This window comes from Eulemur rufifrons, chromosome 2 (genome assembly GCF_041146395.1).
Source record: "Eulemur rufifrons isolate Redbay chromosome 2, OSU_ERuf_1, whole genome shotgun sequence".
Classification (NCBI taxonomy): Eukaryota; Metazoa; Chordata; class Mammalia; order Primates; family Lemuridae; genus Eulemur; species Eulemur rufifrons.
Genome location: NC_090984.1, coordinates 41,575,627 through 41,719,805, shown reverse-complemented (window position 1 = coordinate 41,719,805; position 144,179 = coordinate 41,575,627). Strand labels below are relative to the sequence as shown.

The window sequence follows — 144,179 nt, the reverse complement described above, 5'->3', positions numbered from 1 at the left end:
TTGATAGTCCAAATCTCTAACATTTCACTTTGACACTTATTTTTTGTGAAGATACATCCTCAGTCTTTCAAACACACGTTTTGGCTTGTGATTATCTTTCGAAAATTTTTTTTAGAGCAAATTTTGTGAAACCATGGATGAGTCAAAAATTCATGTTATTTTCGAATACAAGTTCCATCATGGAACCAATGCAGCGCAGACAGCTGGAAATAATCAACCAAGTATTTGGGAAGGATGTGGCTAATGAATGCGCAGATGGTTTGAGAAGTTCCGTTCTGGTGATTTTAATCTTGAAAATGAGCCACACGGGCAACCTGAGACAAAGGTGGATATGAGCTGAAAGCTGTAGCCGAAGCGAATCCATCTCAACCTACATGTGAATTAGCAAGGTTTGACGTTACTATTCCAACAATATTGGACCATTTGAAACAAATCAGCAAGGTAAAGAAACTGGATAGATGGGTTCCAAGTGAATTAAACGAGCATCAGAAGAGAAATCATCTTTGTTTCTTTCTTTTTTTTTTTTTTTTTGAGACAAGAGTCTCACTCTGTTCCCTGGGCTAGCGTGCATGGTGTCAGCCTAGCTCACAGCAACCTCAAGCTCCTGGGCTCAAGCAATCCTTCTGCCTCAGCCTCTTGAGTAGCTGGGACTACAGGCATGCACCACCATGCCTGGCTAATTTTTTCTATATATATTTTTAGATGTCCAGCTAATTTCTTTCTTTCTTTCTTTTTTTTTTTTTTTTAGTAGAGACGGGGGTCTCGCTCTTGCTCAGGCTGGTCTCTAACTCCTGAGCTCAAATGATCCTCCCGCCTCAGCCTCCCAGAGTGCTAGGATTACAGGCGGGAGCCACCGTGCCCAGGCGAGAAATCATCTTGAAGCTTGCCTTTCTTTGCTGTCGGAACACAAAGAAAAACCATTTTGGCACTGTATTGTTACATGCGATGAAAAATGGATTCTTTTTGACAATCACAAGTGTTCAGCATAATGGTTGAATAAAGATGAAGTGCCGAAATACAGTCCAAAACCAAATATTCATCAAAAAAATCTAATGGTGTGTGTTTAGTGGTCCAGTGCTGTTACAGACCAATATTTCTTACAATGTAGACACAAAAATTCTTGACAAAAATATAATACTAGCAAACCAAATCTAGCAATAGGCAAAAGGGAGTATACACTATGACCAAATGGGATTTATCCCAGGAATGAATGGTAAATTTAACATTTGAAAATCAATGTAATACACCATATTAATGGAATAAAGGGGAAAAAACTCCACATGAATGTCTCAATAGACACAGAAAAAGTCTTTGATGAAATCCAGACCCTTTTGTGATAAAAACATTCAACAATATAGGAATAAACAGGAACTTCCTCAAATTGATAAAAGGTGTTCACCAAAAAACACAATCAAGAAAGCTAAGAAAAAAAATCACTGAATGGGAGAAAATACTTGCAAATTATATATCTGACAAGGGATTTGTATCCAGAACATATAAAGAACTTTCATAAATCAGTAACAACTCAATTAAAAAATAGGCAAAGGATTTGAATAGACATTTCTCCAAAGAAGATATACAATGGCCAATAAGCATATGAAAAAATGTTCGACATCATTAGTCATTAGGGCAGTGCATATCAAAATCCCACTAGGATGGCTATAATTTAAAAACGACATAAACAAGTATTGGTAAGGATGTGGAGTAACTAGAACTGTTCATCCACTGCTGGTCAGAATGTAAAATGCCACAGCTACTTTGGAAAACAGTTTGGTAGTTCCTCAAAATGCTATATAAAGTTATCATATGACAGTAATTCCACTCCTAGATATATACCTAAGAGAAATGAAAACATATGTCTGTACAAAAATTTGTATACAAATGTGCATAGCAACATTATTCATAACAGCCAAAAATATAGAAGCAATCTAAATGCCCATCAACTGATGAACAGGTAAACAAAATGTGTTATATCCATACGGTGAATCCTATTTTTCCATAAAAAAGAATAAAGTACTAATACATGCTACTACAAAGATGAATCCTGAAACCATTATAAGTGAAAAAAGCCAGTCACAAAAAACCACATGCGATATGACTCTATTTACATGAAATGTCCAGAATAAGCAAGTCTAGAGAAGACAGAAAATAGACTCATAGTTGCCAGGGTCTAGGTGTGTGGAGGAAATGGGGAATGACTGCTAACAGGTATGAGGTTTCTCGTTGCTGTTTCAAAAACATTCCATGGTTAGATTGTGATACTAACACAACTCTGTGAATATAGTAAAAACCATTGAACTGTATACTTTAAAAAGGGTGAATTTGTGGTATGTGAAATACATCTTAACAAAACTGTATTTTAAGAAAGACAAAATATAGAGAGAATGATTTAATAAAGTCTCATTACTCAGCTTCAACCATTATCAACTCATGGCCAATCTTGTTTCATCTATACCCCTACCCTGCCATTCTACCCCAGTTCCTACACTGGATAATTTCAAAAGCAAATCCCAGATATTATTTCTTTTGTAAATATTCAGTTTATTGCTCCAAAAGATAAAGTTTTTTTTAAAAAAAATCATGATACTGTTATCACATCAGAAAAATTTTAAATAATACCTTAATATAATCAAATATCCTATGTTCACATTTCTCCCAAATGTCTCATTAATGTGATTTCTTTAATAGCTGCTTTGTTCAAATCAAGCAATGTACTTTACATTTGGTTATTTGTCTCTTGTATCTGTATATATCTATGCGCTTGCCCACCCTCTTTTACTTTTCTTGCAATTTACTTATTGAAGAAACTGGGTTGTCATGTAGTTTCCCACATTTTGGATTTTGCTGATTGCATAACTGCGGTGTCATTTAACATGACCACTTTTACATAGTGATTCACTTATAGATGCTTGCTGTCTATTAAATTATAAATACAATTAAACTCATAATTCATCAACATAGTCTGCTGCTTCTGTAGTCCTTATTAACCGCCATATCCTCTGCAGCATACTTGACACAAATTATCTCATTTAATCTTCATAACAACCCAATGTGGTATTCGTATCCTCAGTTTAGAAATGAAGAAAATGAAGCTTAGAGAGGTTAAAGGAACTTGGCCACAGTTAAGCCATCAGTAAATATCTGGGTTCAGACTCAGGTCTGTATGATATTAAAACCCATGATATTATCTATTGCGTGATAATATCCCTTCACATTTCCTTTGCTTGTGGTTTATAGTGGTTTGTTTTTTATCAGGTATAGGAAGTAGTCTCTTACTCCATACAAACAACACACATTCACATTTCATCTGTAACACTTAGGATGTCTTTAGCTCCAAGTAATAGAAAACTGCATCTCAAATTGACTGAAAATAAGGATATTTATTATCTCACATAACAAGAAATCCAGAAGTAGGGCAGTACCAAGGACTGATTAATTTATTGACTCAACAACAATGTCACAGACCCTGGTTCGTTCTACCTCTTTACTCTGCCATCATCAGTGTGTGGGCTTTGTCCTAAGGCTCGATTCCCTGATGGTTATAAGATGGCCATTCCAGTTTCAGGTAACACAGCCAGATGCAACAACATCCAGTGAAGACAGTGGCATGTTTCCCAGTAGGTCTCTGTTTAAGAGCAAGAAAACCTTTCACAGAAGTTCTTTCAGCAGATCTCTCCTCAGGTCTCACTGGCCCTCAGGTCACATGCTGACAATCCTCAGGTCACGTGCCCACTCTCAGTCTCTGTCAGGCTAGGTAAGAGGACCCTATTCCCCTGGCCCATGATAGGTTTAGGAATGTACCCCTGAGACGGTAACAGGGTCACCTTTTCTGATGGATGAACACCCATGCAAGCTTCTGTAAAGGAGAAGGAGAGGCTGGAATGCATGTTAAGTAGGCAACCAAAGGTATCTACTGCCTGTTCCTAATGAGGTATGTATGCTACATATTCTATAGTAATTAAAATATTTCATTATAACTGACATTTATAATTTTTTTTTACTTTCTGTCATGACATTTACTACCAATGTGTCAGCTTCCTCATTTGCAGGAAGAAATGGCTATACAAGATGATCTGTAAGGTCCCTTCCAGCTACAAGAGTTCTGTTTCAATTTTACATTTTCATTTTCGAAAAAGTAAGTTGAAAAGTTAAACCTATAAGATATGGTCCAGAAATGATGATGGGTTTCAACTGATTAGTCATAGGTATGGCTGACATCCTTTCTCCCTTGAAATAAGACATAGACATTAGATTTAAAAAACTAAACAAACCGGAACTGGTAATATCTTTCCATTAAGTTTTAACCTTAGGTTAAGTCTTCTACCTTCCTCCCTCATCCATTAACACCTACTAGCTTCCAGTCCTCATCATACAGATAGAGAATGGTCCTAAGTTCCTTTTCACAACTCTCTTTCTTTAGTTTGGTGTCAGCATCCTCCTGGATGTATCTCTGCTTTGGCTGCCAACTATGACTTTAACTTAAATCATTTCTCTGATTGCTTCTGTAGCCTGTTTCTGAACTAATGTTCTATTTATTTTATCACATACAGCCATTTTCCTTGTGGGGAATCATAGGACACCAAAGAGAAAGTACACTACGGGGTACCTTTGCTACTCTTTCTTCCAATATGAATGGAATTACCTTATTATTTTTAGCATATGCCTACTATCAGCTTTCTCTGGGGAAACTGCTGGCTTGGTCTGTAAACAGCTCCATTCTTATTGAACAGAGGGATATAAGTGTAACAAATGAAAAACATAAAAAAGTCAAAGACATCCTGTCTGTCACACAGGACATTTGGAATAATAAATGTACAGGAAAACCTGGGAACGTGATTTAAATTGGTTTGACCACACTGCCATTTCATTTAACTCCTTGCAATTCAGATCTGTCGTTCCGAGGAGGCCCAGGGTACAATCCATTACCACAATTGACAGCGGAAACAACACTGCTCAGTCAGCAGCTACTATGTGCCAGTGTCCATCACACTAGTCCCAAGAGTTTTTGAGAATTAACTTTATTTTCTGGTTCAGCCCATCTGCTGTGGAAGGTATGGTGCTGTTTTGAAATACGCGAAGCAAAGACGGTGTTGAGCGTGCCCACAGTGGAAGGAGCTTAGTGGCCAGCCGGATGACCTTGAATAAGTCATATTACCTCTCTGTGCCTCTTATAACTTTCACTGGAAAAAAGTCCTCACTCTGCACATCTCACAGGGTTTTTGCAAAAACCTAATGAGAACATGAATAGGAGAGTATTTTCATAAATGCAAAGTGGTGATGTTATTTTCAAATATGGAATTTCCTCTGCGGCATTTTTTTTCTGGCCACATGATGACTGCACATCTCATCCCAGACGATAAAGCTGTTTCACCTCCATTCATCCTTTGCCTGTTTCAGACAGAGATCACACTAGCCGTGCTGCATCCATCCCTTTAGTTCATTTTCCTCCACCACATCTCTCAATGCATATCCCACCATAATGTGAAATACTGCACAGTGGCAACTTGCAAAACTCAGCATCCCTTAAACTGTCAAGATAAGTGCCCTAAGCAAAGGTTATGTATGCTTAAAGGATGCAGCAAGGGTTCAAGAAGGAGATTGAGAGACCACATCTAATTAGAAAAGGCTTCTGGAAGGTAACCCTATGATGCCATATGTTTTCATAATTTTGGTCTCTATCCTAGTCACCGCACCCCACTTTCATGCTTCATAAACAAGATAGTATTTTTCTATCTTTGTATCTCCCAAGAACCCAGCAGAGAGGACATTTCAGTACATATTCAGGGATGAAGCAAACCCAGTGGGTTTTAACATTTACCTTGCTTAATGAGGACTATACCACTATGTTGTAGGGCTTTCCCGGCAAAAAGTGTGCCCAGGAACTCCCTCTTAACTCCGAAGGAAGGAACCTTTACTGAGCGCCAACACAGGCATATTCTGTGGGTCTTAATCCTCACAACATGTCTTCAAGCTTTTAAGCCTTTTATACAGATGAGGACACTAAAGCTCACTGAGGCTAAGTTGTCCTGTGTCACATCTAGTGAACCCACCACATGTGCGCGGGCTTCTCCAACACTCTTGCGCCAAGACTTTAGATCAGCCTCGCTCAATCCCACCTTGCTTACCTCCTTCCCCCAGGCAACTAAGCCAGATACTTCTTCCCGTAAACCCTAGGGCAGGCCTGGTCTGTCCCTGAGCCTGGCCTCAGCAAGGCTTCCACGCCAAGATGTTCACTCACCCAAATGCGCCTCACAAGCGTGGAAAGCCTTTGCCTCCCCACCCTCTCCGTAGCCCTGGGCGTCTCAAAAGAGCCTGCACAGATTTTCCCCTGCAGACCGTTACGGGGTCCGGACCCAGATTCTAGGAGAGGACCCCTGCGGGCCAAGTGCGGGGGACGGGGAACCCCAGCGCGGCGGCCAGGCGGGCTGGGGTCCCGCCTCCGCGCTGTCGCCGCGCGCCGCCGGGAACTACGCTTCCCAGCCTGCTCCGCTGCAGCCGCGCGCTCCGGCGCCGCGCCCGGCCGGGAGCCGCCTGTTGATCGCCGCGCTCGCCCCGGCCGCGGCGCCGCCCCAGCTCGCCCGGCCCCGCTAGCTCGGGGCTGACGGACTGACCGCCCGCACCGCCGGCTCCGGGATGGGCGCACGGACCGGTGAGCGCGCCGGGGAGGGAGGGGGCCTGCCCGGGCCAGCCGCTGTCTGCAGCCCCCGGGCCCGGAACGCGGTGCCGCCGCGCCCTCCTTGCCCGCTGGAGGATGCTCCGCGGCTTCGGCGCTCGGCCAGGCGGGCGCGCAGAGCCGGGGCGCCTTTTGCCTCCCGGCCCGGCGGGCTGCACGGGGCGACCGGGCGCCGCGCGCGAGCAGCACGGACGCGAGGCGCCCGCCGGGGTGTGAGTCCCACGCCCTGCACTGCGGTGCCGCAGCCTCTGCAGCCCGCTGGGCCGCAGCAGTGAGGGCGCGGTCTCCTGTCCTCCCGGGCTGCGGGGCTGGGTTTTTCCACGCTGGGCTTTGTTTCCCCCTTTCTCCTCTCTTGTGAATGTTTGATAAGCTCCTCGAGTCGTATGCATCTCGCTGCCTCGTTAAAGCAGGCGACAAGGAAGGGTGGACTCCAGCCGGCATCTTTTTCTGAGATCCCTAGAGCTGTCACTCGCAGGGCGTTTCAGCCTCCCTGAAAGCAGCCTGATGCAGGTCCTTGAGACGCTTTTTTTTTTTTTTTTTCTGATTAAAGTTAATGATAGTATATGTTCCCTGAGGCTTCCTAAATTTTTCCCTGTTGACCTGCTTAAATGAAGGTTGATTTTTAAAATAATGATAATGAAAGGCTCCTAACGGAATTTTTTACTTAAAGTATTCGAAGGTGGGAAAGTGATGCGGTCAAAATGCAAATTAGCAATGAAGGAGGCCGTGAATCTATGGTTTCGCCTGTGCGCATTAAACATCTGAATCACGAGGCACTTGGGAAGGGAATGAAAAGAATATTGGAGAAGGTATTTTAAAAACCAGCTTCCCGTCCTAGCTCCACTATAAGGAGCTGAGGGACCTTGGGCAAGGCCCTCCACCTCTGAGCCTCTTTTTGCACGTAAAATGGGGCATTTGGGCAAAATGATTTCTAAACCTCTATTCTTCCAAGATTCTGCTATCAGGGAACTGAAGAGATGAGGGTGCTTCTGTTTAACACCATTACAAAAAGCCCGATTGTGACTGAACAACCAGCTCTGCCCTAGTGAGGAGGAAAGATTTTTCAGGGCTTAGGCAATCTGATATTTTTACAAAATAAAACTGGCTTATTCTATCTACTCTTTTCAGTCTAACCCAATAAATATGCATTACAACCATTTTAATTTTTGTAAATAAATTATTGTAAATTGGTAGATATAAACGTGGTGGGTTTTTTGTTTTTAATTTGCTGAAGGTGAAGTGATGGGATCAGCAGATAAAGGGTTAATGGCTCCCTAGGGCTGGGCCTGAACAGTCAAGTGTGGTCAGCAAGGAGGGGGGGAGGCAGCCCCAGCGAGAAGTAACCAGAGCACATATACACTGAGAAAAGAGAGGATGGTACTGATGGGCCATTGTTTGAAAAGGAAATACACAATGGAAGGAATGAGAGAACCAGAAACTTAGCACTGTGCAAACCCTAACATAACTGATGATTCAGGCAAGGACTCAGTAAACTGATACAAAACCTTGGAGTGAAAGATGGTTGGGGAATAGGATTTTACATTATTTCAAAGTGTCGCACCATAAATTACTTCAGGAAAAGATGAATTTACAATGGAGAGATTAGGAGGTCACCACCTTAACCAAATGATCGAGTTCAGCAGCACCTATTACGAATCTTCTGTTGTGGTGCAATAAGAAGGCTGTAACTTCACCTATGTAGTGTTCTTGCCAAAAAGACTGGGGATCGGGGAGCACAACTACTGTATCTTAAAATAGTCAAGTGGTGTAACAATGAATTGGGTCATGTGAACTTTGAATCCTGAAAGAGAAAAAAAAAATAGCTATAAAAGTCAATTTGGAGACAGTACGGGTATTTGAATATGGACTGCATGTTAGATGATATTATGGAGTTACTGTTAATTTTTTTAGGTGCAATAATGGTTCTGTGGCTACGTACGAGACCAAACTATCCTCATTCTTTGGAGAGGTGGTATTAGAAGTGAAGTGTCATGACATCGCCAACTTTCGGCTGGTTCAGAAAAACAAGTATAGGATGACAGAGCAAGTTCAGGAATGTGGCAAATGTGGCAGAATGGTGACAGTTGGTAAAATCAAGAAGAAAGATATATAGGTGTTTATTTTACTATTATTTTAACTTTTCTGTAGACTTGAACTTTTTAACTAAAAAATGGGGGAAATCAATAAAATAAGTAAATTAAGAGAAAGTATTGCAGAGGACTGTGTGAGTAGTGACAGACAGCTGCAGTGAATATATGGGAACTCCGTGGTTTCAAGTTCCCAAGGTTTAAATCCTATTGGCAGTATGAGTGGGGTCAGGAGGAGCTCCCTTTTTTCGTTCATCTTGGCTGCTATCAATCATTTATGCTTAAGATACCCCATCCCTTCGCTCCAACCTCAGAGCATTAGTAATTCCCCAAACCTTAGAAACTCTAGCCCTATACATGAGCCATCCCTTCCCTCTTTGTGTCTGAGATCTATGTCAGTGTGTAAGGAAGTTGATAACATAGGTGGTGGTTCATTTTATTTTGGGTCAGGGAAGTGTTGGGGGAAAAAAAACCACTCCAGCTTTGTGACAATAGAAGTTGAGGGGTTTCCTCTCATTCCCTTTGTGTGTAAATCACACACAACCAAATGATTTCCTTATCGACTATAAGTAGTTCAGAGGGTTCACAGAAGACATGTGCAGAAGAGACTTCTTGTAACCAAACCAAGAAAAGAGAATCAGCTCTTTTTTTTTTTTTTTTTTTTTTGAGACAGAGTCTCACTTTGTTGCCCGGGCTAGAGTGAGTGCCATGGCGTCAGCCTAGCTCACAGCAACCTCAAACTCCTGGGCTCAAGTGATCCTACTGCCTCAGCCTCCCGAGTAGCTAGGACTACAGGCATGCACCACCATGCCCGGCTAATTTTTTCTATATATATTTTAGTTGTCCATATAATTTCTTTCTATTTTTAGTAGAGACGGGGTCTCGCTCTTGCTCAGGCTGGTCTCGAACTCCTGACCTTGAGCGATCCACCCGCCTCGGCCTCCCAGAGTGCTAGGATTACAGGCGTGAGCCACCACGCCCGGCCGAGAATCAGCTCTTAAGATACAATATTTAATCTCTTATACAGAATCCTTTGCTACAAGGATATTTTTGCTATTCCTGGATGTTGTGTGTGTATATATATGAAAATGTTAATTTGGGGTGTACACATTTACTTGCATTAATGTCTGAGATAGCTTATGTATATGTATCTGTGAATCTCTCAATCAGCATTCCCCAAAATATATACAATGTTAATAGGTTACAAGAAAAAGTACCTAGTAACCTTTGAGAAATACTAGGGTAAACAAAGCTGAAAAGTTTTCTCAGAGTCTTTCGTGGATTAATGACCATTGTTCATAGGTATGGAGGTGGGGAGGGAGTGTCCGTAGGATAAGATATAGCATGGAATGATTCCCAAACTGTGCAAAAAATTTTAAAGATCTTGAGAGACTAGCATTGCATGGAACCAACTTTGAGAAACACTGCCTTTAATGCATTTTTAGGTGGAAGGTCAGGACATCTGGATAAATATGTAGGTTGTGAGTATTTGTCATTTGTGCTTCCCATTACCTACAGATTAGAATTCAAATTTCAGTTTCTGGTTTTAATGGATCATAACTGACTCCAGTCTACTTTTCCAACCTTAATTTTCCATACTTCTTCCTATGAACTCTCTTGCTTAGTAATCTGTTGTATACTATGAACCATTTTTATTTTTGGTATACCAAGAAGTCAATTACATGTAATTTTGAAGGCTTTCTGGTTGTGTAAAACAATATGCACTGTTCTGCTTTGGCTCTTCCATGAAGCTGGGATAGCCCCCTTTCCTCCCAAAGCCATTTTGAGTTCCTTGTCCTTGGTCCTGTGTTTCAGTATAACCTTTCTCAAAGCTGTGATTTCATGTTATTTTTGATTTTATGTTTTACCCTCCTGTTTTGGTATCAAGGCTTTCCCATTAATTATCTTTCATGTGTGTCACCAGTATTTCTGGATTTCCCTCGTGACCGCTGGGTAGGGTAGGAATGAGAGGGTCAATTCTAGGACTGTGGGTGACAGGAGCTGTGAAACAGGGTGCAAGGCCAGCCAGGCCAAGCCTGGACATGAGGAGAAGGGAGCAAAGCTGGGACACAAGCCCTCAGAAATAACCAGGAGGCCCCTCATCAGAGTGGTTGGAAAGGTGTGGAGTCTAGTGAGCTGGGCTGCTTGGTGTTCAGCCAGTGGGTTGGGGGACAGCCATCCCCATTGTTTGTAAACAACCATTATGATTGAGCAGCGCCAATTCCATACCATTTGCTAAATATTTTGCATTTCATCTTGGTAAGCAGTCACACGTCAAGGTGTACCCCACACCCATAGGTCATAACAAAGCACAGATCAAAACCTAGCTGGCATATACATGCCAAAGAAAGAGACGAGATAGATGAGTCAAAGACCACATAAGCAGGCAGAAGCCAGGAGGGCACATGAATCAAAGGACAAAGAGCAAGGAACCCATGGTGCCAATCAGAAGTTAGAAGGCCATAAATTCCCAAAGGCAAGATGAGGGGACATGGTTAGAACCGACAGATAGTTAAAAACAAGAAAGGCACAGATATCCAACTGGAAAGCAAGAAGGTAGACAGAGGTCAAGAAGTGGGAACTCCTCCAAAAATAGAAAATAGACCCACACAGAAGGACAAGGTGGCAGCAGGAAATAGGACCCACCAAGAGAATTAGAAACCAGGAGGCAGTCTGGGCAGACGGAGAGACTTCCATGGGAAAGAGCTTCTGCCCCAGCCAGGGAGCTTTCTGGCTGCTTCCTGCCCAAGTGGAAACCTGTCTCCTAGTCTGGCCAGCCTATACCACGGCAGCTTGCTAACCTGGCAACGCTGACCCACAGCTCTTGCAGGATGCTGCCTTTCCGTGTTCGTCAGATCCTGATGAGGAAAACAGAGGGCAAGAATACCTGCAAGAGATTATTCCCAAACCAAGGACGAAAGACAAAGCTTTGAGTGAGGGCTTGCATGTGCTAGACAGTGTGCCTGGTATGTACATTATCACCTCAAGTGTCACCTCTACCTTTTGAAAGAAGTACTGTTTGCCTGTTTCACAGAGGAAGGAACAGAAGCTTGGAGAGGTGGTCATTGCACACGACCTTGGGCTGGCTGACTCTAAGGCCCATGCATTTGGTGTTCTGTGCTCTTCTGAACCTGAAGCAGTCACTAGTGGGCCTGTAGTTATAGAGGGGACTGTTTTCAACCACAATTTAAGCTCTGGCAATTTTTATGTTGTAAAGTTGGGAAATTAAGAACAAATAGTCTCAGATATAAGCTCTTCATTCTGGTAAGATCTGTTCCTCATTCCTCTTTTCTTGCTTTACTGTATATTCTGCTAGAAATTTCTCCTTAGCCCACCTCATTCTCTGTCCTTCATCCTCTGCAAGTATCTCCTAGACTGTGGCAGGAGCCATTTAGTTGTTTAAAAAAGAAACAGATTTAACTGGCCCATCTTCAAATAGTTAGATTCAAAAACATAGGCTATGGCTGTTACATCTTCATATTTGCCCAGCAGTTAGAAATGGATTCAATATGGGATCAGTTCATGTTTTGTTGGAGGGGACATTGATATCTTGATTTTTGTTCTAATTTACTAGTTTCAGAAAACATAGATTTGGCTTTTGTGAAACTTGATTCACTAATTGTTTAAAAAATTATTATGAAATGTTGAAGATACATTAGAAAGAATAAAGAATAATAACCTCCCATTTACTGACCCCTCCACTTAGGAATCAATCATCACCGGCACAGTTGAAGCCCCAAGTCCCCCTTCTCCAGTTAAATTCTCCTCCCCTTCCAATGTGGTGTTTGTTCTTTCTCTGAGCAGTCCTCTGTAGCTTTCCTAGATAGGTATGTATTCTGAGGCAATTTATGGAACTGTTTTGTGCATTTAAAAAACTGCTCATTAGGTTTGTTTTTTGTTTTTTGAGACAGATTCTGGCTGTGTCACCCAGGCTAGAGTGCAATGGCGTCATCATAGTTCACAGCAACCTCAAACTCCTGGGCTCAAGCGATCCTCTTGCCTTAGCCTCCCAAGTAGCTGGGACTACAGATGTGTGCCACATACCTGGCTAATTTTTCTGTTTTTAGTAGACACAGGGTCTTGCTCTTGCTCAAGCTGGTCCCCTCCCAGCTTGGCCTCCCAGAGTGCTAGGATTACAGGTGTGAGCCACACCTGGCCTTCACTAGGTTTTTAAGAGTATTTTTTGTTTACTCTTTTATAAAAATTAGTCTTTTGCTTGGCTTGTGTTTAATGAATAAGCTGCTTGTTTTGGCTTTGTTTCTGTCTTTGTGTGTAGGCAGGGCCAAGGCTGGGCACTTCACATTGTATCTGATTTTCCTCTTTCATACCACAGCCATACAAATAAGGTAGTGGAAGGAGATGCAAAGAAAGCCACACTCCTTATTTTCCTCCCCAGGGCTTGTATCTTTGGGTAATAGGAAGAGTTATTTAAGGGCTCAAGTCATCCTTCCATCAGCTCAAGTCCTTACTCCTGTTTTCCATTTTCCTGACCATCTTCTGTACTTGCCCACCTGGACTCTTACAAACTTCGCTTGGCATTTGCTTCATTCCACTGTGTACATTAGTATCTTGTTGTATGTTGAATGCTGGCCATGGCACAGACACACTGCCAGAGGCGAGGCTGCAATAGTGCTTTGCAAACTTCTCACTGCGGCATCTCTAGTTGGAGGAGAAGACAAACGTGAACCCTTGTGGGGCCTTGGTGTGGCTAAAGCAGACTAGCCATGAGCTGGAAAATCTATGATTTGGCTTTAAAAACTATGAGAACACTGCATTCTTCTCCACTGTGTATCTATATTTGTTTTTAAGGGATAATAACTAGCTTTTCCCCCAATCTTCAAGTCAAAGTTGTGCTCCAGGAGGGTACAAAGTTTTTTTCTTCTCTGCCTTTGAGACCCTCTCCCCCCAGTACATTGACACAACATATACAATTTGTTTTAACAGCTACTATTCCATAATATTAACATGTTATTGCAATTGATTAATTAATATGTCTTTCCCTACTCATCTATAAGCTCAGGATATCATCTGTTTTGTTCACTGCTATTGTCCCAGTAATGTCTGGAAAACGTAGACTTTCTGCAGATATTTTTTGAATGAATACACAAACTTGTGCTTGAGAAGGCCAGGAATGTAAAGAATTGTGACACGATCCCCATCTTTTGGTAGTTTGTAGTGTAGCTGGAGAGAGAACCACATATGTGATATACATGAAAAGATAAGAAGACAACAAGTGATGAACATCAATTGGTAACACAGGTAATGCAAATTTAGGGAGGGGGCAACTTCTGTGAGCTTGGGTGGTCTCAGAAAGTTCCATCACAGGGAGAGGAAGCAGTGGATACAGTGGAATGAGCTCTGGACCTGTGGCTCGCTTCGGCTCTTTGAGCTCATTTCCTTCCTTTGACATTTGTTGCAGAATATTTATTAGATGCCTGCCTATTCTGTGTCAAGACTTATGCTGGGAGTCAGGATTTTATCCATCAATAAAACTGATATAATCCCCACCCTCACAGTGATTAGCAAGAATGACAGATAAAACAAGTAATTGTAATAAAGCCAAGAACAGATGTGATCAAGGGGATCTCTTGGGGGTGGGGAGTGACCCAGACATTGTCTCAGGTCCAAACAAGCCCTCCTGAGGAAGTGCAGCTTACATGAGACTGGGGGATGAGCCAGATAGCAGTCAGCCAGAGGAGGAGGGTGGTGAGAGTGTTCTGAGCAGAGGAAACAGCATAAGGCATGATCCAGGAATTGGAAGTGGTCCAGGAGGCTGGAGCCAGGAGGAGACAAGAGTGCAGTGCAGCATGAGGCTGTTGAGGATGGCAGAGGCCAGAAGAATTTGAACCTTATCCTCAAGACAGCAGAAGGCCACTGGAGGATTCTAAGTAACCAGAGCACAGTTGTTTAAAAAGATTTTTTTGGTCATTTGTGTGGAGAATGGATCAGGAGGGGCTAGGGCTGAATGTGAGCAGTGTGGATGAGTGAAATAGGTGGATTCTCAGCACATTTAGATAAGGACAGGATTTGATGATTGATGGGAGGGAAAAGATGTCAAGGATGGCTCCCCCGTTTTTTTGGACAACTTCCTGAAATTGGAAATACTAGAGGAGGAAAGATGATGAAATGATAAAAGCACTTCTGACATATTTGAGGTGTCTGAGGCAGCTAAGGAGAGATGTTGGTTAGGCAGTTGAAAATATACATGTCTAGCCCTCAGGAACAAAGTCTGGGATGAACATATGGATTTTGGAGTCATATATATATATGAAATAATTAAAATTTTGGAGGCAGATGAGTTATCTAAAGAGAATGTGTAGTATAAAAATAGAATTTCTAAGACAAGACTTTGAAGAATGCCAGTATTTAAGGTGAAGGAGGAGAAACTGAGACCAAAAAGGAGTGGTCAGAGAAATAAGAGAAAAACCATCTATATTGCTGGATTACATGATCTTTAAGGCCTCTCCCAACTCTGACATTCTGTGGTCCTGCAGAGCTGGGATCTGAGCCAGGTCCCAAAAGCAGAGCACATAGTCGGACGTGGTGGCACACGCCTGTTGTTCCAGCTACTTGGGAGACAGAGGTGGGAGGATCACTGGGGCCCAGGAGTTTGAACCAGCCTGAGCAACATAGTGAGACCTCATCTCTAAAAAAAAGAAAAACAAACAAAAAAAACCCATAAAACAAAACCCAGAAAAATCAGCCGGGCATGGTGGTACACACCTGTAGTCCCAGCTACTCGGGAGGCTGAGGCAGGAGGATCGCTTGAGCCCAGGAGTTTGAAGTTGCTGTGAGCTAGGCTGATGCCACGGCACTCTAGCCTGGGCAACAGAGTGAGATCCTGTCTCAGAAAACAAAAAGAAAGCAGAACATATAGATAGGCTGTGAGAGTAGAGAAGAGCATTCCAAGTAATATTACTGTACCAGCCAACTTCCCAACAAGAAACAGGGTATACTCAAACTGAGTAACTCGAGAAATTTTAATAAAGAGGCTATTTACAAAAATGTGAGGAGGACTTAGGGAATCCAGCAAAGCAAAACTCTGGCACTAGCCACCACAGGGCCCCTTCACCACCCCAAGGTCTGAGGTCTGCAAGGGAAGGGCTTTGGAGAGAGGGCTGCCTGTTGAGAGATGTGGCCTTCTGGACCCGACCTCCCTCTCCCCCTGCCCTCCACTTTCCTGCCAGTGCCTCCTGTTGACCAAATAGAAGCCAGAAAGGAAGAGAACCCATTGATGCAGTCTGAATAGCTCATCTTCCTGCAGCACAGAGCAGGGTGGGGAGTGGGTGTGGAGGGCTAACAGAAGATAGCCAGAATAGTTATCTTGGAAAATGGAAGTGTTTGGGTAAGAGAGTGTATTAGTTTTCTATTGCTGCAGTAACAAATTAGCACAAATTTAGTGGATTAAAACAACGCAAATTTATTGTCTATTTTGGAAGTTAGAAGTTTTAAACATCTCACTGGGCTGAAATGAAGGTGTCAGCAGGACTGTATTCCTTTCTGAAGTCTCTGGGGAAGGATCCATGCCCTGTCTTTCTCAGCTTCTGAGGCTGCCCACACTCCTTGGCTCACAGCCCCTTCCTGCAGCTTCAAAGCCAAAAATCACGTAACTCTGACTCTCTGCTTGTGTCATCACATCTCTTTCCCTGACTCTTCTGCCTTCCTCTTCCATCTTCTAAGGGCCCTTTGGATTAGATTGGGCCCGCCCAGATATTCCAGGGTAATGTCTCTATTTTAAGATCCTTAATTTAATCTCACCTGGTCCCTTTTGCCATGTAAAGTGACAAACTCACAGGTCTGGGGATTAGAAGGTGAACATCTTTAGGGGGCCATGATTCTGCCTACCACTGAGAATAATGGATAAACCGTTTTAACTGAAGTGGAGGGCTCCCCAGAAAAGTAAAGAGGGAGAAAATAGGAAGTGCAGATTAAGGTCAAATGATGGGAGCTTTGTATGCTAAACTGTCAGAATTTCCTTCTGTAGACAAGAGGGAACCATTGTGCATTCTTAACCGGAGAAGTGGCTTGTTAGCAGTGTTGAGAAAGATGATCCGTAGTGCTCTGGGTGGCTCACAGGGAAGAACAGAAACCTTTCAAGGGGAAATTAGAGTAGTCTAGGCATGAAGGAACAAAGGTCCAAAGCAAGAGTGAGAAAGGATGGTGTGAAAAGCGCTGTGCAATAAGTAGCTGCAGGAGGTGCTGACAGACTGGACGCGGAAAGAAGGGGGAGAATCTAAGGTTGGTGTGAGTGTTGCGCGTGGCTGACTGGTAGATTAATCTAGAGAGCAAATCTATTTCAGAAGAGGATAAAGAGTTGGGGTTTAGTATAGAATCCTGGAATAGAACTTCAAATAGAATCTTATGAACTCTAAGATACCATCAATTGTAAAACACTCCAGTATTTTATGTATCATCAAGAAAAATTCTGCCAATCAAAATATGACAATTACTTCCTTTAAAATACAATTTTTACTTTATTGAAAGAGCTGTTTTAGAATTCCATGTAGATTTTTAAAAATCTTTTTTATTGAGCTATAATTGACACACAGTAAAGTGCACGTATTTCAAGTGTACAGTTTGATAAGCTTCGACATAGACATGCACTGTGAAACCATCACCACAATCAAGGTAGTGAACCTGTGCATCACCCCCAAAGTGTCCTCATGCTCCATTGTCATCCCTTCTTTCAGCCCCTCCCATCTCTCTCTCACGCCTAAGCAACTCTGACTTGCTTTGTCGTATAGATTAGTTTACATTTTCTAGAATTTTAGACAAATGGAATCATACAGTATATATTCTTTTTGTCTTCTTTCACTCATTATAATTATTTTGAATGTATCAATATTGCATTCCTTTTTGTTGCCAAGAAGTATTCCATTATGTGGATATGCCACAATTTATTTATTCACCTATTATCATTCAGATTATTTACAGTTTTTGGCAGCTACACTTAAACCTGCTATGAATATGCATAGATTTTTAAAATCATACATCTCTCCTGTGCATACATAGAAAGGGAAAATGTAAATGAAATGAATTGGTTGATATTCTTAAAACTTCATCATGGGACGGGCGCTGTGGCTCACTCCTATAATCCTAGCACTCTGTGAGGCCGAGGCGGGAGGATTGATTGAGCTTAGGAATTCGAGACCAGCCTGAGCAAGAGCGACACCCCCATCTCTACTATAAATAGAAAGAAATTAGCCAGACAACGAAAAATAGAAAAAATTAGCCAGGCGTGGTGCGCATGCCTGTAGTCCCAGCTACTCGGCAGGCTGAGGCAGGAGGATCGCTTGAGCCCAGGAGTTTGAGGTTGCTGTGAGCTAGGCTGATGCCATGGCACTCTAGACCAGGCAAGAGAGTGAGACTCTATCTCAAAAAAAAAAAAAAAAAAAATCCATGAAAAAATTAAAAGACATTGATCTGGGCACTTAAGCTTACTCTGTAATTATGTGGAACTCTCCTACTCTGGATCTCTCTGTGGGAGTGCTCCTAAACACACCTGCATCACCACTTCCCCGTGATGGTTTGATTCCTTGGTGTTTTTTTGTTTTTTATGTGTGTTTTGTTTTTATGAAGACAGGGTTTCTTTGTTGACTGAGATAGAGTGCAGTGGCGTCACCGTAGCTCACTGCAACCTCACACTCCTGAGCTCAAGTGATCCTCCTGCCTCAGCCTCCTAAGTGACTGGGACTACATGTGCCTGCTACTACACCCAGGTAATTTTTCTACTTTTTGTAAAGATGGGGTCTTGCTCTTGGTCAGGCTGGTCTCAAACTCCTGACCTCAAGCTATCCTCCTGCCTTGGCTTCCCAAAGTGCTAGGATTACAGGTGTGAGCCATTGCACCCAGCCATGCTTCCCAGGTTTTAAAAGAGTATTGTTCTACAGTTGTCCCTGGGATTTCCTTCTGAATCCCTGACGTCCATTGCACTAGTTTTGAAGCTGGTATTTTGGATGTTTATGCATATATAAGCAATGTACAAGTACATCTTGACTGCTCTGAGCAACATTAACTGTCGGACACCATCAATTGTAAGACACATCTCAATTTCAGAAAGTTTAATGTGGTAAATTGTGCATCTTGGAATCCATTAAGTAGAATAGTTCAGCCAATTAATTTGCTGGATAAGGGCCTGGCAGATGAGATCCTTGTCCAGTGTCACACAAGAAATTAGTGGTAGCCGGAACCAGAACAAAGTGTGTAGGATCCAATTGATTTTTCTGACTTTAGTAAGATTTTTGTTTGTTTACTGGAATATAATGATTGAAACTTAAAAGAAGGAGGATTAATGGATGGGAAAGAGAGTTGCATTGCATGTGGAAAGGGTACCTAAATAGAAACCACAAATCTGAACATTGTGAGCAGTTGAATTAATGAGGGGAGGGGACCAGCATTCCAATAGCCCCTAAGTTGCCCACCTGCAACCAATCGCTTTCCATGCCAACCCATTCTTCCTTCTTACCATTTGAACTGCTATAAAAAACAGGTGTGCCCAGATCACTCCCCTACTTTAAAAAGTTGTGGTGGCTTCCCACTCCCAACAGAATAAAGTCCAGGTCCCATAGCAAGGCACATAAGGAAGGCCCTTCACAGATGTCCTGTCCTTGTCTTTCATTCTTCCCTCTCCCTCCCTGAGGATCCTCCTCTCTAGCCGTGCCACTGATCCTAACAACATATCTGTACTCTCTTATCCTGTGCTTCTGTTTATGCTCTTCTCTTCTAGAATGGCCCTTGCCCACCCATGTCCACCTTACAACCTCTTCCTTCAAGGCTCAAATGCAACCTCTTGTTCACAGTCTCCTTTCAAAGTTGCGCCCCTTTGTCAGTGATTATTTACTCAGGTGTTTTTTTTTTTGTTTTGTTTTTGTTTGGAGACAGAGTCTCGCTCTGTCACCCTGGGTAGAGTGCAATGGCATGATCATAGCTCACTGCAACCTCAAACTCCTGGGTTCAAGCAATCCTTCTGCCTCAGCCTCCCAAGTAGCTGGGGCTGCAGGCATGCACCACCACAACTGGCTAATTTTTTCTATTTTTGGTAGAGACAGAGTCTCACTCTTCTTTAGGCTAGTCTCAAACTCTTGAGCTAAAGCAATCCTCCTGCCTCGACCTCCCAGAGTGCTAGGATTACAGGTGTGAGCCACCAAGGCTGGCCTCCTCATGTGTTTTTAAACCTATTTTACACATTACTTTAAGACTTATTATATGAAATTATTGCCATTTGTATGTCTGCCTCACTAAACCATGATCTCCTTGGGGGAAAGGGTCATATCTTGTTTATCTTTTTATTCCTGTTTTCTAGAACTGTGCCTGGCAAATAGCAGATATACAGCAAATATTAATTGCCTTGAAAAATCTGATTGATGCTAATGTTTCCTAAGGAGAAACACAATTAAGTACATTACTATTTCCTGAATGAGTGTTATCTGCAAGAGAAAAGAAATTTAGTAAAAATTTCATTTTGAGTGAAAGTTTAGAAGTGAGGTGGTATGAAAAGGGGGGAGGTTAAAAGGAGAATGGTCTAGGGATATAAAGAAAGAAGAATTAGGGAGGGTGGCTAAAGAAACAAGAAAACAAATGGAAATAGAAATAGAAGGGAAGATAAAGGAGAAAAAAAGAGAACAGTAGGGAAAGTGATTATGTGTCCAGGATTTGAGAATCTTAGCTTAATTGCAGAGGAGTTACTAGACAATGCTTTCTCACATAGGCGTTGCAAACTCTCTCCTGAATGAATCCCATTTTGTATTCTTCACATCACTCTCTCCCTGAAAAGAAGCAAGTATGCTTCTTACAACTGCCTCACAATTAGTGCATTGTTCTTCACTGCTTTTCTATGGAAAGCTGGGGAAGGCAGAGTAGTATTGTGGAAAAGCACTCGCTACACTGGGAATCAGAAGGCCAGGCTCACACATCCCAGCTCCGAGACCTCGAGCAAGGCACTTGGCCACCTTCACCTCAGAATCATCATCTGTAAGTGGGAATGATAATATCCATGCAGGCTTCTTCACAGGGTTGCTGTAAAGATCAAAATAGGTAAAATCATATATATGAAAACACTTTGTAAGCTGTTAAGTTGTTCTGCAAATGAAGGTGATAATGACCTTTTAGTTGAATTACTTGTTCAATATAGTAGACTCCATTGACAGCATAGCTTTGTCTTCTGTTAATTAAGTCCTGTTTGCAGAAAGATCACAATGTTTCTTTTTTATTAGTAGTACTCTGAAGTCTCAGGACGTTGGCCCATTTAAATGTGCATGGCCCATGAGAAAGGTCTATAAGAAGCCATGGCACTCCCCTTTCAAAAAGAGCTGGAGAAATACAAGAACATTGATGAAGATGAGCTGCTTGGAAAACTCTCAGAAGAGGAACTGAAGCAGTTGGAAAATGTTCTGGATGACCTAGATCCTGAGGTTAGTGACATGGAACTGAAGCAGAGCGGGTTAATGATAGTGCGGGATAAATGGCATGGTCTGGTCCTTAAATAATAGTACAAATCCCTTAGCTCCAAATGCAAATTTTCTGTTTTTCCCCTGATTGGCTCTGAGTCACTTACTTTTACAAATTTGTGAAGAATCTCATATCCATTGCAGTGTGATAGGGCAAATGTATTTCTCAAAAACCAGTTTAATGTAAATAGGGAAAAATATTTTCCATTGGTTGAAGAAAGACTAGTCCTGCTTAGGAAAAAAGAAGGAAAGAGGGAAGGAAAACAAATCTTGCTGAGTTTTTTCTGTTTGGCATACACTTTGCTGGGCACAGAAGCTACTGAGGTAAATAGCATTATCACTGTTCATAAATGAGGAGACAGACTTGAAGAGGTAATTTACGTAAGATTTCACATTATTAAATGTCAGAGACCTGGTGTTTGAACCAGGTCTTTAACCCCAAATGCAGCTTTTAAAAATACCTCATTTCTTTGAAATGCATAAATAACTTGAAATCTTTGATAATCCTATAACAATGAATAGGTTAGAATGACTATAATCATAATATCAAGTACATTTTAATGGAGTTTCTAATATTTTTATGAGTTCTTCAAAAGCTAAGTTGTTATATTATTTGTTTAGCAAGCACTTTTTGTAGCCTGATGGTTTTATCTTAAACTTATAATTGGAGGCATCCAAAATAGTGACTTTACTATAAATTAAAAACATGACCAAAACAAAATTATGTAGATGGTAATCTGATATGTCAGAACTTTGAATATTGTATTTACTTTCAAAAATACAAGTATCCTGCTTTTTTTTAACTTAAGGAAGGAATCTCAAAGCTTTAGCAAGTATTAACATCTACCATAATATTCACTTACCTGCTTGGATGATTCTACAGGGGAGGCGTTAGCCACCTTGGCTCCTTGTTAAAGTCTCCATATTCCTGCCTGGGAACACCTTGGGTGCAGACCTGGCCAATCCTAAGTGTGATCTATAAGGAAAGAGGTCTTTTGCCACCACGTTCTAGAAGGCTGCTGCAGAAGACTCAGAGCCTGCTCCAGCCATCTGTGCTTGCTTGGGCTCGCTGGGAGCCCTCCTCTAAGCACAGGATGTTAGAACAACCAGGGAGGGCCTCAGAGATGGCCCAGAGACCCCAACCCTCAGCTCACACCCACATTTCTGCATAGGCATCCTTCTCTCTGCTTCCCCTACATACAGTGAGTAGGGCTTAGGGGCAGGAAGTAACAAAGTATCAATCTGGCAAACATCCTTCTTGCTGTTCCCACCTCTGTCCTGTCAGAGTGCGATGCTGCCGGCTGGATTCCGACAGAAAGACCAGACACAGAAAGCAGCCACCGGCCCGTTTGACCGCGAGCACCTCCTCATGTACCTGGAGAAGGAGGCTTTGGAACAGAAAGACAGGGAGGACTTTGTGCCCTTCACTGGAGAGAAAAAAGGTAAAGATGACAAGCAGCGTGTCTCGGGACAAAGATACTCACCATGTATTGCCATGGAGGGTTAAGCAAGGGAACTGCCCTGGGAATGGGAAATAAGGCCGTGAACCGGCCTCAGCATTGAAAAGAATCACTGCTGGTAAATACAAGCCAGTCTGCATTTGCCCAAACCCACAGAATGTGCAACACCAAAAGTGAGCCCTGTTGTGAACTATGGACTTGGGGTGATGAGGATGTGTCAGTGGTAGTTCATCAGTTGTAACAAATGTCCTACTGTGGTGTGGATGTCATTACTTGGGGAGTCTGGGAGAAGAGGGTACTGGGATTATATAGGAACTCTGTGCACTTTCTGCTTAATTTTGCTGTGAACCTAAAACTACTTTAAAAAGTAAAGTTTATTTTAAAAGAAAATGAAACATGGCAGAATATGTAGGCTAATTAACTGAATACTTAGGGTGTCATGGTCCTCAAATTAGTCCAGTGAAAAAAATCTCAAACCCCAAAGAAAGTTTTCAAAATGTGAAGTAGCATCATGCCTGCAAGAGAATTCCATGGCACTGGTGTGTTTTTCTTGGCCAGTGCTTTACCAACTGCAGAAGTCCCTCGGGGCCTTTCTACTCCCTGTCTAGGATGGCTCTAGCACCACACCCCAACCTGAGAGGCTACCGTTAAAGGCCAGTGTAGTCACTCATTCAACCAGCATTTACTGAGCACCTCCTCTGTGCAGAGCCGTGTGCCAGGCGCTGGGACCACAGGTGAATAAGACCCTGCCCTCAAGGCGCTTGTGTTCTAGTGAGTGAAACATGATAATAGAGCCACGAAGGCTGTGAGGAACAAGGAGAAGTCTGTGCATTCCAGGACTGAGCTTCCAGCCAATTCAAGGAAACCCTCCTCCTTAACTCCCGGCCCTGAGCTCCCTTTGAGTGGAAGGGTGGGTGTCAATAGCTTATCCAGCTTCCTCGCTACAGACCGTGACTGGGGCCCACAGACACTAATGGCATCATTGCTAACCTCATGGCAACTACAGTTTTGGTAAAATACAAATCAGATCATGTCATTTCCTTGCTTAATGTCCAAATCATTACTGCGGTCTTCAAAGTGGATCTTGCCTCCACCTCCCCCTCTGATGGCATCTCTCCTTCCCTTACTAAGCCCCACCCCCACAGTCTTCATTCACTTCCCAAACCGGCCGAATTCTTTTCCCATCTCAGGCTGGTCTCCTCGTGGACTCTTCCTTCTGACCCACAGTCCCATTTTTCACATCTCAAGAGTCTTAGCCTAAACGTCAGAGCCTTGGGCTTTCCCTGACCTCTCTATCTGAAATAGCCCCTTCTTTCTGTCGTGACACCTGTTTATTGCTTTCACAGCACTGTGACAACCTGAGTTGTCACAACTGAGACCCAATCAGAGTGCTGCTGCCTTGTCTCACATCACATCTGGGCTCTCCTCCGTGTTGTGCACAGTCGATGGGTCACACGCCCCTGAGAATGTCATCAGGAAAGTAAAGTTAAACAGTGAACTGGGCAAATAACCAAGGATTACTGTGGAAATATGGAGCTGTTTCTATGGCAGCATAGTTGCTATTTCACTAATTTAATTGCAAAAAAGAATTATAATGTCAAATCTTCAGTAAAATCCCAATTAACATCAAGTAGTGACAGCATCATAAGGAGAAAGCTATTTTCTTTTGTTCTCAGAGTAGAGGTCTGAAGAGTGGCTATGGGAAATTATCTCTTGATCCAGATTAATCTCCAGATGGTTCGTGGGGGAGTCAGGAATCCAGGGCTGTCTGAGGAGTAAATAGGGATATAAAGGGGGATACAGTTGCACAATGTAGCTTAGGAGAAGGCCGAAAAGTAGCACGATTGAATAAAATGAGCAGGGAGCAAGTTTTCCAAACAGAGAGTGGAATCAGAGTTGAGGCGTATGCAGGGCCCCCAGAAAGACCAGCGAGACGACCCAGGAGCAACGTGAGACTATCGTGAGGTCCTCAGGAGAGAGGCCTCACAGCCTTGGTCCTGAGTGCCGTGTGCCGGGGCACCTCAGGTTCCTGGGCCAGATTTGACTCCCCAGTGCAGCTTATTTTTGCTTAGAACTTACTGTTTGGTTGGACTCCCAGGAATCGATCTGTTTCAACAGTTGTCCTGAATACTAATAGTTGTTGGGCCGCCTGTGTACCTCATGTTTAGGGTAATCCTAAACAGCATTGGGAAGGAGGAACTCAGAAATCCTATTTTGACTTTAGACCCAAGATTATCTCAGCCAGAAATAAAATGTTTTGGGCCACAGATAATGATGAAAATTAAGTCTGACATGAGCCCTAGTGTCTGAGAAGTTGTTGATTAGTTGATTTTTTTTTTTTATTTTCTATCTTCTGGCCATCCTCCTCCTTTGTTTCCCAGTGTATTTTCCTTCTTTCTGGGAAATGTGGCAGTTTATATGATGCCAAGGCAGGAATCAGGATGTTTGAGAGTGATAGGGAGCTTGTTGCCAGGGTGCCCCACACAAGCCATGTCTTTCTTTCCTCTCTTTGGAGTGCCCAGCTCTGACTGGCTCCTGCTTACTAACCCAACTGTTTGACAATATGGCAAACCATCAAGAAATACCCGGCCTTTGTAATCAGGGAAGTCTCCTTGAGAGTTTTCATGAGGAAGGGTTGGTTGACTTTGGGTTTGACTCTCTCCTTTCCTATAGGAGTGGGGTGGACCAGGCTAGCCAAGATGACCTGGAAAAAGCTTGGGTCCTAGTTCCTGGAGCTGGTGCCAGCTGTCTGCTCTATCCAGGGTGACAAAGAGGAGGTGACAATAGTGGGATGAGTCTTTAGGGAACTCCAAAAGTCAAAATAAAGGAGACTAATTTCAAAAATCGTGCCCAAGAAAGAAGAGCAGCTCCAAAAAAGAGAAAGCTGGGCATGGAGGTGCATGCCTGTATCCCAGCTACTTGGGAGGCTGAGGCAGGGGGATTGAGCCTGAGTTCTGGGCTATAGTGCACAATTCCCATTGAGTGTCCCCATTAAGTTTGACATCAATACAGTGACCTCCCAGGAGTGGGAGACCACCAGGTTGCCTAAGGAGAGGTGAACTGGCCCAGCTCAGAAGTGGAGCAGGTCAAAACTTTCTGCTTCTCCGCACTGGGACTGTGCTTGTGAATAGCCACTGCTCTCCAGCCTTGGCAACACAGCAAGACCCTGTCTCTTAAAAAAAAAAAGAGAGAAAGAGAAACCAAGAGTCAGAAGGTGTGACTCATTGGAAAATGAATGCGAGCTATCTGAGGTGTTACAATGGTGGCTCTAGAATGTCCTGGGTTTACCTGTGTCGGCCTCTGCACATGTGGGATGTGGCCGTGTTGGCCTGGCTGGAAGTTAGGAGCAGGTACTCTGCCATCCTCCCAGCAGTGTGATCCATCAGTCCAGAAGTTTGGGCTAGGAGGTAGGGTGTAGATATCAGCATTTTCAGAAGTGAGTAGGGGGCAAAATAAATGGAATCTGACAGGATAAAGTGGGAGATGGTGGCAGAGAATGCACCTGTGGGAGGCACAGAATGCCTTGCTGCTCACGGACACCCACAATGTCTAAGTATAGCAACCCTGATTTCTCCTTAAAATCAGGCCTGCTTTGGTGTGCTCCAGAGAGGCGGCTGTGTTCCCAGCACCACACTAGTCCAACTGACCCCAGATGTAGCATCCTAGTGATCTACACTCCCAATTGAGGGGGAAAACTCTGGGGTGTCACCAGTTTTTCCCTCAGGAATCCCTGGTGTTGTTTGGATGAACCTGTCCCCAGTATTTGGAGGACTAAGGCAAGGACACAAACAGAGGCCCACATGCCATTTATTCTAAATATTTAAAAGCTATCAAACTGTTAAAATATGTTATATCCTCCTACAAGTGTATGTAGAAGGCCAGTATTCTTGGGCTTCCAAGAGTTCCATGAAGGGATGTTTGTCCGTCCCACACTGCCAGGGCCTTAAGCACACGTGTTGGACCTCCTCCTCCCCTGCCTACATATCTGAGCTTCGTCCATGCTCCCCTGCAAGCAGCCTCCCCTTGGCCTGGGGCTGCACACCCCAGCAGCGTGCCCCACCTTCAGGAGGATGGACATGGGAAGGGCTCGTTCGGGCCCTGGGAGCAGGCTCAGGCTCTTTGGGCGGGGAACTCCAGGGTCGCAGGTGCCTGGAGTGTGATCTAGCAAATGGCCTGTGTGTTGGATGGGAATATCCCTTTGGCCTCTCCCTTTGGGAGAGATGCAGCCAGAGGAAGATTGGAGTGAGGCCCTCCAAATGCAGGGCCCAGGGCAGGGCCCCTCCTGCCCAGGCCTAGGGGCAGTGCTGCCAGTAATATAGCGGTAGAAGCCACCTATTCCCTCTGTGTTTAAGGACTGTACTGTCAGATCTCTGTGTGGCTGACTGCAGGATTCCTCTTGCAACGTTCCTTCCCTTTAATGGTGGATTATTGATGTTGGCACAGTCCCTGCAATTCAAGAATCAGTTGGATACAAAATGGCCTAATGTTAGGGGTCTTAATGGCCAGAACTGCATTCTCTGCTCAGTCCGCTTATCCTACCAATAAGGCAGTAGCACACCATTGTCTTTTTCTTCTGGTTTAAAGGGAGAGTCTTTATACCCAAAGAAAAGCCCGTAGAAACGCGTAAAGAAGAAAAGGTGACCCTTGACCCGGAACTGGAAGAAGCTTTGGCCAGCGCCTCTGACACTGAACTCTATGACCTTGCAGGTTAGTCCTCTGCTCTGGGAACTTTGCTGTCTGGCTCTGTAACCTCCAGGTGTGCACTGGGACCCACAGCAGCAGCCTTTGAGCTTCTCTACAGCTATTCATTGTTACTGTGATACCATGTTGACTCCGGCCATCACGTAGCTGTAAGATTTGATGCCGGTGACTTAACCTCTCTGAGCAAATATTAATATTTTTTGCTCTATCAATTTTGCTATAAAATGCTGAAATGATATCTATCCTACAAAACTCAAGAGTTACTGTGAGAAATCAAAGAGAACAAATATGAAGGGGTGTTGAGAACTTAAATAATGAAATAACAGCCCTTAATGCTTTCTAAGAAGTTTTCCCATTTGGTATTTTGTCATCACAAAATTTTCATGAGTTCTTGTCCTTCTCCACAGCTACTGTTCCATTTGATTCACACTTATAGGTCTGTTAGCTTTCTAGTTTTCTTAACAATAGTAACACGGTAATGATAATAATTATTTTAATTGATTTTTACATCTACATTTTTAAAAACTCAAAGAGTACAAAAGAATATGTAATGAAATATTGTCTCACCCTAATTACTAGGCCTTCTCCCATTTCTCGTATAGTCTTTGAGAAAAACTCCCTGCATATACCAGCATATTTGTACATTAAATCTTACCCCTCGCTTCCTATACACAGGTTATTAGTCACCATAGGGCAGAGGAGCCTTAAAAACCAGTCCATAGCTTTAGCGAGAATTCTCATTCTTATTCCATTGGAAGACATAGAATAATAATTTCCTTCCTCCCAGGAGAACCAGCTGTGCCTTATTCTAATACAGGCCAACCATCTCAGCTACCTGTGATGAGGTCAGTGGTTGATAATTAAGTTCACATTTTTGAACCTCTCTTGGAGGTCACTGCAAGAATCGAGGCATCTGCGTCCCCTGGTAAAGAAGGCCCTTTACAGTGACTGGTCATCTGAGCCCTCTGGTTACTGCGGAGCGATCCCGTTATGGTTACTGCGCCTCCCAAGGGTGGCCTCATGGTTTCTTGGGAGAATTGCCCCAAGGGAGAATGCAGGGCTGGGCTCGAATTCCCAGGAAATGCCTCAGAAAGGAGAAAGAGAAAAACACCAATCATTTGAAAGATACTAGATCCTGAAATTCATTCAATAAAACCAGAGAGATAACTCAAAAAGAAAACTGTCCTTGTTCATCCTTACTTAGCCTCCCTCCCTAGGAACTCAGGAGCAAGCCCGGCTGGGGTGGGTGACAGCATCTTCTCTAGGGTGCATATTTCTGGAAGACTGGGAGCAGCCCCGTGAGTGCATGGGCTGACAGCCATTGAGGTTTAGATGAGAGTGTCCATGTTGCCCATGTTATCGTGGCAGATAGAGAGCAGACAGACAGCTCATCAAAGCAAAGGCAGTTGATCTCCAAGACAGCACCACCCAGACTGTCCTTATCTCTGTGTGGTCACCATCCAGAGTCTAGTTCTCAGCCCTGCTGGTCTAGAGCTTTGATCTTGTCTGTATACATAGAAGTGATCAGATTGGAGTGGAGTGATAGGGACTGGTCCATGAGCCAGATTCACAGATAACAGATGAAACAAAAATCAAAACTTGGTAATGGGAGCCAAATTATAATGAGAGGTCGTTGGGTGAGCACAGGGCCAGAGCAAGCAGATAGGTTTGTTGTATGGTCTCGGTAGCCAGTGTTTATCAGATAGGACACCTTCTCCCTAAACAATGCCAGAGACACTGTGGCAAATTCTTATTATTTACCCAGAGTTTGTAAAGCACTTAGAACAGTGCCTGACACATAGGAAGTCATTTAATCTTTGTAGTAAGTAAAGCATAATTATTATCCCTATTTTACAGATGAGGAAACAGACTCAGAGACAGTTAGCAACTTCCCAAGCCACACAGGTAGCATGCAACAGCGTCAGGATTCAAACTCTGGCTGGCTGCTCCGGAGCCCTCTCTTATCCCACGTACTTGCTGGCTCTGACCATTGGGCCTTCCTCATGCTGTGCTGGCTGCCTGCCTCCTTCTGATCCATAGCTTACAGTAGAGACAATGATCTCAGAGGCACTCCTCTACCACCTGTCCCCAGGTGATCATCTCTTCTGGGATCCTTCTCCAGGTGGCCAGTCTCACCTGCAATTTCATTAGCAAAGGGAAATCTGTGTGGGCAGTTGCAGTTTCAGCTTGCCCAGCATTCGTTCTCCCCTCCCCACCGGCCACGCTGTTTCCTGCATACTGTGCTGCCTCCTGGTGCAAGCTCCATGTAATACAGGAAACTGAAAATCTCAGTGTGCTTGGCTGACCTTTTTTTGCCGATGTCTCTTTTATTTCCCACCCTGGGATGCTTTAGATGGGGAAAGGAAAACTCCTTTTAGTACTCTTAGAGGGGGAGGCTTACACTGAAAGAGCCCCACAATCTTCCTATATTTGCCTCTGGAAAAATATATGAAATAATCTATATAATGTTAGATCTTAAAAGTCCTTAGACTCAGTCCTACCTTCTCATTTAACAGATGGGAAAACTGAAGGGTTGAGTCTACTTAACTAGGAAGTCTCAGCAGTTTTTTTTAGTAATTTTGGACATAACTAGGCCATCGGTCCTCAGTTCCTAAATGATTCCACATGTCTAGATGTTGAAAGACACGTGAAGATTGCTGGTTGTCTTGGAAAGCAGCTTTTTAAAATAAGTTTATTTAATACTATACATGTATTATACACAATGCAAGAAAAGAGGAGTCAGAGATTTATCTTTGTGTTATAAAGAATTGTCCTTCAAAGGGCAAATTAACAACATAGACACCCTAACATGCTTCTGCAAACTTAATGCTCATTCATTGTCTTTGTTTTTAGCTGTCCTTGGAGTACACAATTTACTCAACAATCCAAAGTTTGATGAAGAAACAGCCAACAGTAAAGGTGGCAAAGGGCCTGTAAGAAGTAAGTTGACGTGGACTCTGGTTTTGTGAAGCTCTGGAGCCTGCAGGTGTTGCGGGTAGCACAGGGGCCTTGCAGGCCTTTCCCTTTGTCATTTCACTAGGGTCCTCGGGCTCTGAGCAATCAAACCAGAACAGAGTAGCTGATAACGGGAGCTCTGTCGGGCAGCGTAACTAGTGACAATCACTGTGTTTTGCCCACAACACACTTTCATGGTAGGTCTGTTCAGTCAGAAAATGAAATGACTAATAAAACGTTTGCATATTCAGCACAAAATGCAAGCAGTAGCATGTTCCAAAGGATGTTTTAATCAACTATGGTAGCTTGAATCAAGTTCCCTTCTTTATTCGAGTGTCTTTTTATCTCAATAACAGATGTTTGCCATTAGAATATGAATACCTACTTCCCCCAGAGAGCATGAAAGGCAGGCCGGCATGGGTTTACTGGCATAAGAAATTCCAGACCATCCTGTATGTCCACATTTCCTCTGAAGTGTACACAGTTAATTACACTCACTCATACATCAGTCACCTACTAAGTACCTACTATGTGTCAGGAATGTTCTTGGTTTAGGTGCGAAGATAAAAGATGGTCCCTGCCCAAAGGAACTTACCTGTGCAGGGTAGAGATGGACCAATAATTAGATAATTTCAGTACAATGTATTTTTGGTACTATGAAAACTCACAGAACATTACAGCTTTTCTCAGCTTAATTATATTTTATTCCCTTTGACAGAAACTTGTGAGATCTTTCTAGTTTCAGTAGCATATTTATGAAATGTCATTTATAATGGGTAATTTATCCAGTGAGCAATATTCCTTTTAATTTTTTTCTTTCTGGCTTATTATGCATACAGATGGAAAATGCCTATCCCTTTTAGCTTCAGTATCAAAGGGTAACATTCTGACAATGTGTTTGCTATTAACAATCTGGTGCATAACCTTCTGGGCTTTTATACGTACACATACACACAAATATCATTAACTTTTTTAAAATTATGGTGTGTTTTTAGTACCTATAGGTTCACCTCATTCTTTTAATGAACATATAACTTTTTTAATGAATAATGAATAGATTTTTATGTGACTCCGTGAATATATTAAAGAATAGATTCTTTTAATGAATAAATAACAAATAGATAATGATAGTTAATGAATTGCTATGTAATGATGCATAATCATTTATTTAATAAATTATAATTATTATAATTTATTTCACCATTTTCATATTGGTGGATATTTTGTTTATCATGTTTTGCTGTCACAAGTAGTACATCAGAGAACATCTCTAAATATATGTTTTTATATATTCATGCTATTTTTTCTGTAGGTTAGACTTATAGAATTGCTGGGTGATAGAATATGCAAATCTTAAATTTTGGTAAATAATGCCAAGTTACTCTACCAAAAAGTTTGTATCAGATTACATTCCCACCAAAAATATATGAAGATGCTTTTTTTTTTTTTTTTTTTTTTTTTTTGGAGACAGGGTCTTGCTCTGTCACCTAGGCTGGAGTGCAGTGGCATGATCACAGCTCACTGCAACCTTCAACTCCTAGATTCAAGCGATTCTCCTGGCTCAGCCTCCTGAGTAGCTAGGACTACAGGCATATGCCACTATGCCTGGCTACTTTTTTATTTTTTGTAGAGATGGGGTCTTGCTATGTTGTCCAGATTGGTCTCAAACTCCTTGGGCTCAAGGGATCCTCCTGTCTGGACTTCCCAAAGTGCTGGGATTATAGGCATCCCACTGCACCTGGCCTCTTTTTACTTTTTTTTTCCCCCTTTTTGGCTAATGAAATGATATCTCATTTTTTATTTCAGAGTTTAATTACTTTTTATATTTTTTGATTAAGTGACAGATTCTTCTGAGCATATTATTTGTTCATTTTTAATGGGGTTCTTTTATTGATTTGTAGGAGCTCTGCATATATTGGGATATTAACCCTTTGTATGTTAAATATATTCCAAATGTTTTCTGTTAACTGCTTTTGAGACATAGTCTGAAAGAGATCCATATAGATCAGCAGTAACTTCCCCTGGATATTTGGGGGGTTGAGGTTTGCTGTAGGGTTTCCTGTACTTTTAGCTCTATGCAGTGTCAGCCACTGAGACTTCTCATTGCAGTTGAGAAACATCAACCTTCTAAAGTGCAACTCAGAACTATACTATTCCCATGCTTGCTTAGTTGAGAATAAGCTTAATATCATTGATATTAGAATATTATTGGAATGAGAGCATGTGAAAGACATGTCATTTGGGGGAAAGTCATCTCTGATTTTGATAGGAAAGCCTTGAATTTTCTTTTTAAAATTAAAACTTGTGTCATAGATGTGGTCAAAGGTGAAAAGGTAAAGCCAATATTTGAGGAACCACCCAATCCCACAAACGTGGAAATAAGTCTGCAGCAGATGAAAGCCAATGATCCCAGCCTACAAGAAGTCAACCTCAACAACATTAAGGTATGTTATTATGATTGTGATGATCGTCAGTCACTTGATTTATCATGAGGTTGGAAAACCTACTGGAGATGACTGATTGCTTACTTTCATACCTGTTTGCAGTCCTTTGTAGTCACTGATTTTGAGTCAAGATATCCTTTTCAAAGGAAGAAGTGGGTTTAAAAAAAGAGTACTTTTTAGAATTCTTTGAAGAGAATCAGTGTGCTTGGGTTAAACATAGTACATTAGTTATACCTATTGCTGAGCAACAAATTACTCCAAAACTAAGAGGCTTCAGACAAAAATCATTTATCATTTCACACAGTTTTTGAGTCTCAGGCATCTAGGAGTAGCTTAGCTGAGCAGTTGTGGCTCAGGGTCTCAAGTGAGCCTGCAGTGAAGCTGTCGGCCAGGGCTGCAATGCCAGGCTTCACTGGGCAGGAGGACCCACTTCCAAGACAGCGCACTCATGGCTGTTAGCAGGAGACCTCAATTTCTCACCACGTGGAGACCACAGGGCTGCCTGAGTGTCCTCACATCATGACAGCTGGTTTCTCCCAGAGTGAGTGAGCCAAGAGGAAAAGAAAGAGCTAAGCCAGAAGCCATAATACCTTTAATGACCCGGCCTCTGAAGTGACACATCGTCACTTCTACTTTATTCTATTTGGCAATAAAGTCATGACACTCTCAAAGGGAGGGGACGAGTGTGTATGTGTGTGTGTGTAAACATTGCCTGTGGTCTGTTTTGTTCATTCTTATTTGGCCAATTCCTAGCATTTAGTAATGATAACTGACTTTTATTGAGTACTCACTATGTGCCATATCCTTTGCTAAATACTTGAAGTTTATTATCTCATTTAGTTCTTAGTAACACTTAAAGAGGTTAAGTTGCTAAGGTCACAGAGCTAGTCTGTCATGCAGCCAGGACTCTTGTCCACCTCTAGCTATACCCCATATGTCTTCTGTCCCCGGTGGTCAGTACTGTGCTAAGTGCTCTACAAGAGGGAGTACAAAGATGAGTAAAATTCATTCAGTCTTTTCTCTGAAAAGGTTGTGTTAGGAGAAAAACACTAAAGAAATAATTACAACATGATGTGGTAAGCCCCCAAATGTTATAGAATTGTAAGGAAGAAAAATTTTAATGCTGCCTAGGAGAACCAATAAACAAAGGAGGTGATATGTCAGCTGGGTCTTGAAAGATGAGTAGGAATTAATTGGAGAAAAGGACTAAAGGAATTTTCTGGCAAAGGGAAAAGCATATTTAAAGGCATGGAAAAGAGAAAGACCATAGTATGTATACATATATATATAGAGAGAGAGAGAGAGAGAGTCTCACTCTGTTGCCCAGGCTAGAGTGCCATGGTGTCAGCCTAGCTCACAGCAACCTCAAACTCCTGGGCTCAAATGATCCTCCTGCCTCAGCCTCCCAAGTAGTTGGGACTACAGGCATGCGCCACCATGCCTGGCTAATTTATATATATATATATATATATATATATATATATATGTTTTTTTTGTTTTTTTTTTTTTTAGTTGTCCGTGTAATTTCTTTCTATTTTTAGTAGAGACAGGGTCTTGCTCTTGCTCAGGCTGGTCTTGAACTCCTGAGCTCAAAGGATCCACCCGCCTTGGCCTCCCAGAGAGCTAGGATTATAGGCGTGAGCCACCGCGCCTGGCCGACCATGGTATATTAAAAGAATGGCAGGTGGGTCAGTCTGGCTAGAATATGGAGACTGGAAGAGAAAAAGAGGGAAGTTTAGTATGTGCATAATTTCTTGTTTAGGGAGAGCAGGTAATGTCAGAATGTACCATTGCCTTAGATGGTTTTGAACACTAAGTGGTGCTATTGACTCAGAATGGCGTGACTGCTGAAGGCCAGATAATGAACCTCTTAGAAGAGTTATCATGTAATTAGCCATCTAAACATTGATGATATTTAAAAGTTGTGGGTTCTTAACTTGGGGTGAATATGCTATAGAATGGACCACCAACTAGCCATGTTTTCTTTGTCTTAGAACATTCCAATTCCAACTCTGAAGGAATTTGCAAAGGCTCTAGAGACCAACACTCATGTAAAAAAGTTCAGCCTGGCTGCAACCCGCAGCAATGACCCTGTGGCCATTGTAAGTAAAATTTTAGAAATATAATATGACTTATTGAATTCACAATTCAGAACCCAACTGTCAGGCACTTTGAACTAGAATTTTGTCAGCGCTACATTTTTCAGAGAAAGAAACAAGATAAATTTGGCATTTAACTAAATAAATATTTTGGGTTTGTTCTGTGTTTAGTACAAATTTTCTAAGACTTTTACATCTATAGTAATATTCTGTTACAGTCATTGGATAGTAAGCCCTAAAATCCTACAGGAACTCGGTGCCTATAAAAAATGTAAAAGTGTAGTTTATTTTAAACTTTGAAATGGATTAATATGTGTCCAAAATATTTTAAACAACCTAATCTTGAAACAATTTTTTGTTTGACAGCTTGTTAACCAGAATATGAAAAAAGCCAACCAAAAGCTCTATTCCTTCTATGCATTTTAGATAATTCAGCCAAATAAGGAAGTCCCTTGATCCAAGTAAATACTTCTACCATCACTATCATCACTTTTATTCCTCCTATTAATAGCTAATTAGTTATTCTTCCTATTAAGTCCTCCTATTAAGAGCTAATTTCTTGAGGAATTAGTAAATGCCTGCACTGATCTTTGTGCTTTACACATACCATCTCACTTAATCATTATAAGGTATATACTATTATTAGTTTACACTTTAAGAAATGAGGAAACTGAGGCTCAGAGAGATTAAGTTGTTCGAGGTAGTACAACCAGTAAGTGGCAGAGCCAGGGTTCACCACCAGGTGTTTCTGGTTCGACAACCAGGACGCTTAACCATCAAGCTATGCTATATTTACACACAATGCCTCGCTGTCATACATTTGCTAAAATGTGTCTTTTATTAAGAGCTTGGGCATTACCCTGTGGTTCTATAGCATCTAATGCCCGGCCCTTGAATCAAGATAGAAGAACAAAAGTTGCCTTGACTTGATGCTTTGATTTAAAGTAATATGTCTTTTGGAAGATCTAAAATAGCATTTAAAACAGATGACATGAAAGTAATGATTACTTATTATGGTCCTGGCACAGAAGAGATGTTTGAAAAGTAGTTGTTAAATGAATGAATATAATCCTGACCTCCAGCCTCTCAGCAATAGAGAGTATTTCCGTGATGACAACAGCAAACTTGAGATAAACACTCATGTAAAAGAGGCACCAAGCTACAAAATCAGTGTTTGCACCAGTGGTTATTACATATCTAAATTTGTAGGTTGAAAGCAGTTTTGAATTTGAAACCTATCATTGAAATAGAAAAATCATAGAACTAGACCCCTGGTAAGGTGAAATGAGCAGTTTAAGGATTCTTATCTGTGTATGATTTTTTTACTGTCTCTGACCTTTAGTAGATTTGTTTTCAATAAAGCAAAAATATTCACAATATATAATATAATATTTTGTAAATGAATAAAAGGATGAACAAAGAAATGATTTGTCACTTCTATTTAATATATTATTTTCAGTAAAATTGCAGGGGTGGGAATAGTTTATAGTCCGTTGTCAACAGGACTACTGGTAAATAATCTAACTTCTAGGTCAAATAGATAACTTGCCAAGTTGACTAAATAAATTCCAAATATAGTATCTTTGATGCTGTTTTTAATGCAACAAGTATGTGTTGAATGCCTGCCATCTGACAAGCACTGTGTTAGGAGCTGGATTTTTTTGGTAACATTTTTCAGGCAAATTTAACATCTTTTGTAACTTGCTTTTTAAGAAATAATTTATTTGGTTAAAAACTGCTGGTGAGGATGTGGAGAAAGGAGAATGCTTGTACACTGTTGGTGGGAATGTAAAGTAGTACAGCCATTATAGAAAACAGTATGGAGTTTCCTCAAAGAACTAAAATAGAACTACCTTATGATCCAGCATTCCCACTTCTGGGTATACATCCAAAAGAAAGGAAATCAGTATATCAAAGAGATATTTACATGCATGTGTTTATGGCAGCAGTATTCAAAATAGCCAAGATATGGAAGCAACCTAAGTATCTATCAACAGATGAATGGATAAAGAAAATGTGGTGTATATACACAATGGAATATTATTCAGTCATAAAAAAAGAATGAAATCTTGTCATTTGCAGCAACATAGGTAGAATTGGAAGTCATTATGTTAAGTGAAACAAACTAGACACAGAAAGACAAATATTGTGTGTTCTCACTCATATGTGGGAGCTAAAAAAGTGGATCTCATGGAGGCAGAGAGTGGAATGGTGGTTACCAGAGGCTGGAAAGGGAAGGAGGAGGGAAGGATGAAGAGAAGTCAGTTAAGGGGTACAAAATACAGTTAGATTGAAGGAATAAATTCTAGTATTCAGTAGTACAGTAGGGAAATTATAGTTAACAGCAATTTATTGTATATTTCAAAATAGCTAGAGGAAAAGAACTGTAATATTCCCAACATAAAAGGTAAACATTTGGTTTGAGGTGATGGATATCCTAGTTACCCGATATGATCATGACATATTGTATACAGGTATCAAAATATCACATGAACCCTCAAAATACGAACAACTACTTTATGTCAATAAAAAATTTAAAAATATATTGGTTTAGTCACAATACAGTCTGTAAACAGAAGTTCTGCAGGAAATATATATATATTCATTTATTCTTTTATATGAATAGAGTTTTCAAAATATTATTTTATTTTATGTTATTTTAAATTATTTTATTTTATTATTTTTTTAGAGACTGGGTCTTGTTCTGTTGCCCAGGCTAGAGTACAGTGGTGTCATCATAGCTCACTGCAACCTCAAACTCCTGGGCTCAAGCAATCGTCTTGCCTCAGCCTCCTGAGCAGCTGGGACTACAGGCATGCGCCACCATGCCCGGCTAATTTTTCTATTTTTCATAAAGCCACGGTCTTGCTATTTTGTTCAGGCTGGTCTTGAACTCCTGACCTCAAACAGTCCTCCTGCCTCAGCCTCCCAAAGTACTAGGATTATAGGCATGAGTCATCATGCCTGACCTCAAAATATGATTTTGCTACTGATTTCTAAAGACTATTACCCCTATTGGAGATTTTCCACTTTTCCTTCATTCTAACTGATGTGTGTGTCACACCACCCTCCTCTCCTCCCGTCCTCACTCCTCCCACCCAAGGGTAAGCAGAGAAAGGAGAAGTGGAACCAAGGGGAAAAAATGAGGGTTTTAGGAAACCTCTTTTTTCTTAGTTGTCGCTGCACCTGAGTGACTGTTTCATTGGAAGCTCCCGTCATAAGGCTTCATTTTTAGCATTTAAACATGAGGTGAAAAGATGTTTCTAGTGGATGCCATTTGCGTATCTCAAACCTTATTTTGCTCTCATATTCTAGATTATTATTTTGATAGCATCAGTGAAGCCCTGTGTGATCGGCATTCATCTAGACATGTCCCCACTTAAGGCTGTCTTGCATTTAATAAGAAAACATTTTATTTTAGGGTTTGTGGTAACCATAAATAAATAAGCTCCACGATTGTATTTAAAAACACTCCAAGAATGTTGTGTATTTGAGACATTTCTTAGGCTTACAAAAGCACAGCAGTTCCACTTGTGAAGCAGTGTGGTGTACCAGGAAAAGCTTTAGACTTGATAGAGAAAGACCCAGGTCTGTGTCCTGGTTTTGCTGCTAACCTGTTATTTGATATCTGTAGTAACTTCTCTGGACCTTACTTTCCTCAGAGATCATTGAGATTTGCTGGTAGTATCAGGTAAATTCATATTCACCTAGAAGCAATTAACACTCTATACAGTTGGGAGGAATAATTGCTGTCCTAAGGGTATGAAGAGAAACATCTCTTTTAGCCTTATGCCTAGATGGCTTCATATGGTCCAGCCCACCTGACTACCCCCAGATGGTTCCCCTCCCAGCTATGCCCTTGTCAGGAAAGAATCTTCTTACAGGTTGAAAATTGGTTGATTACCCCACAGGCTCTAGAGGTCTGCAAACGGTGATTATGGCTGTTACTCACTGTTGCTTTAAAAATTATTGCTAAAGCAAAGAGCTTCAAGAGACTTAGAATCAAAAACAGATTCAATAAGGCACTTCTGGAATTGTTGTGAATGTAGACAAGCTACACGTATGGGAAGAGGACGACATCCCTGTCTTACGGATGAGGCAACTGAGACTCAGAGAAGTTGAATGTGTTGACTAAGATTACACAGCATGTGGCCAAGCCAGGATGCAGATGTAAGCCATCTGTAATCAATCAAGTTCAGTTTACCATGCCTCGAGCACTTCCATATAACCACATCTATTTGCCAATGAAGAGAATGGGCCCAAATATATAAAAAAAACACACTATTTTTTTCCTTTTCTCTTTTTCCTTATTTTTTTTTTTTGAGACGGAGTCTTGCTCTGTCGACCGACTGGGCTAGAGTACAGTGGCGTCATCGTAGCTCACTGCAACCTCAAACTCCTGGGCTCAAATGATCCTCCTGCCTCAGTCTCCCGAGTAGCTGGGACTACAGGTGCATGACACTGTGCCCAGCTAATTCTTTCTATTTTTGGTAGAGATGGGTTCTCATTCTTGCTCAGGCTGGTCTCAAACTCCTAAGCTCAAGCGATCCTCCTGCCCCCGTTTCCCAGAGTGCTATTAATAGGATTACAGGTGTGAGCCACCTCACCTGGCCAAAAAAACACTCTATTATTAACAATGATGCCACATAAAAATCAAAAGGTTAGAACAGCACTGTCCATTAGAAATAAAGTATGAGCCACAAATGTAAGCCACTTGTATAACTTTAAGTTTTCTAGTAGCCACATTAAAAAAAATTAAAAGTAGGTGAAATTAATTTTAGCAATATACATCTGTATATTCTTTGACTTACAGTGAGGTTATATCAGTTGAATATATTTATCCAGGTGTAGCCCCATCATAAGTTGAAGAGTGTACTGAATGTACATCTCTTTTGCATCATGGTAAATTTGAGAAATCAAGTAGGACCATGGTAAGTCCGGGCCTGTTTGTGTTTTATTTAAAACAATAATATCAAAAATATTTCAAAATGTAATGAGATACTTTACATTCTTTCTTTCACACTATGTCTTTGAAATCCTGTGTGTGTCTTACATTTACGGCATGTTTCAATTCAGAGTAGCCATTTTCCTGGGGCTCTATAGCCACGTATTTCTCGTGGCTACCATCTGGACAGCACAGAAAAATGCATTTCCATACAATCCTGTAAAGTACAGAAAGCAAACGTTTCTTTAAAAATATATTTCTACTCTGTTTATATAACATTTAAGGAATCTAGTCTTTGTTTTACTAATGTTATTCTCCCTAGCATATGTAATAGATGCTCAAATATTTGCTGAACTGAAGTGAACTTGGGCCAACAGCCCAGGGTTATGTTTGGCTGGGTCTCCCCTGTTTTGTTCAGTATGAGAAAAGTGTTTTCTTGAGTTTAAAAGAAACTGGCAAGATCCTGGCCACTTTCCAGGAGTTCCTGCAACTTTTTGTAAAGGCCTAATTGCTCTGACATTTTGTTATTCTAATAATGAAAGTAAATCCCAAAGCTTGGAGTGTCCATAAGGAAAGGCCTGATGCATATTCCTCTGGTGCTCTGATTAAAATGTGTACATTTAATTTTAATTAAAGACCTAGCACTGGATAAATGCACTGTGATTTACATACTGTGTCATAATGTCAGTCCAAATTCTTGAGCTTTCTTTGCAGTTCAAGCAACTGCCTGACCAATACACAGGATTATTCTTCTAGTCCAGTGGTTCTCAACCCAGGGCAATTTTGCCCTCCAGGGGACATTTGGCGGTGTTTGAAGATATTTTTGGTTGTCATAACTGGGAGGAGTGCTATTGGCAGCTAGTGGGTCTCGGAGGCCAGAGATACTGCTAAATATTCTACAATACACAAGATAACTTCCCACAACAAAGAATTCTCCCACCTCAAATGTCAGCCATGCTGAGGTTCTAGTCCCATGTTGCATTCCTTCTCCTCTTCCTTCTTCCTGTCTTTTCTACCATAAAAACAATTAAAATAGTTTAGAACTTCTTTGTGCTACTCCCCAGAAGCAATCCCTATTAGCAGTTTGTTTTTCATTCTTCTAGTTGTTGTCTCTATGACTTTAATTAAAGGGTTGTCGATCCTGACTGCACATTACTCACCTGGAGAACTTTTAAAAAATGCAGATGGTCATGCCACAGCCTCAGAGATTATGATTTAATTCATCTGGGGTGGGGCCTAAGCATTGGTATTTTCTTAAAGCTCCCAGGTCATTCTAATGTGCAGCCAAAGTAGAAAACCACTAATATAAAGAAATTTACATTTTTGATTTATCATCTTAGTTTTGATTCTCTATTGTAAAAGATGAGGACAATTCTATACTCACTGTTTTCCATTCCTCCTTTCTCTTCTCCTCTAAATTGTAGCTATTCCATTTTTTCACACATTTGAGCCTTATACAATTATATTTTATGTTTTGTATATAGATTGATTCCAAAAATTTAAAATCTCTTAGCAGCATTTACAATTATATGACTAAATATAAATCTCTGTTCTCATGGGCCTTACGATCTAGTGACTAATACTGGTCTGATTCTTGTTCCTTTGTAGGTAACTTATTTTTTCTTGCTAGGAAATTTTAGCGCTCACTCTCTTTTCCCTTGGAATTTTGAAATTTCACTTGTGTGTTCATTTATGAGTCTTTTTTATTCATTCTGAGAAGTGGTTTCTTGCAGACAAAGACTCATGACTTTCTTCAGCTCTGGGAAGTTTTTCCCTAGTAATTATTTGATAATTTCGTCCTTTCTGTTGTCTTTTTTTTTTTTTTTTTGTCCTTCTGGAACTCCTCTTAGAGGAATGTTGAATCTCTGCATCTTTCCTCCATGTCTCTTCAACATTTTTCTCATATTTTCTATCTGTTTGCCTTTTTATTCTACATCCTTGGAAATATCCTCACCATTATCTTCTAGGTCACCAACTTGTTCTTTAGCCATGCTCATTTTGGATGTCTATTATCTTTTTTTTTTTTTTTTTTTTTTGAGACAGAGTCTTACTCTGTCACCCAGGCTGGAGTGCAGGGCTTCAGCCTAGCTCACAGCAACCTCAAACTTCTGGACTCAAGCGATCCTACTGCTTCAGCCTCCTGAGTAGCTGGGACTACAGGCATGTACCACCATGCCTGGCTAATTTTTTCTGGTTTTGGTAGAGACAGGGTCTCGCTCTTGATCAGGCTGGTCTTGAACTCTCAGCCTCAAGTGGTTGGTCTCCAACTCCTGGCCTCAAGTAATCCTCCCGACTCAGCCTCTCAGAGTGCTAGGATTACAGGCATGAGCCACTGTGCCCTGCCCTATTACTTTTTTTTATTTCAATGTAGTTTTTAAAATTTTCAAAATGCTTTCTTATTCCTCTTTTTAAAAAAATAATAGCCAGTATTTATTTTATGGATGTAATATCTCTTTCTCTTTTTCTCTCTTTCTCTCTGCCCCCTCTGCCTGCCACCTTTTCTTTTTCTTAAGGGAGGTGTGGAGAATAATACATAATTAGAACTTTTACATTTATTTCTGTTCCTTCTATCATATGGTCCTGTTTGGTCAACCTGAATTTTCTCTTTCATAATGTTGATTTTCCTAATATGGCTGGCAGCTGTTGGTTGACCATTCATATTTTTGACTGGAGAATGAGCTTGGTTTGTATAAACTAGAATAATTTCTTCTGCAGTTGTTGTAGATCTGTTTCACCAATGGACCACTTCCTTTAAAAGGAGGCCCCTTTATTTTTCTCCACTTGTCATCATCTGATAAGCTGTATATTTTATTTATTAATTTTCTGACTCTGCCCTCCTGCTCAAATATTAAGCTCCCTGAGGACAGGGATTTTTGTTTTTTTCTACTGCTGGAGCACAGTAGAAGCCTGACAAATTGTCTTTTTTGAATGAATAAATGAGTGCTTTTTTCCGCAGGTAGGTGAATTGACCCATAGCCTCCTCTGTCGTGTGTGCAAGGAGCTGGCAGGCAGCCTGGAGTCCCCTGCAGTTGCCACAGTTAGGAAGGCTTTGCTCAGGGCAGGGTACATTTCAGTATGCAGTCGTCTTCCCTTATCCATGGGGGTTGTGTTCCAAGACCCCCAGAGGATGTCTGAAACTGTGGATAGTACCAAACCCTATGTATACTATGTTTATTCTTACACATACTTATGATAAAGTTTAATTTACAATTAGTCAACAGTAAGAGATTAACAATACCTAATAAGAAAATAGAACAATTATAACAATATACTATAATGAAAGTTATGTGAAGATGGCTTCTCTTTCTCTCAAAATATCTTATTGTACTGCACGCACCCATCTTGTGATGATGTGAGATGATAAAATGCCCACGTGATGCAATGTAGTGAGCTGAATGACGTGGTCATGGTGATGGGCTACTTTTGACTTTCTGACCGTACGGCAGGAGGGTCATCTGCTTCAGGTGATTCTGGATCATTGAGCCATGACGATGTTGATGGTTGGATGTCAGGAGCAGGCGATGCCGATGACTTAACAAGCAAGGATTGCGTGTGGCGTGGACACGCCGGACAAAGGGATGATTCACATCCCAGGTGGAGGGAGCAAGAGGGCGTAAGATTTCATCACGCTACTCAGAACGGAGTGCCATTTAAAGCTTACGAATTGCTTATTTTTGGAATGGAATTTTCCATTTCATATTTTCCAACTGCAGTGGACTGCAGGTAACTGAAACCTCGAATCTGGGGACTACTGTACTTCATTCCTGGCAGAACTGTCTTCCCCTCCTTCTCCCACACTGTACCTGGTGCAAGGTCTGGAGGTGTCTCAGCTTCTGCGCTGCTTCTCGCTCAGGGCACCCTCACTAGGCTCTCCCTAGGAGACTTTCCATAGATAGGCATGCCGGCAGCTTCTCTTTTTCCAGGAAGGTGCTGGAAGGGGTGGTGTGCCCTCCACCTACTCTAGCTGTTTCATCTCTTCCTAAGGCAGTTCTTCCATGAAATGCCCCAAACGGGACCTACCTCTGGCATCTCAGGCAACAACTTTCTTTGTGCTAATTTCTCCACCAATCTTTCTATTTTCTGTATTTCAGCAATTCCTCAAAATAATGGCATTTTGTTTTGTTTTCTTGCACCCTGAGAGTTCCAGTCTCTTAAAAAGTGTATACTTTCTTCATGGTGGTGGGAAGCTGTGGGAGAGAAGGGGAGCAGGCGGGTGGAACGTGTGCAGTCCACTGTCTCAAACTGGAGTCTCCAGTGGATTTGCCACTCTAAGTGGTGATTTTGTTACAGAAGTTATCTTTAAGGAATTCTGATTTATAGAGGCTCTGAAATAATATAACTGAATCAGTAGTGCCCAAGTGCTAGTCAGTGGTAGTTTTTTCTTTTTTCTATCCATTCGTATATGATAAAAGGGAAAAAAAATAAGGTAATTCTGACATTATGTCCTTTCTACTTTTTTCCTAATGTTAAAATGTCTTTTCCCAAAAAAATCAATAATAACAGATGGCAGTGAGTTTTTTTTTTTAAATGTTCTTAACAAAAAAACAGTTGGTAATCATATGTCAGTCTCTTTTTTAACAAAATCTTTTCCAAGTATGTGAAATTTGTAAGTGTGGACTACTGGACTAAACTACTTTTATTGCAGTTTTAAATTATCATCTTTGTCACTTAGAGGTGAAAGTATGATTTGACTAAGCTTTCCTTTAAGTGCTGTAAAAAAAATACCTGTATTTAATTTGGAGGTGAGGAGTTTAGTAAATTAATCTTTAGAAACCCTAACGGTTATTTCTTTTTGCATAATAAGGCTTTTGCAGATATGCTGAAAGTAAATAAGACCTTGAAAAGTCTAAACATAGAATCCAATTTTATCACTGGAACTGGGATCCTGGCGCTGGTAGAGGCACTGAAGGAAAATGACACCTTGACAGAGATCAAGATCGACAACCAGGTAAGGAAGGGCAGGCAGAGCTAGCTGACAGGGTACACAGTGAGGGGGCAATGCCACCAGGAGCGAGTTAAAAGACAAGAGTTCTGTGTGTGGCTTGATTTGGTGTTCTGGCTTTCCTGTAAGTTGTAACAGTTTCTGGCCCATGGGGAGTGTGCATATTACTAACTAACCAATGCACACTGGGCAGCCTGAGAAATAAAGAGCCAACATCCTCTCAGCCCTAGGCTAGGCAGGCATCAGAGGTGTTACAGCTGCTTTGTTCAGCCATCATCATTGCCTTTTAGCTTGACTCTCAGCCCAGTCCTGTCCTAGTCTTGGATTTGGCACTCACTGGGACAGTAGCTAGAAGGAGAACACAAGGTGGGCACAGCCAGAGACTCAGATTTCTTGTCCTTGGCTAGAGGCTTCCAGAGCCAAAAGAGCAGACCCAGGCTCCTGCAGTCCGGTGCTGGCCACAGAGCGCCTGTTTAAAGGAATCAGAGTTCTAGAAGATCGTCTGGGTCAGAGTAGCAGGCCACACCCACAGTGTGATCAAGATCTCATTTCTGCCATAGCATTTCTCAGGTTCCCACCTACAGCCAAAGGAGCTGCCTTTCCCTACAGCCACCACTTCCTGTACCCTGGAGACCTTTTTCCCAGCATCAGCCTGCAGTGCCTTTGGAGTTGTTCTGCTGGCTTCAGCTGGCTCCTGCCCATAACTCTCAGCTATCAGCCACGATGCTGTGGTGGGCTCCTTTGCCTACAGGGGAATATCTACATTGGGGTTCCAGTGAATCTGAGGGGTCAGGCACTATATCTTGAAAAGAAAGGGCTCTGGCATGGACCAGGAAGAGACAGCAGAGGTTTGTGGTGTGAACCTTCCCCTTGGAAGGTGGGAGGGACAGTGGGGGAAGGGGAATGGTGCTCAGAACACCCTTTAGATGTCTGGGGGCCAAGTCTGAGAAATTCCCTGCTCCAGAGGTTCCAAGGTCTGATAAAACCCCGGAGTGCCAACTCAGGACTATTGCCTAAGCCTAGAGACCCCCAGCAGTTTCATGGAAGCCCTACTCTCCATCTTTTTTTTTTTATTTCAGCATATTATGGGAGTACAAATGTTTAGGTTACGTATATTGCCCTTACCCCCTCCCCCCCAGTCAGAGCTTCAAGCATGTCCATCCCCCAGACGGTGCGCATCACCGCACTCATTATGTAGGTATATACCCATCCCCCACCCCCCCACCACCTGCCTGACACCCGATGAGTGTTGTTGCTATATGTGCACTTAAGTGTTGATCAGTTAAAACCACTTTGATGGTGCCTGCTCTCCATCTGCTAACCAGGACAAGCAGGCTGTTTCAGTGCAGGTGCTCTGGCCCTGACCTGAGACTTGCTGCCAGAGGAGCAGGGAAACCCCCCAAGGAGACAGCAGCTTCTTCATTCTCACCCTGCCAGAAGGGATGCACCACCAAAGCAGCTTTTCCAAGTGCAGAGGTGTGGCGGGCACACCCGGGATGTGCCACACGTGGCCCCACACACTCAGGGGAAGCTCGGTGCTGTGTGTCATGGTGTATGTCCAGCTGCTAGTAAATTAAGGACGTGGCATCAGGGAGTAGAGGGGTAGAGAAACAACCTAGAGAGAAATATGGAGTGAGTGAAAAGAAGTTAGCTCAGGTATATTTGTTGAATAGACTAGTATCAGGAAGAAGTTAAGAGGGCTCTTAGTAACTATTTCCGAGACAGAAGCAGATACCTTGTTCTAAAGTATATTTAACTTTTTATATTGGTTTAGGCGATTGTGAAATCCAATATCTGAAAAAATGTCACAGATACTGTGTTCCTAGTTCCTTGCAAGATACCACCTAGCTAAGATTGCTGCATAAAATACAGTTAAATTTGACTTTCAGATAAACAAAGTATAATTTTTAGTATGTTTCATGAAATATTTTGGAATCCTTATATTATAAAATTATTTCTATTTATCTGAAAGTCAAACTTAAGTGAGTGTTCTGTGTTTTTATTTCCTAAATCTAGCAACCCTACACCTAGTGAATGAGCCGGAATCCCAAAAAATTTAGAATAGAGCAGCTTTTTATAATGCATATGAAGAAGACCCTGAGATACAAAGAACTTGCTCTCTTAAATCCCCTCTAAATCAACCTTATCACACCCCTCCTCAGCCACCTGGGAATATAGATTTGTGTAATTTTCAACTTTAGTCCTCCATTATGCTTCCGAAATGGCTTCTCTTCACTTGTGTGTGACAAGAAGGAGGATCAAGATTTTCTAGAGGAACTGGAAAAAATTATTTGCTTTACTCGAAGAATGAAGAAATTCGGAGTCAAAACTTGTCTTACATCCAAATTTTGTTGATTGACTCATAGACTGTTAGAAGTAACCTCAGTTTTCTCATCTGTCTAGTCAAGGGTTTGGAATGAGATGATCTCTAAGACAGTTTCGTCAGGCAGGCCCGGGAGCTGAGACCAATTCAGCAGATTGCAGCAGGCAGGTGCACCAAAGTGAGGGCGGGGAGAATGCACACGGGGGCGGGCCTCTGTGGCCAGGCTCCAGGTCAATATGTAATGATTTAATCAGGTGCGCCCAGTGAGAAGAGCAACCAGTGATGCATATTAAAGAAACAGATGGGCAACTGCTAAATAAATTTGAGTCGATAAAAGAGGTCACTTAGAAAAAAACAGAAGGTGATTTGAAGACACAAAAGCTTAAATTTGAGTCGATAAAAGAGGTCACTTAGAAAAAAACAGAAGGTGATTTGAAGACACAAAAGCTTAAACGTTTGTGTATCCTTTTTTTGTATTTAGTGACTTAACATATAAAAAGAAGATATATGCAAATTATAAGAAATTTTGACGCTATTTGTTGTCCTGGATTTATGTAACACAAAAGACCTCAAATAAAAAAAAGAAAAGACCCAGTAAGTGGAAATATGAGAGATCATTTAAAAAAAAGCCCCAGGCTGAGAAAGAAACATGCCCTATGTTACAATCCTTCCTCCCCCCCAATATAATTGTCTTCAGCTTCTAAATCCTTTGTATAGCTATTAGCATACCCCTATTGCCCCCAAAGAAACAAAAGCTATTCTATTCGTATTTTCTATTTTTCTATACCAGATTATATGAATTATAATTATGCATATTAATTATGCAATTAATATTATAAAAGGGGAAGTAGTATTTCTGTTTTACTACTTTGCCAAAATGTCATCAAAGATTCAGTACAAAATGGAGAAAACCCCTAAAGAAATTACAGTTGACATCTATATAAACAGAACATCCAAATCAAAGAGGAATAGGTATGGATTTGCCTTTTGTTGCAAAACAAAGTAACTCTAAGGGTGCTGACAAAAATTTAAACTACTGAGAAAATAGCCAGCTACTTGGAGAGAAGGGACTCAGACACTTGGGAATATAGGTGTTGGGGTAACTTTTGACCATTGCATTAACATTCATTGCAGGTTACCCAAGTCCAGAACTCAAATGTACTACTTTGGCCCACTCTAGGGGCACGAGCCATAGCTGTGGCAGCCCCAACTCTAGCTCAGGTCTTCTTCCTTGATACAGTCCCACTGTTCTAAAGTGTGTGTCATTTGCCAAAGTTGCTCATGAAACTTTGAGGTCAGCACCTTTAACTTTTTTTTAGCTGCTACTCCCTCCCATAGACCCACATTGCTTAGAGCACTAATCTCCACAATGTGAATGCCTATAATTGTTATTGTCTAACTGGAAATATCACATTGTGTTAAGTTCTTGGGGAGAAACTTGTTTAACAGGTTGCTGGATGACAAGAAAGAGAGGGGCAAAGAGTTAAGCCTTAAAACTTACCTGGGACACAAAGGTTGCTGTATAAACTTTTCTCCTTCATCCATTCCATACTTAAGTTTTCCAAATTTAAAAGGTATATATTTTTAATATATTACACAGTAATCAAAATTGCATGGAACTGGCACAAATATAGACTGGCAGAACAAGAGTAGATTCCAGAACCAAACCTGAGTATACCCAAGAATTTTGCAATGTCATGTCAGTGTTTCAAATCAGGAAAGAATGAAATAAAAGATAGTAGGACAATTTGCTAGCATTTTGGAACAAAATTAAATTGGGTATCTGTCTTCATTCTGATGCAATAATTCATTGCAGATGAAATGAAGATTAAAATATTAAAATATATGAAATCATAACACAAATGGAAGAAATCAGGAGAGTAGAGGCTTCCTAAACATGACATACAATGTAGGAGATTAATAAATTTGACTACATGAAAATAGAAAAAAATCCTTACAGTAATCAAAAAGAAAGTCAAAAGACAAATTAAGCAAAGTATTTTCAGAACATTTGACAAAGGGCTAATTTCCTACTATATAAGAAACTTACAACTCAATAAAAAAAAAAACTCAGGAACTGTAAGCTAGTAGAAAAATGGGCAAATGGCATGGAATGGTAGTTTCAAAAAAAAAAAGAAATATATATACATAAGAAAATTAATTTTTCTTATTCATAATTTGAGAAATGTGAATTAAAGCAATTAAATAAATACAAGTGAATTATAAATTTTCACCAAAGGGATTGACAAACATTAAAAAGATTGACAATATTTCATTTGGCTAGGAGAAAGAAAACAGTAACACTCATACACAGTTAGCAGGTGTAAAAATTGTCATAACCTTTGAGGGTAAGTCTGTAACATATCAAAACTTGAAACATGCTTACCCTTTGACCCTGCTATAGTTTGCCCTACAGGCACACTTGCAGAAATGCCCCAAGATATACTGTGTGTGCAAGGGAAGTTCACTGCAGCATTGTTTGGAACAGGGGAAATGAAAAGCAATGTAACAGTAAGTCACTAGGGCCTGGCTAAATAAATTATGCTCCTTCACAGTGGAATGCCATGCAGCTCTTTGTAAGGATGGGGTAAACGTATATTTACCAATATGAAAAGATATCCTAATGTCAAATAAAAAATAAAAAGATGTTTCAAAACAATATACTAGTAAAATACATTTATATGAAAACATAGATGTACCCGTGATTGTGTAGATATATAAATGCATAGAAAATGCTTAGAAGACTACATACTACATACCAAACTGGCTTTCTGTATGAGGAATGGGAATGTTGGAAGAAGGTGACTTTTATATTTTACATACTTTTTTATTTGCTTTTTCTAAACAAGCCTATACTTTTTATTTTTTAAAAAAGTAATGACTATATTATAAAAAAATACTATGTTCCTTAAATTTAATTTTAAATTCCTATACTTACATGCCCCTGTTTAAAAAAAAACAAAAAAAAAACAAATTCCACTTTTTTTTTTTCATGATTCTATGTCTCAAACAACCAACACAAACAAGATGGGGATTTTCTGTAGCCCAGTAACCCCCTTCAGTGTCTGATAATTCATCTGACCCATGGGCATGGTTCAAACCACAAGAAAGCCTGTTTAGGGTCTCCTAATGAGATTTACTGCTGAGAGAATTGCCCATGGGTTGATGATCTTTAATTATTTTGGGATATGGATCCTAGAATTAATAATTTAGTAATTGGGTTAACTGCTATAAGACAGTTTTACTAAAAATACCTTTTGTTTTTAACCACAGATATGGGTGAATTGGAAATACTAAACATTTGTCTTGCTTTAATTTTACTTCCGGAATTATCCTTTCCTTCATAAATGACTTGCTTAGTTTCTTCAGCGTAGGACACCAGCAGATTCAGCTGACGGCTGGATTTTGCTTCTACACCGGGAGCAGGACTCAAATGACTGTATGGGAGAAAACATCTGAAGTGACGCTGACCCTTTTAATTTGAAACTTTTGCCTTTTGGCCTTTTTTTCCAACAAATAGCCATATATCTTTCCTGTGCAAGTAACTGTCCCTCTTCCTTTCTGATTGTCCTGTGTGTGTGTCTGCACTGGCAACCAGAGGCAGCAGTTGGGAACAGCTGTAGAGATGGAAATTGCCCAGATGCTGGAGGAGAATTCAAGGATCCTCAAGTTTGGATATCAGTTTACCAAGCAAGGGCCACGAACAAGGGTGGCAGCTGCCATCACAAAGAACAATGACCTGGGTAATGCAGCCATAATATTTGCTGTTAACAGTTAGAAGAGCATGATGAGCTTTCTCTTCTCCACTTGACATATAATATCTCACAGATAACATTCCATTGGCCTTTGGTGTCACTTAGTCCTTCATGAAAGGCACAGTATCCTATGCAGTACTCATGGTTCTCACAGTGTTTAAGTTTTATCGTAACATTTTCTCAAAAATAACTGTTTGTTCTTTTTTCTGCACGGCCGTTGATTTTTGCTTGATACCTTTTGTGTATTTGCTTTTGCTTTACTTACTTCTTACATGTAATCCCCTGTGTTATCTGCACCAGAAAATAGACACAGGGACATGGAAATTCCCAGTTTACTTAGGTTTGACTTCTGACTGCTTTGGTACTTAGATGTAAATACGGGTATATTTGATAGTTTGGTACTTTATGTGTGAAATAGACTAATGGAGCTACCTTATGAAGGATAAACTTACAAGTAGATTTTTCAGTCAGCCCTCTTTAATTTTTCCTGTTGCCACATTGTGCAGAGGATCCCTGGCATTTCTTCTGTTACGATGAGGTAGGGCATGTCCTGGTCAGTAATGGCACAGAAGGATGGAACAGATTGGGAAAGCTTGGTCTGGGGAAATCCCAGCCACCTGGAGCAGTGTGGCAAAAGGACATTTAGGAGCCGAAAGTCCATTTGGCAAGCAGTCAGTTAGGCAAAAGCAGGTTTCAGCTCTAGTTTGAGGTTCAGGGACAGAATGCCAGACCTTGGACAGGGGAACTGAGCAAGGTGTTCCACCAAGTACAGTGCTGGCCACAAGGAGGATTCAGATAGTGGGGAAGGTAGAAGCTAAGGGCTAGAACTAGAAGAGGCAAGGGAAGGTTAATGTCCAATTCCCTGCCCAGCATGCTTAGCCAAGACCCTGAGGCCCAGCCAAGGTGCAGTGTATGGCATCAAGGGGCTGCCTGGGCATATGCGTTACTTACCTGTGGGGTGCGGGGTGCACAGGGGGAGGCCAAGGGGCAGCCCAGCAAATAGGGCTTTGGGGCAGGGTGGAAGCAGTAGTCAGAAGGGCCTAGGAAAAGCACACTGGGTCCATGACTGAACAACATAGAGACCAAAGAAAAACAGGCCAAACAGGATGTTTGAAGGAAATGGAGAGGCGATCCTGAGCCCAAGAAGTGGCAACTGTGGCCGACAGCTTTTGTCTAATTTCCCACATCCTAGTCAGGAGCAGGTTGGGCTTTTTAAAGTGAAGAGTTAGGGCAAGACCACAGCCAGGGCACCTTTTTGCCAAGTCCAGGAAGGTTTAAGTGGCTCTCTTCCTAGCGACCAGAAGAGCCTGCGTTTGGGAGGTGAGAGGGGGAAGAAGAGGGTTGCAGAAACTGGGAAACGGGGATTTCTTTGATCCTAAGTACCAGTTTAAGGGAAACTTATCTCTGAATTTGCTTGCTAACTGAATCACACCTTCCTTGAAGGTTGATACTTAGGAGTTTTTCTTTAGAAGATGTTTAGAAACTTTGAACTTCTATTTGCAGCTCCTCCTGGTTTTCAACCCATAATCAGAATTCATAGGTTATGACTGCGTTAACCTGAGGAGTTAGTCAAAGCCAGTTGGGGGCCGGGCTTGGTGGCTCACGCCTGTAATTCTAGCACTCTGGGATGCTGAAGCGGGCGGATCGCTCGAGGTCAGGAGTTCGAGACCAGCCTGAGCAAGAGGGAGACCCCCCCCCCCATCCCCGCCATCTCTACTAAAAATAGAAAAAAATTATCTGGCCAACTAAAAATATATATAGAAAAAATTAGCCGGGCATAGGTGGTGCATGCCTGTAGTCCCAGCTACTCGGGAGGCTGAGGCAGAAGGATTGCTTAAGCCCAGGAGTTTGAGGTTGCTGTGAGCTAGGCTGACACCACGGCACTCTAGCCTGGGCAACAGAGCGAGACTCTGTCTCAAAAAAAAAAAAAAAGCCAGTTGGGGATTGAGTTGCACAGAAGCTGCGAAGATGATGTGCTGTGGTTAAATGACCATGAAAATATTTAGGAGTGCCCTGTTCCTTGGGTCTGCACTGGGCTTTCTACTCCATAGAAATGGGAAAGTTCTAACATGCGAGTACCTAACTATCAGACATACCTATATTGAATTGTAAACTCCACCAGACACTGGATTTTATCATTTCTGTTTATTGTCATGGTTGAGCATTGGAATTTAAGCTAACTGTATCCTCAAGTATGTGAGATTGCTATTTTGTGTGATTACTATCATTTATCTAGAATTTAAGGAATATTCCTTCAATTTATCTTTTTAAAGCTTTCCTTCTTTCTTACCTAGTTCGTAAGAAGAGAGTTGAAGGAGACCGAAGGTAAACTTCCGCAAGAAGAAACGAAGTTTCACCACATTGCGGCCGTTTAAAAACAAGCAAACAAAAACTCCTCTTCTTCCCCGTGGGGACCATATTATCAAAGGTCGTTCATTTCCGTTCACCACACAACTAATAATTTAATGGTTATTCTTTTTTAGCACTACTTATTTATCTTGGATTTTTTAATATATACAAGTGTTTTATTTGCTCGTGGGCACCTCTGGCAACTTGACATGTGGACTGATGCGGATCAAGAGAGTGACAACAGTCGAAAATGATTCTAACCACTTTCATATTGGGTTTTCTTGCTTTCTTACATAAACATGTTTTTTAATTACTGAAAGGAATTTAGTATATAATTTGTGTTTATAACTGTGATTAGGATAGAGGCCTATCTCTGTTTACATGCATAGCTTTGAGTTAGGCTAAATACATCAGAAGTGTTCTGCTGACCACATGAGAAGTCAATATTGCCAATCTTTCACTGGGTGAGAAAATGTGAACACCTTAGCACAAATTCTCCCTTAATTCCAGAAAAAAGTCACTAAATACACATGCTCCACTGATTGAAGATCAGTAATGTCATCTTCATAAAGCAAGACAGCATTTTGACACTAACGCAGCATTAGCAAATAAGTATAAAATACTTATAATATTGACCCACTAATATAGCTTCAATCCAGGCTCACAGATAGCAAAATAAATTAGCACACTGACGTTTACTGACTATTCAACATAGATTGAATCTTTAACATGATTCCAATGGATAAGTATTTACAAAGCAGTTTTAAAGTTTTTCAGATGTGGTAGGAAATTTTTAAATTTTTAGTAAGAGTACATTCCTAATAAAACAATAGTAATTGCACCTTAATCAAGTTGTTGATACAAATGATTGCATCAGTTTGGCAAATTTTAGAAGCATTTATTGCTTTACCTTTCATGTAACGAGATCACAGGATGAAATATGAACACTCAGTTTAATTATACAGATTTTTGTCTGCATGGCATGATCCATCCAGACATATGCAAACATCAGGAAAAAAACTGAATTATCACTTATCCAGATGGTTTTCATCTCAAAACCAAAGCCTGTGAAAGTACAGCTGAGATGATTGCATTGTAGTATGCATTAATCTTTTAATGTAGCAGTGCAACAGTTCAATGCTAAACTAAGAAAACAGGTGGCTACAGGCTTTGGCTCAAGCTCACCAGTCTTTGATAACTATTAATGCCTAAGGCTACAATTGGTGGCATTCTGACACTGCCTAAGGCATCTCTCCCTCTTCTCCTTCCTACTCCCCTCCCTTTCTTACAACTCATTTTTTTCCCTTCTTTTCTCTGTAATTCTGAGCCTTGTAATGGTGACATCCCTTGTGTTGGTGACACCTGGAGCTAAAGAGATTGCTGACCCAGGCAGAAGGTGGGCCCAATCCAGAATTTGTTTAGTAACTGAGTGTTCCTGAGTTGCTTGGTAGCAATAAAACAAGTTAATGGGAAAATAATTAATATATTATTCCATTTAGCTTGTAAAGCATGTGGAATCTGTTTAGGATAGCCCTTATAAAATTATGCCCCATCACCATGGAGAGTAAGGGATTCATTGTGCCCAGGATCGTGAAAGAGCTACCACTTAAACACTTTGGGCAGGTGTGGAGATGAAGCCCTAGGCTACTTAAATGATTGTTAGGTTCCCCAAAATGTATACAGGACATTTACCTGTATTATCAGTACCCACATCTGTGTCTCTAAAGTCCTTTGAAACATCTCATTTTCTTGGGAATTTTTTTATACTTTTGAGGACACAATAAGCAGAACCTTCTGACACTGCTGGAACTCTAAAAATCCTTTAGTTAGTTTATAACTACATCTCCCTAACTATCTAAACAGCATAGTAAATATAATTTGATAGTTTTCAGTCTGATTTTTCCTTTCCTCTCACCCATTTATGTGTGGTGTGTTGGAGCTGACTTATATAGGTTTGCAGATTATTAGATTTTCAAGAATTTTTGCAAACTGGTTGCTCAACACAGCCATTATTAAAAATATAATGGAGCTGGGCGTATGCACAGGTCATGTGCACCTGTAATCCCAGCTACTCAGGAGGCTGAGGCAGGAGGATTACATGAGCCCAAGAGTTTAAGATCAGCCTGGGCAACATAGCAAGAAACTGTGTCTAAAAAAAAATTTTTTTTAATGATATGCACTGACAATTAATCATATTAAGGACAAAAGTAATAAATGCTATACTCAAAAATACTACATTTTGCTATCTTTGATGCTGTTGAGATTATTTACATCCATTGTGTCTGTCTGTATGGTAGAAACACACCTAATAGTGTGCTACTGCACATCTCTTCCCAGCTCCATGTTCATTAACTTCTTGTTAGTAGCTTGAAATGGGCCCTGGTGGGAGTATTTATGCCCCAGAAATTAGCAATATGTTAGAAATTGGGGCTTTTTCCCCCTCTAGATTGCCAGCTGATAAACATTCATCAGCACACCACTGGGTGAAATTATAAAATCCTTTTTTTGTGTATGTATGTTCTGGTACCCATGTTGCCAAAGGAAAGAACATTTCTCTTAGGTATCTTCGCTCCTCTTTCGATTTGTTACAAGCTTATTTAAGTGTTGACTCTCTGACCTGCCTCTCTATGTAAACCTTTTTCCTTTCTTTTCTCACTCACTCTCTTTCTTGCCTTCAACCTTAAGAAATCTTGCAGAGTGTTCCCTGCAGATCCAAAGTTCTGTGGACGAGGGGGTTAAAGCAGTTGTTGACAAACCCTAGCAGAAAGGAAGAAAAAAAATCAGAATTTGGTTGTGGCTGTTTCTTCTGTACAAGCAGTGGTGGATACTATTAAAGCAAGAAAATGGGACATTATCGAGAACGCAGCACTATTTTTAGCTTGTAAAACAGTTGAATCGTGTGATAGAGTTTATGAAATCAAATGTTTATTACTAATCAATTTTGTTATTACCTGTGTTTCTAAGGTAGCTTGAAAGATGACATTTCTGTGACTATTGACATATTGAAGATAACTATTAGAAGATAAACATACATTTTGGGGAGTCTAGCAATCATTTATTTAGCCTAGGGCTTCGTCTCATGTCTGCCCAAAGTGTTTAACTGGCAGCTCCTTCATGTCATGGTCGCAATGAATCCCTTACTAATCATTGTGATGGGGCATAATGTATATAAAATATTTTTATATGTGTGTGTTTTGCCAGATATCACGTTGAGATATTTGGCAATATCTGAACAATTGATTGAAGGGAGATAACCTCTCCTCAGGGTCATTTTCCTTCCCCTTTTGGAGTTGTGCAGGTCCACATGAAGTGTAAAGTCACTCACCGGGACCTGCGAACTCATGTCATCAACACCTGCCACAGCATATGTGGAAGATGACTTTTAGGAGATAAATTTTAGAAGTCTAGAAATCATATGATTAGTCCAGCACTACGTCTCCCCATCTACCCAAAGTATGTAATGTCATCCTCATCAGCGTAATTAAATCCGTTACTTTCTTTCATCTTTGGAGGGCATACTGTAAATAAGTGTGTGTGTGTGTGTGTGTGTGTGTGTGTGTGTTGTCAAATATCTAACTAGGTATTTGGCTACATCTGGACAACTGATTGAAGGGAGACGCTCTCTCCCAGCCCCACTTCCCTTCCCCTTTTTAGAGTTGCTGCAGGCCCATGTTAAGTATGAAACTACTCCTTGGGATTTGCAGTTTATGTCACCAACCACCACATTTTATAGCTGTGTGGAAGATGACACTTAGGAAATAAATATTAGAAGCCTAGAAATCATTTAATTGTTCTAGCACCAAATCTGTCCCTCTGCCTAAAGCGTATAACATTGTATCCTCATCGACATGATTAAGCCCCTTCCTTCCATCTTTGTAGGGCACATTGTATACAAATATTTTGTGCATAAAGATCAACAAATACGGTAATGAGGTATTTGTCTACATCTGGATGACTGATTGAAGGGAGGCATTCTCTCCCAGCCCTGCTTCCCGCGCCCTTGTCCGAGTTGCTGCGGGCCCAGGTTAGATAGAGAATCACTAACCTGGAGGGGCACACAGCTCATCTTACAATAAAAGCCCATCTCCATTTAAAAACTCAGATCTCATCCCAGTGCCTGTACTCCTCTAACCGATTTCCCTAAGGGAAGACTGGCACACCAACCCCAAAGAATAGCTGCTTCTCTTCCGATGGCAACATGGCCTCTGACAGGCCACCAGCGATAGGGAAACCAGTGTCCTCCGAATAACTGCCAAGAGAACATTTCAGATACTCAAACTGAAAACCGGTGTTAAGCATCAGCATGCTTTAGATTTAAGATAGCCCTTTGGAATTTATAAAAGCGTTTGCAGATATTTCCTTTTTCGTGGATATGATGCACTTGATCCTCTCCTAGGCACTGTGAAGGAGACAAAGAAGTGTAAGAATTCTGGACTAATATAAGCTAGAGGAGATGAGAGAGGAGATTGAGTGCCTTTTTGAAAAGATTCCATCTTTAGTTCATATATTTATAGCATCAGCAAAAATGGGCAAGGGGTGGGAAGTTGAGAACCTTGGGTTCTGTGGTCTGTACTAGGTAGAACCGTTTCTGGAGTCAGGTTTTAAGTCATGATCCTGAAGCTTCCTTCCCCTCTTCCACTAATGATGCCATAATAGCTGTTTTCATTTTAATGAGCAGAGAAATAAAAGGAAATGTCCTAGCTCTGCCTTCCACTAGCAATTTCCCTTTACCTCCCTTTATTGCTCCTCACTTCCAGTATCCCTTCTATTCGCCCCATCCTCAAAGACAAAGGACTGAGACCCACACAAAGGAAAGGTGAGGGAGTGCCTGGAGACATCAAGCTGAGCCTACTGTGTGAAAATCACACAATCAGGCCTCCTGAAACACTGGCCAGAGAAAAGTGCCCAGAAACTCAAGGATATAGTCATTGTTTTCTTGCTGCCCAATTCTAGACCAGATTGGGTTTTACTTTGTGTTCAGGAGTTTAGTAAAGTGCAAGGACTGACTGAGGTGGGGAAGGAGGGTGGAAATTAAAGGTTTAAATTTGTTTAATGGCAGAACTGAGCTCGGCTCAGCTTACCTCCTTCCCATATGCCTATAACAGCAATGATTGAATAATCGCTAGATGGAGGAGGAGTTGCAAGTTTTACATTTGTAACCTGACTCTGGATACTGTTCTAGGAACAGCACATGTACCAGAGATTATGCCAGTTGGGATACATTGTTGACTTTGGGGAAGGTGAGAGAGAGAGCTGAAAACATAGAAACAGAAAAGAGTGATTAACTAACCAGACTTTTCTCTGATATCTTCCATGGTAGTTATTCTGAGCACATTGGCTCAGCGAGTTGGTATGGTGAAAGGATACCATACTAACAGATTTGGAGACTGAATCCTAATCCCATCACCAACACTTAGCAGGTATGTGATCATGGGCAATTCATTCAATTGCCTACCAATTATAGACTATATAGGGGGAAGAGCACTGGATCTGGAGTCAAGAAACTTGGACACTTGGCTCCATGCTTTCTTAGCTGGGTAACTTTGGGCAAGCCACTTGGTCTCTCAAGCCTAAGGTTCTGTAGCTATAAAATGGGAATATCTTCACTAACTACCTCACAGAATTGTGGTGAGAATATAATCACATAATTGGATGAAAATACTATATAAACTGGAAAGTGCTATCAAAAGTGGGAGATCATTTTTATTAACAATTCACTGTTTTCACTGCCTCTTGAATCTGTTTTATTCTGATCAACAATTACATCTTCTACATCTTTTAGAGTATGGGGAATCGAGGCATGGGTATGATGTAGAGGATTGGAGTTATTTCACTTTCCACATAGAGGTGGAAGAGGTGGTTGATGGGGGCAGTGGGGGTTAGATACCAGGGATGTGTATGATGGGGCATTTTCTTGGGTCACTGTGATGGTACCTTGGGAAATGATCAGAATCCTTGCAGATGGCCTAAGGCTGGACACACAGGGGAAGCAAACAGTAACTAAGAATTGAGGGGAGGGTCTGAAGCACTACTGCCCTCCTGTCACTGCTGGGAGTAGGTATGACTGGAGGAAAGATTAGGAGAGAAGACTAGGAGAGAAGATTATCCTTAGGGCTCCAAGAATTTTCATGCCTAGCAGCTGTGTAACAGGCACCGGCTCTGATAGTGAAGGGGAGAAAGTACCGCCTGTTGTGAGATCAGTTCTCCAGGGCAGCAGCTGCCTTGTTATCACCAGCAACCTTGGCCCTGGTCAGTATTAACTCTGCTATGAAAGGTATTGAAATACAGCCTCACAGGACTCATAGGCACTTGGAGGCAAGTTTCATCAATCTTTGTATCTTTAATACCATCTAGTAAGGTGCCTTGTACATAGTAGGTGCTTAATAAATGTTGTCCTCTAGCCCCATAAGAATTTTGCTTTTTTTTTTTTTTTGCCACCATGTACTATTTTGGGGAAACAATACTGATTTGGATGCCAGCTGTCTGTGATCTTGGGCAAAACTCTTCATCTATCTTGTCTTCATTTCATCTGTAAAATAAAGTGAATGGCTTAGATGTTCCCTAAGGTCCCTTCCGACTCCAAAAGTTCAGGAGCCTGTGATTCCAAGTCATTTCCATTGCCTCTGGACATGGCAGGTGACACCGCCCCTGCAGCTCCGCTTCTCTCCAGCAGGCTCTGTTCAGAGGAAGAGATCTGAGCATCCCACGGACGGTTATGTGTTCTTCTTCAGCAGTTTGTACTGTCTTCAGAATAGTTGTGGATGAGTAGCCTTTTCTGAGAGGTTATTTTAAAATATATTTTTCTCCTCTGAATCAGTAGGGAAAGAGAGAAGGGAATACAAAGAAGGAAACTGAGCACAACAGAGAGAAGCCAATCAGAAGTGCAACTGAGAGAAGCTGGCCCAGGATTTAAAACTCTCTATGGATAATATAAATGTGGGTAGATAGGAATTGGCCATGTGGTAAAATGAGATGGATAGAAAATGTACTTTTTGAGAAAATTTTATTTTAGTACCAGATGTTGCCAGTGACAATCTTTAGTTAAGAAAGAAGTTATCCTGACCCCAAAATTCTTATCTCTGCCACTTTGGTTTCAAAAAATAAAACCTTATACACATGAAGTAATTATTTTAATTAAGCCTTGATTTTAATTCTATTTCATCTATTGAAGGAAAACGAATAAGCAGCATTTTTCATTGCATTTAAAAATGTAAAATACTTGCATGCTACTAATCTGTAACATTTTACCAGTTCAGATTCCTGTAATGTGTGACCTTATGTGTACCTGTATTGTTTTCAACAGAACAAAGGAAATAATACTTTTGTAAACTGTTTAAGCTTCTGTTGGTAACATTTATTTGGCTAAATAGTTATGGAAAAATCAACATAGTTTCATTTTTCATTTGAAATTTATCAATCAAAGGTAGACTATTATATTCATTAGGGAATTAAGGAGTAATTTGCCTTTTAACTGTGAAGTTAAACATTGTGTAGAAAGTAAATGTGTGATAAAGCGAAATGTATGAGGTGTGAAATACTTTTACCCTGATAATTATCTAGGACCCCAATTGGCCCAAATAGGTGCAATTTTTGATCCTTTGGAATTAGCTAGCCAGACCCAATGCTAAGGTAAATGTAAACTGTTTTAATTAATTAATATCTTTCTACTTTCAAAGATATAATGTATCCATTTGTGTCTGGAATGATATCTCCAAATGAAAATGTAAAGAATATTGGGAATTAATAAACTTTCCATTCAAAGTAAAAGTAAAGACTGCTTTTATCTGGCAAAATTTTAGACAGTGTCTCTTTAAATCGAATGGTTGGCATTGTGCTCTTATTAAATGAACACCTTTGCAGACAGAACTATAAACTGCCCTTATTATGAAGAAGATGAAAAGACATAGACAGCCACAAGTAGCCACAAGAGGGAAAAATGGGAACTTGTTATCAAAACAAAAATGTACATATTTGGCTAAACAGTTAAAGTTTGTTAGAATAAATGGGAGTAGGAATACAGATAACCTAAAGTTATCCATTTTACCTTGAATTTTTTACATTAACTTTGGATTTACATTATTATTCTTGTTGTAACTATTCTGGGAATTTGTAATACTGAACACTAAAAATGATAAAGTTACATTGTAAAGGTTTGACCCTGGAAAAACAGGAAAAACTACTCTTCTGACCCCCCTGCTGAACTCTCCCAACTCTTCCACCCTTGGATTTCATAGTTTAGGCTGATGATGAGGCCCAACTAAGAAGCATAAAGGCCCTATGTCTAATTTCTATATTTGCTGTTTCACACCTTGTCTTGGACAAGGAAGCATAGTAACTTTTGTTGAAAGGAGTCTCCCTTTCAGTCTATTGGGTTGTAATGAATAGAGGTTATGAGTGTGCACTCTCGGGTCATACCTGCCTGGTTCAAATCTCACTTCCGTTAGTTGTGTGAATTTATGCAAGTTACCAAGCCTCAGTTTCTTCATCTGTAAAATAGGAACAATGATAGTATTACTTCACAGTAGTACTATTGTGAGGATTAATGTGTAAAAATATTCAGAACAGTGCCTGACATATAGAAGGCACATAGGTATTACTAACCTAAATAAATATCTGTGGATATTAATGCCAACAAAGTTCTCCATTTTATGCTGACAATGTCAAGAATTGAAATGGAACTGAATGAGTCTTACTTTTTAATTTAATTTCCACTGTCCATTCCCTTCTGGCAGATAGGTCCTCCCCCATCACTCCAAGAATTGAATGCAAACAAGATAGAGCTGACTCAGGAGTTACTGCCTGCCAACCTTCTCATTTAGCTCAGCTCCTTAATTTCCCTGATGTTCCCACTTGTTTGTGTTTGTTCTGCTTTCTGAGTACCCTCTTTTGGAATATGCAGTTTGGCTTCTGGAGCAACTCCTTGACTTTTAGGTCTGTTTTGTGTTAGGATTGACTCTTACGGACCACCTTCTCTTGGCTTGATAATTCAGCCTTTTTCTATGTCTGTAAGAAGTGGAGCCCTACATCCCTTCTGCCCTGGCTACCAACCCACTGCCCACTCCCACTAATCAGGGAACGTGTTCAGCTGCCCACAGCCTCTGGACAGTGTCCCACACGTCCCAGGACCTCAGTAGGAACAAGATGTATGTGTGCTTACATCAGGTTGGGCTATGCTTTAGGCACAACCAACCTAAGAGGGCAGATGGTGTAGGAAAATCAGGCAGGCACATGACTCAAAAGGTGTGGTGGTGGGGAGGGGATTCTATAGATTGTAGAGCACTGGATTTATCAATCCTGAGCAAAATTTTAGAAAAGTACATTATCCACTTTAGTGGTTTGTAAGCACTTGGACGTGAAGCAGTGATCTCTAAAATCCAGCACAGAATCACTGAGAAAAAAATGATGGGAAATCTTGAGAGTAAGGTCAAAAGAACACACTGTATTTGGTGTTCCACAAAACATTTAACAAAGTCTTATGACATCCTTGAGAAATGTGGGCTGCATAACAGTGCAGCTAACTATTAATAGTTAAGTGACTGATTCAAACAGAGTTTTTTTTTTACGGTTTATTATAATGAATGGAATAATTTCAACCAGGATGTGCTTAATAGCCACCACGGGATCTTTCCTTGACATGTCTTGATTAGCAGTTTATCAGTTACTTGTATGTAATACTATCAGAATACTGACTGAGACTTCAGCTGATGAGCAGTGGGAGGGACAAGGAATTCCTTGACAGTTAAAAATGTCTGGATAGGCTAAAGTACAAGACTGTGTCTGATCAATATAGTTTAATAGAAGTAATAGTACAGTTTTCTACTTTTAATCCAAACCATCAACTAAAAAAAGATGAGATAGGGAAAAGGTAAATTAACTACCATCTGTGTGGATATAGATTTTGGCATTTTAGTTGATTAAAAGCTTAATGTGAATAAGAAATGCAATGTGCCTGCCTAAAGGCTAACTCTATCTTAGGTGACATTAGACAAAGTATCTTGGTATTTGGCCAAAAATCTGTTTGTTACTTGGCCTTGGCTTCGGGTCTTAGCTTTCAGAATGGCCACTTCAATATTACTTCCATCATCTTTGAACCTCAGCATGGTTGGCGTTTATATGTTCGTAAAGGTTATTCACATACCTTATCAGTCAACAGTGTCACTGATATGAATGAAGTATTATTATTATAGAATATTCATTTTCAGATACCAGCAAGTATTCTAGATATAACCTGAGTGAAGACTATCTAACTTGTTTGTTGAAATTCCATCAAAGTATAAATGTATAGTAATTATTGGATGAGTAAAATGCTGTAATAATTGCTGATTGTGAAAGATTTTATTTTATGTTCAAAATCTATTAAGACAATTCATTATTAAAGAGGGATGAGGAGAGGTTGATTAATAGGTACAAAAATACACTTAGAAGGAATAGGTACTAGTGTTTCGTAGCACAGTAGCGTGACTATAGTTATCAATAATTTATTGTATATTTCAAAATAGCTAGAAGAGAAGACTTGGAATGTGCTCAACACAAAGAAAAGATAAATGTTTGAGGTGATGGATATCCCGATTACCCTGATTTGATCATTATACATTGTATGCATGTGCCCCATACATATGTACAATTGTTATATACCAATAAATATTTAGTGAAGGGCAAAAAGAAACAATTATTAAGAACTTTCAAGTAGATAAATAAATAGGGAAATAGGTTGACAGTTACTACAGATATACAAAGGGAATGTATAAGCTAGATAACTCAGAACAGTATATCCTTTTTGGCCAATTGTATAAAAATTTAAATAATGCAAGGAAGGAGTAAAGGTTACATCATATCATAACTCTGGTCTTTATAGAAATGTTTAGTGTATCTAATATTTATCACTTAAAAACCTGAATTTAATTCTTATTTAATTCCATTTAGGACCTGAGTCATATTCATTCACTCACCTCAGCTGAAGTTTGACTCTCTATAGTGACTATAGGAGAGTCTAACAGCTGACAGCACTGGGAAATTATTGTTCCTATGCTAAATGGTAAATTTAACATTTAGTTACCATAATTAATATTTTTAATAATAATATTAATAATTAAAACTTTGGGATAATAGATTTTAGGTTTATTTGTGTATCCAGAAGTTTATTGTATGATAGTGACGTTTGTTATCAACCTTGGCTTCAGCCAAAGAGTGATTAATTTTTGGCCCTGTAGCATTTGGCTGAAACGTGTATTCACCGCACCTCTAGTGGGGGCATAATGGGGTATGAAAATATGGGGGAAGGCAAAACTGATTCCAGCTATGGCATTAGTGAAGTTGGAGTGAGGAACAGGCATTTGAGATGGACAGTGAAATACGAGGAGGCTTCTAACAGGCAGAGATGAAGTGATAGACAAGGACGTTTCAAGCCAAAGAGTTCGCTTGAGTCCTTTCTATAAAATTGTATGCACCCAGCCATGGTGTTTGTATTCTCAGATTCCCACCTCCTACTGCTTTAACCAACTCTAAACTCCTGGAATGAGGAATGAAATCCTTACCTTTTAGTTTCAAGTTTGGCTTTAGCTTAAGTTTTCTCAGTTCTCCTGTAAAATACATGTTGTTGTTGTTTTTTAAATGCTTACATAGACCAAAGAAACTATTTCCTAAAGGAACCTTTTGATAACAAGAAAATTGCTGCTGGCATTAATTTGCGTATGATGATTCAGTGTGACATGCTTTATGAGTTAGTTACTTTGGCTAGAGGTTTAAAGATAACACTAATTAGGGCTTGGAATACATTAAATAGAGTTGGAGTGTCATTTTTATCAATCACTTTCACTCTAACCAAACCCTGAAAACTAACAGGACACATTCGCTGTCCCTTATTCAAATATTTTACTTAAAGGTCTCAGATTTGTTCTTTGTAGTATGTTGAACTTGAACTGTTTTCCATTACTTGAAGTGGGATTAAATGCAGGGGGTTGGGGGGGTGCCATGCCTTCTATTTCAGAGCATCACCTTTCTTTGATTAGGCACTGTAGCAGTCAGCTTTTGCTACTTAAGTCTATAGTAACAAACAAACCTAAATCTCAATTTACTCCTTGCTCACGTTACTTTATGTCAGCTCCTGTGTTTGGCTGAGGCTCTGACCCATGTAACTTCTTATTCTCAGACCCAGGCAGGAGGGCCAGCCTCTACTTAAGACATGCCTTTCTCTTGGTGGAGGGAAAGAACAAGCGCACTAGTGGGAAACAGCAATGACTGACTCTTAAAGTTTCCACGCAGAACTCTTGTACTGTCACCTTCACTTGTATTTCATGGGCCGAGGCAAGACTCATGTTTCCAAGCTTTGTGATTACAATTCGACATTTTTTCTGAAAAAGAAGGAAAAACTCATCACTAGATCATAGCCAAGCCCAAAAATGCCTACAGGGGAGCACTATAAGTCACATAGCAGTAAGTAAGGCTGTCTATTCCTCTAGAAGACAGCAAATATTTGGAAACTATTTCAATCGCCCACAAGTATTTAGTGGACTTACCTTTTCCTTTATTTATGTAAATATAATTTTTAGGATTTTCTTCTTTTTTCTCTCCAAGAATTATGTTTTCTAACTATAAGCTAATAATGGCAACCCATAAAGTATGGTCTTTTTAAAAAGAGAGCTGTGTCTGCATTTCAGGAGGAGTTTCCCAGGATCTTACTCTCCTGGGTAGTCAACCCTCTCACAGCTGGTGTTTACATCTGCATCAGGTCACTGCTTGGCATTTACAGGTGAACCCTCTGGTTCTGTGTCCGGAGATGAGAGCAGGAGGGGGAGGGAAGAATCCAGAATTTATTTATTTACAAATATTTCTTGAATACCTACTGTGTGTCTGGCAGTATTGTAGATTCTAAAGACGGAAGAATAAAAGCAAAGCCCTCACTGAGCTTACACTGAACAAGCAATATGATGTCAGGTAGTAACCAGTGCTGTGAAGACAAGTAAAGTAAGGAAAGGCGAGAATGACAAGGTAAAGTGATCAGAGAAGGCCTTTCAGAGGTGACATTTGAGCAGAACCTTCAGTAAAATGAAGGTATGAGCTGGGAGTATCTGGAAGGAAAAGCATTCTCCTGTGTCATGTAATGAACTTGAAGTGGGGATATAATTGGCAGGATTGAGAAACCCTCAGGGAGACCAGTGTGACTTGAGCAGAGTAAGAGACAGAGAGTGTGTGGTAAGAAATAAAACAATCATGTAAGGACTTGCAGAGGCGATAACTTTGGATTTTATTCTAAATGTGATGGAAGCCATGAGTAGTTTGGAGCAGCAAGAGGACACGATCTGATTTGTTTTTAAAAGATCATTCTGGCTGCTGATACAGAGAATAGATTGTAGCAAGGGAGTGGAAGCAGTGAGGAAGGTTCTAGTTCTTACAGCTTTATCCAATAGTAGGATGTTATTCTTAACACCTCTGGCCCCATACATGGTATTTAATGTATATGGATTTAGGAGATTCATATTTGTAAGCCTTGTGATTACAATATGATAACATTTGTCTGAAGAAAGGAAAAAAATCCATTACCAAATTGCATTATTTTAGAGAAAGGAACTAAAATAGGATGCATGTTTGTTAGGGAAAACTTAAAATGAATAGCTAAAAGAGAAAATACATTTAAGGTATGCCTAACACCCCATATTAGAAGGTCAGGGGAAAAGAGTGCCATAGATTAAATCAGTCAGACACTGACTGAAGAACAAAGAAAAAGCCATATTGCAGAGGAAAGGCCTTCTTAAAATAAACCATGTCTGCATGGCCATGGTCCTCTGTTGTACTTGTTTAGGAACTTCATTTTGTCAGTTTCCTCAGGAGGGATGTCCCAGAGGTGTAGCAGGAATTCACAAAAGGCTTGCTGATAAGCCGGAATAAGTTAGGATACTATATTTATAGGACATATAGAACTATTAAAGTAATCCAAACATTCATCTCATCCATTCAGAGTACCAACTCCTCCAGACTGTTAGAGAATTTTTTATATTCCAAAGGCTCTACTTTTCAATGGTTGAGAATGAGATTTTTTATTTATTTTATTTTATTTTTTTGAGATGGAGTCTTGCTCTGTCACCTGGGCTAGAGTGCTGTGGTATCAGCCTAGGTCACAGCAACCTCAAACTCCTGGGCCGAAGTGATTCTCCTGCCTCAGCCTCCTGAGTACCTGGGATTACAGGTGCACACCACCATGTTGAGCTAATTTTTCTATTTTTAGTAGAGACAGGGCCTCACTTTTGCTCAGGCTGGTCTCCAACTCCTGACCTCAAGTGATCCTTCCGCCTCAGCCTCCCAGAGTGCTAGGATTACAGGCCTGAGCCACCGTGCCCAGCCAAGAATGAGATTTTAAAGTTGGATTTTTGCCTAGACTTTAAGCTGGGAGACATTTTTAGGAACAGTTATTTGAAATGAAGTTATAGAAGGCTAAATCCATATTTGTAAACTATCACCTCATATCTCTCATAATCTATGTGAATGTAATTTTTATTTGCATAGGTCTTTGATCCGTATTTATCTCAAGTCTCTGGAAATTCAATGCATATATCATATATAGCCAGTAAAAACATACTTAAAAAAAGGAATTGAGCCTAGGATTCATGTAACATACATATCAATTTTCTAATAAAAGGAATATATGAAGATGGCTTTGATACTAGAGATGAGACACAAATGTGTTACACCCTTTGTGTACAGTATAACTGATGATCATTTACTCATTGTTAATCCATGTGACTCAAAAGAGCTGCTGATACCTTTGATAAGATACTTTATAACTAGTTTACATTGCTTTGAGAACATTTAACCTCCAATTGTTTTAAATTTAAGATTTACTAAAAGGAAAACAAAACACAGAAACAAAAAAAAGATTGACTTAATACTCAAAATTCAGATAAAAAGGAATTTTTTTATATACCTTGGACATGGTCATGGATTCTCTTACTTTAATGAATTTGATGATATTTAAGAGACACATCAGTCTGATCGGCAGTGGAAGGTAAATTAGAATTTGAGTCAGGATACTTGTGCCTCATTTCTGGATCTCTAATTACTGGCTGTGTGACTTTGTGCAAATTAATTAACTTTTCTGAGTCTTAGTTTTTTTCCTCTGTAGAAATGGAGGATACTAAATTACTCTTTGTAGGGTTATTTTAAGGATTGGATGAGATATCATAAATGAAATGCTGGCATAGTGCTTGGTATGTATTATGATTATGGATTATGTATGTGATATAATAAGCATTAGTTGAACCTGAATTCTGTTGGAAATTGCTCTCTGAAATTTATCTTGAAGATAAAATTGCTTTTATCTCTAAGAACATTTGAGAAATTGGTTCACACAAAGATGCCATAGAAAATAAGATGCAATGACGGCAAGATTGAATGTTGACTGTCTTCTAAGAGAATTTGCAATTTAAAAGGTTTGTTTTCCCTTAAAAACCCAAATTATCAGTGATCTTCATTACTGGAATCAGTGGGTGCCAGGTGCATTAAATTCCAGGGTGTTTACTTAACTAGGGTGCTCCCTGCTCTGAGGTGAAGAAGTAGATGCCAGCGGAGGTTTAACCATTAGGCGGCTCCCATGCTGGAATGTACTTCAAGCAGGCACTACAGTCCGCTTCCTTGGCTGCATTTTTGAAAGGTGTATCAGAGCTGAGCATTACTCCTGAGGATGGTCTACTCCTGAAAGGCAGGCCGGGAAAATTACCAGTGAGTGACTGAATGGAAGGACATTGCTGTTCCCTCTTCTCAGAGTCCTGTACAAAAGTCAGCCATTACCTAGGCCACTGTCAAACAGTCCCTCTGAGATATTCCCACACTCTTCGTCTTCCTCTCCAAACTACGCATTTGCTCCAGTCCCCGCCTTTGAGCAGCCGCTTCTGTTTTTTTCTCCCACTTACACAGCCCAGCCCCACAGCCTGTGTGAAGCTTGAAGCTGGAATAGGGCAGAAACTGTTGGGGAAGATGGGGACAACAGTTCCGACATCACCCCTGTTTGCATAATACCTGAGAAAACTACTAGGGTCACCACGCCCTCGAGATGACATTCGCCTGACTTATGCTCTTCTTGAGCCTTAGCTTTTGTTCGTTCACTTTTCTATCAGTTTTTCATGACAAGTTTAAGGGGCTCGAAGTCAATGTCCTCGCATTAGCAACCAAGGGTACAATGCAAGTCAAGGTCAAAGTAAAAACTAAATCTATACCAAAGAGCCTCTAGATGCGATTTGCAGCTTCCAGAGGATCAAGGGTAGATAGTTCCACGAGTAGCGAGCTTGTCTCTGGCTGGTTTCTGCCTATAGTAAAGACCAGCGTTTGTGTCGAGCCGCGCCCTCCTCGCTCGAACTACAACTCCCGGGATGCCCCACGGCCTGGGCGTGCGCACGCGCATGGGAGGCGGAGGAGGAGCCAGCCGCTCAGACAGCGCGGTCGAGTGGGGGAGTCGCTGGCGGGGGACTGGGCAGCTCCCTGGAAGGCCGACGCAGGCTGACGGGCGGGTGCTGGGAACCGAGCCTCTGCTTGCAGCCGGCAGTTCCAGCGGGCCTGTGAAGAGGTTGGCGGCCCGAGTGGGTGCCAGTCAGGTAAGCCCAGCCCTGTGCTTTCCAGGAAGTCCGTCTGCGGGCGCGGGCAGGGAGGCGCACCGGCCATGGTGGTTGAAAAGGGAGAGGTTGCTGCCTCGCAACCGCCCCGCTCCGGTCTCCTTCCCTACGGGCCCCTCTCGGGGAGCAGGAGGATTCTGAGGGATGCTTCGGGGCGAACCGGCCTGGGCAGGGGCCGTGGGGCGCGCTGGGCGTCGCCCACCGGTCGAGGCGCGCAGACCCGGAGCTGCTGATGAATCACTCGGGGGCCCAGCCTGCCCAGGTTCGGGACCGGCCCCTTCCCCTCCCGCGGAGCCGGCGCTTGCTGCGGCCGCGCGAGCTCCCTCCACCCCACGCAGGGGTAGCTGGGGGACGATCATCTTAAAGGGTTTTTTTCCACCAAGACTCTTTCAAAGACTTGTGCTAGTTGAAAGTTGGGGGGAGAAAAAACTTAGGGTGCACCCATTTTGTGATTGAAATCTGACTCCTCTTGCATTCGCCGTTTTGAGCTATCTGCTCTGCCTTAGAATAAATTCCTGGCTCCTAGGCAGCACAGCTGGATCCGGCTGTGAAGTTTGTGTGTTGGTTTGTTTTGAGGACGTGACTGAGTCGTTTATATTTTTGCTTACAGAGGGTGGTGTGTTTCCTCTGCAAGCGTTGCTTGCTTTCTGATTACAAACAGAAATGGGAAACAGCCACAGTTTGTTTCTTTTCAACGTTAAGAATCGCATTTCCAACTTGCCCTTGGCTTCTCTTAAAACCAAAAGTCATCTGGTAATGAACACTGCAGGAAATCTTATCCCAGGAGGTCATACTTCAACAGGAAATTAGCCTGTGGAGATTTAAGTTAGTTATGTGCAGTTCTCTCTTGGTTTGTAGTTATGTGAAGTTCTCTCTTGGTTTGTAACATTTTCATGCAGCTCATGTCTCTTTTTCTGGGAATCCTTCAGATTAATTTTTTGGCAGATTAAATTGATTAATTGGCCTGTCAAAAATATATTAGGCTTAGAAAAATAGCTTTGCCGGGGCTCATTTACTCTTGTTCGTCTCTAAGCACCGTTTTACCCTACACTTTGTAAGAGCCAGCAGTCATCATAGTTAGAATCCCCTAACATATTCCTACAAAAGGAACAAAAAGGAAATTAAAATGTAAGTTCCAATATATTCTAGCTCTTTTAGCTTTCTTGTTTTTGCATATCTCAGATTTTCTAGTTTGCTCATCTTTAAAATGAGGTTGTTGGACCAGATTATCCCAAGATTATTCCAGCCCTAAATATCTCTGATTTTTAAAAATTCATTTATTTATTTTGTTCATTCAGAAAACATTGGCCACATGAATTGTTCCAAGCCCTGTGCTAGGCATGAAGGAACAAAAATGAGTTCTTGAGAATGTTACTGACCTACTGCTCAATTTTCTTTAATCATACGTTTTTATGACTAATTTCTAAGTTTTGTGGTATGCCCATTAGGCCAAATTACTCTGTAATATAACTTCACCTGAAGTTAAATATGTACTGGTCAAATCCCATTACAATTATTGGTTTCATTCTAGTCAAAGATTGTTCAAGTCTCATTTACTGTTGTGTTTAAATAAAACACAGGTTGAATACCACAGGAAGGACCTAAATGGTGGAGGGCAGTGCTTTTTGAACTTTAGCATACATAAGTCACTCAGGTTTGAAGTGAGGACCTAGAATCTTTATGTCTGGTAGGCAGTGCTGGCAGAGACCACACTTTGAATATCAAGAGTGAGGAGAAAATTTTAAAGATGTTTTCAGGTGGTTATAATAACACTTTAAATACTGGTGCTGATAATTGATATTAGATACGTATCGATGGCTTTTCCAACTCTCAATTTTTAAAAAATACTGTAATCCTGTTCACTCTAACAAAAACAATTGCTTTCACAGAAAGTTTTTTTCTCTCCTTCCCTTCTTTCTCTTTGCTGTATCTTCTCAGCGTTTTCTTTCTCTCCTCTTCCACCCTCAGTTGTTTTCATTTGCATTAATTCAATAATGCACTAATTCAACAAGTATGTGCCCCTGTACAAGGGGCACCTGGTGAATTTGTATAAGACAGGTGCTGTCTAGGAGCTTACTCTCTTTGGGATTAGGCATGTGCACTTGTTTATAGTTCACAGCACTTGTAAGAGCCATCTGTACAGAATGAAAACGTGGTAGGTGTTCAGGAAACATCTCCACTTGTAGGGGTGGGGATCAAATGAAGTCAATCCTTTTTTCCATTCACTGGCCATCCCTATTCCCCCAGGCTATATTCTCTATACTATTTGAGTATATGTGAGGTATCTACGTAGAGTACAGTTCAAGTTTGTAAATTTATTTGGAAGCTGAGGTGAGCTGAGTACATGAAAATCAGTTAGAGCTAGGCATAATGGCAGATACCTGTAGTCCTAGCTAAGGCCAGCCTGGGCAACATAGCAAGGCCCTGTCCCAAAAAGAAAAAGAAAATCAGTTAGATCTGAATAATATAGAGAGGGTGAGAGGCTGTGGGAATAAAAACACACCTGAATAGAGACCAGCAGAGGGAGGGAAAAAGATAAAGAGGAAAGAAAACAGAAGGATCCTGTAAGGACTTTTAGTAAGTTTTCTGGTGTCAGTCTGATGTACACTGATATTTAGACTGTGTTATAGCTGGCAAACTATGCTTCATGCTTTTCAGTTGCTCATAAATATGCGTGTGCTTTCTCTTGAATAGTTGAAGAGGGCATTATTCTCTAGGCTGCAAGAGTGGCTCATAAACCTTCCTGGCTGACATTTGATTTACATACCTTCTCAGTTTTATAGATCAGATTCTTTAAAATCACAAATGTAAAATCATATTGAAGGAAAAATGGTACAAAAAATAGAAAATTCTACTGGACCCATAACTGGTTCATTATGTACATATTAAAATTGTAAAGAATCATATTCAATTTCCCATTTATGAAAAATCAAATATATGAACATACATTCTCATATCTGTAGGTTATTTGCAGTAATGAAGGAATAGAGGTATGAATAATCCAGAGTGGCAAATGATTGAAAATACATATGGTATTCAGGAATTTCATTTGAAACAAAATTATTAACCTACATCTTGAAGCAGAGTGCTACTTTGTTTTTTTTATTGAAGTATAGTTAATATTCAATAAAAGTCATATATCTTAAGTATCCAGTTCAAGGATTTCTGACAATTTTATATACTGTAATTTCTATCAAAACAAGATAAAAAACATTTTTTTTAATTACCCTAGAAAGTTCCCTCTCCCACCCTCCTCAAAAGGCAAGTACTTTCTGACTCCATAGATTTCTGACACCGTAGATTTGTTTTGCCTAGTCTTGGACTTAACATAAATAGAATCATACAGTATGTGCTTTTTCTGCCTGGTTTCTTTCATGGAACAATGTTTTTAAGATTGATTTGTGTTGCATGTTTCAGTGGTTTGTCTTTTAAATTGCTGAATAGTATTCCATTGTATGAATATATCCCAATTTGTTTATCTGTTTTTCTCCTGATGGTTATTTTCAGGTTTGGGCTATTATGAACAGGTTGTTACCAGCATTCTTTTATAAGTCTCTTGTAGACATATGTTTTTCATTTCTCTTGATAAATACTTAGGTGTGGAATTACTGAATCATGGAGTATATGTATATTTAATTTGATTTTAAAACTTTATTAAAAACCTAACAGTTCTCCAAAGTGGCTTGTATGTGAGTTCCAGTTGCTCCATATTTTTAGCGTTGCCAGCTTTTTAACAAAATTTTAGTCACACTAGAGGATATACAGTGATACCTCATTATGGTTTTAATTTGCGTTTTCCTGATGATTGAAGATGTTGAATGCTTTAGCATATGCTAATTGGCCATACAATATCTTCTTTTGTGAAAGATTTGTTCAAGACTTCTGCCTATTCTTTAATTGACTCATTCATCTTTTTATTGTTAATAGGAGTTCTTTTTATATTCTGGGTACATGTCATTTGTCAGATGTATGTGTTGGCAATATTTTTTTTACCCAATCTGTCACTTGTCTTATTTTCTCAATGATGTTGTGATGAGCAGACATGCTTAATTTTTATGAAGTCCATTTTATCAATTTTTAAATTTTATGGTTAGTGTTTTTTTGTGTCCTGACCAAGAAATTTTTACCTACACACAAAGATAGTCTGTTTTCTTCTAGAAGCTTTATTGTTCTAGATTTTTCATATAAGCCTATAATCCGTTTCTAATTTGTGTGTTACAGAGGTTTCGGTTCATTTTTTTCCCCATACACATATCTAGTTGTCGCCGCAACACAGGTTAAAAAAACCTTCCTTGCTCCATTAGATTGAATTGGCATCTTAGTTGAAAATCAGCTGAGCTACTTTGTGTTTCAGTTGTGCTTATATTGTCAGTTTCTTAAGAACAGACCCTGAATCTTAAAAAAAACAAAACACTCCAAAAAGTCTTATATAGACTGAGATTAATCCAGAGCTAGTTACTATATATTTCCTGATGGAAGAATGCTAATTGGCAATTTGAATTTTAAATGGCTTTTCTGTGAGTTGAGTTAATGGAGACAAGCTCATTTGTCTCCAGCCCCTAGTTGAACCTTGCTTGTAAACCAGGCAGATGTTGGGGAGAAGGAAGGAGATTCAAGCCCAGAGAGATCACCTAGGACTATAATAGAGCAAGTTATAGGGAGCTTAATATTTTCTGGCTTATTGGCTTGGTCAAAATATTAATAGATGTAAATACATATAACCCATGCATTTTCATTTCCATCTCTGTACTCCATTGTCCATTCCAATCCTTGGTGACACACAATTCTTGAATTTGCCTTAGAAGAATTCTTAAAGAAATGGGTTGGTTATTTTTTCTCCTAGGTTTCATTTACTGATAACACAAAAAATCACAATTTTAAAAGAATGACCCCAGCCTCATTGATACAACTATTTTCATTTTTCCTCATTTCCTTCCAGGCCCTATTCATCCACATACGTATTTTTATATGATTGTAATCATAGTGTACATGTTATTTTTGTTCTAAGATTGAGTCATAACTAGTGAATGCTATCTGCCTTACGTGGATCGCCCTTGTTAGTAAAAACAAACAAGACTGGAGATGGAGAAAAGATGACTAGGGGACTTACCAAAGTGGGGAATCTTGAATCCCAAAGCTTAGCTAAAATAAGCAGAAACAACTTTGATTTCCTTACTCATTTTCTCTCTCTCTCTTCCTCCCTCCCTCCCTGACCTCCTCTCCCCCTCCCCTTTCTTTGTCTCTCTAATACATAATAGCTTTATTGAAATATAATTCACATACCATAAGTTCACCCATTTAAAGTGTACGATTCATTGGATTTCATATATCACAGAGTTGTGCAACCATCACCACCATTTTAGAACATTCTCATCACACCCGAAAAACCCCCTTACCCATTAGCAGTCGCTACCCACTTCCTCCCAACTCCCTCCCTTTCCCTCAGCTATATGCAATCACTAATCGGTTATCTTTATGGGTTTGCCTGTTCTGGACATTTCATATAAGTGGAATCATATGTGATATTTAGTGACTGGCTTCATTTACCCTAGTACTACTCTTAATAAATAGCTTGTTTCCAGAATTACTGTCATACAGTCAAGGTTCCTTCACAGATGTGCACCCTTTCTGACCTGTAAAGATATGCACTCCCTCAGGTATATATGCTCAAGCATCTACACCCACACGCACTAAGGAAGGAACACAAACACACTAAGACACATTTACAAACTAAGATTACTGATACACAGTGATAACCCTCTACAAATAAACAACTTCATATCTGGGCATATCTAAGCACTAACATCACTATAAGTATATACAAGTGAACACAATTCCTAAAGTGTGAGAAAATGGATGAAAGTGTGGCAAGCTGAGAGAAAATGAGGGCTGAGTGAACAAGAGTGAATGAGTGTGATGGCAAGTTGAATTTATTTAAAGTATGTTCTCCCGACGTTTCAAATGACTTCCTAGAGCTTTTAGTTAAGGTGGTTTTTTTTTTTTTTTTACCAGTAGCAATAGTCACATATGTGTATATTATTTGATATGTATATAGACTTATAGGTAAGATTGCTGTCGTTCCTTAACCTATTACATAGCAATTCCTTTGAGCAGGATATTAATAATAATAATTATACACTAGGGGATTTCCATGTGGAAAATTATGACCGACAGAATATTTTGGTTCCCTGGGTTGTGGTGGTATGACTTCAATGAGTCATTGTTAGGGAATATTCCCTTGATATGCATACTAGTAAGGGGAGAGGAGGCCCCTCAAATGTATATATTATTATAAGTCTGGCTTATAATAAGCTGGGACCCTGGGGCAAGCATGGCAAGATTTGATACAACCCCAAGATTTATTTTCACTCATGGTAGGCTAATTAATAATAATTAACTCAAGTTAGTATTCTTAAAGAACTGTATTTTTTTTATTTGTTTTCCTCTTTAATATGCTTACTGGGGTTCTAGACCTGCTGAGAGGAGTGAGGGGAGGCCTAATTTGATTGGGAGATATCAATAAATATTTGATGATTTCAGCGTCCAGGCCTCCCCCCTTTTGTTTTTCTGCTGTTGTCCCGAAGATCCGTAGTTTCTTAGAGAAAAAGCATAGAACCATATGCAGAAATGGACTACGAACGACCTTCCACAGTTTCACCTCTGCAAGGCCCTCCGGCCAAGTGGGCCCTTTGTTATTGGCACACTCTCTACACCTGCCTTTCCTGTGCACTTTTCTTGAGCCCCCATTATTATTCCTTGTCAGGTAATCTCACTTCCTACTCTCCTTAGGCATCTGCCAACATCCCAAGTGATACAGTTCACTCTCCGCCGGAGAATAGCTCTTGGCACTGCATTCAGCCCCTTAGCCTTCCCTCCTGCCTCAGAAGAAACCACACCCTCTTTTCTCCGTTTCTTTTCCCACTGCCGCAACCTCGGTTCTGACCTGCATCTCCTTTGAGTAGGATACCAGGGAAGCCTCTTCCTGAGAGGTGCAAAACGATAGTTCCATGTAGTGAACAGTGTGATATAAGGCTGGAGGCAGAAGAGCGTGGAGGTATTACTTACTTCTTTGGCTGTACCACAGGGTATATGAAGATCACTCCTTTCTCTTTTCTTCTCCTTTCTCTGGCCCCTCTCCCCGCTCCCCATTTTTTGGCCTGTGCTTTGATCTCTTTGCTTGGTATATACTTTTCCTCTTCCCTCTATACTAAATCTATGCTTCCCTGACCACCCACAGTGATCTCTGAACTTCTGTAGCACTAATCGCCAGTATCATTCTTTTGGCAGTTAATTATATATTGCCTTGACTCTTAAAAAAAAATAGCTTTATGTGCATGTTTCATTTTCCCAAATAGAGTGTATTAGGTTCTTAGGTCTCAGGGAACACAAACTCACTTAAGCTAGCTTGCTAGACAGTATGGTGGCAGAGCTGGGAGTTGTAGTAGGTTCCTATTGTAAGGCCACTGAGCTCCCTGAAATGAACTACAGCTGGAGCCCAGAGCAGACACTTGGAAACCCCTGTCCTCCCTCTGTAGCTTGTATGGGCTCTCTTTGGCTTCTTTCTGTGCCTTTGCTCCACTCCAGGACATTAATTTTGATTTTTAAAAATAGTGTGCATTACAATATAATTTATCTTAATTACTGAGTTTTTTGGTGCCCTCTTGAATCTTGAGTCTGAGGCAAGTGCCTCCCTCTAGCCCCAGCCCTGCTCTCCCCTGCAGACTGGCCTTCTCTGCTTTCTCCGTAGCTTCAGCTTAAATGTGACTTTGGCTTGCTATGGTGCTGCCTACAGCTTTGATAGTACCTTATCTTTCAACTTAGGTTTTGTCTTCCAGCTTTCCAGATTCCAGGAGAATTGGATTTGATCTGTCCTCCTTGGGTTAGGGGTGGTGACCCCTATACCAAACAGCTGTGAGAGATGGGGCATTGCTATGTGGTTACTTTGGCTCTATACTTCTTGGGTACTGGGGTAAGTGTGGTCCCACACAAAGCAGTTTGGGGTTGATCAGCCCAAAACATGCTTTTTGTGCTGCCAGAAGTCAGAGGGAAGTGGCCGCGGCTTGTCTTCTTTATATCTACGCTGCATCTAGCAGACTAACAGCTGAAAAGTGTGTGTTTCTCGTATTTAGTGTCTGTTTATTGCTATGACTGCCTGACCATTTGACCATTAGGATAAACTTTTGAGGTATAACAGGCTATTCAGAGCAATATTTTTAATATTTAAAATAAATTACTAAAATTTGTTTTATCATTTGGACATTTTCTAATTTTATAGCAAATTAACTATTTTTTAAACGTATCTTTTTGAAATTTATTTCCCAGTTCAGAAAGAATAGGGGAGTAGAATATTGGTAATCAAAGGGTGACATAATACACTGCAGCTTTACTGACTCTGCCCCCAGCCCAATTAGTTTGTAATATAACCAGGCACTCCCAAAATTGATCTCAAAGCTTACTGAGACCCCCGTTATTATTTTATTGTACATTAATTTGGTGTCTACCATGCTGCAAGTACTAGGTAGGGCCAGTAATGTAAAAATAGGTCCTGCCCTCAAAGTGTTCACCATCTATAGCGAAGATAGATATTTACACATCTGATTGTAATGTGGTGAGATACATGTCCATGGAAGTGTGGGCAAAGTGGTGACTAACTCCTCTCTTCTGTCATTTTCTTTGTGTATAATCATCTCTCACCTTTTTATATTCTCTTCAGTCTTCATCTCTCTCACCCAGTCTCTGCAATTAATTGCTTGTATTTTGTGGATCAGAATACAGTAACATCTCATTTACCTAACATGAACTAACGAAATCTTCCTTAAAAATGAACTTTGAAGATAATGACTTTATCAGCTAATATTTATTCAACACTTGCTCTGTATTAGACACTATTCTAAGTGATGTATATGTGCTAATTTATTTAACAAATTAATATATCAATCCCATGAGAAAGATACTCTTATTATTCTCATTTTATAGATGAGAAAACTGAGGGAAATATCTTGCCCAAGGTTATAAAACTAGCAGAAATTGAAAAATTTTTAAAGCTATTTCAGATGTCACTTTTTTGTAAGATGTATTATAATAAAATTTCTCCTGGTCTTCTTAAATGGAGTCCTCTGTATTTAATTTACGCAAGATGATTTAGGGAATATAGAATTTAGAATTCGTTTTTTGCATCATTTATTATATTGTGCTATTGAATTGCCTTCTGAGATTACTGCAGTTTATAGGCTCTTGGTAACTGCATTAAATTGTTCCACACTTTGTAGTTTTTCCTTCTCTTTTACCTCCAGCTGTGGCTTCTCCTGTCAGTTACTATCACTTAATTTACTTCTGTTAACGTATAGTGTGTAGTATCATAAAACTAAAAATGTGGTAAAAATTAAATATTTTATAGAAGCAGTGTGATATTGTATAAAAAGTATGGATTTTAGGGTCAGGTTCAAATCTTACATTCACTGTTGAGAAGTAAATATCCTTGGGCAGGCTTGGCCTCTCTGAGCCTCCGTTTCTTCATCTGTAAAGTGGGGATAGAAATAATTTACAGGGTTATTATGAAGAGATATATATGATAAAGTGCCTGCCATATAACAGGGATGCAAAAAAAAATTGATTCCTTTCTTTTTCTCTTCATCGTATTGGGCTATGGTACATGGTCCCTTTGTTAATCTGAGAGTGACTCAGATACAAATGAAAGAAACGTTTTCCTATGATGTAATTAAGGTATAGCCAGTTTTATTCTATCACTTAAAAAAATTTACAGTTGTCATTGTGTTAATTTTGGAAATATCTTGAAATCTAGTTTTGGATCCTTATACTAAGCTCTCAGCAATTTCCTCTCCTTCCCTACATTAAATTATTTTTGCCTTCTGTTTTGGCTCCCTTGATTTCCCTCATTTGCTATTAAAGGAAATAATGTCCTTTAGCCTCTTTTGAAAGAACCTATGCCAAAGCAGACCTACCCTGGGAATAGTGAACCAAGCTTCTTGGCCAATAGCAATGATTTCTAAGACTTCCTTCTTTCATCAGTTCTGCTTTCTTCAACTATCACTAGTCTTAAGTATTAATTTGTTATTCTTTCTGCCTCCACCCCCTCCCATTTCTCCTTTCTCAGAAACTGTCCCCACTAGCTGTATGGTTCTTATTACTTTAGTGGTTTTATATGGTTTGGTTTTTAATTGTATGCATATTATATTTTTCAAAATCTATATTTTAGTAGTTTTTATCATTTATGGTGAACTCTCCTATCTTAGTATCACGAGACATTTCCACTTCTGTGCCAGAATTTTTTTTTGTGCCTTCTGTCTTGAAACCTCCAATAAAAACCTGTGAATACCCCTACCTTATTGGATTGGATGCTTTTCCACATGTGAATACTCTAGCTTAAGTCACCAGGTTACTTTAAAAAGAAAATTATTTTATCAGGGCATAATTTACATACAGTACCATAAAATTCATCCGTTTTAAGCGTACAGTTTTTTGTTTGTTTTGAAACAGAGTCTCACTCTGTCATCCTGACTAGAGTGCAGTGGCATCATCATAGCTCACTGCAACCTCCAACTCCTGGACTCCAGCCATCCTCCTGCCTCAGCCTCCTGAGTAGCTGGGACTACAGGCGTGCACCACCACACCCGGCTAATTTTTTCTATTTTTAGTAGAGATGGGATCTTGCTCTTGCTCAGAGCTGGTCTTAAACTCCTGATCTCAAGTGATTCTCCTGCCTTGGCCTCTCAGAGTGCTAGGATTACAGGCGTGAGCCACTGCGCCCTGCCAAGTGTACACTTTAATGATACCAAATTATTTTTCCTAGCAAACACTTTTCATTGCTGTCTTTGGTCCATAAGAGGATAGCCATCTTGCGCCTTTTCCCGTTGTGTTCCCCAAATCATTTATGGTGGGTTGTGTGGATGTTGCTGGTAGCTGCCATGTGGTTACTTACAAGTGCCCCATCTGTGGGCTATTGTTTCAGCTGTTCATTCTGGATATCACAGTACCTCGTTAAGCAAAGAGATTTTTCTATAGCTGGGATCCAGGGTCAAGGTATCGGGGCAGTGACATTTTCTTGAAGAATTGGCTCCCTTTTGCCCTGCTCTTGACTGAGGGAGCTCTTATTTTCTCAGGTATATACTTTTATTCCACCTGATAAGAGTTATATCCTGACTCCAGGGGTTACCAAATCTCTTGAACTAGTACTATATTCCATCCCCCTCCCCGACATGAGGCATCAAGATACATCATGCAAATTATAGGTTTGTGCCTCCTCAAACACTTATTGTAACCACTTCTCCTTATTAATTTGAAAATTAATTGAATTGTGATAACAAAGCTTGGTATGCCCCCAGGCCCCTGAAATTGATTAGAGTAGTACCAGTGGTATACCTAAAGGTCACAAGTGTGCTGTGTCTCTGAAGGTGTGTGTAAAGTGCCTTCGCCATATGGGAGTGAGGCATGGTCAGTTGAGGAGCATGTGTTTGTACCAGCTGGGGCACCAGACACATGCATCAGTGGCAGTAATGGGGCTGGTGCACCCTGAGCATTGTTGACCTTCAGGGGAGAAAAGAGACTAGGAAAGGTGCTGGAGAAGACAGACTTGAGCTAGTCTTTGAATTATGCAGAGTTTGGATAGGATAGAGAAGTGAAATTTGGGAAGGAGGTAGGGAGTATTATTGAAGTGCATACTGTGTGGGAAACAAATGAGGCAGCGAGATGGAGGTGAACTGGGGGTATTTGAGGCCCTGAGGAAGCCAGCCTGATTAGAGCAGGGGAGTCTTAGTGCAAGGAGGAAAGGGGGAGTTTTATCAAAATCACCTGAGAATCTGTCAAAAATATAAACACCTAACGAGAAAAAGCACTTTCTAAGCAACAGAGTGAAATGTTAAGAGCAATATATTAGAGGTGACTATAAGCAAGATGTGTTAGAGCAGGAGAACAGGAGCCTGGAGTCAGACAGGCAAGGAGTTTGCTTGCCTAGAGCCTGGAAGAGATGGCTTTGTAAAGCAGTGTTTTTATTTTCCTCTCTTTATGGGGTTCCAGAAATTTCCCTAAGTCCTGGAACCTTTCCTAGAAGGGAGCAGGGTCCAGAGACACAGGGCTTTGAAGGCCTGCACAGAACTTTAGAAAAATTGTTTCTCCTTATGTTTCCATAGGGAAAAGGTCTTGAGAAAAAACACCCAAAAACTGGCCTCAATCCCAGTTTCAGCGTTTCAATTAAATAGGGTTTTTGGTCCCAAGCTGTGGAACTTGGGAGAATATATAATTATATATCTCTTAAAACAAGTTTTGCTATTGGTTTCCTAGATTGTTAGTTTCTTAAAAAATTAATGTTCTGAAATTATTTAATAGAATTGTTTGATGGGTGGAGGTTCTTATTGTTTTGTTTTTTCACCAAAGCACTTTTTGCTATTACTTGAATGTGGCATGCATAATTCAAAAGTCAGAGACAATATTTATTATTTTTTTCATATATAGCATCAAAATGCAACAAACAATTGAATTTGCCTTTAAATTAAAAATAAAACTTAAGCCCAGGCATGGCAGCTCACTCCTGTAATCCTCCTAGCACTTTGGGAGGCTGAGGCAGGAGGATTGCTTGAGGCCAAGAGTTTAAGACCAGACTGGGCAACACAGCAAGACCCTGTCTCTAAAAAAAAAAAAAAAAAAAAAATTAAAAATTAGCTGGATGTGATGGTGTGTGCCTGTAGTCCCAGCTACTGTTGAGGCTGAGATGAGAAGATCCCTTTAAGCCCAGGAGTTTGAGGTTACGGTGAGCTATGATGAGCCACTGCACTCTGTCTCAGGCAACAGAGCGAGACCCTGTCTCAAAAATAAAATAAAATAAAATAAATGCACATAGTACCACTGAATATATGGCAAATACTGAGTGAACACTCTCTATATCTTCAGCTATCCAGTTTGTCTCTGGTTCTTGTAGATTCTTCCAGAGTTATTCTCAAGAACTTATTTTTAAAAGTTGATTTTTTTAAGCTCAGAGGAATGGATATAGTGTATGACCATAAAAGAAACAATTATTAAAAAAAATAATAAAATAAAAGTTGATTGTTCAGATTTGGAAGGACCTTAAGGGTCTTTTGTTAACCATTAGAGTTTCTTGAGGTACTGGAAAAAGGTTGGCCAAATGTGAGGAATGGACATGAATGAATAATGGAGTGAGGCGACCCCTCTAAACTCCTTAGAATTACACCTTCTGAAATTAAAGCCTTTATGAAACCTGTTTCCCAAAGAAAGGCCTCTTTCGTAAATTCCATATCCCTTTTTCTAACCTATTTACCTTATTCTAAAGTCTTTTTCTAGAATCTTTGAGTACTATCCTCCTCTTGAGAGTCTTGGCTATAAAATTAAAATAAAAAGAGACCGTAGTTAGATACTTTTAAAATTTATTTTAATAAGAGAAAATGAAATAAAGGCAGAAATGAATGTGCTGCTTTAATATTTGTACTATATTAATAAAATTTACATTTAATTTTATGATTAAAACTTTGCATTCATTCCTATGATTTCTGATGTTTTGAGAATTCATGTTTTCATAGAAACATTTCTAATTTTACTATGGAAGTCAATGTGAAAATAGGAAATGAACTTACAAATTTGCTTTATTTGGTGAGTTTTCAGCACTTAGTGTGGTCATACTACTTTTTTTTTTTTTTTTTTTTTGACAGAGTCTCACTCTGTTGCCCAGGATAGAGTGAGTGCCGTGGCGTCAGCCTAGCTCACAGCAACCTCAAACTCCTGAGCTCAAGCGATCCTCCTGCCTCAGCCTCCTGAGTAGCTGGGACTACAGGCATGCACCACCATGCCCGGCTAATTTTTTCTATATATATTTTTAGCTGTCCATATAATTTCTTTCTATTTTTAGTAGAGATGGGGTCTCGCTCTTGCTGAGGCTGGTCTCGAACTCCTCAGCTCAAATGATCCGCCCACCTCGGCCTCCCAGAGTGCTAGGATTGCAGGCGTGAGCCACCGCGCCCAGCCGGTCATACTACTTTAACTTTTTTTTTCTTTAATACTTAACAACATTGGCCCATATTTGACTTCATTATTTACTTTTTTCAATTTTTTAATCTATCTCGTTCTGGTTTTTCAAGTCACTTTCCTGAAGTATTTCAATCTTTGTGTGCATGTACATGCTTATCTAGCATGATTCAGCTTTCATATTTTTCCTTTGTAGTTATACATTGTTCATCTTGGCAGTGATTAGGACAGGTCAGTATATTTTTTCCAAGATTGGGTTAAATGGTGTTTCCTTAAAATCATAGGTTGGACCTAGAGGAGACCCAGGGATAAAATGAATAAGTTTTATCCCATTGCCAATTCTCATCTACTCAGTAGTGGCTGCCTAAGGACTGAGGCAGACTCTGTGCTCAGTGGGGAAAAGGTTATTTGATTGGCCGTGTTTGTCGTGGACATGGAAGAGTTGATTGTCAGACCCAGTGCCATATTTTGGCTTTTCCTCTTCTAGTCCAGGAAACTGAAAAGTGAATTGACTGACTTACACTCGCAGACAGCGCCCCTAAGTCCATAGATCTTCAGACTCCCCAGTTCAATGCTGGGAGCTAAATAAGTGCTAGACTTTTTCTCCTAAAGAATTATGAATCTGCCTGGATTTTGTTTGTTTTTCCTCCTTTAGTGATAATTGAATTCTATTAGGTACTTAAGTTTGTCACAGTTTCTTACAGATCTTAGAGAAAAACTCTGGAGCCTTCATCCAGCAGTCAGAAGGTAGAGAAGGTTCTTATTCTAGCAAAGAAAAGGAGCTTGAGTTATGTGGTCGAGCTAAAATTGAAAACTTTTTAGAATCTATTTTTAAGACTAAAGATTTTTCCATTAAATTTAAAAAATGTACTACTGTCTTATCTCCATTATGATTCAGTCAGGACCATGCTCCCCCTAAAAAACAAACAAAAAAATAGATTTATTTAAAACCAAGGGAAATTGTTCAAAAACAAAATCTGGTCTGCAAGGATTAAAACGCTAGTAGAATTAGAGTAGAGAGATTTTTTAAAATCTTTCAGTCATTTCTCTACTGTGGTGTTTGGCCAAGATCATGCATAATTTTGCAGTTAGTCCACACAAATAGCAAAAGTAGCTATATTTTGTGTGTTTATAGGATTTATTTTATCCTTGATTTGGGAAATCTTCATATTAAAAATATCCTTTCTATCCTAATTACCCTGATTTGATCATTACGCATTGTCTGCATGTATCAGAGTATCACATGTACCCCATAAATATATACAATTATTAGGTATCAGTTAAAAATTTTTTTAAATCCTTTGACATTTTCTATATCCTGTGGGCTTATTTTGGTGATACAGATTAGTTCTCTTAATCTCTTAGAACATTTTTTGCTATGTTTTTCCAAAACCATACCTTTTTAAAGTCTCTCGAATGCTGGGACCATTTCATACAAAATGTTCTGTCTTATTAACTGTTAATCAGCCAATCTGCAAGTATGGCTAGCCATAGTTATGTGTGTCTTCATTCCAGACACATTTTGTTCAAAACAGTTGATTTCTCCCAGCACGGTTTCTTCATTTGGGGGAATATTTTTCTATGTAAATACATTTTCAGTTGAACAATGATGTACTTCTTAATCTTTATTGTGGCACAATTGTCAATATATAGCATTGCTAGAGGATGGGGTTCTGCATAGCTGTGGGTGTAAAAAGGAAGTGGAGAAAGAGAAAAGGAGAAGAGATGGCTTCTCTTCAGTGCACCACTCAGGCCATACTCTTATGATGGAAGGTGGCAGGACAGGGCCCAGGAGAGAATCAGATTTCTTTTTGTTGTATGCCCAACTTTTTTGCAGATCACCACTTTTGTAAATTTAGAGATGGCAACAGTGTATCAAAAGAAAATTGAAAAGTATTGTGTGTACCTACATTTAACATTAAGTCTACAGTTGAGTATTACAGTCTCTTTCCTGTTTGTGCCGTATCTTTGCCTCTTGTGATCTCTTAAATTCTGGTTTGAGAAACATTTTTAAAGGGGGAGAGAGAACCAATCTATTCTATGCAATTTTCTCAAATTCTCTTCCTCTCATTCCCATGGTCCCTTTCCTCTCTCCATGTCCTACCCCTCCAGTCCAGTACCTTCTTCCTTCAGGACAGTACCTTAAATGTGATAGGTGCTTAATAAATGTATACAAGTATATATTGTTTTGAAGATGGGAAAGTTGGTAAAGTTAAGAAAGAGTGTTTAAGAATTCAGAGGGTCCATCTGAAAGTGAAGCAGATTTCTAGTTTGAAGCCCAGGAAATTCAAAGGGGATGAAATGGAGGGAAAATACCACCTTTTGTTCATTGCATAAAATTCAGCTTGCTCTCAGTATGATTTCTAGCCTAGTTTATTTTGCACGTACTTCAATACTTACCAACTTGGTGGATTAAGAAAATTCATGCAAGAGGAAGAATGAGTCATGGCAGTACTTCCCTTTGGGGGTAGGGAGAGAGAGAACAAACCCTTAGCTTAATCTCTCCATTATACACTTGGAATGGATACAGCATTTTGATTGATTGCTGAGCACTGATAATCTTTCCTTGTAAGCCACCTCATACCACTTTTGGTTGTGTCCATTATATGACTGGTAGAAAGCTCTTTTAGGTTAACCAGCAAAGATAAAGAGCTCTGTAACCATATTACCCTGAGAGACTTGTTCGTATGATGTCATTTCTTTTTTAAGATTTTTTGAGTTTGTAACAACTTTTAGAAAAGCTTCAGCATTTCCTAGTCTACCCAATCTATTAAACAAACAAACCAAAAAAAAAAAAAAAAAAAAAAGACAGGAAAACATTTGGTACTGAGAAACTGGGTATGCTAAGGGTGTGGCTGTTTTGGCATTCATCTTTGGTATGCAGAGTGGGTTCCTCTATGACTTTGCCTTGTTATCTCTGATGCTGCAACTCCCCCAAGAAGAAAAAGAGAGGAGGTGGGATAAGACTTGGAGCTAGTTTACTGCTTTGAGCCAGAAAAGGAAGTGGAGTACCTAGATGGGAGCCACAAAGTCTTTTAGTAGGGTCTAGTTGAAAGATTGTTTTTTGAAGTGGGGTGAGTAACCTGTTAAGTATTTTCTTGTAATAATCACAGAATTGATCTGGCTGCTTTCGACTTTAAGGTTGCCCTCAGTAACCTGCCTCTAATTACATCTCTTCTTTGTTCTAGCCCTAACATGTTCTTCTGGGCTGACTTCAGACTTTATTTTCTTTCCTTGTGCTTTTGGGATCTATAGATCTCATCATAAAAAATGCAAGATGGCATCAGTAGCAATGGCAAGAAAGACACAGCTACTTAGCCGATCTCTTACTTGGGTGGATGAGTTTCCATGGAACTTTTACACAGAATAATCAACCACCATTTTCTCAAACTTCTGTGTGCAAAGCAGCTATTGCACTCACATATGCTCACAGCTGAGTCAACCAGAGCATCCCAAGAATGCCATCAAAATCATTATTTAAAGTACTACCTTTTAGGCTTTATTATCTAGAAGAGTCGGTGAACTGAACACAAAGATAGACTTAGCATCCAAAGTATTTATTTTTAAAAATGTCTTATTTAATGGCTGGGCATGGTGGCTCATGCCTGTAATCCTAGCACTTTGGGAGGCCAAGGTGGAAGGATTGCTTGAGGCTAGGAGTTCAAGACAAGTCTGAGCAACACAGCAAGACCCCTGTGCAAAGAAGACAAAAACTGGCTTGGTGTGGGTTTGCACACCTGTAGTCCCAGCTACTCGGGAGGTTGAGACAGGAGGATCACTTGAACCCAGGAGTTTGAGGTTGCAGTGAGCTATGAGTGTACCATTGCACTCTAGGCTGGGCAACAGAGTGAGACCCTGTCTCAAAAAAAAAAAAAAGAAAGAAAAATCTTATTTACTATAACAGTAATACATATTATATATAACTAAAATAAAATGGGTTTCATTTTTTAGAAGGTAAATGTTGTGAGCATAGTTTTGGGCATGATGGACACTGGTATGGTATGAATGTTTGTGTCCTCCCAAAATGCATGTGTTGAAGCCCTAATCTCCCATTAGTATTAGGAGGTGGGCCTTTGGGAGGTGAGTAGGTCATGAGGGTGGAGCCCTTATGGATGAAATTAGTACCCTTTATAAAAGAGGTCCCAGAGAGCTGCCTGCCTCTTCCACCTCGTGAGGACTTAGCTGGAAGGCTTCATGTATGAATCAGAAAGTGAGCCCTCACCAGTCACCAAATCTGCTGGCTTCTTCATCTTGGACTCCCCAGCCTCCAGAACTGTGAGACATAAATTTCTGTTGTTTATGAGCTTTCCAATTTATGGTATTTTGTTATAGCAATCCAAATGGGCTAAGACAGACATTCAGTACATTTTTTGGTTATAATTAGTGTTATTTAGAATTATAAGCTTATAAAAAGGAAATGACCTTGTAAGAGTCTAAAAACTCCCTTGCAGTTGAGTCTGCTACGTATTATCCCTGACAGATATTCATTGTCAGCCTGTGTTTTAACAATCCAGGAATACATAGATGACTTTCTTTACTTCAGCCTTCTCCCTTAAAGAGAATGTTCTTCAACCAGTAGAGATGACACAGCCTAACTAAATAAACGAGCATTTAAGGCTGGGCACGCCTGTAATCCTAGCACTCTGGAAGGCTGAGGCCGGAGGATTGCTTGGGCTTATAAGTTCCAGACCAACCTTAGCAAGAGCAAGACCCCGTCTCTACTAAAAATAGAAAAATCTATTTTTCTGGGCTTCATGGTGCATTCCTATAGTCCCAGCTACCCAGGAGGCTGAGGCAGGGGGATCGCTGGAGCCCAGGAATTTGAAGTTGCTGTGAGCTATGAGTGCACCATTGCACTCTAGCCAGAGCAACAGAGTGAGACTCTGTCTCCCAAAAAAAAAAAAGGCATTTAGATACTTTAAATGTTAAAATCTCCATGCAGAAATAACTCATTTCAACATGTTTTCCAGATTAATTCTGAAGCCGAGTCCAAACAAAAAAGAAAAGGAATGCTGATTTGAATTTTTAAAACCAAAGTAAATTGAAGCAGATACTTGTAAAATTATTGGATAGGGAACCATATCGAGTTCAAAAGATTACATGGATATTTATCTAGAGGCAATATTTTGATCCAAACTATTATCTAGTATGTATCAACATTGAAATATTTTTATTTAAAAATAAACATATGTAATCACTAAAAGTTTTCTTCGGCATGAAATGATGATGAGACCACTAGTCAATATCTGAAGCAAAAAGGTAAAGCTGAATTTAATGCTGACTATGATAAGGGACAACTATGCTGGCTAGGCACAGTTTCTCCAAGTAGAGCAGACCAATTTTTTATATAGGATTTTGGGGAAGTATGGAATTCAGGGATTGGCAAACTTTCAGAGGCCATAGTGGATTACTGTAGAAGCATAACTATGATTAGTTGGCTGGCACTCAAAGGCATGAGTGAGTCTGTGCCTGATTGGCTGACTTCCAGAAGTGAAGTGGCTGGCAGTGATTGGCTTGCAAAAGCAAATTGTTTATCATTTTTTGATGCCTACTTCTTATCGTGGTCACAGAAAAAGCAGTCTTTTTCAAGTTTGTGGAACCTTTTTTAATTTTCGGCATCAAATGCATGTAATTGCTTATACAAAGCAAGCATATATTTTAATTTTTTTTAAATACAGCTTTTAGATAGAATAAAGGGAGAAAATATTAAATGTACAGCTCAGTGAATTTTCTACATCTGTAATACCTGTGTAACTACCTCCCAGTTCAAAAATATATCACATTTTCGTCACTCCGGAAGTCCCTATCTGGTCAGTAATCCCCAATAGCTATTCTAATTTCCATGCCCATGGATTAGCTTTGCCTGTTCTTGAATTCTATATAAATGAAAGTATGTAGTATATATTACTGTATGTTTAGCTTTTTTTTATTTCTTGTCAACACAGTGCATGTAAGAGTGATTCATGTTTTTGTATATATCAGTACAGTAGTTTTTTATTACTATGTAGTATTCCATTATATGGGAATATACTATAATTCATTTGTGTAAACTCTTAGTAATAGACATTTGGGTCATTTCCAGTTTGGGATATTATGAATAGAGCTGCTGTGAACATTTTTGTTCAGTTCTTGTTGTTGTTTTTTGACAAAGTCTTGCTCTGTCACACTGGGTAAAGTGCAGTGGCCTCATCATAGCTCACTGTAACCTCAGACTCCTGGGCTCAAGCAATCCTCCTGCCTCAGTAGCTGGGACTACGGGTGTGCACCACGACACTGGGCTAATTTTTTTATTTTTGTTCTTGCTCTGGCTGGCATTCAGTTTTTTTAAAATGAACGTAACTCTTACTCATAACTACACTCATCTTGGGTATACAGGTGGGAATGAAATTGCTAAGTCATTATGGTACATGCACATTTAGTTTTAATAAATACTAATAAACAGATTTTCTTTTTCTTTCTTTTTTTTTTTTTTTTTTGAGACAGGGTCTCACTCTGTTGCCTGAGCTAGAGTGCAGTGGCATCATCATAGCTCACTGCAACCCTAAATTGCTGGGCTCCAGCAATGCTCCTGTCTCAGCCTCCCGAGTAGCTGGGACTGAAGGCATGGACCACCGCACCAGGCTGATTTTTTCCATTTTTAGTAGAGACGAGGTCTTGCTCTTGCTCAAGCTGATCTTGAACTCCTGACCTCAAGTGATCCTCCTGCCTTGACCTCCTAGAGTGATAGGATTACAGGCGTCAGCCACGTTGCCAGGCCTAACGAATAGTTTTTCCAAAGTGGTTAAATCAATTTGTACTCTACTAGCAACTTATGAGATGTCTTTGCCAATACTTGGTATTGTCATTCTTTTAAATTTTAGCCAGTATATGTTTTTATTTTTAAATGGGTGGGGCCAGGCACCTTGGCTCATACCTTGTAATCCCAGCACTTTGGAAGCCGAGGCAGGAGGATCACTTGAACCCGGAAGTTCAAGATAACAGTGAGCTACTGTGATCACATCACTGCACTCCAGCCTGCACAACAGAGCCACACCCTGTCTCTAAAATAAATAGATAGATTGATAGATAGATATGGGTGTATTTTTTTAAAAGGCAAATTTTGAAGGAAAAAAAACCTAGGTTATTTCAATAATTTAACATGAAAAACTTAAAAATACAGAGTTAGGCAGCTTAATTATTTACTTTGCTATTCTTAGCCTAAAAAAGAAATAAGCATTCTTTTTAATTTCTTAAACAGCTTTCTAATTTACAATAATCTAGGAAGAAACATCCTAAACAAAATTATTGTCATATAAAGTTAGTGTTTCAATAGTCTTGAAACTCCAGGTTAACTTTAGTGATTTTTTTGAGTTTATCCTATACTTAGGCTTGAAATTAATTATCTTTGGGTTTTTTTTTTTTTGTACTTAGTGTGTGCCATGATCTTTTCTAGGTATTGTAGATACAGCAGTGAGTACAGTTTAGATTTTAGTGACAGTATACAGATAATGAATCAATAAGCATATATTAATAACATGCCTGAAGATATAGAGGAATACAGACTAAGAAATAGAGATTGCCTAGTGCAGCAGGAGGACCTCCACAGGTTGATAGTTTATATGTAGTGGTCAGGGAAGTACTCTCTAATCAGTTCATTGACATTTGCTGTCTTGGGGAAGAGTGTTTCAGACAGAAGGAACATTAAATGCAAAGGTCCTGAGGCAGGAGTGTGCCTGGTTTGTTGGAAAAAGAGCAATGAGATCAGGGTTGCTGGAGTATTGTGAGTAGCAAGTTGGAGATGAGTTAGAACTTTTGGATAGGGAAACTGCGGCCTTGGGGCCACATGTGGCCTTCTGGATTCTTAAGTGTGGCCTTTTGACTGAATCCATATTTTACAGACAAAATCTTTTAATAAAGGGTTTGGATTCCATCAAGGAGTCTCACTCGGGGATTTGGAGGGCCATATGTAACCTTACAACCTTTGTAAGACAATATGGCTTTTATTTTGTTTGAGATAAAATGCTATAAGAAGATTGTGAGCAGCAGAATTAAAGGGAACTGTCTAGTTATGTTCACACAAAAACACGTATGTGAATGTTCATAGTCACTTTATTTGTAATAGTCAAGGGCTGGAATCATTTCACATATCCTTCACCATCTGATTGGTTTAACTGTGGCACATTATATATACCACGGAATACAATAAAGCAAAATGAACTATTGATACACACGGCAATTTGGGTTTATGCTTGATGATAAAAGCCAGTCCCAAAAGGTTACATATACGATTCCTTGTATATAACATCTTTGAAATGACAAAGTTTTAGAAATGGAAGGCAGATCAGTGGTTGCAGGGGTTAGAGAGGGGAGTGTATGTGGTTATAAAAGGCCAACATGAGGAATCCTTGTGATGTTGGAACTCTTAAGTATCTTGACTGTGGTGATGGGGATACACAAACACACACAAATGATAAAATGGAATAGCCAGGCGCTGTGGTGTGTACTTAACCGTCCCAGGTACCTGGGAGGCTGAGATGGGAGGATTGAGCCCAGGAGTTTGAGACCAGCCTGGGCAACATAGTGAGACCCCATCTCTTAAAAAAAAATTAAATGGAATGTAACACACACACGGGTACAAGTAAAACCTTGGAAATCCAGAATAAGATTAGTGGACTGTATCAATGTCAGTGTCCTCATTGTGGTATACTATTAATATAGTTTGGCAAAATGTTACCATTGGGGGAAAATAGGCAAAGTGTACAAGGGATCCCTTTATCATTTCTTACAACTGTGTGTGAATCTATAATTATCTCAATAAAAATATCAAATAACATGACATTATACCTCATAAATATATATAATTATAATTTGTGAATTTACAATTTTAAAAAAATTTAAAAAAAGATAGCTCTGGTACCTTTGTATTAATAGAAGATAGACTATGGGGCATTAGGGTGGGAGCAGGGTCCCCAGTTAGGAAGCCATTGCGATAGCCCAGCTAAGAGATGATGATTTGGACTAGAGTAGAAGCAGTGGAGATGGTAAAGACATGATGTTTTAAAGGTAAAGAGCCAGCAAGATTTGGTTAATGGATCAGATAGGGAGAGTGAGAGAAATCAAAATTAACTCCAAGATTTTTGGCCCAAGCAACAAAAAGGATGGAGTTGCTGTTTATTACATGGGGAAAACATAGCAAGAACAGGTCTGAGGGAGAAAATTAGGAGTCTGTTTTGTACATTTATATTTGAGATACCTGTTGGCCATCCAAATGGAGATTTTAAATGGGTAGTTATTTTAAGTGTGGAGTTCAGGAGAGAGGTCCAGACTGGAGATAGAAATTTGAGAGTTGTCAATGTATGAAATCACCAAGGGAATGAGTATAAAATGAGAAGCTATCTAAGGAACTAAGTTCTGGAGGGAATCCAGCATTTAAAGATGAGGAAGATGAGGACGAACCAGCAGAGAAGAATGAGATTAGGCAGTCAAAGAGAGAAGGGAGGAAGGACCAAGAAAAAAATGTCCCCAAAGCCACATGAGGAAGGTGTTTTATGGCCAGTTGCTGCTTCTAATAGGTCCTGTAGGATATGGACTAAGAATTGACAGTTGGATTTGGCACCATGCAGGTCACTGCTGACAGGATCAGTGTGGGTGGAGTGGATGGTGGGGATGAAAGCCAGATTGGAGAAGATTTGAGAGAGTAAGAGGGAGAGGACTTGGAGTACCAAATGTAGACAGACAGTTCTTTTAAGGAGTTTTGCTGTAAAGGGGAGCCAAGGAGTAGGGTAGTGTCTGGAAAGAGGGTGAAGTGCAAGGGAAGTGTGTATGTTTTTAATCTGGGAGATGTATTATAGTGTGTATGCTGATGGGCATGATCCAGTAGAGAAAGAGCACAATTGCTGGAATGCACTTGTATAAATGAGCCGGATGGGATCTGGTCAAAAGAGGCAGGATTGGCCTTAGATAAGGGCCTGGACAGTTTATCCATAAAAGAGGGAAGGTAGAATGTATGCATACAGATGCGGGTAGAATGGTAGCTGTGGTGGGAGCTTAAATGTCCCTTTGTGATTGCTTCTATATTCTCAGTGAAATATTAAGGTAAGGTCTTCATCAGAGAATAATTTTAGGCAATATTAAGAGTTTGAGAAAAAACAAGAGGTAAAAAAGTCATCTAAGAGTGGGAGTATGACTACACTAGGATTTCAAATACAGTAGAATTATTAGGCAGCCACTCTGCTGTTAGTGATGATAAATTTTAAATATGGCTAGTCAGTTTATGTGTTTTTCTTCAGTTTCATCTGCCACTCTGGTGCTAGTGAAGAGTAGGAAGAGTTAGTTTAACCAGAGTTGGAGTTTTGCCAGAGAAGTTCCAGAGAGAGGGGTTTAAAGATGTTGAGGGCTATGGAGGGGCACGCTTACTGGTGAGGGTACGGACTAGGTGATAACCACGGGAGTGTGGGGCTGAGGTAGGCTGAGGCCTGGACCATCAGAAGAGAGAAGGTCAAGGAACTTGGACCAGGTGTTGGAGAGTCTGCTACATAGAGCTTGAAATCACTGTGATTGCTGGGTGCCAGATTCATGACTATTTCTACTTCAGTAGACATTGAAAATACAGGGAAGAAGATAAGTTAGAAACAGCAATCGTCTGGTTTTTTTTTTTTTTTTTTTAAAGCCATGACAAATTGTTTCACTTTTTAGACTCAGCCTTTTGCAAAAGACTATACCAGAAATAGCATTAACAAAGACATATCCTTTGGTTTAGCCTATGAATATGTTAAAAGATAGCCAGCAAATATTTTATTTAGTAATTTTTGGTTGGTTTATTTTATTTGTATAGTTAATTGGTTGTTATGGGTTTGTTCATGAATTGTCATCTTAAGACAGTTCACAGTGTGGATCTCAAAGTAGAAGACCATTATGAAAATATTAACCAACGAATTTTTTTAAAAGCAGACCTAGAAATATAGGTGACAAAAAGCCATGTCTAGTTCCCCAGGGGAAAAAAGTAGGTATAGAATAAAAAATATTATTGCATACTAACTGAAATTAACTTAGGAGTCATCCCTTGTTTTTATCCCTCACAACCAACCTGTTAACAAGTCATTTTGGCTGGGCTTCCAAAATACATCACATGTTTATTCACTTCTCCATGGCCACCACTCTAGGCAAAACTGCCCTCGTTTCTCACTTAGACTGTAGCTGTTAGCACAGAATTTTGGGCTGAGAGAGCTGCTAGCAACCTTTAGGTCCTAGCTCAAAAGTCATCTTTCAAAACAGTTTCTCTGAACCACTTAAAGTAGCCTTCCTGATGCCCCCAACACACACACACACTCTCCCATAGCATTGTTCTGGGTTTTTTCCTTATGGTATTTATTGCTATCTGATATTATCTTGTTCCTTTGTTCATTGTTTTTTGTCCATATGCCACCTTTAAAATGATTTAGAGCAAGGAACTTGTCTGTCTTGTATATTTCTTGTGCCTATTGTCTGCAACAAGTCAATTCCTGGCACAAGAGATGTTAAAAAATATATATTGAATGAACAGTAAATATATTGAAAAACAAATATTTATCTGGGAGTCTTTTATCTTTTTAAATTTTTTTGTAGAGATGGCTTTCACTACATTGCCCAGGCTGGTCTCGAATTCCTGGCCTCAAGCCATCTCCTTACCTCAACTACCCAAAGTCCTGGGATTACAGGCATGAGCCTCTGGGCCTGGAGCTTCTAGGAATCTTGAAGCCAAAAAAAAAAAAAAGTCTGATCCAGTGGGTCAAGGGAGGTTCAGTACCCAGGGGTCCTAGGAGAAGCTAGCAAAGAAAAGACACATTATCTTGCGCCTAGCACATCTGAAAAGCAGGCCTCCAACAGCTGAAGTGGGGCTGACCTGAGGAATGGTGCCTCCTAAGGAAGAAACTGATTTCTTCACCTAAAAGAAAAGCAAATTTTCATCAGGATTTATATTTAATTTCAAAGGTTTGATGACTGATTATCAGATAGATATGTTTTCTTTTGTTCTGTTTTTGACTGGGGAGGATTAGCAGAGAACTCTCAATACCAAGCCAAAATGAGTTGATACTGAGGGAAGAAAAGGTGAATAATGCAGAAGCGGTAGAGGATTAACAGAAATATCAAAGACTAATTTTTAGTCCCTTTTTAGTTGTGATAAAGGGATTAGAGTTCAGGAGCAAGAGGACACTAGAGAGCTGGGGGAAGAAGAGGAAACTGTCAAAGCAGGGAAGGTAGAGACTGATGTATGACCTAATTAAATCAAATTTGGCTTATCTGTGTGTTACCAGATACTGTATCTGGCGATGGTGACCCCGTGAGGAATGAGACCTAGGAGAGAATGTCTGCCCTTCAAGAGGTTTACAGTTTCTAGCAATGGAGACAGATGAGTGACTATACAATTGTTGGTTTGAAGTGAGATTAAGGGGTGTCTTTAGGGGTCAGCTGGCCAGCTAGCCCTGGGATAGGATTTCACATAGTGGTCCACAGCTTTATTTTTGCAGAGACCCAATTTCAATCTACCAATAGGTGCCTCATCTCTTAAAAACTGGCCCACAGTAACCACACTCATAAAAGACTAGTACAAAAACCAAAATGTCAACTTATTACTTTACAGTGGGGAAAGCTACAGGAATAGCCAAGTTTTAATTAGAAGATTACTTGGTGAACAAGGGAAAGTAATTGGGTGATGTAAATTTTGCCTTCTTTTTTTTAGTTATATTACCATCATTTTATAGTAATTTGTTGTTTTATCTGCTTTTTTAGGCAATGCTCTTACCATTGTATGTCAGTATTTTCAGTTAACACACTTAAGTTTTTTTTTTTTTATTTCAGAATATTATGGGGGTACAAATGCTTCGGTTACATAAATTGCCTTTGCGTCGTCTGAGTCAGAGCTACAAGTGTGCCCACACCCTAAAATTTTGAAGTTACCTATGTGCTGTGAAACCTGTTGTTATAATGGAGGTATATATCAGGTTAATGGCCACATCAGTAAGGAAACTATTAATTTTGCCTGGGCTGAGAATAGAAACCAGAAAGATTTTCAGGGGAGATGTGACATTTCAGTTAGGCCTTGAAGAATGTGTAGGGGTTTAGTTGAGGACAGAGATAGATGGGAAAGAAGGCATTTTTTTCCTAGAGAGAGGGAACATAATCAAAAGAATAAAGAAACCCACCGTCTTTGGCCTGTTTGGAAGATAGTCTATGTGATGGAGATAATATTGGAAAGCTAGGTGGGACCAGGTTCTGAACTGTGTCAGCTCATGCTGAGGAGTTTAGACTTTGTCTTGTAGGTCAGGGAAGGGCAAACTTTTTCTGTAAAGGGCCAGATAGTAAATATTTTAGGTTTTGCAGGCCATCTGGCCTCTGTTGCAATTATTCAGCTCTGCCATTGTAGCACAAAAACAGCCATAGGCAATACGTAAATTAGTGAATGTGACTGTGTTCTAATAAAACATTTATAAAGACGGGCAGCAGGCCGAATTTGGCCCTCTGGCTGTAGTTTGCCTAACCTTGCTGTAGGTAATGTGACTCTATATAAGGTTTTCGAACCAGAGAGCAATATGATCGTATGCATGCCTTAAAGAAAGAACATATAAGAGAGTCTGAAAACTCTGAGCCCACCTTAAAGAAATGGTGATGAAATGGAGACTAACAACTCATATATTACAAGGATATATATCTCTGAATCATGTAATTCCACATTTTTAAATATAGCCAGTGTCAATACCTTACTCTCCACAAAAATATATAACTTGAAAATAAGTGGAGATTGGTTAAGTAGAGTAGAGCAGTGCTTCTCAAACTTACATAGTTTATAGACCCCTTTTAAAGGGAAAAATATTGTGGATCCCAGTGTTAATTGATGATTTTAAAAAAAACTAAATTGCTATTGGATGGGAATATGGTACTAGTCGTTACATTGCAAGTTCTTTTTGAATTCATTGTGTCTGTCCTACCACCTGCCATGTGCAAACTTAAGTCTCCCATTTTTCTATATTTGAATCCTAGAGAAACCTCTGGTTACATAGTGCCCTGTGACCTTTATTTTGTGCAAATGCATTGTTAGATATTAAGGCCGCCTCTTTTAGTTTAGAACAATTAAAGCCGTTCTACCTGGTGCTGATGCAGTGATAAATATAAGTGTAAACATGGCAACTGAAATCCTACAACAGGGCTTCTTTTTAAGTGATCCAAAAGATCCAGAATATGGCTATTAATTTTCAGAAATTACTCATATAGAAAGCTAAAATTTAAAACTTCTCAACACAACGAGATTGCTGAGAATCCGTCAAAATTTTACATGGTTCTGAAAGTGCAGTGTGAAAAATAAGGATTCGAGACATCAGTGATAAGTGAAAAAGAAGTTGGTTAATAGAGAATGACTTTTGGCTCAGACTATTCCAGGAGTTTCCTGATGCCCCTGGGGATAACCTCCACTAACTGAAGTTCAGTGCAGCAGCGGGCAAGTAGAAAGAAAAGCAGCAGCGCCCATAGACTCTGGGGAATATTTGAACAGAATTCCTCAGCCTGTGAGTAGGAAGAGATAGACGGCCACAAGAGTGTGAGACCTAGCTGTGAGAACTGATGGGGCGAGCACCGCCAGAGCAATAGTTCTCAAAATACAGTGTAGTTCCTGACCGGCAGCATCAGCACCAGCTGAGAATGCAGATTCTCTGCCACCCCAGACCTATCCTCTCGGGTGAGGCCTGGGGATCTGTGTGCTAACAGGCCTGCCAGGAGATTCTGATGCACTCAAAAGCTGGGAGAACCACTACTCTAAAAAGTGAGTTAAGGAGGAAGAGTTAAACAGTCTGAACATACCAGAATTTCAGATTTAAAAGTCTACTTCTTCCCTAAGGTTTGCCTAACTTACCTGGCAAAACTTGCTTATTTACAAAAGGTTTTTTTTTTTTTTGACTATGAGAATATCATGCTTTAAAAAAACTATTCCCATACTCCTGTACTGTGTAAATTATCTTTGTTACTTTTTATGAAATGTATTTTACATTAGTTTAGGGATTAAAGGAAAAGTTCCTGTAGACACAGTATAGATTTAAAATACCTGTCAGGACACTGGTTTCACCTCTGCATCATTCAGGATTTGTTCCCCTTCCAGAAGACTGACTCCAGAGGACAAGCAAAAGAGAAGAATGTGTCATATCCAAGACAGAAAGCAAAGCAAAGCTCTGCTTCCAGAGCTTCCTTCCTAAGGAGTTTCTGAACTCCTGCTAACACTTGGGACGTTGTCAGTATATAGATGTTCTTCAGTAAAGGATCAGAATTGAGAGGGGAGGTATAATCAAGTTTCAAGTTAGAAAATCTGAGAATGGGAATGCCTGATGAAAGAATACTAGTGGTAAGTTTTTGAGCACACTTAGATAGGATGAACACCAGTTGTTTGCTTTTTACTGAAACAATTGAAACTTTGGTATATTACCTGGAAGTTCTTACCTCTTGGCAAAATTCCATAGTCTGATTCGGAAGGAAATGCCTTTTCCCTTGCTTTGAAAAGGAAAAAACAAGCTAAAGCAAATTTTTTAAAAAATGAAAAACACTAAGAAACATTTCCCTCTAGAGTATACCATAATAATAAGAGCTGAAAGAAAATGGAAGAAGAGATTTGTTACATATAACTGACAAAGATTAGTATCCAGAGTATATTAAGGTCATTTATTTAAAAAAAAAAAAAAACTCCATATAAAAATGGACAAAGGATTCTTCACAGAATAAGGGACACTTGGCCAATGAACATATGAAAAAATGTTCAACCTCATCATAATTCAGCAAAATGCAAATTAAAACCACAATGAAATACCATTTTATATCCACTAGAATGGCCAAAAATAAAAACTCTGGTAATACCAACATTAACAATGATGAGAGCAACATGAATTTGTCATGTACTGAATCTTCTAGGTATGTTAATTGGTGCGATCACTTAAAAATAGTTTGGCATTACATATAAAGTTGAGTGTAAGCATACCCTTTACCCAGTAATTCCATTCCTAGGTTTGAACCTTGGAGAAACTCTTGCACATATATACCAGAAAACAGATAACAAGATTGTTTATAGTAGAGAAACAGAGGGTAAAACTACAAGTAACTTAAATGTTCATTTGTATGATAGAATACTATATATTAATAGAAATGAAATTGAAAGAAGTATAGCTCTAAGCATCAACTCAAAACAATGCTAAATGAGAAAAAGCAAATCAGAAGGATGTATACTGTGTGAGTCCATTTATATAAAGTGCAAAACTAAAACTGTTAAGGATATATACATATAAGGCAAAACTAAAGGAAAGCAAGAGAATAATTAAAATCAGGATAATGGGTACTTTGTAGGGGGGATGCAACTAGAGAGCATGAGGGTACTAGTAATGCTCTCTCTCCTAAGCTGGGGAGTCTGTTCATTTCATTATTCTTTAAGCGATACTATAAACAAGCTTTGTGTGATAGATTTTACTTTGGGATTAGGAGGAGCAATCTATTGGAGTAAGCCGTTTGGTCTCTTCATGGAATGGAGAACATTATAGAACCTGAGTGGCATATAACATTGCCCACATTTGTCCCTAATATCTCGTTCCTATTGTGTTGTCCATTAGAAAGCCTTATTTGCAGGGTGACCATTGAATTTATGGCCTGTACTGGGATAATCTGAATGTAAAGTGAGGGGATGCTCAAAATAATTAAAATTATATTTATATATTTTAAAAATATTTATGATTAAGAAATTGGTTCATATATAAATTTCAAAAATAAATTATATAAAAGCACATTAAAAACTTAAAATGTTTAAATATCTAAAAAAAATAGCAAGAGCTACATTATTCTTGGTACATACTGGTATACTTTTATCAGTTTCTTACGCTTAGCTATCTGAAATACCATGTCACTGATATTTTTATACAGGGAATATTTTTTCAAAGTGTTCTTATTTTTAATTTTTGTCCCTTGAAATTGCCTGCTACCTTCTTCAAAATTACATTTTATAGTTAATATATTTGAAAATGCTACCTTCCATTGAATCTTCTCTGTAGGCTGTATTGTTTTTAGTGGAGAAAATATACTTTCAGAATATTTGTAAGCTTGCTATCTTAAAGTTAGAAGTACAAAGTGGAGGTTTAACAAGCTTAGTAATGGCAGTGATAATTCCAAAGAAAAGGAAAAAAAATGCAGTTTAACTAGTAAACCAGAAAAGGTGCCAGTAGACCAGGTGTCAGCCAGACCTGTCTTGAGCAGTTACACAAAATGCCTGCAGTTTAACATCTGCACAAGCAAATTCTGTTCGTTTGCTCATTGTTGGACCTGAGGTGGTTGCTAGTCAAGTTGCTAGCCGTCACACCCCTGTGGTGAGCCTTTGTTCCAAATATGGCTTGAACGGTTCTGTTTGTAGGAGATGAAAACACATACAATGATCCATAAAAGTTACAGGTTTGCAGAAGAAAATACATTAGTTAAAATATTAAGTTGGGAAAATTTGGGGGGAAGGAGGTAGTAAAGGAAGTAAGTCAAACTTTGAAGTACTGGGCATTTTGCAGCCAAGAAAAATTAAGCCAAATCACTAAGTCTCAGGATTATTTCTTATTCCTATAGGTACATTTTGTGAGATAGACAGTCCACATATATGGCTAGAATTTATGGAAATACTGATTTTTTACTTCTCATTTTACATGTGACGTAAGTATCCTTTCCTGTGGAACAGTTGTGCTGCAGCAGCAAATGATTACTCTTTGATATACACCAAGCTGTGTGTCTCTTCAGATCTTCTATTACTATTAATCTGCTTATTAACCTCATAGGAAATGGTGAAAGTCCTTCCAATAGTCAGACCATCTTGAGCAACCTTGTGAATCAGTGGGTGACATATCCCAGCATGATTTTGAATATTTTACTGAAATATTTTCAGAATGCTATATTTTTTCCTTTAAAAATACCTTTTCAGAAAAATATTTTCAAATGCACCTTTTGAAAAATTTTTTTTTCCAGTGGCGGGAGACTGCTCCCTCCATAGGGAGTATATTGATATCCCACCTGTATTAACATTGCATTATATTGTTCTCCCAAACAATTTAAAATAAATGTGCTTTAAACATATTGTAATGAAGCAAAGCACTCTGGTAAAATAATTTCAAAGTCACTGATAGAAAAACTTTTATTTTGGCACACATTATAATTTCTTTTCCCCTAAATTTCAGTTTTCAGAAGTTTAAAATTCTATCAAGTAGCTATCTTAATGGGTTTGAATTTTATTCCATCCTTCCGCTCTTTTTTCCCAGTTGATTTTTTTTTCCTCAAGAAAAGACGAAAGGTGGCTGGGCATGGTGTCTCATGCCTGTAATCCTAGCGGCAGAGGAGGGAGGATCGCTTGAGGTCAAAAGGTTGAGTCCAGCCTAAGCAAAAAATAGAAACATTAGCCGGGTGTGGTGGCACATGCCAGTAGTCTCAGCTACTTGGGAGGCTGAGGTAGGAGGATCGCTTGAGCCAAGGAATTTGAGGTTGCAGTGACCTATGATGACACCACTGCACTCTAGCCCGAGAGATGGAGTGAAACCCTGCCTTAAAAAAAAAAAGACAAAAGGTAAAAGGCATTGAAAGATCCATAGGCAAGGTAGTATGTAATATATGATCCAACAGTATATGACACATGGAAATTAGATTTCACTTAACCTAATAATAGATCAAATAGGTGGACATTACTTAATACTTAAAATGTTTTTATTTCTTTTCTCTATAGCTTTAAGAAAAAGTAGCAATTACTTCTGACTTTACTGAATAGCAAAAATTAAGTGACTTCCTACACTGCAAATCATGGCACTACCATTCCGGAAGGACTTGGAGAAGTACAAGGACCTTGATGAAGATGAGCTCCTTGGGAATCTGTCAGAAATAGAACTGAAACAACTGGAAACTGTTCTGGATGATCTTGACCCCGAGGTAGGTGTTAGCCGCTGAAGATAAATGAAATAACTTCTCAAAGCCTTTGAAACTAAGTAGCTGCCTTTGAGCAGTTAGCTTTTCCATGACTTTTCCCTGGCACCCTCCACACCCCTCCTCCTCTTCATCCAAATGAACTTGCCTTTTGCTTCTTCTCCAGTTCCCCGACTTTTGCCTCCATTTGTTTACTGACATGACTGTTTTAAACTATCCAACATCCTGAAACATCTCTTGAAATTTTTTTCTCCTCTAAGACACCTTTTTTCTCTGTTCAGGAAGGGATATCCTTAGTAAGATGCAGCATACTTGGTTAGCTCCTTGATATGTGAGACACCACTGTGTTTCTTCAGAACTTCTATACCAGGATGGCACCAGCACAGAATGCCTCCAGAAGGTTCTTCATGACCTTAAACCTAATTTTTACCTTTCTGAAAGATGCTGACCAAATTGAATAAGTTTTTAGTCATTAGTAGAATAGATAAGTAGCCTCTTGGCAATACAAGCAGTCCCCTGTGAAACAGACCTGAATATATGTGTATATGTTTTAAATTTGCAGAGTAGATGTTGTTTGTTTTATAAATTACACAAGGGTAGGGTAGAGACCCTTAACCTTATTGAATTATTGTCTGATATGGGGGACATAGTGAGTGGAGAACCTGAAGGTAATGGTTATTTGCTAAGCTTTCTTTTTTTTAACCACGTTTCTCTATGCCATGATATTGATTTTAAGTGCCTCTTAAGGCCTGAGAGTTTGTTTTATAAAACTGTTTTTGTTACTGGGTGATGTGTCTGTACGGTAGACCAAATCTTAAACTGTAATTACTATTGAAAAGTTTTCGGTACACTTATATCTGGGCAATTACTCAGGATAACAGTGCTGTTTTTATGGTATTAACACCAATATCTTCTACAGGCAATTCAACCTATTAGACCTATTTGAACCAAATGGTTTTGGAGTGAGAGGGAACATAAGAGTTCATCTACTGCAGGGTTTTTCAACCTTGACACTTCAACATTTAGGGCTGGATAATTTGTTGTGGGGGGCTGTCCTGTGTATTGGAGGGTGTTTTGCAGCATCTTTGGCCTCTACTCACTGCATGCCAGTAGCACACCCCCGTTTTAAAATGTACCTGGGATTTTGTTTTAGTCAGGTACGGTAATAGATGACAGACACAGAGACAACTGCCTTGAAGGAAGAGTTTATTACTTACAGTTCCGAAGAGCAGGAGGCATGCGATGCCATGCCGTGCAAGGCACATGGGGAAGCAACTGGGTCAGTTAGGAGGCAGAAAGAGCAAGGGGCAAGCATGGCCCAGATGTGGTTTCTGCAGGAATGAATGAGTGAAGCAGGGTAGACAAGTTTGAGCAAGTTGAGGACTGGATAGTTTAAATAATTTCAACAGACTTGAGGTTATAAAAGTGGTCTTTTGTTGTCTAATACCTAGCCCCAGGGCAATTTAGGGCAGAGGAAATACTGGCTTGGAATGTGAGAGATAAAAATGGTTGCTGTTATGGGCCCTGGATTGGTAGGTTTGTGTATGAAAGGTGTGTTCATGGGGTGGGACTGGTAAGTGGGGAATGGCGCTATCTCTAGGAATTAGCCCTGGGAGGGGCAGTCTCACCAGGATTAGCAAGTCCCTCAAGATGTCAAAACATCATAAAATTCAGAAAATAAAAAACATGATTAATACTTCCCCCTCAGTTGTGACAACCAAAAATGTCTCCAGATATTGCCAGATGTCCCCTGGGGTACAAAAATGCCTGTGGTTGACAAACATTGATCTAGTCCTTACTTCTGATTTATAGATTAAAACAAAAATTAGGTGACTTGCCTCAGTTACTACAATTAGAGAAAGAACTGAGACTAGATCCTTGATTATACCTGGCAGAGTCTAGCAGTCTTTGTGTTAAAACATAGTGAATCTCCTCTTACATGATGCACTGTGGCATCACTCTAAAATCTGATGGCTTGTTTCTAATTTGCAAATCCATGGCCTTCTTCTTATATGGAGAGATTCAAGTTCTAACTTCTGAATGTATTTTGCAAACTCCTCAACCCAGCTGCAACTCCTCCAACCTCAGGTACTATTAGTTGAGACTAGAAGAGCAGTGATGTTTATTGATAGCGTGCCACTTGTTGGGTGACATTTTGGGGAAGAGTTCTGGTGAAGGACTAGGTAAGAAAAGAGGGCACGGGAGTAGCAGCTACTTTAGCCAGAGAAACACCACTGTAACTTACAAAGTCTCAGAAGACAGGATAAGAGCAGGTGAAGGTGTGTGCGGTACCTTACTATATTTTGGAGGGCCACTTTACTGTCCTATTGCATTCAGTGTATTTCTTTGCAACTCACTGCATTTTTGCAAAACATTTATCTCCAAAAGACAGCCAGCCTAGGCAAATGCTACTTTTTAAAAATTTCCAATGCTGGGAATATATTATTACAACAAAATTCCACTGCAAGGGAGAAACATGTTATTTTTAGTGGCAAGCATATTAATGAAATTTTTTCAATTTTTTAAGTAACTGTGATCTCTTAGCTTACTCAGTTAGAATATACTTCTAATGAAGCTCAGTTCCTGGGTTTATAGCTTCTAAAACCAGTTAGCTGTCACTTATTTTGTGGTCAAAAGCTGTATTTAAGGAGTCAGGATTCCAGCTGATATTTAAAACTCTGTTTCACATGGGCTTGAGCAAGCAGGTGGAGCAGCGCAACTCCATCACCACCACCATGAAATAGCAACACCTATGTGCATGCATTATGATGGAGAAGGAATGTAACTTTTTATTTGCCTTAATAAGCATTTTCCTTTAAAAGTATTTTAAAATCTTTATTCAATAAATATTTGAGGGGCAACCTGTAGATCCAGGTACTGTGCTAGGCTTAGGGATACACAAGTGAGCAAAACGAAGGTGGTCTTTGCCCTCGTGATGCAGGCTGGTAGGAATGGGGTCAGTTAGTCATTAATCAAATAATCATACCGTATTAAAAGAATGGTAGAGGTTATGAGCTGAGCTATAAGAGCTTATAATGAGAGGTCAAGAAAAGCTTCCCTCGGGGGAATGGAGCTGTAATCTGAAAAATGAGTAGCAAAAAGGGATGGGCTGAGCATTCCAGGGAAGAGGGACCACATACCTAGAGGCCTTGTGGTAGAAGGACGTATATGGCAAGCACAGGGAGGAAGAACAGCTGGTGTGACTAGAATGGAGAGGGTATGTGAGCTGAGGCTAGGGGCTGAGTAACTGGCTGAGGGGCGGCAGTGAGGGAGGAAGAGGATCAGGCAACTGATTCAGCTGGGAGCTAATCTAACATTCCAGGCAAGCTCAGATCATAGCTTGGGCCAGAGGTGGTTAGAAGTGTATTCTGATCAAGTAAGCTAATAGATCACAGTTACTTAACCATGGTGTTAGAGATGGGAGAACAAGTGAGTTCTTTAAGAGGTAAAAATGGACAGGACTTGCAGGTCGATTGAGAATGGATTCTTCATGTGTAGTTCTTACCTTGATGTCCAAGTCTGAAGGTAGAAATCTTGTGTTTCTTTTTTATGGTTCCATAGACAATTTTGAATTACAAATACATACTTGATGCGGGGTTAGGAACAGACCTCCTTTGTGTTTCATCTTTACAGGTCATCTTTCTGTGTAAGGAGTACCATTATGTAAAGTAGAACACAAAAGTGAAATTTATGAAAATTATTTTGGATCTCAGCAAATGGCCAAAGTTGAAATGCTATATTTTCTACTTATAAAATGAATATTTCCTATTATCATTATCCATATAAGATCACCCTATAACGAAAAATTATCTTTTACCCTCCCTGTGAGATTCAGTGTCACTGCCAATATTGGGAGGTGTTACAAAAGAGGGCTGGCCCTTTTGCATGATTTCTCTGGCTGCCTCCTATTTTCAAAGCAAAGGAATACCCAGGAATATGAGACAAGGCATTATACCTCTTTGACTTTTGACAAGCAAACAGATGGTGCTTGCTTTGTCTAGTCACCCCTTATTATTCCTGGACTTAGTGAAAATTCAGAGTAGGGACTACAGGAGACAATTTTAATCCATTGTCCTCCAGCCCACCACCCCCTACTCCATTCACTCAAAAAAGCTGTACCCACGTGGAGATCCAGGGACTTAGCTCTTACTATGAGTGTCCGAGGGGTGCCTTGGACATGTGTGGCAGTGACAGTGGTTGTTGCAATTTGTTGTAAGTACATCCTAGTGCTCATGTATGTACGTGTGTACACACAAAAGTGGAACATTTCACATGTGTTTAAACACAAACAAGTAAACATGAATCTGATATTCTGTATGATATCCATGTTTTTATCACAAGAAAGTCTGTACAACAAAATAGAAGTCATTATGAAGGAATATCATGTATATAGTCACTGAACATTCTTTTGTAATAGAATTATTCTCTACATATATGCTGAGCAGTTATTAAGTATTAAGAAAACTATTTTTTATTACCATCCCAAGACACTTAAAAACTAAAGGGTGTTTTCTGCTAGTAGAATACTTTCTGAAGAAGATGTTCTATTTTCTTCAAATGTTCTATTAGAAAATGTGCCTATTTTAATAATAATATAAATGAATTCTACCTAATTAAAAAAAACTTCTTGGAACACATTTATATTGCTGCCCTAAAATCCTGCAATAAAATGTTTAGTGCCTATATCACATTCTGGTCTATAATTCTTTCTTATATAGGTAATCTGTGGAAGCATATGACATTAGTATCTTGGTGTTCATGATGTCTGATTCATTTTCTTTGGCAGAATGCCCTTCTGCCTGCAGGGTTCCGACAAAAGAACCAGACGGCAAAGACCGCCACGGGGCCCTTTGATAGAGAGCACCTCCTTTCATATCTGGAGAAGGAAGCATTGGAGCATAAGGACAGGGAAGACTATGTGCCCTACACTGGAGAAAAAAAAGGTAAACCTGGAATTTTGAAGTCATGTGATAGCACTTGATTTTTATTTTTATAGGTAGATATGGAGAAAATCATATTTTTAGAATTATGTCACTGGTAACCTTAAAGATAAAATACTGTTGACTTAAAATTTTATTACAGAGTTTAGACATTTTATTTACATTTTTCATCAACTTGGCCAGTATGTTTCTTCTTAATGATTTGTTAGTAAGGTTTTATCACACAATGACTTTGCCTAACACTCGTTAGTTCTCTGCTATAACAAATCTAAAAGTATACTGAAGGAAACTTTTAAATCCACTCATATGTTACAAAGTGCAAATGACGTTAAAGCACTGCACTATTCTAACTCCTGTCTTTAAAGTGGAATGCCATAAAATAATTTATATTTTCAAAGACCCTTTTCAAAAGATATCCCACAGCCTTCCTTAGTAATTCATGGTTATAATTGCCAATGCTTTATAATCATTACTTTCAGGAAAATTTTCTAGTCCAAGTCCCTTCCATCGCAGTGTTTGATCTTCCATATCTTCTGGTGGAGACCAAGTACAGATGTGTTTTCAAAAGTTCTGTATATAATAGCACTTAAATGAAGTAGGTAAGTTTCTCAGCTTTTGCAGCAGCATGCACTCTTACTTGGGATATCATGTGTAGAATACTGGGGAATGGCGGCAGCAGTAGCAGAGCTGAAGATCAGCTCTTCCAGGCTCTGTTTTTACGTCTGAATTTGTATTAGTCCAGGCAAGAAGAGTGGCTTAGAGCATGGTGCTTTCTCCTAGTGAGACTCTGGCTTTTTATTTGAGAAAGAAGTCTTTCTCAAGAATTTTGGTCAGGCCTATGTCACACGGCTACCCCTTAGCTGCAAGGGAAGCAGGAAAGTTCATTTTAGCATTCCAGCCTCTATAGCTGAGGAAGGCTAGTGAATGACTTTTGAGTAGGTAAACCACAAGGTCTACATCAGGCTTTTTCAAAATTGTCTATCACCCCCTTGCCTCTCTGCTCTTTCTTTAGATTCCATCTCCCTTTCATCTCTAGTTGAGGATTGCTAGCTTTGCTACTTGAATTAGGCTTCTCCAGAGAAACCAAACCAATGAGATGTTGGGAGGGAGCGGGTGGAGAGAGAGATTGATTTATTTTAGGGAATTGTCTCACATGATTGTGGAGGCTTTATTAAATCCAAAATCCAGCAGGGTGGAGACCCAAGGAAGAGTTGCAGTTCACATCCGAAGGCAGTCTGCTGACAGCATTACTTCTTACTTGGGGAGAGATTAGTCTTTGTTCTATTAAGGCCTTCAAATGATTAAATAAGCCTACCCACATTATGGAGGGTAATCTGCTTTACTCAACACTGATTTAAGTGTTAATCTCATCCAAAAAATACCTTCACAAAAACATCTAGAATAATGCTTGACCAAATACCTGGGTACCATTGGCCCAGCCAAGTTGACACATAAAATTAACCATCACACTACTGTTAGAGATGGGAATGTCATATCCCTCAGGTGTTTGGGGCCAGAAAAAGGGTAGAAAACCAATGCAGAGTGTTTAAGTGTGGAAAAGTCACAAAGATAGGCAAAGGCATCTGTTCTTTTGTATTTGTCATGGAAAAGACTGCTGGTTATATTCTCTTTGTACAGCCATACCTTTAATCCTGCTTAAATAGGACAACATGGTTTTAGAATAAAAAATATAGATTGGTCACCTTTTACTAGTCTGCGTGTTTCAGATGGACTCTAGGGGTATAATTAGAAAGAGTAATGGAGGTAGAAACAGAGCTGTGAGAAAAAGAGATGTCAGAAAAAAACATGGATTTATCTGCAAAATGGAGTGAGTAAAAAGAGAGTAAGAAAAAAAGAAAAATGAAAAAACTAAGGAATTTGAGGACAAGAAGGAGAGAAAATAAGAGATGTGAAAGAGTGCTGCATTTATCCCAGGCGGACCCAGGAAGCTTCCTAATAGGCTCTTGTTTCCTAATCTCCAGTTACCTAGGAAAAGATCCTGGAGGATTAGAGGAAATAGGAAAGAAAGCAGAGAAGAATTGTGGAAAACAAGAAAATATGACAAAGGGAAAAATGATAGAGGTGAGGAATATGGGTGACAATAAGAAAACAATGCTGTTTTTTCAACTATGGTAGAATAGCTTTTGTCTCCTTTTGTATCTTTTTAAAATTTTATTTCTTTAGGTTTTAGATGGGTAAGAAATAAATGAAAATAGTTGAATTAAAAAGCAAGTAATGTTGCATTCACAATTAGTGAATGCAAAATCAGCCCATAACTTGAGAGTTTAGATAGATAAATTAGTAATTTCATTTCATGATTTGTGAAACATTTAATAATTGTACATTTTGCAGAATTGAAAACATATGTCAACATCTGAGAAGAAGGAATTAATACTAATTAAGTGAAGTTCAAGGCCTTATGTCTTAGATGTATTTAGGGGAACATTTTGTCCTGTAAGAGTAAATGTTCTATAGTGTAGTTTTATTAATTGAACAACAAAGGCATCAGGCAACCAGTAAGGGCACATCTGACAAGAGATGTGTTAAGGATCATTTTGAAGTGTATTATTTGCAGGAGAACCCACAGTCTATTAATACATGTGTTAAATTCATCTAAATCTAATAAGCTTTATAGGAATGGTATCATGATATGAAATAATCTTGGCAAAGATTAAAGAAAATGTCTTTCATATGAGTCTACTGTGTTCAGAAAGTTGAGAAGCTAAAGTTTAAGTAAAGTAAAACAACGTGATTTAAATGTATGTTTCTTTTACCTAGAGATAAAATGTTAAGATGTTGGAAAGGTACAGCTTGTTACCTCTTCCTCCTTGAAATTGTGCAAAATATGTAACTGAGTCACAGACCAACACAGGGATGTGTGATAGTATTCATCCAGCTCTTTCCCGTTCCTGAGAATGGTGAAAATGCACAGTGTTAATTATTATTTCCCATCATATTTTTACATATTTTTACACATATTCTGTTCCAAAGATAGATAAGGCATAGAGCCTTGCTGTGAACACATCACCTGGAGAAATAATTTGCCCCAGTCTTTAATATATTTTTTTTTTTTTACTGCTTTTCATTTTGCTTTGCTAGGGACTCCTCCTTCCCATTGCTATCACACTTCACTCTTACTTACATTAAGATTTTTTTTCCTGTGTCCCTTACTTCACGATGGACCAGAACCGTGGCTGCACCTTATATACTACACAGGGGTGTGCCATCTAATTCCATTTGAGCTGCTGACTCACCCAGTATGGGCTCCTCCCTTCCTTGCAGACCGCTCCTTTACTCCCTGTTGGGCCTTGGGGTAGAGCCAGCTGTGCTTTTTTTTTTTTTCGTTGTTTTTCCCTTCCCCATCCTGAGAATGGAATGCCCTTGGACTCTTTCCCAAGAATGCCACATGCCCCACCTTGCTTTTATAAAGGTGAATTTCACCAGATTGTCTTAAACTAAGGACTTCCCATATACTTTCCAAGTTACTTATTCACAATTACCTTAGCTTTCCAGAAGACTTACTCACTCTTACTCTAAAAGAGGCTTCCCTCACCCTGCTGAGTACATGATTTCTTTGGAGGAAAGACAGACCTGATCCCTTAGTAAGCCAAAAAGATCATGGTTATAACCTGCCTAAGTCAGCAGGATTACATAACCACCAGTGGGCAACTGGTTTCCACTAAGTTCGAGATAAAAACTGGCTCTTATTTTTGTAGTCATATTTTATATGTGCTAAATGTCACTTGTATATGCCTCTGAAAGTGGTTTTCCTAGGCACTGAAGCTGATATTTAAAATGGGCTGTTTAAATTAGTCATGTAGGTGCTGGCATCTCCTTTTCAGACTGGTCACGCTATCATTTGAATGATTGACTTGCACTCCTTTGAGGTAAGGAGTTAGCCAGAAGGATGGTTCGTCATTCTTGTTAGGATTCTGTTTTATAGGAAACTTTCCCTGGGTAACCACACGCACCTAGGAAAGGTTTGGCTTGTTACCTCTTCCTCCTTGAAATTTTGCAAAATATGTAACAGAGTCACAAACCAACACAGGGATTCGTGATAGTATTCATCTAGCTCTTTCTCATTCCTGAGAAAATTTTCTCCAATATTTCTGTACATGATGTATGTAACACAGAGTATGGCTTTTAATTATTTCATAATCTTATACTATGAGGCTTTGTTATTAATTTTTTTTTTATTATGTCCTTTTGATGAATTGTCCCTTTTGTTACTATGAAATGAGCCCTATCTCTGGTAATTTCTTTTCTCTAAAATCTACTTTGAATATTAATAGATCCAATCTTGCTTTTAATTAGTATGAGCATATCTTTTCTATTTGTCGTAACTCTTCTTTGTTCCATTTTTCCTTTTAATACCTTCCGTGTCTCTACTTAACTTTTTGAACACGTAGAATATAAATTGTAATAACTGTTTTAATGTCCTTACCCTTTAATTTTACCATCTGTCACTGCTAAGTCAATTTTGCTAGATTGATTTTTTTTTTTCCTCACAGATCAGATTTTCCTGCTTCTTTGCACATTGGTAATTTGGTAATTTTTTATTGGATATCAGACATTTTAACTTTTGGGTGCTGGAGGGATTGGTATCCCTATAATTATTCTTGAATTTCATTCTGGGACACGATTAAGTTACTTGGAAACAGTTTGATTCTTTAGAGTCTTGCCTTTAAGATTTGTTAGGTGGAACTAGGGCAGTGTTCAGTATAGGGCTAATTATTTCCCCACTACTGAGGCAAGACCCTTCTGGGTTTCCTACCCAACTGTGAGCCCTGTGAATTCTCAGGTTTTCTGATCTGGCTGGTGGGAACAGGTTCTATTCCCAGCCCTGCATGAACAGGGGCATGGGTTACTTCTAATCTTTCAGGGGGTTTTTTTCCTTGGCTCAAGGTGGTTTTCTCACATAACATGTGCTGATCACTGCTCTGCCGAATACTCAGTGCAGCTCTCTCCTCTCCAGCCCTTTGTCCTGCAAACACTAGCTGCTGTGGTCTTTCTGGACCTCTGTTCTGTCTCCTCAGCTCACAGAGAGTTTGCCAGGCCCTGCCCAAATTTCTGCTCCCTGCTCTGCAGCCTAGAAATTTTTGCCAGGCAGTAAGCTAGGTAATTGCAGGGCTCATCTCCTTTTTTCCCCATCTCCCAGGGATCACTGTCCTTTGTTGCCTGATGATCAGTGTCTTGAAAACTGCTGTTTTACATTTTGCCCATTTGGGGGTTGGTTCAGGCATGTGGGTAAATTCTGTCAATGTTACTCCATCTTGGCTGGAAGAAGTCTCCAGAATAGGATATAATAGATAATCTATTTCCCCAACTAGTGAATTAGTTCCCCAAAGTAAAGAATCTCTTATTTTGTTTTCCTCATGATATCTTTCTAGTTCATTATCTAGTATACACAAGGTCACTGAACATTTGTTTAATAAGTAAGCATTTATTGATGACCATACTGCAGCATTGAGCAGGTATCATGTGTGTCACTGGATCAAAACAAAAATGTCTTTCCAGGATCTTCTCCCGTATTCTTCAGTTTGGTTGGTTGGAGGTTTGTGTGCTGCCTGTCAAGCAGTGTACACCAGTGCCCCTTGGAGAGTGTAGTGGCATGGTTGCCTTAAATCTTTTCTGGAATAGGGCATTTTATAAATAAACAAACAGTAAAATTAGCCTAGGGCCTTTCAACTCTGTAGGAGTGAAATAACTAAGAGCCATCTCTGTTTCTTGTTATTACATTTTCTATATATTCAGCAAGGATGGGAGCTATGACTAAGGTAATTCTTAACATTTATTGTAGCTGTAACTTGATATCAGAGCAAAAGAGATGAGGACTGATAAAGAAAGGTCCTGACAATAAAATCGTTAAGGTGGTTCACAGTATCTCTGACTGATTTTGTGACAATGACTAGGATCTTGGCACAGGATATTCCTTTTTTTTTTTTCCCTTGGCACAAACATGCTTTGGATAAATGCCATACATTTAAATTACTATAATATGAATTCTTATCTCAGTTTCTTCTGTTTCCTCAGCTGCCATTTTGTAGTTACAGAAACATTACTGAACTATTTTAACATTCTTAGCAATCAAGAGTCCTGGCCCTGTTTTTGTTTGTTTAATTTAGGGGTGGGGGATGTGTTGTTTCATACTTGTCTGAGATTTTTTCTGATCTAATCATTGTTTATATTTGGCTGCAATGTAAAGGTATAACTTCAATTTTAAAAATTCCAGTTTGTTTGGCTGGGTGCAGTGGCTCATGCCTGTAATCCAAGCACTCTTGGTGGCTGAAGTGGGAGGATTGCTTGAGCTCAGGAGTTTTGAGACCAGCCCGAGCTAGAGCAGGACCCCATCTCTACTAAAAATAGAAAGAGTAGCCAGCTGGGTGTGGTGGCACATGCCTGTACTCCCAGCTACTCAGGAGGCTGAGGCAGGAGGAGCTGAGCCTAGGGGTTTGAGGTTGCTGAGACCTATGCTGATGCCACTGCACTCTACCCAGGGTGACAGAGCGAGACTCTGTCTCAAAAAAAAAAGAAAAAAAATTCTAGTTTGGGATTTTGCTATGTTAAATAAGGAAATTGAAGTCATTTAGATAGAATGCTGTCTGCTGGAGGATAAAAATGAGTAGCTGTTTTCTCAGACATTGTTATTTCAGAAATCACAAATATTAAAAGTTATAAATCAAAGTTTTTTTACCATATTTCAAGGAGAGGAAAAATAAAATTAGACCTATCCAGGATAACTCATTCTCATCTTTTCAGGGCTATCATTATGCAGGTTAGTGGTTAGCAACCTGACTGGGTAAGAGTCAGAATCACTTCTAGAGCTTTTTCAGAAATATCTATGCCTAGCTAGTCCTCATTCCCCGGGTAGGAACCACTGATACAGATGGCTTGGGACTATATGGTTTTCAGTCCTCCTGGGTTGCTAGTTTATTTTGTAAAACTCTCTTTCTCTCTCTCACTAGAAATTCTAGAGGCAATGGGAATAAGGAATTAAGGTGTGTCTATTACGTTCACTATATACCAGTTCTTTCATATATGTTAAATCATTTTGTATCAGAGATTGAAATTTCTATAAGGAAATCCATGACTTGAAAAAAACACATGACAATCAAGATGATCGTAATAGGGGGCTGGACACGCTTGAAGCTCGGACTCGGGTGGGGCAAAGGCAATATATGTAACCTAAACATTTGTACCTCCGTAATATGTGAAATAAAAAACCGAAAAAGAGAAAAAAAGGAAAAGATCATCATAATAAAGTAGAGTTTGTTTATTAGATGGTTTTGGATAAAAGCAGTATCAAATTTGCTTTTTGCATGTTCCTACTCTCTGCAAAACAAATACACACCACCCTGTGTAATACCTCTGCATCTAATAAAAGCCCATTTCACTCATCCTGTGAGACACTGAGAGCACAAACCAAATTAACCATAATAAAGGAGATCTATTAAATTTATTGGTATCTCATAGTCATTAAGATCTTAAAATTGAAATTGATATAACACTAATTCAAATTAATACACATGTTTTTTGTTTGTTTTTCTTTTGGAGACAGAGTCTCGCTCTGTTGCCCAGGCTAGAGTGCCATGGCATCAGCCTAGCTCACAGCAACCTCAAACTCCTGGGCTCAAGCAATCTTCCTGCCTCAGCCTCCCAAGTAGCTAGAACTATAGGTGCATGCCACCACGCCCAGCTAATTTTTTCTATTTTTAGTAGAGACGGGACCTTGCTCTTGCTCAGGCTGGTCTTGAACTTCTGACCTCAAGCGATCCTCACGCCTCGGCCTCCCAGAGTGCTAGGGTTACAGGCATGAGCCACTGCACATGGCCAATACACATGTTTAGAAAGGCGTTTTCTGTTATATGAAATTGTTTCTGCAGTTTGCTAATTATGTATTTCTCAGAAAACAGCTGATTTTGACTAAGAAGCACAAACACACTGTACCTGGCTCATTTTGTCTCAGAAAATTATCTTTTTTTTCCCTGTTAAGTTTCAGGGGGCCAAATATAAATTTACTCAAGAAGACAAAACACCCCATATTGAATATATCAGCTCCTTAGTGGTTTTTGTAAACATCTTTATTACCAAAGATGATATCATTATAATATAATTCCCATATCATAACTTTGTTCTTCTTCAAGATTGGCTATTCTGGATCCCTTGGATTTCTGTATGAATTTTAGGATCAGCTTGTCACTTCCTGCAAAAAATCCAACTGGGATTTTGAAAAGGATTGTTTAAAACTATAAATCAATTTGGGGGGAGTCCCTTAGATTTTGTATTCATAACACTAAACTTAGGTCCTTTCTAGTTTATCCTTTCTTACAAAATAAATTACTTTCAGTTTTCTATAACTAGGTTTTGTTTATACACATTAAAAGATAATTGCTTATAGTGTATTAGTGTTAAGGTAATCGTGAAGAAAATATGAAGTAATTACTTTTTGAATAGTTAAAAACAATTGTATAGGTTAAATACCTCAATAGCAAAAATCTCTACATACAGAGAAATTATCATAAAGAGGAGTGCCAGAAGAGATACCAAACTATATCAGAGCTCTATAAAATAAAGCACAATTCTATATGACGGAAAAATTTGTATCAGTCCTTGGGAGTTTTGTTTTATCTTGTTTTTTCTGATGAGATTCATTTTGTAGTTGTAAGCATTAGCAAAAGTTTATGTATGGAAGGAAATTAGATATAAATAATGCCTCTTAAGGAATGTGGATGAGGATAACAAAAAATAAACATCTTAGATTTTTATAATGCTTTAGATTCCATTGGTCTCTTGAATAAGACATGGGCAGCCATTTGATAGCTCAATAGCTTGTGTAGTTTTTTTTAATTGTCAAGTAAAAATGTGTATCTTTTGGTGTGCAACATGTTTTGATGTGTGTACGCATTGTGAAATGACTCAATCACATTTGACATATGCATTACCTCACATACCTATTTTTTTGTGGTAAGTAGCATGTGTAGTTTTGTTTAGTCAGTAAATACCATAATCCAGTTGTGCTCAACCTTGGCTGCCATGCGTTGGAATCCCTAGAGAGCTTTTTAAAATTCAGATGCCCCATGCAGCACACCAGATCAATTAAACTCAGAATCTTTGGGGTGGGATTTGGACATTAGAATTTTTTAAAGCTGTCACAGTAAAGCCAATGTGCACCTAAAGTTTAGAACTGCTGTAGACATTGAAAATGCAGGTGAAATTGAGCTCAGGAGAATGTAATTATCCTGACATGGCAATTAAGGACATGTGCCCCAAACTACATGCCACTTTATTGTGACATCAGCCACCATGAAAAAAGTACTATGGAACTATCAGGACATAATGATTTGGACTTGCCTTTATCTGTGAACCAATAATAGAAGAGTATATAGTCACCAGAACTCCACAATGTCCTAATTAAGATCAGTTATGCGATTTACTATATAGGCAGACATTTGTTTGGGGGAAAAAGTCTACTGCTAAAAAAATTTTATAAGCTACCAGTTTGTTGGAAGAAACACCGAAGCACTGGCTTAATTAAGAGTTTGAGGACCTGTGTTAGCTCTACTGTGTAACTTTGAACCCATGTATTTAAATTATGCTTTATTAAATGAGGCCATTGGACTGGAGGTGGTCACCAAATTATTTATTCAACAAATTGGATTGCCTACTGTGTACTAGGCAAGGATGCAGGGATGAACAGAACATAGGGTCACATCCTTGAAAAGCTCACAGAAGGCAGACACATGTGCAAAATGTGTAGGTATAGCTATAGTGAAATGTTCAGGGAATTAAGAAAACATGGAAGTACTTCATTTGGTTTTGATTTGGGACAAACACGTAGTTGCCTAGTCAGCAACCATTCACAGATGCTTGATTTCCTAGCCGCCCTTCCAGCTGGGGCATGGACATGTGGCCCAGTGCTGGTCAGTAAGACCAGAGGAGAAGTCTGCAGGGCAGGTTTCCTTATAAAAGTTGGCAGTTGAGAAAGTACTCTTTCTTCTGTCCTGACCGTATTGTATGGGGACATGACACTTGGTGCTTCAAAGGTCATCTTGAGACTATGAAGGCCTAAGAACAAAAGCCTCCATGCTGAGAATGGCCAGAGAAAAATGAAAGAGGCTAGATCCTTGATGTCAACACTGAGCTGCTGAACCAACCTTAGAACCATCTTCCTGTGGGCATATTAAGTGAGACAACAAAAATTCTTATTGTTTGAACCCTTGTTGCTTTAAGAGTTGTCTGTGGATCGGCATCACCCGGAAGGTTGTTTAGGAATGCAGAATCTCAGACCCCACTTCTGACTTACTACATCAGCATTTGCACTTTTAATAAGATCCCAGGGTGATTAAGATGCACATTAAAGTTTGAGAAGCACCAGTTTAAACCAATTTTAATTGGATATTCTCTTATATACAGTTAAAAACATCCTTACTAATACAAATACATTGTGGATTGACTGAGTGCCACTTTTTATTAAATAAGAAAATAAGGCCGGGCGTGATGACTCATGCCTGTAATCCTAGCACTCTGGGAGGCCAAGGTGGGAGAATCGCTCGAGGTCAGGAGTTCAAGACCAGCCTGAGCAAGAGCAAGAGCCCGTCTCTACTAAAAATAGAAAGAAATTATCTGGACAACTAAAAATATATAGAAAAAATTAGCCAGGCATGGTGGCGCATGCCTGTAGTCCCAGCTACTCGGGAGGCTGAGGCAGAAGGATTGCTTGAGCCCAGGAGTTTGAGGTTGCTGTGAGCTAGGCTAACGCCACGGCACTCTAGCCCGGGCAACAGAGCGAGACTCTGTCTAAAAAAAAAAAAAAAAACCCAACTAGAAAGACTTCTGATTCAGATGTAGGAAGTTGCAAGAGACTGTTACTCTCACCGTAATAACCAAAACAAGCAGACTGAACTACATAATCATAGTTTCTTGTTAAACCTATTAGAGAGCTTGATGACACAAACCTAAATGATTCCAGAAAGTGGTAATCCCTTCATAAAAGAAGTGATCCACTTCTGCTCTCATCCCTGACAGAAATGTAGGGAGAGGGAGGAAACCACCATAGAGGGGAGTTAAGGAGAAATCAGCCTAACTTTTAACAAACTTTTAATGACTGTGCATGAGCTGGCATGGTAGATTAGAATCCAGAGAAGCCCTAGACCAGTGCTGTCCACTAGAACTTTCTGCAATGATGGAATGAATGTTCAATATCTGTGCTAACCAGTATGGCAGCTACTAGCCAGTGTGTCTTTTGATCATTTGAAATGTGGCTAGTGTGACCAAGTAACTGATTTTTTTCATTTTAATTAAATTAAATAGTCACATGTGGCTAATGGCTGCCTTATTGAACAGTACAGCCCTAGAGACAGAGTGAGAACATATTAATGGTATCCCCCGGCTCTTTTCTGTGGGTCTTCATTTCGTGCCAGGGGTAGTACTCCAAGAGCAGAGGCAAAGAAGCAGAGCTCAGAGAAAATCCCCAAGGCGTGGCCTTTTACCTGGGGGAGATGGAGGGAAGGGCAGCAGAGCTGGGAGAATCCCTTCTAGGCCATCCCACTTTCACAGAGTGGAGAGCAGACAAGCCAAGAGTGGGGCTGAAAGATCCCCCAAGGCACAGAAAGCAGGGAGTGGGGCTGGAGAGCAGAGAGAGCTCCCAGTTACCCAGAAAGCTGGCAGCCAGGGCTATACATCAGGAAGAAATTTCACAGTTTAGAAAAGTAGGCAGCTCAGCAGATCTCCAGAATCTCACCAAGGTTTTGATCCTAGGGCTTGCTTAAGGGAAACTCCTGATCCTGTTCTCAAAATGTTTTAAGCCAATGAGGAATTCAATCAAACTAAAGTTGCTGCAAGGCCCAGATCCAGCTCAACTGTAGAGCATATTGTTTCAGCTCCGACCTAAGAATCGTGCTCCTTTCTGGGAATATAACTTCCTTTAGTCTCTGCTATACTTTTATATAAAATGCTCAGCACACAGTCAAAGATCCTAAGACACGTGTAAGCAAAAATATGTGACCCATATAGTCAAGAATGTAAACAGTCAGTAGAAGACCCAGAGCCTGTAGTCCCAGCTACTTGGGAGGCTAAGGCAGGAGGATTGCTTAAGCCCAGGAGTTCGAGGCCTGCCTGGGCAACATAGCAGCACCTCATCTCTTAAAAAAGAAGATGACCCAGAGGTGACCCAGATTGGTATTATCAGTCAGGGACTTTAAGATAACTGTGATAAAAATGCCAAAGAGTCTGATGGAAAAGGTACACAGCATGTGTCAAGAGATGGAGGATTTTATCAGAGACATGGAAATAATTTTTTAAAAAAAGAACCAAATGGAAATACTAAAAATAAAAATATAATATCAGAAATTAAGATCTGGTCTTCTCCACTCATGGGGGTTGACCCGTTCCTTCTCTGGAATGTCAAAAAAAAAAAAAGGGGGGGGGGAATTTAAACCTTTAGATTGGCTTAACAGAAAATACCTGACCAGCCTTGATCAAAATTGTGAGAGCAGTGTGTATTGTGGAAGGATTCCTTAGGGTTACACTGATTTATATTTACCTTGAATAAGAAGTACACAGCAGTCACTGAACTAATTATAAGCCTGCAAACGTTTCTTTTGATAGAGTACTTCATAGACTCTTAAGGCCACATAGTCTCACATATGTCCCTGATAGTTTCTTGATAGAAAAGAAAGTGGCAGTTCTTTAAATTCATGCATAGGCCTTGTCAGGTAACTTGAGTTATGATTTTCACCTGTCTTGGGAGAGAACCCAGAAGCAACATTGGTAACCCAGTTTCCATTTGTGTGAGTACATCTTGTTTGGTCAGCTGGTGCAGCAGGCACATCATTGTCATTTTCCATTCCCTTCATGTTTTTAATCTTGCATTGAACATATGGTCGTAAATATGATTTTCACGTAAATAAAGACTGTAGGTTTCTAGACTAACTACTTTCTTAACAGATAACCTAGTTGTTAGCATCCGTTGAGGCTTAGAGGAATAATGATCAAAAGTTACAGAATACCACTCAGAACATACAGAAATTTCTTTTGCAATTGGAACTTGAATTTCTGGAATCATAATTGTCTCTGCCATCCCCTAAGTGACTGTAGCAGTTTATTGCTCAAGAATAAGAAATTGGATTGTGTTGTTTTTAATCTCTTTAAAGTTTTATAGGTTTTTTGTTTATTCTTTCATTTATTGATTGATTCAGTATTTGTAAAGAAACTCATAGTTACTCCGAAAAGAGCCTATTTTTATTTCTACGGATGAAAAATTTCTTTTCTTTCCAACTTACGCAGCCAAAGTATTACCTTGGAAATTTATAAATCCATATGGAAGATGAAACAAAATTACTGTAGATATTAATCTTCATTTTTCCTTCCATTTCAATTGAACATACTTTTAATAATGTTTATTAGAAGGCTACAATGGTAATGAGTTAATAGCAGTAGTAGTGGAATTAACAAAGTGCTTTATTTTACAGGGAAAATATTTATCCCCAAACAGAAACCTGTACAGACTTTTACAGAAGACAAAGTATCTCTTGATCCAGAATTAGAAGAAGCTTTGACAAGTGCTTCTGATACAGAATTGTGTGACCTTGCAGGTATCTCCTAAAACAGATTAATTTGTGAATGAGTGTGGAGTGGGGAGGGGAGTACCAGCACACACCTATATACATTATACAATACAAACACTTGCTTTGCCTAGCAAACTGCTGTGGAATCAGTAACCACATAGTTGGCTTTGTATTTTACACACTAAATCTGACATTTAGGATTTCATTTGTTTAAATACTCTCAATGGTGAAATTTTTATATTAATAGAATTTATGTGACATCTTTTCCCATGTTGCCATATTTGAAAATCTTTCTAAATAAGTATCTTTCATTAGCTGGTGTTCAGCTCGAAGCTCTTCCCCCTAAGCACTGGAAAAGAGTCTTCAGGGTCAACTGCTGCCCCATTTTATTAGAAGACCCAGAGATGAGTAACTAGAAAGCAGATGGAAATGGAACAGTCAGTCCTGAGCTGTACTCGCCACTTTCCAAACTTGTCTGAAGTGTGTATTGGAACATTCCATACCTCTGTTTTTTCATCATTCTCTAGCTTCTGCCTTATTTGTACAAAAGGGCATCAAAAACTAAAACCAAATTTATTTTCCCTCCTAAGTGTCATTCTTTTTTTTTTTTTTTTTTTTTTTTTTTTGAGACAAGATCTCACTTTGTTGCCTGAGCTAGGGTACCATGGCATCGTCATAGCTCACTGCAACCTCAAACTCCTGGGCTCCTACCTCAGCCTCCCAAGCAGCTGGGACTACAGGCACGTGTCGTCATGCCCAACTAATTTTTTATTGTTTTGTGTAAATGGGGTCTCACTGTTGCCTAGGCTGACATTCTTGAGGGAAGCTACTTTATTCTTACATAAAAGAATTTAACAATACTTTTAGTATCCTACTCTTAGCTAGAATACGAATATAAATTAATGAGATTAAAAAATGTAAGAATACTAAGGTTAAGTTGAAAAATCTGCCCTTTATCATCTTATGTTCCTAGAAACCTTGTGAGATGAACAGCAAAAATAGATCATTGCAATTTTCTCTCTTAGCCACCAGATGGAACTAAGCACAGATGTTTAGGGATAGGCTGGCTCCAGCTATGTGTCTAAATTCAGAAATGTGGGGGGAAATAACAAAGGTATTAATGAGAATGAGATTATAGGTGATTTTTAATCACCTTTATCTCTTTTTATTCTGGCTACAAAATCTGTAATTTAGTAGGAAAATGTCCAGAGAATGTTAAAATTGTTGATAGAAATTTTTAATTGTAAAATTAACTCTTTATGTTTAAAACAGAAGTAAAAACTATTTTTTCCTATTTTTATAGCTATTCTTGGGATGCACAATTTGATAACAAATACACAGTTCTGTGATATAATGGGAAGTAGTAATGGTGTTGACCAAGAACATTTTTCAAGTGAGTACTTAAAATGATTTGTGAATTTCAGTCTTTTATGAAATATATGTTGTTTTCTCCAGGTATCAGCTTCAGTATTTACATACTAAATGTTATATAGATGTACTTGAAACCAAAATTTCAGTTTGATGGTATTAAGAGAGAAACCCATTGAAAATAGAATATTAAATATTATGGCTTAACATGTCAGCAAATGTAATAGGAATTACTCTCACTTCACTAAATAATACTAATGGTAAACAGTATCAAGCTAGTCAAACTTGATTTTTGTTGACATTTTATTATTGGTGTTACTGATTTTCAAGAAATCGCAACAATGCTGACAAAGAAATTACATTATCAAATCAGATTCCATAGAAACCCCAGAACTATACAGCCTCTGAACCTTTCACTCTGATACAAAATATTCAATAGCCTAAAGCAAAGCTTTTTAAAAAATTCATTTATAAGATGTTTTAAAATTACCAAGGTGTGATACATGGTTTTATAGCACATTGAAATAATATGTAAGTGTATACGGTAAGAAGTAAGTGTCTCTATCCATAATCATCATGCCCTCTGCTCCCCACACCACCACCCTAACTGTTAACACTTTGGTGTACATACCCTTTTAGACTTTGTACTATGTTTATACAAACGTATATGTGTTACATAGTCTTTTGTTTTTTTACAAAATGGGATCATACTATAAATATTTCTTATAACTTAATTTTTCAATAATAATGCTATTGGCTAATTTTTTTTTAATGCTTACTGTGGGCCATGTTCTTCTGTGCATAACTCTTGAATGTGGATTATCCTCATTTAATCCTCACAACAGTTCTTTGAAAAAGGTATTATTATCTTTAATTTGCATGTGAAGGAGCTGAGATTTTTGAATAATTAACTAGTCTGAGTGTCAACACAAAGTCAGTGATAAGAATTTTAACCCATGCAATATAGTACATCACTTATCAATGTATCATGTTTCCTAGTTAGTACATGTACTCAGTGTACCTCATTTGGACATCTGCCAAACACTCCGTTTAATGGTGTTCTGTAATTTGGCCATTTCCTCCCATTTTTAATATTTATTGTAGAAATGTTCAAACATACATAAAAGAAGAGAAAATAATATATCCATCACTCAGCTTCAGTTGTTTTTAGCATTTTGCAAGCCTTGTTTCATACATCTTCTGCCTCCCTCCCACCCTTCCACTTTTTTTCCCCAGAATATTTTAAAGCAAATCCTGTTCATTTGTATTACTTCACCCATAAATATTTCTGCATATGTCTCTCACAAATAAAGGCTTTTCTTTTAACATAACCACAATGCCATTTCAAACTTAAAAATTAACAATAATTCCTTCATGTCATCTAATACCCATTTCATGTCCAGAAAAACATCATTTCACAGTTGTTTCAAATCAAGATCCAAATAAAGGTTACATCCTGCATTTGGTTGTTTGTCTTTCCAGTCTCCCTTAATTTCTTAACAGTTCTCCCATCAACCTCTTTTCCCTTTTTTTCTTGACATTTATTTCTTGAAGATTTTTCCACATTCTGGATTTGGCTGATTTTTAACCTCATGGTGTCATTTTATATATTTTTCTATCACCTATGTTTCTGTAAACTGTTAGCTCTAGTGGCTTGATCAGATTCAGGTGCAGGTCTTTTTTTGGCAAGAATGCTTCATGAGTGGTGATTGAATCACATTAGGAAGCTTATCGAGCAAGTCTGGGCCTTCCTCTTTGGGGAATGTGTTAAGATTGATTAGTGGGTTCAAATGTTGGCAGCCTGAGCCATCCTTTTTAAGTTCTTCATGAACTTTTTTGCCTAATGATTCCAGCGTCCTGTTGACTAGATCCATTATTTCATTAGGCGGCAAGTTTCTTTAAATCTTTTTTTAGGAAGATGGGTCTTGCTATGTTGCCTAGGCTGGACTCCTGAGCTCAAGCAATTCTCCCACCTTAGCATTCCAATTAGCTGGAACTACAGGCACGTGCCACCATGCTCAACTCCTTAAGTTGATGGATACCCTAATTACCCTGATTTGATTAATTCACATTGTACGCCTGTATCAAAACATCTCATGTACCCTACAAAGATATACAACTATTATGTACTCATAATAATTAAAAGGGTTTTTTTAAATAAATAAATTTAAATACACGTAAGCTGTGGAGTGGGGAAAGAAATCGTTTGGTTTTATAAAAGTTAAAATCCAGTTTTCCATTCAGTGAGGAAGCTCTTCTGTAGGTCCCTTGGCCTATTTTGAAGAAGACTGCCTCACTGAACTTAAGTGAGAGGGAGCCCACTCTTTCCTATTTAGCAGAGCTCCAGTTGGAAGCTTTTCTTGTATTGAACCAAATTCTGCCTCTCAGCAATTTATACCTATTCTAACCCAGCCTTTGAGAACAAAATGAAATTTGTCTCTTCTTCTGGATAAATCTGCAAACAACTGGCATACCTTCTTTTAATATATACTTCTCCAGGCTAAATATATTCAGATCTGTCAACTGTCCTCAGGAAAGTAATTTTCAAACCTTCATCTAAGTTGATGTCAGGATGCTGTGTGTGCGTGTGTGTGTGTGTGATATTTGTAAATAACAAGACACTCTTAGATGGAATTTATTGAATAAGTAAGCAGTGCACCTTGTCTCAAGTCAAGTTTTGCTCTTAAAAGCTAGAGGAGAGCAGAAGGGAAGAACCAAGCCAGACAGAGATCCATTTCGAACCCTGTCAGTCTTTCCGTTGTCAGTTATGCTTACTTTTTTGGGGTCATTTGCCTTTTTGAGAATCTGATGCTGTAGGTATTCTCCCCAGAAAAATGTATTCATAATAGTTTGCCTGTTACAGGTGTTCATAGACTTCCACATATGTGCATCAGAACACAATGATATCTCATTAAAGGGTTCAGGGATTCCAGGTCTTACTGTCTTACAACTCTGAAGTGCTACATTCTGGTCTTGTGTGTGGGTATGTAAGGTGAAAATGAGGGTGAGAGTGAAGGAGGCAGTGGATATTGCCTTCTGTCTCAGTAGCTCTTCTGTGTACCTTCACCTGTCTCTCCCTCCCGACTCCCTACTCCGACCCTTCTTCGTATGTATTTCCTTCTTGCTAGTCAAGAGCTCTCCCCTTTTTCCCACTGCATAATACCCCTGTGGGAGGAAGAGGGAATGTGCCTTCCTATCACCTAATTCTTCCTATTGAGGCTATAGTTCCTTAAGTCTGTGACTATACCAGTTCTCTGTCAAATCTCAGCAAAAATGGTAAGAGATGCTAGATTTGATCATGCTAGAACTTTATCTTGAATATTGCTAAAAATAAATGGGATCATCAGATTGCACTGTCAAATATATTTGAATGGTAAAGATATATTGTAATATACTAGGAGCAGTAAAAATAGCTGATACATGGCAAACAAATGTTGAATATATTTGGTATTTATATTCAATAAAATTTTATTTGGATGCTTTAAATATGTGTCAACACATAAAGGACCTTTTAGGAGTTGTGGGGAAGGAACTTTTAAATCTGTTCTGTTGAATAAATGTGTTTGTATGTGTGAGTGAGAGAGAGAAATGTGTTACCAAGTTAATATATGCACATACTGTAGTGGCGTCAACCAGTGAGACTCTTACTTTTTTCATCTGCTACTACAGATGTGGTGAAAGGTGAAAAGATTCTTCCAGTATTTGATGAGCCACCAAATCCAACCAACGTTGAAGAGAGTTTAAAGAGAATTAAAGAAAATGATGCTCGTCTTGTTGAAGTTAATTTGAATAATATAAAGGTAAGTGTGCTAAGCACATAAAATTGTTTTGTTTTGTATTGCTTTGAGTCGGTTGGACCTAGGGCAAGTGCTGGGCAGTTTTGAGTATTATAGTATAATATTTTCTAACTTGCTTTTTAAAGACTATCATACAAAAATGTAAACCCTACAAACTGTCATAAATCTCTCTGGTTTTCAAAATACTGCCTATTTCTAAGGACATTTAGCCCTTTGGGTTTTGCTTTTTTAAAATCAGGTTTCTTGAAATAAAATGGAAATATAACAAAATTCTACCTTTTTATGTATAGTTCTGAGTTTTGACAAATGCATACAGTTACACAACCATCACCACAGTCAAGATGTAGAACATGCCCGTCACTCCCAAAACTTTCTCATGCCCTTTTGTAGTCATTCTCTTCCACCCAGCTCTAGCCCCTGACAACCACTGATCTTTCCCTTTCATTTACCTTCTCCAGAATGTTATATAAATGGAATCTTTAGTACGTAGCCTTTTGAGTCTGGTTTCTTTCACTTAGCATAATGCATTTGAGATTCATCATAGTATTGTGTGTTTTAGTAGTTTGTTCCTTTTTATTGCTGGATATTATGCCATTGGATGGATAGGCTGCAGTTTGCTTATCCGTTCATCAGTTGATAGATCTATAGGTTCCTTCAAGTTTGGGATGATTATGAACGGAGCCACTACACACTTTCACATACAGGTTTTTGTTGTGACCGTGTTTTTAATTTTCTTGAGTAAATACCTAGGAATAGACTTTCTGGGATCTTACGGGGTTTCAAACAATGCAACCTCCCTTGGAGTAGGGAAAGAAGAAATCAGTCAGGAGGGCATAGAGGCAATTAATTATCAAAGAGTAAACTCAAATTATCTCGCAGATGTTGACCATTCTATAATAGCTTCATTACAAATTTCTCATTTTAAATCTTAATTTTTCTGAATTGAGGAGTGAGAGGAGGAGAACATCTGGAAATTACATGAAACTAGGGAAGAAGACCTTTGTGCTCCTTTGGTGGGTGTTCCTTTTTGTGAGTGGAGGGAAGAAAGCCTTGGATAAAGCTAATATTCTTAGTTGATCACTAATCGTTTTGATTATTTTTTTTTTTTTTTAAGTTTTGTCCTTGTGTATCTCTGTCTCTAAATAAATAGTAATGATCTGAAAATAACCAGGCCATAGGGAATTGAAGTCTAGGGTACTAAAGGGAGAAATCAGTGCCTTCGGTAACTATGTTTTTCTACCTTCAAGTAGTATAGGGTTAATCTCTCTTAATACCCTTATAGCTTGAACTAAGTGACTAAGAACAGTATGTCATCACCTCAGAGATCATATTCATTAGAAGTAGACTCCTACATCTCTCTGCTTGTGGAAAAGTAGATCCACTTTTAATTATCAGCAGATGGCTGCATATAATAAGAATAATGAAAAGTAGAATAGTGAGTTTCTTTAACCTAAGTGCTAGAGAAGAAAAATCCAGAAAACCAATTGTTTAACAATAAAAAATAAAAAAAATAAGTGCTAGAGAAGTCTGATACATGCTCTGCCCTGAAAATGAAAACGTAATGAAAACTAAAATGTAATGATGTTTCACGTTATTGTCTTTCAAGAATATCCCGATTCCAACCCTAAAAGATTTTGCGAAGGCTTTGGAAACCAACACACACGTGAAATATTTCAGTCTTGCAGCCACCCGGAGCAATGACCCTGTTGCTGCTGTAAGTAAGCTACTATTGATAATGTTGAAATTATGCCTACATACCAGGGTATGTAGTGGTGGTTAAACCGTGATTTTATGGACAAGATTTACTTCCTTTTTTTAATTGGTGTTTTATCTCACTATTAGGCAATATAATATTTATTACCCTTTTATATTTTTTCCTGTGTTTCCTTCCTATGAATTTTTTTAAAAACATAAATAGAATCATGTAATATATGCTATTTTGCAACTTGATTTTTCCTTTCATATCAACATATAGAGATCTACATTCTTTAACATCTGCAGAGGATTCCATTTATGGATCTATAGTGTTGGATTTTTGTTAGATGCTTTTTCTGCATCTGTTGAGATGATCTTGTGGTTTTTGGCCGTTATTTGATTAATATGGTTTATTACACTGATTGACTTTTGTGTGTTAAACCATCCTTCCATTCCTGAGATCCCACTTGCTCATGATATGAACCTTTTCCTTCACTTGGCTTTTTTGAGGATATCATTCCTTTTGGTTCTCCTCCTACCTCACTGGTCATTCCTTCTCAAGGGCCTACACTAGTTCCTCCTCATATCCCCAACCTCTAAACATTGGAATAGCCCAGGGCTTGGTCCTTCTTTTCTCTGTCTATACTCACGTCCTGGGTAATCTCATTCTGTTTCATTGTTATATGTCATCTACATGTGCTGATGACTCCCAGTGCTACTGTCTCCAGTTTGTACCTCTTTCCCAAACTTCATACTCATGCCCAGCTACTACTCAACAGCTTTACTTGGATGTCTGATAGCTTACATCTAAGTTCCCGTCCAAACTCCTGACTTCCATCTCATCCCTGCTTCTCTCACCCTCTTTTCTGTGTCACTCAGCGCAACTTCAATCTTTCACTTGCTTGGGGGGAAAAAAAGGGAATTATCCTTGACTTCCCTTTCTCACAGCCTCAAACATACATTCAGCCATATCTTCAAAGTATGTCTATCCCTGGTGGTCTAGTGTTTAGGAAAAATTATGTGTATATTTCTAGAATCCAACCACTTCTCACCATTTTCACAGCTACCACCCTGGTCTAAGCCACTGTCTGCTCTTACCTGGGTTGTTGCAATAGCCTCCTGACTGAGTTACCTTCTATCTTACCCACCCTAAAGTCAATTCTTTACATAGCACCAAGAGTTATTCTTTAAAACTTAAGTTAAATCATTTCATTCCTATACTGGGAACCCTCCAGCAGCTTCTTATCTCACTAAGAGTAAAAATCAAAAATTTTCAATGGCCTGATAAGGCCTTACATGAGCAGACCTCATCTCCTTTCCTTGCCCTTTGATTCTCCTGCAGCCATACAGCCTTCTTGCTTTTCCTTAAACGTGCGTGTAGGCTCCCAAATCAGGTCTTTTATACCATTCCTTCTGTCTAGAACTTTCTTCCTAAGATAATACACATTGTTTCACTTCATCACTTTGAGTCTTTGCTCAAATATCACCTTCTAAGTGAGTCCTTTCCTGACCACTCTATATAAAATGGCAACCCCACCCCTACCCCAGGCACCTCCTTACCTTTTTTATTTTTACCATCTGACATTACCTTTTGCTTACTTATGTCAATTACTGTATTTGTTTATGGCATGTACAGTATGTAATAGGTGCTGTCAAATTTTAATCTCCAAATATGTTCTGCATTTTCTAGGCTTTTGCAGATATGCTGAAAGTGAACAAAACTCTGAACAGCTTAAATATGGAGTCCAACTTTATCACAGGAGTTGGGATTCTAGCACTGATTGATGCTTTAAGAGACAATGAAACCCTGGCAGAGCTCAAGATTGACAATCAGGTCAGTGTTCTGTGATTGTAACTTTCAAAAAACGACAGCCCACCCTGGTATGTAGGGCTTGGGGACTCGAGGGTGGGAGGAGAGTTCTGAAAGAATCCCTTTCTAGAAGGTGGTGGCTGAAAGTGAATGAAAGGACATCTGAGGCATCCAGAATATTAACTTCATGTATATAAAAAGATATATGCAAAGCAACTCTCACTAAGTCATTTTAAGAGAATTTAGATGACTGGCTATTTTGAACTGGAAGGACTCTTATGTATCACTCAATCCATTCTCCAATTCTTTTTTCTTTCTTTTTTTTTTTTTTTCTTTTTTGAGACAGAGTCTCACTCTGTCACCCCGGGTAGAGTGCAGTGGTGTCATCATAGCTTCCTGTAACCTCAAACTCCTGGGCTCAAGCTATCCTCCCACCTCAGCCTCCCAAGTAGCTGGGACTACAGGCACATGCCACATTGCCTGGCTAATTTTTCTATTTTTAGTAGAGGCAGGGTCTCGCTCCTGCTCAGGCTGGTCTCAATCTCCTTAACTCAAGTGATCCTCACTCGTCAGCCTCCCAGAGTGCTAGGATGACAGGCATGAGCCACCATGCCTGACCCATTCTCTAATTCTTTACCTCTGTGGTGGCAAGGTTTACATTGTAGACTTTTTGTATTTGTAGTAAGAGGCACAGAGATATACATGTTAGAAATGTTTCCATCCATAGTGGCTATTAATTTTTTATTTGAAAAATAACTGCAGTTATTTAAAAAAAATACTTGGCAGCTGTCTCCCTCAGTCCTTCAAAGTAAATAAATTTTGTAGACTATGAAGGTAGAAAAAAGGATTATATCTTAAAATTTAACCAGAATGCATCTTAATCCATGTTTCAGCTTACAATTAAATGATGTTTAGTATATTCGTAGAGTTCTGCACCCATTGCCATTAATTCCAGAACATTTTCATTATCCTAGAAAGAAACCCCGTACCTATTAGGAGTCACCCCCATTCATCCCTCCCACCAGCCCCTGGCAACCACTAATCTGCTTTCTGTCTCTCTGGATTTGCCTAATCTGGACAATTTATATCAGTAGAATCAAACAATCTGTGATCTTTTTTGGCTTCTTTCACAGGGCTTAATATTCTGGAGGTTCATCCATGTTATAGCCTGTATAAGTACCTCATTCTTTTATGGCTGAAAAATATTCTATTATATTTGGGGTGTTTACACTTTTTGGCTGTTAGAAATAATGCTGCTATGAGCATTCATGTACAAGCTCTCGTATGGACATGTTTTCACTTCTCTGGAGTATGTACCTAGGAGTGGGACCGCTGGGTCGTATGGTAACTACCTTTTGGAGCAACAGCAAAAAGAAGTTTTCCACAGCAGCTGCACCATTTTACATTTCTGCCAGCAATGTATTAGGGTCCCAGTTTTTCCACATTCCTGCCAACACTTGTTATTGTCTGTCTTTTTGATTATACTTACCATAGGAGGTATGAAGTGCTATCTATCTCATTATAGTAATTCACACTTTTTTATGTCTGTATGATCATATACTGAACTTTTAAAAATTTATTTCTCTTAGATATGTTGTAGGAATTAGAAAAATTTAAAGAGACCAACAGAATCAGCATGTGCCCAAATGCCTTAGTCTCGATTTACCTTGAAAAGTGTTTTGATCTAGTTTATTAATATTGTTCTTTATTTCTAATTTTTACAGAGGCAACAGTTGGGGACAGCCGTAGAATTGGAAATGGCCAAGATGCTTGAGGAAAATACAAATATCCTTAAATTTGGGTATCAGTTTACACAGCAGGGACCACGAACCAGGGCAGCTAATGCTATAACAAAAAACAACGATTTAGGTAAGATATATGCAGTATCAAGCTGAGTTTCTGAATTCTACCCTTAAGCTAATATATTGGGGGACCTTTTCACTTTTTTTTTTTTTTTTTTTTTTTTTTTTTTTTTTTTTTGAGACAGAGTCTCACTTTGTTGCCTGGGCTAGAGTGAGTGCCGTGGCATCAGCCTAACTCACAGCAACCTCAAACTCCTGGGCTTAAGGGATCCTACTGCCTCAGCCTCCCGAGTAGCTGGGACTACAGACATGCACCACCATGCCCGGCTAATTTTTTTCTATATATATTTTAGTTGGCCAGATAATTTCTTTCTATTTTTAGTAGAGACAGGGTATCGCTCTTGCTCAGACTGGTCTTGAACTCCTAAGCTCAAATGATCCACCGGCCTCGGCCCCCCAGAGTGCTAGGATTACAGGCGTGAGCCACAGCGCCCGGCCCCTCTTCACTTTTAAAAATGAATGTTAACAGAGGGAAATTACTTGGTCTTTGTTTCTAAAATCGGCACAGTCCTTTTTATACTGATTGAATTAGAGTTAAACTTAATTGAGGTTGTAGTGATCATTGGGTCAATGGGTAAAATCAGCTTCCTGTGACAAACATGTTTGATAGCTTTAAGTGAATAGTTCTCTACAACAAACAAATATTTTATTCTCACTTGCAAATCAGTTCTTGGAAGTATTGAAAGAAAGATTTCAACTTACAGGAAGGGTTTTTTGCCCTTTTTATCAAACAAACCCAGATAGAAATTTTATATGGTAAAATAGAGAATATAGAAATATATAAAATATGGAATAATTATCATTTTTACCCAAGTTTTATGGTCACTGGTATGTAACTGTTTGCTGGGCTGCCTAACAGAACTGCTATAGGGCAATCTTCTCACTGCGTGCATCTAGGTCAGTAATCTCCCATTCCTCCATGGTTCCTATTGAATTGCTGAGGCCTGCAGCTTCTGTTTGAAATAAATTTTCCAGCCAAGGCCGAATTAAAGAATATGGTGTTTATAATTTTGTTTCTACATGTTTCCTAAAATTCACTTTTAAGTTATGGTATTTGCCATTGGAGTATTTTAAAAGATGCATTTTAGGCAAGAATTAAAATAAGACTTCTCAAAAGAAGTAACATTTCAAAGCACTGCAGTTCTTTTAAGCTTCAGTCATATTTGAGTTTGCAGTCTTTAAAAGTTTCTGGAGCAGAAAAAATACAGCTTCATTCCTTTAATCCAGATCACCATGAAAAGTATTAGTTCACACCCTTTCTGTCCTTTGTATGACTGTAGTATCCTGTAGAAGATTTTAGCCACCTGCTTTTAAAAAGAGAAAATTGGTGTGTTTTGGTGTATTATTGATTCTAGATGTAGTTTGTACAGTCATGCTAATTATTTTTGTATTGGTTTACTAGTTAGCTTTTATTTTTCCCTTCCGGTATTTCGTTTTGCTTTTTAGAGCAGCATTTTTCAAGTCTAGTTGAACTTCATAAATAATTGGAAAGATTTAAAAACACGGAGATTATTGGCTTTTATTCCCTTGGAGATTCTGATTTAGTTAGTCCATAGTGGGACTTGGGCTTTGGGACATTTAGCAAGTACTCCACCTGATTCGGTTTCATGCACAGTGAATGTTTTTCTGAGTATGTTTCTCCACTTTTAAGTGGAATTTGAGTTTCTGAGATCAGTTTTATACATCCTGAACAAGTGTGCCCTTGTCATACTTTTTAAATTGCTTTTTACATAGAAAATTAATTACACTTTATTGAAATAATCTATTTTCAAAGACTATAAGCTTTTTGAGGGCAGGGACTGTGTTTTTAGCAGGGGCCATGTCCAGCTGTTGAATCCACAACTCTCTTAAAATCATACCTAACACATAGTAGGTACTTAATAAAATTGTATTAAGTAAATAAATGAGGTGGTAGAATTTAAACCCTGCTCAAAGTTACAATTTTCTAGTACTTAAATACCCATAAACTCAGCCAAAAATATTCCTCCATTTTTCCTCTCCTCTGAAACTATCTTAACAAATCCTAGAATCTCAGCAACAAATTTGTAGCCCCAGCCATCTCTTACGTAAGTCTTTCCCAGGGGGCAGGTACTTCCAGCAGCTGTCCTTCCAGGAACTGTAGGTGAAAGTCTGTAAGTGTCAGGGCAGGGACACTAACCTTTGCAAGGCCTTAGCAGTTGTGCACTCTTCTGCAAAGCCTATTGTTGTAGGCTCTTTGCCTAAATTTCTGTAAGAAAAGAAATATCCAGTATTAGAGTAAGAGAGATTTCGCAATGGAAGATAAAGGGGGCAGATGAAGAGTATTTCCTAGGCTGCTTTACGTTGACGTGAGCAATGGAGTGGCTGTCCGTGGCAGTGTGTTGGAGAGGAGGCCGTGTTGAAGGCATGGTCTGACAAAGCAGAATCGAGCGAAAGCAAACAGCTTTGTCCTGGGAGCTCCCCAGACTTCCACTCACAATCTTTCATTCTGATCCAAGCTGGATTTTCAGACATGGATCTCAGGCATGAAATGACAATGAGGATATTCCTAGAGAGGAATTGTGTGGATAAAAGCCCACATTTGAGAGCAAGCTAGTTATGTACATGCTGATGACAGCCTGCAGATTTTGAGAACTGACTCATAGCATAAGGCTGGCTCCAGAATAAACTTTCGATAAGTACTTGTTTGAAGCTAACAATGAAACACTGATGTCGGCAGATTAAGAGAGGGAGTTGGTAGAAGACACTAAAATTACATGGTAAAGAACTTAGATTTCTTTGGATTTCATGTGGGAGGCATTTGAGAGCCAATGTGGGTCACCAAATGCGTGATTAAGATGATACTTCAATAAGAACTTTTTTTTTTTTTTTTTTTTTTTTGAGACACAGTCTTGCTCTGTTGCCTGGGCTAGAGTGAGTGCCGTGGCGTCAGCCTAGCTCACAGCAACCTCAAACTCCTGGGCTTAAGCGATCCTACTGCCTCAGCCTCCCGAGTAGCAGGGACTACAGGCATGTGCCACCATGCCCGGCTAATTTTTTCTATATATATTTTAGTTGGCCAGATAATTTCTTTCTACTTTTAGTAGAGACAGGGTCTCGCTCTTGCTCAGGCTGGTCTCGAACTCCTGACCTCGAGCTATCCACCTGCCTCGGCCTCCCAAAGTGCTGGGATTACAGGCGTGAGCCACCTCGCCCGGCCCAAAAAGAACTATTTTTATTACTCTTTCAGAGATAGAAAATGAGGTGAGTTAGGAGATTCGTAGGTGACTAATGATGAAATAGAAGTTACATCAATAGAGTGGGTTTTGGAAAGAAAGTGGACCAGATCCAAAGAGTTGTTAACAGGGCAAAATTTATTAGGCTGTCGTCCTCTACAGGATGAGCCGATGAATTGCTGGAAGGTAAGAAGTGTGCACCAGGTGAGAAAGGAGTCAGAAATGGCCTTTTGCCCCATTGTCCTCTGCTGTGTACATGGTGGCTGCAGCCTCCCATTCATGCACTCAGCTTGACTTTTTTTTCCAGCCATACACTCTGACCTCTGCCTGTAGATCAAGGTGGAAAGCCTGAAGATCATGTTTTCTGACAGACAGGTCTCAGCAGCCTGATATGTAGTAACTGGAAAGAGATATCAAAGAACAAGACATGAAACTTATACAGAATGTCTTGGGCATATAATTTTTTTCATCTTGCAAATGGGGCTCTATCAGATCTTTGGTGTTCTAATTTTGATAGCATCTTTTCCTCTCTCATTGTTTTCTTTGTCTCAACTATTCATTGAAATAATTCTACGTACTTTCCATCTCTCCAGCTAAGAAGTGTCATAGCTGTAACAAAGAGGTTATATGGTATATTCAGTTTAACTTTGAATCTTACTATCTTTAGCTAATTGCATAATCCATTTTCTACATCTTTTTGTTTGCTGCATTCTGTCCTATAGATTTTTTATACCATGCATTTTAACGTCTGAAGTGGTCTGCCAATAACATCCAAACCCTGCTGCAATTCAAATTTTTCTTTGAAGTGTTCCATCCTAAAGAATTATCTGAAGTTTGCCTTTCAGATATTTCTCTATTTCAGAGATCTGTATATATGAGTTAAGTTTGTATTTGAGGACTCAAGTCTCCCTTTCATTTTTTTTTCTTAATATTTCAGTAAACACATGAAACTTGTTCTTTATCAGCCTGGACTAAAATTAAGAGTCAGGGGTAAACTTGATATAGATAAACATAAAAATGCTCATGGGAACCTGATACTTTAGTCCTTCTGGGATTGGTTGGTTGGTTTGTTTCATAACTAACACCTAGCCAATGGCTGGAGAAGCTTTTATACACATAACTTGAATATCTGGTCTCATCTATTAAAGGGCTACAGACAGAAGCTGGCAGTCAGAAAAGCACAAGAACAAAGTGTCTTGGCCCAGCCAAGTGCACTTACTGGCTTATAGCTCCTCTGTCAAACAGCCAATTTAGGTTGAAGAAAGAGGCAGTTGCCTTCCTACTTGCTTCCATAGACAGAGGAGAGTAGGAAATTAGTACACCAACAATCTAACTTAAACAGAGGAACTTACTCGGGAAAGTATCAAAACCAGTAAATAATGTGTAAATGCAAGTCCTCTGAAAATAGTAGTCAAATTGGCTTTCTTCACCCCAAAAAGATGGCTGACCAGGGCTTCAGGACCATCTCATAACCCTACTGTGATGGATAATGAAGCTGATTACTCTTTATTAAATGCTTACTGTGTTCTCAGTAGTGCACCAGGCAGCCATGAGATACAGATGTCATTATTCTCCTGTTACAGAGGACAAGGTGGTTCAGAGAGTTAACTGACTTGCCAAAGAACATGATACAAAACAGTGACAGAGCCATGATTCACACTCTATTTGTCATTGACTCCGGAACCTGTGCTTTTTGTCCTCTCTAAATAGGAGTTGGCCACAAGGCTGAGGAGCCCCAAGTTGGTGGCTCTCAGAGAATGCTCTCTGGTGGCTGGTAGCTGAGAGTGCAGGTAGCAAGATCCTGAAGCTGAAGGCCTTGCCCTGCTACTAGTGAGCACAGCTGAGTGGTTCGGCATCACCAGTCCATGAAGAAGCTGAGAGTCCCCGGATACATGTACCTTTACTCCGTCAGCTGAACCTAGTTGGCTGGCTACTTTGGCAGGCAAAGTTTATGATAGCCAGAAGTGGCCCCACCACGTTACTAGGGTCTGAGATTTTCATTACTTTGCATTTGTTGTTTTGTCAGAGCCCTGAACTGGTTCATTTCGTAGGAGGTGAGAGAAGGAAACTTTAGAAAGCAGTAGCAAGTCACTTATCTTTGAGAATGACAAAAATGTTTTTGTTATGTTCTTTTACAGACTGAAGAAATACATTGCAGTGTCTGATCAGGAGAGCATGCAGATAGTTACTTTTACTGTGTTTTACCCCCCGTTGCCTGAATGTCATATCAAAATTTAACATAGTGATTTATTAGTCTTCAAATGACTTGAAGATGATTCTCTGTTTTAGATTTGTAGAGCAGCTACTGTGTAAGCACGGGTATCAGTCAGTGAGCTTAGGATACGTAGTTTTTGTTCTGAAGCCCCTCGCTTCTCAACAGGTTAATGAGGGCTTTTTTAAATTGTTAATTATCATGTAAAAAATGGACATTTATGTTTGGTCAAACTATAACTGGATTATATATGGAAACCTGTTTGTTACAAGCAAATTAGCATTGTTAAAATTAATAGGGATTTCTAACATACTTTCATTTTTCTCGTAGTGCGTAAGAGACGAGTTGAAGGAGACCACCAGTAAGTCCACCAAGGTATAATCTTTGGAAGACTTCAGAAGATCACCAAGGGCTCATTTTGGTGACATCAGATATAAAATTTTCCTGGGTAGAAGGGAAAAGACTGGAAAAAATTTTTTTAATGACATATATATTTTTTTTTAGTGTAAGTTGTTATCAGTTTCACATTAAAATCAATAGTAGATGATATTTTATATTTTGAGGCATTTCTACTTTCTGCTGAAATCAATTTTAATTTACCTTAATTTGAATGATTTATGATGAGTCTTGGGCAAAAAGAAAATACAATTGTTAAAAAAGTTTCAGAAGTCATTTATGTAGAATAATTAGAACATTTTGAGGACCAATCTTTTTTAAATCCAAAGGGACATTACTGACATCAGAATTGCTATTGCTCCCTTTTAGGTGTAAAGCACTTAAAAGCTTTCTTTATTCCATTACCTGGAGACTTTACCATTTTTTAAAACATGGGAACTGGCAAGAGTGTGGAGTTTTATTCCTTATCAAGAGAACAGAATGCCAGAATTTTAAAACAGTTGACTCAAAATCTAGTCATCTGTTTAGGAGCAAAAGCAGATCTCCAGGGAGAGAAAATGGTCTTCTGCACATTCCGGGTCACTTCACTCGCCTGACGTGTCTCAGAAACACCTAGAGTTTTTTTAAACAAAGTCATCAGCTTTGCCAGGTTACATATTTTGTTTAAAAGTATAGTTATGTCTAAGTTCATTCCAGTTTTTCATTTTAATAATGTGGGCATTATTAAATTTTGTGAAAGCTAATAGTGAAAAGCATCTGAGTAGAAAAGCTGTTTTTTCCCCCCTATAAAAAAGTATGTAGCCAGTTCTTGGTTATTTAGGGTAAAAGAAAAAAAGCTGATGTTACACACATGAAATCAAAGGTCATAAAAATGATGGAGTTCAAGTCTGAAGAGCTTGCAAAACGGTCATTGAAACTGATAGTTACTGTAAGTAAATTAGAAACTGGCATGTGTATAAATTACTTGGTGTTGCACAGTATTCTGAGAAGTTCCTATGTGCAGTGCAGAAATGCATAAGCAGTATTAAATCACCACTAAAATTTTCCAACCAATAAGAAAAACTCTTCTTCATAAATCTGATTTTTAGTATATACTTCCTTGTATCTTATACTTTTTAATCTATATTGTATAAAAGTTACAAAAGTCATTTCTATAACAAAAGTGGTCTTTGTTGCTCAAAGCATTAAAGTGAACAGTTGAACAGTGCGCTATGATGGGAAGACTGACAGAGACTGCAGAACCAGTGCTGGAATGGAGGGTTTAGATTTGTATTCATGCCGGCCTCAGGGCAGCCCTTGGAGCAGGAGGTGGCAGAGGCATTTACAGCTACAGAAAACGGGGAGGAAGGGAATCTAAGGTAACCTTGGCCTCAGAAATTCAGGCCTGGCTGTATCATTTACAGGAAGATTTTTCTGAAGGGAAGAATCTCATTTCTGATTGGGGGGAGGTGGTTTGTTAATTTTTTTTAACTTTTTGAAATTGAATTGCAAAATATCTGCTACTTAGGCCTGGGCCAGTTTCTTTAATGAGCTAGGCAGCTTCTTATTACTATAATAAGCCTTCTTAACAGGCTAATTAAGAACTGTGGTATGTTGTTTGTTTTTTGATATTTGTTATTCTTTTTAATCAGTATCCAATGTTTTAAAGGGGCCAAGATTAACTTTGCACTATTCCCTTTCAGTTACAGGCCACTGACTTTTTTTTTCAAGTTAGCAAGTCTCGCATTCTTGCTTCCCTCCCCCTGCCTTTTGGTTTTCATGTGAATTGTACTTAATTTTATAGAGATGGCACAGTACTGTCAAAGGTTGGGAGTCAGGTGTGGAGCACTATCTGAGGCTACCGGAAGGAATTGGTGACTTACACTCTAATCCAGCCATCCTTGTTTGCATTGTCCTGTAAGTCAATAAATTGATAAGTAGGTTCCCCCTTCGTCCCATAAGCTTTTTTTTTTGAATATAGGTAGATAGGACCCTACTTAGAATTTTGTGTCATATTCATGGATAATATCTTTTTCACTTATTTATCAAATTATGAAGTTGAGTATTTTGCTTGTACCATTCCAGTTCTGTACTACAATAGTTCATTATGTAACTGAAGAAAAGATTTCTTCATTAGTAACTTTAACTATGAACATTCATGCAAGTGAACATAGATAATCTTTAAAGAACTTTAATTATAAGGGAGAAAAATGGTGTTTACTTTGATCTTTAAAAATCTGGCACCTCTTGACCTTTCAGTAACTTTCAGTATTTCTACATTGCTCTAAAATTTTGTAATAGAATAAACAGGTTAGGGTTTTGAAGTAGTCTTGATTTTTAAGCCAAAGATTTTGTAAGACCTTAAGTTTTGTGGTCTAACCAACTTAACTGGTTATCTAAAAGAATATTCTTTGCATTTTTAAATTGCTGTTTTTGGAAAAGCTTTTAATTATCCATCTTATAAAATTTTATATTCATATTTGTCTGAAGTTCTAATTTTTCCAGTATATCTACATGAAATTATATATATTAAAAACTCAATATTAGTGGCAAATATTAACACTATTAAAATGGATTTGGGTGCTGTATACTTGTAAGTAAAGCCTAGTAAAGTCTGAAGAATGGGTAAAACACACCTTCTAAGGGTGCCTGTGTTTAAAAGACCAAATAAACATTTTGTGTTAAATAAATTAACAGATTGTTAGAAACTTCAGTGAGAGTTATCTTGATCATTTAATTGCAAATTCTTGTTATTTGAATGAAATAGCCCACATACTTGCTTTGTGCAAGAGGTGCACTCTGGAAAAGTTACATGTAAATAGAACTTTGTAAATTGTTTTCCAATTGACCGGGTATCTGATGTGTTTTTGTTTAAAAGGGGGATTTCATGATATAATAAAAATTATAAAAGAAAAAAATGTTTTGATAAAATGTTAGTCATGTTCTATTATACTTTATATTTAACTCGTGCTGCCATTAAAATAAGATGAAAGAATTTATGGCGTTTCATAAAATCTTACATTTTTTGGCTCTGTGTTCCCAGGGCTGCCTCTCTTTCTCTATAAAATCAAGAACCACCATTAATCTCCCAGTAAATCCAAGGATCGTGCTTTCTCTAGGGTCCATAGCCACTTCCATTTCTTTGCAAGTTCAGTACTGTCCAAACTTTATTCTTTCATTACCACCATGCCCCACTAATTTTTCTGTTTTTAGTAGAGATCGGGTCTCGCTTTTGCTCAGACTGGTCTTGAACTCCTGGCCTCAAGGAATCCTCCCACCTTGGCTTCCCAGAGTGTGTCAGTATATTTTAATTAATGCAAAGAAATTAATTGGCCTAAAATCTTTCGGGGCTGGGTGCGTGGCTCATGCCTACAATCCCAGCACTTTGCGGGGCTGAGGCAGGAGGATCGCTTGAGGCCAGGAGTTTGAGGTTGCAGTGAGCTATGACGACACCACTGCCCAGGCAACAGAGCAAGACCCTGTCTCAAAAACAGGAAATAATCTTTCAGATATTATAGTCTGTACATTCAGAGGGTAAGGCTTAAGCACAAGTTCTTCATTCTTCTTGGTGGGTATATATAGCAATTTTTGGGACTTGAAAATTCACCTTCACTCAAAAAAGAAATATAAGAAGTTTTTGATTCAGTTTCAAATTTTTAGATTTGCTTAAGAATTTTTTTTTGAAGTGTACACATAACAGTGTAAAAACTTTTATAATTTCAAATACATACTTTATTTTTAGTCTTTTGAATGAATTATACTTGGTTTGAATTACGTTTAAAAGGTTGAAAATTACCTTTGTAACAATGCATCATTCTTTGTCACATGAAGTCAGGTATTGAAATACATTTTTTTCCTAATGCTCAAATATCCAAAACACTGTAAATGCTTTCCTTTCCTTTCCTTTCCTTTCTCTTTTCCTTTCCTTTCCTTTCTCTTTTCCTTTCCTTTCCTTTCTCTTTTCCTTTCCTCTTTTCCCTTCCCTTTTTCCCCTCCCCTTCCGTTTCCTCCCCTCCCTTCCCCACCCTGTTGCCCTCGCCAGAGTGCAGTGGTGTCATCATAACTCAAGGCAACTTCAAACTCCTGGGCTGGAGAGATCTTCCTTTCTAAGCCTCCCTAGTAGCTGGGATTACAGGCACCTACCACTATGCCGGGCTAGTTTTTCTCTTTCTTTTTTTTGAGGCAGGGGACGGGGTCTTGCTTTTGCTCTTGCTCAGCCTGGGCTCAAGCAGTCCTCCTGCCTCAGCCTCCCAGCCTACTAGGATTACGGGAGTAAGCCACCACATGCCTGGCCTATTTTTCAAGTTTATAAATATAAAAGCAATGAATTTTACAACACTGACATTTAACTAATACAAAATATTATCAACCCAATTCATGATAACACAGTAAAGTTTATTTTGAAGAATATGAGCTAGAGGCATTTAGAGCTTACCGCTATGTACTGGAATGAATTTTAATAAAGTTTATCAAATATCCTGTAGACTTGGACTTTTTGAAAAAGCACATAATCCCTTTAGTTCCTGTGTTCTAAAGTTCATTCCTGACAGTCCTCTGTAAGAACAAGCTTATTGATTTTGCTGAGTTGTTCTACCTGTTAGGGACTGAATGTTTGTATGTCCCCCCAAATTCATATATTGAAACTCTAACCCCCAATGTGATAGTATTTGGAGATGGGGCCTTTGGAAGGAAATTAGGGTTAGATAAGGTCATGAGAGTGGGGCCCCCATGATGGGATTTGTGTCCTTATACAAAGAGACACGGGGAGCCATAGGACTCCCTCCACCATGTGAAGTTACAGCAAGAAGGTAGCTGTCTGCAAGCCAGGAAGGGAGCCCTTACTAGGAACTAAATCTTTTTTTTTTTTTTTTTTCCAGACAGAGTCTAGCTCTTGTCACCCCAGGTAGAGTGCAGTGGCATCATCGTAGCTCATTGCAACCTCCAACTCCTAGGCTCAAGCGATCCTCATGCCTCAGCCTCCCGGGTAGCTGGGACTACAGGCGTGCACCACCATGCCTGGCTAATTTTTCTATTTTTTGTAGAGATGGGATCTCGCTCTTGCTTAGGCTGGTCTGAAACTGCTGAGCTCAGGCAGTCCTCCCACCTCAGCCTCCCAGAGTGCTAGAATTGCAGATGTGAGCTACTGCGCCCTTCCAGGAACTGAATCTTGATCTCAGACTTTACAGGTCCTAAAAATGTGAGAAATAAATTCCTCTTATTTAAGCCATCCCGTCTATAGCATTTCGTTAGGGGAATCTGAGCTGACTAACCACCCTATTAAGTTGAACCATATAAAATTGTCAACAGTTGACCGTTTTTACCCATAAAAAGTTATTTCATATGGTTCAACCTAATATCAGTACTTGGTCTTGTCTGTTCATAAGATTGGGTTGAGTTGACAGATTTGAAGAAGCAGGGTCCTGTGACAGGTACACTCTGGACCTGATGGGAGGCAGTCCTGCTAATAAACTGGAAATAATTTTTATAGTAAAGCAAAAACTTGTTAGTCACCCATATCATATCCATCAAACAAATTAGCCAGGCATGGTGGTGCACGCCTGTAGTCCTAGCTACTCAGGAGGCTGAGGCACGAAGATAGCTTAAACCTAGGAGTTGGAGATTGCAATGAGCTACGATGATGCCACTGCACTCTACCTGGGGCGACAAGAGCTAGACTCTGTCTAAAAAAAAAAAAAAAACAGAAAATCAGTGAAACATGTAATGGGTTTGAAGAAACTTTTAGGGGTAAATCTCAGATGATTTAAACTGTTCAGGGTTTTCCTAAGGTAGGGGAATAAAGAAATTCCCCCGGAATGTTGACTGTTGTTTGGCCTTCTGAGAATGGCTGTTGAGCTTCATGTTCACGTTCAGGAAGCCTTGATGCATGTCCCCTTTGGTGAGTCGGGGAGGCTCAGGCACCTGAGTTGTGAGCTGCTCCCTAAGTCCAAGGGGACTTGAGTGCCAGGGACTGTGGCTGTGGGGAGATGGTGGCCTCTCCGTTTCTTCCAAAGCAGTCCAATTAAAAATGCTCAGCCTGATGGCTCCTCTTCTCTTTTAGGTACCAAATAGTGGGGATGGCTGACCACATGTGGGTCCAAAATTGCCAAACATTTTTTTCCTTCAAATTTTAAGCTTTCCTGCGTGGTTTGTGGGCCTGGAGATCCAGGCCCAATTCCCAGCTCCAGCCCTGTTCACAGACATATCAGGGCCTCAAGGCCGGCCCCATAAAAGGAATACTTGATCTTACAATTAAATTGTGCTAGTACCTCTCAGTGTTCTGAATGGGTCTCTAAATTCCCTTTCAGGACCCAATGCTAATTATGAAAGTGTTTACAACCATGAAGTTATGCTGTTAATAAAAGGGAAGGAAATAGAATGTAAATCGGGGTTTTCTGCATGGTGAGATAGGCCATTTCTTTCCTTTGATCATTTCTATTTAACAAAACATTTAAAATATATATCAGGTATTCAACTCTCAGAGGTAGAGAAATATAAACATTAGATTATGAAAGATTGACATGGTCAAACCTAAACCCCACCTAGTTGAGGAAACATGTCAGAGAAGTTAAGTGATTTGCCCAAGATAACACCACTGGTTTGATCATTCAGTAAATATTTACTAGGTGCCTGTTACGCTCCAGCTCCTGTAGCAGTCACAAAGCTAGAAGTCAAGTCCA

The 144,179-nt window shown here is 39.4% G+C and overlaps 2 protein-coding genes across 3 annotated transcripts; both read left to right on the top strand.

The window, feature by feature from the left end:
• Positions 1 to 21,044: 21,044 nt before the first annotated feature.
• On the top strand, positions 21,045 to 53,185 carry TMOD2 (tropomodulin 2). 2 transcript variants are annotated; one of them, XM_069459771.1, is made up of 9 exons: positions 21,045 to 21,170; positions 22,492 to 22,648; positions 27,251 to 27,373; positions 30,221 to 30,307; positions 32,636 to 32,766; positions 34,761 to 34,868; positions 44,615 to 44,758; positions 50,674 to 50,818; positions 53,125 to 53,185. In XM_069459771.1, the coding sequence occupies exons 1-9, from the start codon at positions 21,045 to 21,047 to the stop codon at positions 53,157 to 53,159; spliced, it is 1,056 nt and encodes a 351-aa protein (XP_069315872.1). In that variant the 3' UTR covers positions 53,160 to 53,185. The 2 variants fall into 2 exon arrangements, with proteins under 2 accessions (XP_069315872.1, XP_069315873.1); XM_069459772.1 differs by lacking the exon at positions 34,761 to 34,868.
• Positions 53,186 to 69,637: 16,452 nt separating this feature from the next.
• TMOD3 (tropomodulin 3) lies at positions 69,638 to 139,880 on the top strand. The gene is made up of 10 exons (XM_069459770.1): positions 69,638 to 69,759; positions 102,491 to 102,690; positions 107,471 to 107,627; positions 121,094 to 121,216; positions 122,493 to 122,582; positions 126,227 to 126,357; positions 127,961 to 128,068; positions 129,740 to 129,883; positions 131,584 to 131,728; positions 137,458 to 139,880. Exons 2-10 carry the CDS (start codon positions 102,565 to 102,567, stop codon positions 137,490 to 137,492), a joined length of 1,059 nt encoding a protein of 352 aa, XP_069315871.1. The 5' UTR covers positions 69,638 to 69,759; positions 102,491 to 102,564; the 3' UTR covers positions 137,493 to 139,880.
• The last annotated feature ends 4,299 nt before the right edge of the window (positions 139,881 to 144,179 follow it).

What these genes read in the sequence shown, in the direction of transcription:
- TMOD2 (XM_069459771.1), top strand. Translation starts at nt 21,045, where the DNA reads ATGGCACTCCCCTTTCAAAAAGAGCTGGAGAAATACAAGAACATTGAT. An exon ending in CTTCACTGGAGAGAAAAAAG is followed by an intron (nt 22,649 to 27,250) that starts GTAAAGATGACA and finishes TCTGGTTTAAAG; the next exon opens with GGAGAGTCTTTATACCCAAA. An exon ending in TCAACCTCAACAACATTAAG is followed by an intron (nt 32,767 to 34,760) that starts GTATGTTATTAT and finishes TCTTTGTCTTAG; the next exon opens with AACATTCCAATTCCAACTCT.
- TMOD3 (XM_069459770.1), top strand. Translation starts at nt 102,565, where the DNA reads ATGGCACTACCATTCCGGAAGGACTTGGAGAAGTACAAGGACCTTGAT. An exon ending in TGGATGATCTTGACCCCGAG is followed by an intron (nt 102,691 to 107,470) that starts GTAGGTGTTAGC and finishes TTTCTTTGGCAG; the next exon opens with AATGCCCTTCTGCCTGCAGG. An exon ending in TGACCAAGAACATTTTTCAA is followed by an intron (nt 122,583 to 126,226) that starts GTGAGTACTTAA and finishes CTGCTACTACAG; the next exon opens with ATGTGGTGAAAGGTGAAAAG.